Source organism: Balaenoptera borealis (genome assembly GCF_965194805.1).
Source record: "Balaenoptera borealis genome assembly, chromosome: 12".
NCBI classification, from domain to species: Eukaryota; Metazoa; Chordata; class Mammalia; order Artiodactyla; family Balaenopteridae; genus Balaenoptera; species Balaenoptera borealis.
This window is the reverse complement of record NC_138869.1, coordinates 93,960,175-94,104,353: the sequence shown is the minus strand read 5'-3', so window position 1 is coordinate 94,104,353 and position 144,179 is coordinate 93,960,175. Positions and strand designations below refer to the sequence as shown.

Sequence of the window (144,179 nt, the reverse complement as noted above, 5' to 3'; positions counted from 1 at the left end):
CACATCGGTTTATCAGATCTCAAAATGCCCTGCTCAGGAGACCGACTGGGGATTAGTGGTGCCAGGCCAAAAAGAGCCCTCCTAACCCCAGGATAGTTTTCTGTTATCAGGAGCCAATCCTGTTTTCTCCTCCTGAAAAACAGATATCTACAAATCTGAAGGAAATTTTTCATTTTTCCATTCCAAATGAAGCAATTATTGGTAAGTAGGTACTAAACAATTGGCTGGCTATGTGAAAAAAAATATGCAAACTATAAAATGTACTGAAATAAAATCATTTTTCCACATTGGGTAGCAAACTTTAATTACCTGACATCTTTTGGTATCTAATTCTCACGTTGGAACCCAAAATAATATAGTAATGAAAACATATTTTATACAGTACATCACAGTACAGTACAATTCCCTCAGTCCCTCTGAGATAAGTGGGAATTATTTTCCCCAATTAGAGATGAGAAAAATGGTTCAAAAAATATATATATTTCTAAGGTTCAAGAAAAGTAAGTAACTTTCCAGGACCACAGAGCTAGTGAGTACAAAGCTAGACTTGTAGCCCAGATCACCCAGTTGCAAGTTGCATGCTCTTTCTATGCATGATGTGGTTTCACAGTGTGTATGAGGATTGACTCTTTACTTTTCATCATCAAAGGTGACACTCTAAGATGGTGACTTCCTTTGCCAACCTTGCCCTCAGCAAAATTCACACTAATTCATATAAATCTCAGCATTTCTTCTTTTAACATGAAAGTCTTGCATTTCACGTGACTCTATATCTATATTACTGAATTTCCATTATTATGACTTTTGTTATTTTCTAGAATCAGTTATTCTGAATTTGTTATTTTCAGACTTTAAGTCTTTTTCTTCTGTCTATGCTAGATAACCATGCATAGGAAATGACACAAGTGAATGGAAGAATTGGATCCACATCTAGACATAGTAATGGGTTACTATTTCAGTAATAACCTTAAAAAGCCGATCAAAAAAAATCACTCAAGGAAAGCTTAGTTTGTTTGGGTAAAACCCAAATTTAGTGATAAGTTTTCCACACAAATATCTGAAATATTGGCATCCCCACAGTTCCAAGGAGAAGCAAATAGGCAGGTAAAGACGAGATATATATATATATATATATATATATATATATATATATATATACACACTTGCATCTGCAAATAACAAGTGAATACAGAAAATCTCACAGTATTAAAAGATTTCCTGTATACGCCCAGTTTTTAAGCAAAAATTATATTTATCTAAGGTGTACAATATGATGATTTGATAGACATGAACTTTTTACTGTAATCAGGCTAATTAACATATCTTCTCACATCAGCTACCATTTTTATGTGTGATGAGAGTACCTGAAATCTACTCTCTTAGCAATTTCCAATATTGACTACAGTAATATTAACTATAGTCATCATCCTGTACATCAGATCTCTAGACTTAGTCATCCTATATAACTCCAACTTTGTACCCTTTGGCCAACATTCCCTCATTTCCCCCACCCTCCCGTCCTTGGTCACCACTGTTCTACTCTCTGCTTCTACGTACTCAACTTCAGATTCCACACATAAGTAAAATCATGCAATTTTTTTTTCTGTGTCTGGCTTATTTCATTTAGTATAATTCCTCCAGGTTTATCCATGTTGTTGCAAATGGCAGGATCTCCTTCTTTTTAAGGGTGAATTATATTCCATTGTATATGCATACACCAAAAGTTCTTTGTCCATCCATCTGTTGATAAGCACTTAGTTTGTTTCTATATCTTGGCTATTGTGAGTAATGCTTCAATGAACATGGGGTGTGTAGACATCTCTTCAAAGTACTGATTTCATTTCCTTTGGGTATATTCCCATGAGGAACTGCTGGATCATATGTTATTCTATTTTTAGTTTTTTGAAGAACCTCCATACTGTTTTCCATAATGGTTATATGACTTTATAGTCCCACCAATAGTGTACAAGTGTTCCCTTTTCTCCACATCCTTGCCAACTTCCTTCCTCTTCCTTCCTTCCCCCCTCCTTCCCTCTCTCCTTCTCTTTCTTTCTTTCTTTCCCTTTCTTTCTCTCTCTCTTTCTTTCTGATAGTAGCCATCCTAACATGTGTGAGATAATATCTCACTGTTATTTTGATTTGCATTTCCCTAATGATTAGTGATGTTAAGTACCTTTTCATATACCTGTTGGTCATTTGTATGTCTTCTTGGGAAAAATATCTATTGAGGTCCTTTGACCATTTTTTTAACTGGGTTGTTTGGTTTTTAGTTATTGAATTGTAAGTGTTCCTTGTATATTTTGGATATTAACTGCCATCACATAGATAACTTGCAAATATTTTCCTCCAGTTCGTAAGTTGCCTTTTCATTTTGACTGTTTCCTTTGCCATACAGAAGCTTTTTAGCTTGTTGTAGTCCTACAGCTTAGTTTTGCTTTTATTATTTTTTTTTCTTTGCCTGAGCTTCTGTTGTGACATTCAAAAAATCGTTGCCAAGACCAATGTCAAGAAGTTTTCTCCCTATGTTTTCTTCTACAAGTTTTACAGTTTCAGGTCTTAAGTTAGTTTTTAAACTATTTTGTGTTGACTTTGTGTATGGTATAAAATAAGGGTTCAATTTCATCCTTTTGCATGTGGATATCCAGTTTTCCCAACACTATTTATTGAAGAGACTATCTTCTCCCCATTGCATATTTTTGATGAAAAAATGCTGACCAAATATGCTTGGGTTTATTTCTGGGCTCTCTATTCTGTTGCATTGGTCTATGTGTCTGTTTTTATGCTGGTACCATACTGTTTGATTACTATAGCTTTGTAATATAATTTGAAATCAGGAAGTGTAATGCATCCAGTTTTGTTCTTGCTGAAGATTGTTTTGGCTATTCATGATCTTTAGTACTTCCATACAAATTTTATAATTTTTTTTCTATTTATGTGAAAAATGCCACTGGAATTTTGAGAGGGGTTGTGTTGCATCTGTATATAGTTTGGGGCAGTATGGATATTTTAACATCATTAATTCTTCCAGTCTATGAACACAGTATATCTTTCCATTTACTTGTGTTTTCTTTAATTTCTTTCATCAGTGTTTTTCAGTTTTCAGTGCACAAATCTTTTGCCTCCTTGGTTAAATTTATTCCAAAGTATTTTATTCTTTTTGATGCTACCATAAGTGGATTGTTTCCTGGATTTCCTTCTCAGACGGAGCATTGTTGGTGTAAAGAAATGCAACTGATTTTTGTATGTTGATTCCATATCCTGCAACATTACTGAATTTTTAAATTAGTTCTAGCAGGTTTTTTACATGTGTGGAGTCTTTAGGTTTTTAGGTATATCATATCACATCATCTGCAAACAGAGATACTCTGGCTTCTTCCTTTCCTTTTTGGATGCCTTTTATTTCCTTTTCTTGTCTGACTACTCATGCTAGTGCTTCCAGTACTATGTTGAATTGAAGTGATAAAGCTGGGAATCCTGACTTTGTACTGGATCTTAGAGGAAAAGCTTTCAGTTTTTTCCTCATAGATTATGATGTTAGTTGTGGGCTTGTCATACCTGGTCTTTTCTGTGTTGAGGAAATTCTCTTTTATGCCTATATGTGGAGAGTTTTTGCCATGAATCGATGTTTAACTTTGGCAAATGCTTTTTCTGCATCTATTGAGGTGATCATATGTTCTTTATCTTTTATTCTGATATGACTAGTTTTAAATTTTCTTATTTTTTTATTCACAGAACTCAGTACCACAAAACCATTGATCTGCATTTATGACTATTATACCATGAAAAATAATTGTGAAAATTTAATCCACCCCTACCCTGCCACACTTTGGGAACACATTTATGTTCTCAAGACACTGGGCATCAGTATCTTCACTTCTCCTGATGATATGTATTGGGTTTAGCAATGTGTTACCAGGCCATGAGCTTATCAGTTGGAGATAGTCTAGAAGGGCAGTTAAAATGGCCAAGTTTATGCAAAGTTGCAGAAAAGGGAAGCTGCAGTAAGGAGGAAAAAACTCATAGAAAAATGGACTTTTCAATCCCTCTTCCTTCAGCTACAGGATTCTGCAGGGGCCACTAGAACTCTGTTCTCATTTATCTAATACTTGGCCTTAGCAGATTCAGAATGGAGAGAGAAGCTTACATTGCAATAATAAGATATACGAACACCATATTGAGCACTTCCTATTTGTCAGGGACTGTGTAATTTTTTACCTACAAATAGCCTTTTATGGAGCAAATAACATAAGATTCAATTTGTGAGGGTATATCTGAGGCACAGCGTTACTTCATGGAAATGGGGTACACACAGAACTCCCCCTTCATTACTGCCTCCTGCAAGAATGACCTTTGCTGAGACATTTAGCATCTTGGAAAGACAAAGTACAATAGAAAAATACTGGGTTGTTCAAACCCCTCCAACATTTGAGAGCTTTTAATAATTAACGATCTGATCATTTAAAAGTGTGTGATTTATCACTCTCCTTACCATCTTGTCATAGTTTTAAAATAATGGAAAATCTAAAACCAAACATGTAAAAATAATTTGTTTCTTCCTTTAATTCATGAAAAAAACTTTTAAAAACTTTTGTCATTTTAAGAAAACAACTAAAAATAAATAATCAACAGGACCCAAAATATTGGATGCAACTTTCTAACTTCTCTACCTCAGCTTACCTATCTGTGAAATGGGATTAACAATGGTGCACTACACCTGCAGAGGAATATAAATTTAATAAGCTTTTCAAACCTCTGCTTTATAATCCTCAGAGGAAAAGGCACTCTGTAAATATGAAGTAATCTTATTATCATGCCTCATTTTCTGAGCTAATATTAACTGTAGAAAAGTTATGTCAAATAACATAAAATGGATATTGGAATAAAACTGCAGTCTGATTTTGCTGTTTCACTGTTTATTCTGGCAAGTGAAGATAAAATAAGCATGAAGGAGAAATAGATGGCAAACCCTCTGATCATACTTTGCCACCAAAATTCCAACCTAGAAATAACAAGTAATGGTAACATAGCACAATTCCTGGTTCTGCCAATGTCTGAAATAAAAATCAACTCAGATTGAGCATGCCAGCTGAAAATAAAGTAATATCTTTTTTAAAAATAGGCCTACTATGAAAAAAAACCATAATGCCATCCTGATAATTGGCCAGTAGCATCATTTTTCGCTACTTAATATTTAGCACATCATTAGCAAGAGTAAAAATGTCAAGAGTCTCATACAGATATTGTTTCCATTATTGTGAAATGTTCAAGTGATTGTCATGCAAGGACAGCTTACTCTGTAAGTCAAGTGCATGGTCTTTACAGTGAACTAGAAATGTTCTATGACTGGTTGAAAACATTGGGCAGAACAGGAATGGTGCCCACATCTCACGATCTTCTAGTTAATGTTTTATTCTTTGCACATTTATTTTGAACAAACCTCAAGTCTCTTAGCCCAAGGATAAGTATCTGAGCTTTTGCAAGTTGATCTGCAAAATCGAATCTGAAGCTCATCCCCAAACACAACGATAAGCTAATCCTTTGTGTTGGTACAGCGCAATGCGATTTTTAACACTTTACAAACTTTCTCTCATATACTTCCTTCAAACCAGGGGAGTATCTTCTTTATCTCTATTTTCCTTTTGCAGTTGTGCTGATGCTTCTGGGTTGAAGGAAGAGCAAGTAAAACAATTTGTAAGTGTTCTTCATTGTCATCATAAAGAATTTATTAAAAACTCATGTGGAAAACTGTGCTATGAAATATTTTAAGATTATATAAAAACCATAGGTGGCCAATGTGACCAAAGACCAGATTGTCACCAGGAGTTCAAGACAACGCAAGAACAACATTAGATCATCTGCCTGGAGATCTGGTTTTAAGAATAAGTAACAAATTCTCTAAGCCTACTTTCCTCATTTATCTACCTCCAGGGACAGATGTGAAGAGCTCAGTGAGATTAATTTATAAATGGTAAAATCTACTCATGTAAGACTTTTATACCTTCTCATCCACCCATATTTACATTGAACAAGAGAAATAGGTAGAAGTAAAATACACAAGGGAAGTCGAGAAATGTTATAGGGATAGCAATAAATCTCTGCAAGACTTCCTTTGACATAGTTCTTTAGCAAAATATTCTTCTAACAAACATTTCTTTCAGAAAGTTTCTAATCTCTAGCTTAAAGCCCTCATCATGAAGTAATGTCCCAAACATCATACCCAATTTGTTTTGACCACTAAATAGGCCGCTACATGGTCCCTACGATAAGCCCCAAATTATATTATAACCCTAATTCATACTTGCAATGATGGGCAGACATTAGTTTGGTATGTGATGACCAAGGACTGAAACCCTTAATTGGCAATTTTGCCACACTCAGCAGTATTTGTTGCCCTCTGTCATCCAAATTACTTTGTTCCAACCCTGTCATCCCATTGGGCTTTAATGCCTGCAGTGTCAGAAAAATCCAGCCTAATGCTTTCTTGGTAACTCGCTCTAGTTCAAGGGTCATAATGTCCCCCAGGATGTGGAGGGTCTCAGATCTACCAGGAAGGCATCGCCCCACGCTTTACAAGAGAAATTATGATTAGAGAATTAAATATGAAGTCCACTTTCTCAGGAATAGGGTTCAGTGGAGGGCACCTAGGTTTCCTAAAGCAAGTTCACAAGCCTTAAAGCTTGGGCCCTATGAACAATCTGTCTTTTGACTTTTTGTTTCTCTCAAAGGTGTTCTGGAAAGCAGAGCATGTGGGAGCATAATAAAAATGAGTCATATGGGGGTGGGGGACCTCCCCACTAGGGAACTGGCATTTAGAGATAAATAGACTGTGAGAAGGTTACTGAAATTGCATTTTCACTGGCCAAGTTCGTTTTTTCAGTGACGTAGCAATGTAAAATAAAACACAATGGTTATGGAGGATTGTTAGTGATAAATAGCACAAGAGACAGACTCACATGTACTATGTTTTTCCCACTGCAGATTAATAAAAGAGGCAATTATCTAATAAAAAAATTACTATTAATTGCTACCAGTTAAGTACTACTACCGTTAGTACTATTAAGTACTATCAGTATTGGCGAGATTTATTTCACCTTCTGCTGCTTGGAAATTTGACATCATTCCTGGCTTCTACCTCTCCCTCCAGTTACAATCCACTGGAAAAGAGAAAGTGACAAGAGCCATTTAATACGTCACAACACAGAGTGAGGGGAAGAAGTGCTGGAAGTGGGGCTTTTCAAAGAGAGTCGAGGAAATAATCCAGCATGATGATTACAGAATATGCTTTTTTCCTCCTTTCTCCCTCCTTTTCTGTAGGCGTTTATTTTGGTTTTGTTTTTCTCATTTTATTGCCGACGTGTTATTCCTGAAGGGTGTGTTCTTGCAGGTTTATGGCTCAGACTAATGAAATTGCTCTAAACAACATTTTGATCTTGGAAGGTCACCCAGAGTGCTATACCTTTGCTTTAATGATTCAGGTCTGGACCAGGCATTTCCCAGAATTGAGATGGTAATGAAGTCATTAGTTTCTTCCTACTTGAAGCCCTGGCTAGAAAGCAGAATTCTATGGGCAAAGTCTGAGTGGGCTTTTTTCATAAATCTCACACCCAGCTGAGCTGTAACACCTGTTACATTTTCCCAGGAGCTCGAGCCATAAGACCATTTCCAATCTATTTGCTCTTCTTCTTGCACAGGACACTGACAAAGGCAGGGGTCCCTGTTTTCTAAGGCACTGCTAATTGAAAATCTCTGGCTGGTGCAAATGTGAACTCAAACCCACAAGAGTTCCAAATAAGGCCCCCATGATTATTTCCTGCTCTTTTTAAAAATAGCCTTTATAAATGCAGGTTATACAAGATTAATTTGTTTGAGGGAAAAATAGTCGTTGAACCTCTTGCCCCCAATAAACTTTTACTTTCCATGCAGTTTTAAAAAAAAGAAAAAGTAAAAAGAAAGAAAAGAAAGGGAAAATAATAAAATCCAGAGATCAGCTAACCCTACAAGCCCTGCGTTTGTGAGAATTATAGGGTGGGTGTAGGGTAGCATTAAAATGTATTTGCTTTTGTTTTGTGCTTTCAAAATCTTCTCTGTTTATTAGATTTGCACACAAGGATTGAGAAGAAAGTTGAGTCCAGTGATTGAGCAAATGTAAAGTGATTACAATGGCACGTTTTAAAAAAAAACTAGTCTCAAAAACCGAATAATTAAAATGGGAGGAAATTTTTCTGTAGGATCCTTGAAAGGAAAAAGAAAACACATTCGTCTGTAGAAAAGATGGGCATTTCTGGCCCTAATAACAGTCTGTGGGAAAAAACCCTGAAAAACAATGTTATCAGATCTCAGACGACATCTGACAGAAAAAAGAATGACTAGAAATAAAGTTGATACAAACCCATTCACAGTTATATATTCCTCTGGGAGTCAGAGCACCTTAGGAATCTGAATTTTAAAGATAAAACTTTGGGGACCATAACCAACAAATCAGAGCCGGGAATCAAGCTGTTCCCTGTGGTCCTACCAACTGTGTTCTCTTCACCCAAAACCACTAAAAAATGGACTGCCTTTGAATTCTGTACTGTGCTTCACTGATGTTTTGTGGTTTGGTGGTTTGTTCGTTTGGGGTTTTGTTGTTGTTTTCAAGTGCATTGCTTGCGGTCATTGTTGTGGTTTGAGTTGGGTACCTTTGTATGCCTCATTCTTAAGGCACATCCTCATTAACTATAGTCCTCCTAGCCTAACAATGGAGAATATGGCCTCTCACGCACTTTCAATTATGAAAGAGGAGTATGCATCAGTAGGAAGAGGGCTATCATTTCAATACAAGAGGAAAAAAATAGCAAATACATTTCAGCAAATATGTTTTTAAGTAAATGGTTGAGGAACTGTATTCCTACAGCATGTTGTTTTAGTTCTACTATGAAATCTGCATGCAGTTCTAAATCTGATTTTGAAGAGAGCTGAGACACTCAGAACCTTCAGAGAACACTTATTCAAACAGTTCCTAAAGCATATATGAATCCATTAAAAATAGATCTGGTTGCCTATTTATTGAAGAGGAAAGAGGTGCACAATATGTCACTAAGTGAAAAGCTTTTAAGTTGATCTATTTGTAAATTGCCATTGTTTTGGTAGGTCAAAAATGGTCAAGTATCTATAATTTCAACTTAAATACAATTCAAGATAATATGATCTCATTTTGTTGCTTAATATACACTCTAAAAAGTTATTGGTAGTTTCTCCTGGTAAGGGGATTGTGGGTAACTTTTAACTCATTTCTTCTGTTGGTTTACCTATATTTTTTACTTTTTCTGGAATAATCTCTGGGTTCTCCCTGGAGCTCCGGGCTGAAGATGAAATACTTCAGAAACATTAGCTATTCCTTTTTGGCTTCTGTTGACCTTCATCCCAATTCTCAGACTACTTGTACTAGTCATGAGTTGTTGTGTTTTTTTTTTCCCAACCCATATCTCACCAATTCTGACTTTATCTACATAAGCTATAGAGTCAGACAATTTAGTAACTTAAGAATTAAATTGGATTAGTGAACAAATCTATAATCGACCTTGCTTACTTTTTTTCTCACTTCAACCTGCTATAAAAATAATGTGTCACAATTCTTTTCAGAGTATTTTATGTTCCCGTCCACTGCACTGAAAATTAAAGATATGTTCCTACAAAGGAAGAGTCAAGCAAAACAATGATTCTTAATAAACTGAATCTAAATTTCTAGAAAAAAAAATATGATCAAGGTTCCGGCCTCTTCTTTGTTAAGAAAGCAACACAGATTCTGTCAGAAATATCTTCTCTCATTTTCAGAAGTTTGAGTTATTTCTAGATTCTTCTATCTCCTTTCCACCATTCCCTTCTTTTGACTCCCTGCTTGTCAAGGGAGTGATTTTTTGACTCCGCGTGCATGATTGCCAAGTCTTACATTTGTTCCTTCTTCCTGTATTTGGTTATTGATGTCCAACAGGACTTTACTACCCTGTTTCACCAGTAGGTTCTGCCATCTATTACAATATTTTCTGTACGATATTAGGGCCTCATTTGATCAATATTCTATTCTGTATGTATTAGTGATGAATATTGGTATTCGTCATCTTCCTAAGAGCTCAGGGTTTATTTTAAAAGGAACTATTACATTATTTAGGTTGGCAATACTGATCTATATTTTAATTAGGGAAAGTTGAGCAAAACTAATTTAAAACTCTCCCCATCAAGGGAGGTAGCATGAAGCAGTAGAAAGAAAATTGCCATCAGGTAAGGTTGTAGCCCAGATTCTATGACTACATGTGACTTTGAGATTCTATGACTACATGTCACTTAACCTCTACGGGCCTTAAGTCAATATCTGTAAGATAAAAGATTTTCAAGAGACAGAACTTAGGTCTTTCTGTTTATACTTTTGTTTGGCTCTCAATTCATTAATCCACAAATCCTCTTTGAATTCCTACGTGGCTCTGATGCAACATCAATTTTCTACGATGACCAATAACCAAGAGTAGTTGATCCACCCGTCCTGTGGTTCCCGCAGTTCTGGAGCTCAGTTGAATCTTCAGTTGCCTAGGCAGAGAGATTTAAAATTTTTTCTTTACTATTTCTTCATGGCTCTTCTGTTGATCAAGGCTCAGCGAGAACTCTGCTCCTGACAGATAACTTGGTGGGTACAGGTAACCCTGCTGAATAAACTCCTCCTTAGAAACACCTGGTAGATGTGAGTTTCATCTTGTGCACAGATGTCCTGTACCATATTCAGGAATTTCCCAGACTCTCATTCTTCCCTAAATTCCCACCCAAATTGCACCCCAGTGGAATAAGAATGGAAATCAACTAGGAATGTTGTCTAGAATCAAAAAGGAATTTTTTTTTCTCAGTTTCAGGTAATAAAAGTAAAAGGGCAGGGTGATCTTTGAATTTTCCCGGAGAAAAATTAAAATGTTCTTTATTAGTTGCTACAGTGCCCCAGGAAGGGATTCCCCACCCCCCCTTTTTTTTTTTTAAATAAGAGCTTCCCCTTCCCTATACAGCCCTTTTGATACAAGTGAAAAAATTCCAAATTCCTCATTTGTTTAGCCTGAAAATCCCCTGCACATTCCCACAAACTACTTCCTTTTCTCTCTTTTTAGCAAGACTCCCCTCTCTCTCTTTAATGAAGAGAAGTTCAGAGGGTTTTTCCCATGAATAGATGGCAGGCACCTGGGAGTTATGAATTTTAAAGTGATCATTTTCTTTCAGCCCTGCCGGACAATGGGCATCTCCTTTTGACTCACTTTCACAGCTTTGAGAGGCTCTCAGATCAGCCACATTCCAATCGGACTGGAGTCAGATCAGAGCTGTGCTGGACCGCATCAAGGTCTCTCACAGAAAGACAAGGAGCAGATGGCCGGCACCGAGCTCTCCTCCCCTTTCAGCGCGCAAAGGCAGGCAATGTGGGAAAGCGTCCGCCCGGCATTGCCTATTGATCCCTGAATAGAACCACCGCATGCCACCAGCCTGTAGGTATGAACCTCTGTTAACAGATGGTGAGATCATTATGAGCAATTAATTCCTTTAATGTATCAGTGGGAACATGTTGGAAGGGATGATGCAAGCACTGAGTGAATAGTGAACTTCTCACTCCTGGGGGAGCGAGCAGAAGCTACCTTCGGGGGCGGCTGGGAAATATCTTCCCAGCCTGCAGCCTTCTGGCTCCGGACAGGAGCTGAGAACGGACTGCACAGAACTGAGGTGTGGTTTTCATTAACTAATTGTGACTCCTTCCCTTCCGCGTCGTGATTAATGCCAGATTGGTCTCTAGATCATTTTTATACACAAGAACTATCCAAAAACACAGCGACAAACGAAAACAATATTTGTCAGTTAAGTCAGACATGCGTAGGGAATTATTTCACAGAAACCAGCAGAGTATCAGGTTATGGGTCACTTTCGCTAACCACAGCTATAGCTGTGACAGTTCTTAGTTTAAAATAACGGTTTCTTTCAACAAAGTTAAAGCGGTGGTAAAAGTATGCTCATCCCACTGTTTGAGTCGGAAAACTGAATGTTTGGATGCATTATAAATGGGTAGATTTAAAAGAGGGTATTTTTAAAAATACGAATTCACACGTAGGGTGAATTTGAGCAAATGACACATGTAGCAAATTATCCCCCCTAGTATAAGATGGAATAATTTTTTTTTAATTTCAGTAACTGTGAAAATGACTGTCAGGGTCCAACTGGAAAAAAATGGTCCCCTTCTTATTAAATATTTCTCTGATTCATTATCAATGAGATGACGGCATTTTTTGCATGTTTTCCTACCCTTAAAAATAATATTTAGTAGTAGGGGTGTTTTTCTTTTACAGGAAAAAGAATCTTAGGACACAGTACAGATCATAGGGTAGCCCTTAGATTTTAAGAAGATAGAAAATACAGGAACAGGAAATACTGGCAACTATTCACTTAATTCATATTTAAATGACACTTTTTGCTTGTAATTAAGACACTTAAGTAGTGTCTCTGTTCAAGAAATTTACATAACTGTACAATAGCTTGCCTAAATGAACAGCAAATGGCAGTTAACCTTGAAGTGTATTATCTTAATTGAATAAATCTGTCTTTAATTCAATAAATTAAAAACAGAAATAATATTGCAAAAGACTTTTAAAAACAGACTTGCCATCCCCCATAAATACAGCACGGTACTGTTTATAGTTGGGTTGGAATGCTCGGACATTTTCCAGTATGATTTTAGAACTCTAAAAGCATCCCAGTACACATTCACTATTTTTCCATCATTGTTTCCAAAGCAAATCAATGTCACTTTCTGGAAATCATCGATAAGAATATCTGAACACTGAATCAAGACACCTAAGCATGCTTATTTGAGATGACTCTTCATCTGGGCTCCCAATTCCTCTACCTCCATGGGAAATTTGGAAATTTTTTTTCCAATTCTGTATCTCCAATTTTATATCGCGGAGGGTCCTATGACATACAGAAAAGACTAGAGGAAAACATATTTCTTACATAGGAAAGAGACATTCCCACTACGTTTCCATTTAAATCAGATTTACAAGGACTGCAAATCCCTTCAGCATAAGAGAACCGACAAAAGATGCTGAATGCTCCCCTCCCAAAGTTTGTTGCATTAATCAGCGCGATCATGTTTCAGTGATTATATAGTTAAGGAGAAGAAATCATGCAATATGTTTTTATTTGCATGAAATAAGTTAATGAGGCACCACCTGTGCCTTGTATCAGTTTACTGGGGGAAAGAGCAGGAGAACACAGGTGTTCTAAGAACATCTTGGTAGATTTTATACATTAATTTAAAAACACTAAAACCTAAAATCATTTATCAGAATCCAGCAGTGTATATTGCTCAGGAATAACCCATACACACACAGACATAAATAAAAATCATTGTGAAGAAATTCCTGGTTTCTTGGCTAGCAAGGGGGAAAAAAAAGCTGTAATTCATTCTTTCCTCGTTCTCACAGTGTTCTCTATTGTACCATCTGCAATATACAATGTACATGCTCAGCCATAACCCGTAAGGCTGGAAAAGAAGCATTCACACTGTGAATTACCATTTTTCCCAGCATCGAGCTCTAGTCAAAGACAGCACAATAATAAACTAGAAGCTCCTTTGTCTGTTAACATTGTTCTTCATTACTACATGAAAAGCAAATTGTCTTTGTATAGAGGAAGAGTGGCACATACAGCCATGGGAGTAGGGGGAGGGATTTGCCTCTCTCGCTGACCACCTCACATACACAGAGCCCACTCATCTATCTTTCCCCACTGGCCCACCCAACTGTGCCTTCCCAATCATTTCATCTGCAGGCACATTGGGAAGAGATCCCTTGTTCAGTTGGGTGAGATGCTGGATTAAAGACTCCTGGGATGCTTTTACACTGAATATCCTGAAACTTATATCCACAGATTTCTTTCCTTTTTTTTTTTTTAAGTCACTTCAGTGTATCCCTTTATAATGTTTGGGAGAAGTGATGCTTATCAGAGATGCTCTTTTTTTCCCCAGGGCTAAATAGAGTCTGCAAGTTATTGTGGGTTATTGGGGCTCTTAAGAGCCAAATGAAAAGGAAGCAAGGAAGCAAGCAAACAAACAAAACATTAAGAGCAGAAGATGTATATATATATAGTATAACAAGTACATAGTAACAGTTACCATGAAAGTTAAGAAAATATACAGATTAGACCAGAACTACCGGAAAGGGTCCTTATAATTGAAATGTTACTTATTAGAAATTAATGATTTTCTGAGGGGTTTTTTCTTTTAGATGTAATAGATTCCAACAAATCTTGCAACACAAGCTTGCTTACAAAAACTATACTCAATTAAAAGATCGTAACTATCTTCTCATATGGAGGCCAATGGCCAAACCCAAGTCCATAATTTAAATCTCAAAGAAATTTACCTTTTCATGATATCTGATAGGAGCCTCAAGGGATCATTTCCAGAGTGTGTTGCTAGAGAGGTCTGCCAGGAGAGGCTGAAGGGTGTTCTGTTAGACAGGACATGGGGAACCGAAATCATGTCTGCTAACTCAACTCTACTGACCAGAGTCTGGCTGGATGAAATCAATTGCTGAATATCAGTCCCAAAGTAGTTCAATTTGTGTATTTACTGTTAAAAAGAAGTTGAGATCTCATCAGACAGGTAAAAATCATTGGGGGAGGAATGTCCAAATCAACTCTGGACATAAAACAGCTGTTTCTACATTGTTAGGTTTTGCAGTATCATTTTCTGCATGATTGCTAGTTTTTCTTGCTTGCCCATGGGAATAATACCTGGCTCACTAAATTGTCGTGAGGCTTTAAGGAAATCACATCATAAAATAACTATAGTAGTTCTCTCTAATATAGTATGTTTTCAATAAATGCCAGTTGTCTTTTCAGGTATAGATGAACATTTGATTTTAACTTAGGGGGGAAAATACTTAATTGCCAAGTAGTATATTCACATTTGTTCTGTCCCTAGGAGACAACTTTTGTGTATTTTTAATGTGCAATACTTGAAAGACCACCTTGAGAAATCGTAAAATGTTTGTGGAGGTAACTGTGACAATCTTTCTCTACTCTGAAATTCTGTTATTCTAGAACATTCCCAAATATCTAAAGTTCATGTATTCAACCCAGAAATCGAGTCTATTCCCCTAGAGCCTGCAACTATATTCTGTCTAAAGAGAAACCCGCCTCTGTATTTTTACCATATATCACATGACTTAGGGCTAGTTTTGACTTAGGCTGGCTCATCCTGTGTAAACAAGACACTGACATCACCAGGACACAGAAAGGAATAAACTTGGTCTGTGCCCATGAGAAAGTGGTAAAAATACATGAGTCACATCAGAAACATCTGTCTTCAATCCCAAGTTAAGGACTTCCCAGGCTAAGGGGCAATTTGTGAATCACATGATCTACTCTCCAACTCAAACTGTGTGCTCATTTGTCTTAATCCTACTAAAACGTAAAAGGATAACTGATGGTGTCTCTTTTTTAATAATACTGCTTTTCCTTGAAAGTTTGCATGCTGGTTTCCAAATTGTTACAACAAATATATTTTTTCTTTTCTAATTTTCAGCTTGAATGCTCCCTTCTTAATTTGGAGTAACGACATTTGTTCCTAAACTCATAAAACACAGCATTGACTAATAGGTCCTATAGTTCTGCTTTCTCTGCAGGGGAGACGAGCTGAACTTCCTGACCATGGCTCCTCACATTAAGACCCTTCGTTTTCAATCTCTTTTCTCTCTCCCTCTCCAGGGGCTCTTTCTCCATCATTTCGAACGACACAGGTCATCTTGGTCTAGAGCATTTGTTCTCAAGTGGGGGTGACTTAACCAGGGGACATTTAGCAATGTCTAGAGATAATTCTGGTTGTCAAAACTGGGTGGAGGGGGTGATACTGGCATCTAGTAGGTAAAGGCCAGGGATGTTACTGAACATCCTACAATGCATAGGGCAGTCCCCTCACCAGCTCCCAAAACTGAGAATCGTCTGTCCCAAATGTCCATGGTGCCAAGGTTGAGAAACCCTGGTCTAGAGGGGGAAAAAAACACAAAAAAACTAGTTTTATATCATTTTGTATCTAGGTACTCCCCTAACCACTCTCCTTCATCGCTAAACTTTTTCAAAATATCTCCCCTCTATCCATTTCCTGTTACCCTCTTACTCTTTAATCATCTGCAGTTTGTCTCCCAAACAAGTCACTGCCACTGTTCTCTTCAGGATCACTAACCTCCTTAATGGTCAAAGCCAACAGTCCAATGAACACTTTCCTCTCCTTTACTTTGACGTCTCAATGCATTTGAACTGTTGACCATTTTCTCCTTCTTGTAACTGTCTCGTCCCTTGGTACCATTCATGCCATCCTCTTCAAGTCTTCAGCAGCACAGCATATCATCCATCATCACAAACGCTAGCATCTCATGCCTCACTTCATTCTGTTCTACACTGAAATATCCTCCCACAAGAGCGGTTTCCCTGCCTGCCCTACCCAAAGTAGTACCATCTGATCTTTCTATCTCCTTAATTTGCTTTGCTTTATCCATAGCATTTATTGCCACCTGATACTATATTATATATTTATTTTGAATTTGTCTCTTATCTCTCCTCACCCCACGCCCTCTTCCCCCAGAATATAAGCTTTAGGATGGAGCAGGGACCGTGTTTGTTTTCTTTACTTCTCTGTGATGAGCACCTGGCACTTAGCTACACATGCATATCTGTAGAATGAATGGCTGGATAAAAGAACGGATGAATGGGGGCTTCCCTGGTGGCGCAGTGGTTGAGACTCTGCCTGCCAATGCAGGGGACACGGGTTCGAGCCCTGGTCTGGGAGGATCCCACATGCCGCGGAGCAACTAGGCCCGTGAGCCACAACTACTGAGCCTGCGTGTCTGGAGCCTGTGCTCCGCAACAAGAGAGGCCGTGATAGTGAGAGGCCTGCGCACCGCGATGACGAGTAGCCCCCACTTGCCACAACTAGAGAAAGCCCTCGCACAGAAACGAAGACCCAACACAGCCAAAAATAAATAAATAAAAATTTAAAAAATTAAAAAATTTAAAAAAAAGAATGGATGAATGAATGGCACCATGAAGTGTTTTTCTACCTGCCAGCCCTGTGCTTAATACCATGTCCAATACTGGTTGTATCTGTTTTCTTAAAACATTTCTTTCTTTGTCTCCTAAGACATTGCCCTAAGCTGATACATCCCATTTCCATGACCACTTTTCTTTCTCCTTTGATGCCTCTTCTAGATGCTTGGCTGTTACTGAGATTCACTCCTCAGTGGCATGCCATCACTTTGCCCTGCACTCTCCTTGACAGCGTGTTCCAGTGTCCCACTGGAGTGACCCTGCTAGGATGCTGTGTGGCACACTCCACATATGTAGAACCAGCTGTTATCATGGGTTGTCCTGGCAGACCAAACATGTTCTAGATCAATGCTGTTTCTGGTGACTTTTTCAACAAAGTAGAACATTTGCAAAGGCCGTGAGACAGGAGGGGAACCTTGAATGTTTGGGGTAGTAAAGAAAGGCCTGTGTGGCTGGAATGAGGGGATAGAGGGGCACAACAGTGATAAAATATGACTGTGAAGACATTTTCATTGGAGGCTCCTTTACGTGCACGTAACTACCCAAGATGCAGAGACAAACAAATTAAAGATGAGCTAAGGTTCCCTTCATCACTCAAGTTCTGTGATTTTGTCATCACAAGCCTATGTTTTTGTTCCTATCAAACACTTTCATTTCACCCTGCAAATTCCCCTCTCCCCTGCTTCTTTTTTGAGGTTCCCTATGGTCAATTCCTCTGTCCCCGTTTACTTGAAAAAATAAGTTATCACTTATTATTTTTTCAAATAGTGATCTATATTTAAGGTGAATCAGAACAAGAAAATTTACTCCAAAATCTATTCCAAAGTACTGAGAATTCATATGGAACTTAAATTATACATAGTGGAGAAAAGCACAAGTTTTGGAAACACCCATATAACTAAAAGAGATGTCATTTGCTTTTCCCTCTTTTACCCAGTATGTTTTCTTCTTCAAAGTTTTTTTTTTTTTTTTCCTTTCTCTGATTCATCTTTTTTTCTATCCAGCCTCCTGGCCTTTAAAGAAAATTCCTTGGGACTTCCCTGGTGGTCCAGTGGTAAAGGATCCTCCTTCCAATGCAGGGGATGTGGGTTAGATCCCTGGTTGTGGAACTAAGATCCCACATGCCGCGGGGCAACTAAGCCTGCACGCCACAACTACTGAGCCCGCAGTCCTCAACGACAGGGCCCGCATGCCGCAAACTACAGAGCCCATGCGCTCTGGAGCCCTCACGCCACAACTAGAGAGAAGCCCGTGTGCCGCAACGAAGAGCCGGCAAGCCGCAACGACTGCCGCGGCAAAAGATCCCACATGCTGCAAGGAAGACCCGGCACAGCCAAATGAATAAATCTTTTTTGAAAAAAAAGAAAGAAAAAGAAAACTCCTTAATGGTGGGCAACCATTGAAAGCAATCACAGATAATCTGAGTTATCAAGGGGGATTTGAAAGAAAAGTAATTTCTGACCAGGAATACCAGCCAAGACAAAGATAAAGAAGCAGAGTGGATGTACGTGTGTGTGCGTGTCCATGTGCCTGCCTATGGCAGTGTTTATGCAAAACCCTGGAATCTGAACTTCATGGGTGCCTTAAACGTCATCTACTTTTTAAATTTTCAAATACACATGAATCAAACAAGTATTACATGAATGAAAGATGAATCCTATTATAAAGGTGAAACAATTACATAGATCATTTTTTAAACCTGGATGGAAATAAGCAGATATTACTAAAAAGAACGAGTTTAAACACTCTGGAAACTATAAAACATTAGACACTCATAATATATTGTTGCTATTAATAAATAATTGCTTGTATATTTATTTCTTTGCAGATTTAGATACACTGTGTGATTTAAATAGGATTATTGGGGGCTGCTTTAAATAGGAGTGGGAAGTCAATTCTAGAGAGAAACTAGAGGGAAAAAAATTCCTTTTCTCTTCCTGAACTTGTCCCAGGAAGTTTATATTTGGAGTTTTTATTTAAATCACTATTTCCTTTCTAATTATCTTCTATATTCATGTATTTGGACATTAAGATAGAGATTTAATATTCTGCTTAGAAAGATTCTTATATCTGTCAAGCTACACAATGAATTTAACTGATTAATGAATTAACCAGCTGACAACCATGGGTGTTTCTATTACCTGGGTGTATTTTAGCATGTTTTCAACTAAGAAGGATAAAAGAGGTATTAGAGACCACTTGGGAATCATTAATAATAGTAGCATACATTTAGATGAAGGAAATTTGATAACAATTTTCAGAGAAAATAGTAGAAATCTTGCGATCTTTTCTGGGGGAAGGTGCAGGAGGGGGAGCCCAGAACCTTGGTGATTTGATGGGACGGTGTACTACACAGTCTAAGTCGGATCCTTACAGAAATTGCTTGGTTTGCAAAATTGTCAAGGAACTAAATGACTTAATCAACCTTTCCCATTTTTATCTGCAGTCAATCTAAGCTTATTATTTATCAAACCACTCAAGTGATGGCCCCTGATTGAACAGAACATTCCACTGGGAACAACGTGAGTAGCCTTCCCTCCTGGGAAGGAGTATTCACAGACAACACAATGTTCTTTTTTCACCTTCAACCTCTATAGGTAGACACTTAAAAGCCATTTCGAACATTGTCTCATTATCCCTTCACTTTTCAACTAGGAGTTGATTACCCTTAATTTACAAGGGGACACTGTATTGAGAAGGAACCCAGTTTCTCTACTGTTACATACAAAGCAGTCTGTGTGGGGCTAAGAACAGAATTCAAACCTTCAGGTCGTAATTTAGCCTCTGCTTCAGCATTTACATAGCATAATATTACGACTAGGACCCTCTCCACCTTTGAAAAATAACAAGGTATTATTGACAAACAGAAATCCCTTTGTGCTCATTTAAAATCCTATTTTTTAAATCAAAGGTGGCTGTTTTTGATAAAGAAATAAATTCAGACTTTCAAATATAGCAGTAGCTTTATTTTATTTATGTTTCTAGTTAGAAAACTGCCCTGTTTAGTAAGTATTCACCCAAACGGGTGAATATATTCCTCAAAGAGACAAACTAAGGTAACCCTGATTGTTTTGTTGACTTTGCTAAAGGCAATGGCCCAAAGCATTAGTAATTAAAATCCATTTAAAATTAATTTAACTTCAGGAGCTCCACAAACCCATAAAATCAGATACATGCAAAATTAACAGCTACTGATGCATTTTTGAAATCAACGGTTTTCAAAGTGAAAAGATAGACAACGGAAGGAAGGAGAGTGCAGGACAAAGAAAAAGGGAAGAGAGACAGAGAAAAAAGAAAGTGCCCAGTATTAGCCTGAGAAGCTTGCCCTCTGAGCTCAAGCCCACTGTTTCAAAGACAGGATGACTTCACTTAGTAAGGTTTCAAGTTACTGAAGCATCATTCCCCAGAACGGAGCCAAACTAGATTGAGACCTTTGAAAATGTTTGTCTGGGCAAACATTAAATTTGTATCCATTTCTCAAAACCAATCAGAGATTCCACCGACTACCATCTTAACCTCACAGAAATTAAGCAAATACTTTCTGCATTGAAGTGTCATCTAAGCTTTGCATAGATGGAAGCTTTTACTACTCGCTCACAACTTTAAGACAGGTGCTTTTAGATAATCAGATGTTGGTGTTTGGGGGAGGGATGGTAAATATATCTAAACACTGTTCAACTCTTATTTAAGAGGGAAAGTGTGGAAACTGCTTTACCAGATGCGGAAAAGAATGTCATCTACAGTAAATTTGCAAGTGTAGGGGTTTGAGTGTAAGAGCTAGAGGTGGGGTAGGCATGTGGGAGAGCAAAGGACAAGAAGATGAAAATAAGAGTCTCCTTTATCTACCTATTTCTTTCCCTTGCAAAGTATACACTTCTAATTAAGTGAATGGCCCAGTACTGAAAATAAAAGTGCCTAAAAAAAGATTTAGACTATTTATAGAACCCCATTCTTGATAAAGACTTTAGAAATAACCCAATCCTAACTCTAATTACATGCAGTAAATTCAGCTATGCCTCCTTGACAATGTTTGTTACCTTTCACTAGCTCACGTGTAGCTGAGGTAGACAAGTCTATTGTGGGCACAGACCAATTCTTAAAAGGTTTTCTAAATCTGAATTCTGCTCTCTTGAGCAACATAGGATACAATATTGGGCTCCACCATCTGTAAGCAATAACATGACAGTGGGGCATGGAGCTCTAGGGTCGGACAGACATTAGTTCATGCCCAGGCTTAACAGGGATAGCTGTGTAGATACAGGTAGGTTACTCAGCCTCTCTAAGCTTCAGTTTCCTTACCTGTAAAGTGGAATAATAAACATTTCCCACCTCATTGGCTTTTTGCAAGGATTACATGGATAACACATTAGACCAATGCCTAGCATATAATCAATGCTTAGATAGATTAACTACTATCACGGTGTTAAAGGCTCAGTCAGATGGTGTTGAGTTCAAATCCCAACTCCACAGGTAAGTGGCTGTCCTTAGGCTAATTGACTTCTCTTAACTTCAGCTTTCTCATCTCATTTATTAATGGAGCCTAATGTTGTATTTGCATTTCTCTTTCAGACCCTCAGAAATAAGAGTATGAAAGAGAAAGTATCTTGGATGCCCAGGAATCCATTGGTTCTATTCCACTTATTCAGAACAAACCAGTAAAAACAATGTATAGCAAATAAGAATGCTAATGGTGAAGGTAGGTCACATGAAAATTTTCTTTAGAGAAAGATACAATTACATTTAATTCATTTACCCACTGATAACTGTTCTACAAACACTTGCCAAGTGCCTACAGATTGCATCAGACAGACCCTGCTCTTTGGGGTCTTATGGTTTCATGGCATCTGGGATCCTCCAACCTGCTTACCTGAATCCTATTTCTCTTAGATGGTCTTAAAATGGCCTCTATGTGATTCATTCTACATAATCATTCATGTTCCCCAGAAAGGTAAAATTATATACTTCTTTAAAGTCCAGATGTCAAATTGAAAGAATGAACTACCTCCATCAAGATGGTAGCACATAACTGATCAATGTACAGATCATTTAGACTTTTTGTTCATTTGTAGAGTGTATGGGCATGACACTAAGTAATCTAAAACGTCCCTTCTAGCTGTCTAGTTTTAAAACTTATAATTGCATTATTCTATTATTAAGAACTTTCTGTAGCACCAACTATCCAAGGCTATACGTGTCACTCGGACAGCATCTCTTGGCTCAGTCATAGAGGGACCCCTCACGGAGGGTTCATTTTTATCTCTCAAACAAACACTCATGAGGAAATTCCTAATGTCCCAAAATATATGTGAGCAGCCTTTAAAAAATTCTTGCAGCACACACTGTTGCTTTTCCCACCTGCTGTCTCTCCTACCCACGCTTATTTCTTCCAAGTTACAGAAACCCATTTTGTTCATATATTAATCACCATGTGCGTCAAAGAAGACCAGGCTCCTACCCGGTCCCAGAGGTTAAATGTTCATTGGTCTTAGCCAATCATCATTATTCTAATCCTTTTGCCAGTTATTGGTTTAGGAATGGGCAAGTGATTGCAATTCTGGACAATCAGCTATGAGACGTATAATGTGAAAGGAAATCTACTAAGTGGCTTCTGGAAACTGTTTCTTTGCTGTTAAAAAGGCATAGGCAAGAGGAAGCTTCCTTTTTCCTACCCCTTCACTCAGCTGCTCAAGGTGATGCCTGGAGCTTCTGCAGCCATCTGTGACCGCAGGAAGATAAAATCGGAGTATAAAAGTAAACACACTTAGCAGAGCAGAGCAGAAAAACAAAAAGCACACAGGCCCTTCTTGACATTGTTGAGTTGCTGAATTAACCAACCCTGGAACCGCCTACCTCTAGTCGACTTGGTCTCTGAGATTTAAAAAAAAAAAAAAACAACAGAGTTCTTGTTTAAGGCTGGGCTTCTCCAACCATAATGTGCCTACAAATAACCTGTGTGTCCTGTAAAAGTGCCGATTCTGATTCAGGTCTGGGTTGGGGCTGTGGATTCTGCAATTCCATCGAGCCCCCAGGTGATGGTGATGGAGATCCCGGCGGTCCTGAGCCCACACTATGAGTAATAAGGGTTTAAGTCACTTGAGATAAATTTTCTGTCATCAGTAGCTGAAATCATCCAAGATGATACAATCCTCAATCTAGCATTCTTTCTCATCACCTCTTACCTGTGTTGATGAAATCGAATTGAGAACCTGAAAATTTAAACATTAATTTCAGTTGATGTTAACCCGCAGTTCATGCTTTGACTCAGTTCCACGCGTTTCAATACCCCACAGTCACCAGCACCTTCTCATTCTTTTCTGCCTTAAATAAGGCATTCATGGCCCCCGGCGCCCAGCGTGTGACAAAGGCGCCTGTGAATGCTGGGTGCATTCGCCCCGCTCCCCTAGGGAGTGCTTGCCAGTGCACCTGGCCCAAAGGTGAAGCAGCTGCGTGCACGTCGGTTCCTTCCCTGCCATCCCCAGCTCTAAAGAGAAATGCTTGAGCGCTTTTGCAAATCAAAACCTTTTCATCCTGAATTTGGTGATTCACCCTGAATGGCGTCTTCTTGGAAAGTCTGTAATGCACGATTGTGTAAGATGGGTAAAATTGGCCTGTCTCATTGACAACACTCTTCTTCTCGTGGCTCAGGCTGGGTTGGGGGAGGTGAAAGAGTCACAATAAAAAGGGTTCTTTACAAAGGGCCTCCCTCCCCTGTTGGTGCAGCCAGGCCTGTGTACCTGCGTGGGCTGTGTCTGCCTGCAGTTGGTATTACTGCCCCCTTTGTTCATTTCCTAGCCTCTGGACGAGAATTCGGTTTCAGCAGGTATGAAGATGGTGCTTGTTTATAAAAGGGCGAATTTACAAAGCTTCCATACTAAAAAAAAAAAAAAAAAAAAAGTTGGGGGGGAGGCAGTCATTCAAGGCCATGCCAAATTTGCTTTTCCCCAAAGCAGGGAGAGAGACAAAGGAAATCTCAAGCATACCTCCCAGACACAAAGAACATGTGTTTGCCCTCCAAATTCAAGCGGGTGAACTCAGCTCATTATCCCAGGAGCTGGTCACTAATTCTATCCAGTTAAAAAATATATCTATAGTCCCATTCAAATAGTGAAGAATTATCTTCGTATTTAGGGTCAGCTAACATTTCTTTTAGTGCCAGACAACCCTACACTATGAACTTTCTTATATATTATCTTATTTAATCTTTTCGACAACTCTGTCAGTTAGATATTTGAATTCGTAGAAGTCCAGAATCTGAAATGTACATATTGAGCCCAAGAGACCTTTACAAGAGGAAAAGGTAAAATTGCTTTGGAAAACTATGTTAAATAGTGCTAGAGCAATTTAAGAGCACCAATACTTTTTTTTTTTCTCTCACAGAGCTGAAACAGACCTCTCCTTGGCTCCTGCCTCAGTAGGACAGTCGTGGTCTTTGCAGACAGAAGGACTGATGGCCAGAACCTTTCCCTGGTACCTTGAGGCCCTGGATTTACAACCCGCACTATACTTCCTGGGACAAAAGTGTCTGGGTCCTTCTCAGAGCTTTTAGGTAGCCAGCCACCCAGAAGCCAAGGGCAGCTCATGGTTGTCTTTTTTGTGGCTCTCTCAACTTTGTTCATTTGGATTCACTGCTGGTATTTTAAAATGTTCATGTAAAAATCTGGATTTCAGAATTCTCCAAAGAAGTCAGATCGGTCTGTACTGGGTCGTAGGACAGTACTCTTGATTCCTAAGTAGGTGAAATTCCTTTACTCAGGGAAGGTGGTTGGTCTCCAACTGCGAATATTCCCTGGTTGAGAACCACTGCTTTACATACACCCAGTCCTCTTCGCTCATGTAAGGCACTAGCCAAGCCCCCATCCTCACGAGAGTCTGCATCTCCGACTGCCTCCAAGTCGTCCCTTATTCCACTGATGATGAAAAGTCTATAAATACACACTGATTTCCTCTAACTTAAGGTTTTGTGTCCCTTTAAAATGAATGTCAGTCTCGGTAAGGCAGTATATTAAGTTATCAAGTATTTATATCTTGCATTTTCCAGATCTTAAGGGCAAATTTGTATAGGGAAGAGGATGAGGAGAGCATGAAACCACTGTGTCCTGAAGGAAGGCTGATAAGAAAAGGCTATTTTAAGAAGGAAGGGGAATGGAGTAACAAATGGGCTACAACATTTTCTTAACCGCCTGCCCAGCAGGCATCCGCGTGAAACAAAGCTTTATGAGGCTCACCTGTGCTCACACCAAACTTTCCTGCTCTGAACGAGGAGAATGGATTCACACACGCCCAGCCCCCAGCCGCGCCTTGCTTAATGATGCTCGTCATCATATTCTGATGAAATCTAGACGCAATCATACTCCTGTTTTAACTAGTTGTTCTGGCAAGGGGTCTTTCTCCAGAACTCATTTCCTCATGTTGCCAACACAGTTAAGAAGAACACACCCCTTTGCCAGCTCCCCTCATTGTCTGCTCTAATTAGGGGGGATTTTGCTGTTCTTTCAAAATGGCTGTGGAGGGCAAAGAAATGCTGCAAGGGGAGTGACCCTCTGCAGGGGTGATCATTCCAAGTTCCTCTTAACAGGGACCTCAGACTCTGTGCAGGGCTTTTGCATGACAGGATCTGAAGACAGTCATTGGGAGAACTTTGGGGTTAGATAAACCTAACTTGACAAATTGGTCATAACTGAGCAACCACAAAACAACCTCCTACACCAAAACCTATAAAGTGTGGCTAAAGCAGTACCCAAAGGAAATGTGTTGACCTAAAAGAATGTACTAGAGCTCAAGCAAGCTGAAAATTAATGAACTCAGAAAGGTAGAAACAATAGAAAACTCACTTTTTAAAAGTAGAGGGCTTCCCTGGTGGCGCAGTGGTTGAGAATCTGCCTGCTAATGCATGGGACACGGGTTCGAGCCCTGGTCTGGGAAGATCCCACATGCCGCGGAGCAACTAGGCCTGTGAGCCACAACTACTGAGCCTGCGCATCTGGAGCCTGTGCCCCGCAACAAGAGAGGCCGCGACAGTGAAAGGCCCGCGCACCGCGATGAAGGGTGGCCCCTGCTTGCCACAACTAGAGAAAGCCCTCGCATAGAAACGAAGACCCAACACAGCCAAAAAAATTAAATAAATAAATAAATAAATAAGTCAGGAGCTCTTTAAAAAAAAATAAACTACTTTAAAAGTAGAAAAAATTGATAAGAATAAAAGCAGATGTAAACAAAAAAAGAACCAATAAAATAGATAATTGTTGATGAGTATAGTAAAGAAAAAGAGATCAAAAAAGAAGTCATAAATAAATAACATTAGGTATGAAAAGGGGCCCATAAATAGACTTACGGATGAGATTTTTAAAATTCTAAGATATGAGAGGCCCTCTCTGCTCTGCACCAGTCAAACCCTTCCTGAAACATATTACTTGCTTCTGCACAAGAAAGCAAATTATTCTCCCATAATATCTTCCATGCATAGCTGTACTGTAGCACTTATCACAGCATATAGTTCTTTCATTTGTCTCATCCACTAGCCCCAGAACTCGTTCATGGAAGGAACTATATCTTATTTATATTGGTACTTTAGCTCTAAGCATGCCTGGCCTATAGTTAGTGCACAATAAATTTTTGATAAGTGAACAAAGTCAGAGAAGAGTAGCAGGATGATGAAAGGGCTAAAAATTTTGCAATGAGGAAAGCTTGAAGGAAAGAGAGCTATCTGATCCTCAAGAAAGAGATGTTTACAAAACACACTGTAGCTGCCTTCAAAAGTGGGAAGGGCTGTCATGGGGAGGAGGGTTACATTCTTCTGTATAGACCCGCGGAATAGACTCAGAGCAGTGGGTACAATGGAGATAAGATTCAAGAGGCAGAAGAGCCAATTGGATCACTTGACTTAGAAGATACCCCGCTTCCCAGAAAGTTTCTGTTTAACTTATTTAAAGGTAAGAAATAGGTCTCATTTCTCTTAAACTGATCAGAAATCTTCCTGCTTTTCTTCCCATATACCACCCCCCCCACCGCACCCCCAAATCACCTGCAGACAGCCAAGGACAGTGGATGGTCAAGAACTATTTTTTGGCCAGCTTCAGGATATAACCATGCATACACTACTTCCCACATCTCTGTCAGATTTCCAGTTTCAGAAATGAGCCTCGCCAGGTTAGTATGAAGCCTGATTCTAGCAAAACCTAATATTCCACTGAGCTGCCTGCCAGACACTGCTAGTATCAACATTCTGTTCTTCACTCTGAATTGCAATTTAAAATCAATTGGGCTTTTCCCCAAATATCTCAGCCACCTGTTTAAATCCTTTTCCTCTATGCCCAGCATGAACATATTTCTCCAAAAATTGGTATTAATGACTTCATCAACTGCATTAAATGTAGAGTTTAGGCTGACTTTTTCACTTGATCACAGCTCACCAGCTATCTGCAAGGGTTTTGTTCTTGATGCAAACCGACTCTTGAGAAGCTCACTTAAAGTTATATTTTCTATGAAGACCGCTTTCAGACAAGAAATGCAATTACTAAAATTGCGTCTGCTATTTGTAATTACTTAGGCCTACACCTGTGGTGAATTGGGAAGGAGGGCATCTTCTAAGTCAGAGAAGAGTAGCAGGATGATGAAAGGGCTGAAAATTTTGTGATGATGTTTGCAGGTCCTTGGCTATCTGTTTATAGAGTGAGGCCTAAAACCGATGGGAAATCCAGTGCACATGGGAGGGCCCACACCCTCGTAGGTTTCTCTTTAGAGTGAATGGGGCGAAGGTTCACTGCATATTGGTAAACTCCTAAGTTCATGGAAGTTCTTTTCTTCCAGGGTAGAATCCACCAATCTCCCTCATCAGGGTAAAATCCTGACTGCTGACCCTCAGGGAGAGGCAAGCATTCCGCCAGGGCCAACTACATGAATTACAGGGCCCAGTGCAAAATGAAAATGTGGGCCCTTTGTTCCAAAAGCAGGAAAAATTCCATTAAAGTTAGTAAAATAGAAAGCTTTTCCCTCTCTTCTGCAGTCTCTCTGTCAATTGGTCATGGTGTTTTTTAGTTGCTACTTAAAGTTGTTCTAAGTAAAAATTAAAATTTTACATTATTAGCATGAATTTTACTGTTCATCTTTATATTGTGCAATGCCAATTTTAAATGCAATTATAAGAACATTTAACTCAGGCAGAATCACTAAAATTACATAATTTTTGTTGCATAGCGTGTACTTGCATGTATATTTCATTCTTACCAAAACAATGGCTGGACACACACATACAGTTGTTTTCATTTCACTTCTTGATAGGTTCTACCAACATTCTCTACCGTGACCCTACTGCTGAGTAAGTTAGAGCTGGAAAGAAAAGGAACTATGGCTTGCCCTATCTTTCCCTTTCCTTCTTATCTTCATCTTCACTGTAGGTGGTTTGGCTAATACAGGAAAGCAACAGGAATAAGAAAGGGTGGGGTAGGGTTCCTTGGTGGCCATGTGTCTTAGAATGCAATTGTCCTAGTTCTGATTTAAACAGAAAGCGTGGTCCCTTGGGGTCTGTCAGTGCCTCAATGTCCTCTCTTATACACTAACACACTTACCTTGAGTTCGTTTTCAGTCTTGCTCAACTACCACACATCTGGGTCCACTGGCATTCTGTGCTCATGGGACGTTGCAAACACTACTCTCGAATGGGGCAGTGAAGAACCGTGGACGTGCACATTGCGCCTATCTCCTCTGCTCATAATCGTGCTCCACCATCCCATCGAACTTCACTTACAAAACACAAGTTCAAAGATAAAATTATTAAGAACTTCAAGATGGCGGCAGCAGAGTGTACAATCAAGCACTGGACCCTCCTGAGTACTGTGTCTGAGAAGCTAGCCCTGTGTCCTAGGCATCGTTAGGCACACTTCCACTCAAATCCCTTTTTCCAATCCATTGCCTCACCCTCACCCATGATAACACCTGGCTTCTCTGAGTCTGAACCTTTCCTGTTCAGTTTCTTCAGAGAAGAAATCTGCTCTACGTTTAAGAGCCAATCCACAAGGCGTGGGGAAGCAGGCCCAGCGTTGATAAGGGTTTCAGTGGGACAAACACAAATAGAAAGTTGGGGAGGTTCCTACAGCCTGAGTGGGGCAAAGGTGGGGGGTTAGGGAAGAAGAGGATATAAATACTAAACCAGTTAATGGCCATCAGGTCTTGGAAAATTAATCTATTATCGACACATCAATTTCTTTCTTTAATTGAAGATTATTGCTTCTATTAAAAAATATTTTGCACCTTAAAAATGTCTTTGTTAAGTCTGGCATGTAAACATTTGTGATTTCTCCAGTGCTTTTGTTGGAGTAATGGGAAATAATGGACTCTGGAGTTTACAGACATGGCATTGAACCCTGGTCCTGGCACTCCCCAAGCATAGCTATAGATAAATTATTTAACCTCACTGAGTTTTGCTTTTCTCTTCTGAAAACAACAGAGGTAACAATATCTATTCTCAGGCCATGCTTGCAAAAATGAAATGAAAGTTGAAATCATATAACACAGTGCCTAACACCATCCTTGACGTGCAATGAATACCAGTTTCCTGCCTTACATTGTATATTATAAGAATCTCTTATGAATATATTTAAGTGAACCAAATAGTGAATTGAGAATGATAGAGGGCAATATAGATTTCTTATCCTCCACAGACAATGGATAACAGATGATACATAAATACACAATTTTCCTTATTACACTAATGACTTTGCACTTATATGTGGGGTTAAACAATAATGCATAACTGACTTTTATTTACACATTGTACACATGTAAATTCGATAGGATTTGATCAAGTATAAGTTATTTATTTGGGTTTTCCTTATGAGCTTGTTTTCATTTTGTTTTTATTGAGATAATGTTGGTTTATAACATTATATAAATTTCACATGTACAACATTGTATTTCTACCTTGGTATACACTACAGCGTGCTCACCACCAAAAATGTAGTTTCCATCGATCACCATACAGTTGATGGTGTATGGTGTCCTTAAAGTATGCTCCAGGTGTGCTTAAAGTGTTTCTTTCTATGCTACTGTTTGCAGTTATTCCATTTCGGGTCACCAAATGATGGCTATCATGGGGCCATGTTATAATCCAACCATGAATCATGTCCACATTGGGTACTTGTAAGCATGTCTTCAGTGTTGGTGTGCTGGGTTCATCCCATATCCTCCCTTTCAGCAACTGTGTTTTGCTTTTTTAACATTAATGATAAAGAATGTCAGGGATGCTAAAGAAATTACTCAGGAACCTATACGTGTATATGTGACTGGTCCAAGGCTTAGAGCCAAGTAGGGAACTGAAACATCACAGTTGTCAGACTTTCAGTTTGACCAAAAGAATAAAACCCTGCAGAAATGTCATGAAGTTACAATGCATATCCAATACAATGTAAACTGGTAAAAACTGTAACAACACAAACTTAACACAAACTAGTACATAACTAGGTGGTAGGTATCTGATAGTTGGAGGAAGGGATGTTAGAAGGTGATCACTCTGGGTTGTGGAGCTTAGCGGGGAAGGTGGCTATTTGTCTAAATAGAGAAGATGAAGCATAGCCATTACATAGGCAGGAGACTATCCACATTATCTCATAGAAAAACACTTTCATGATTCCAAAGTTAGGAGTAATCCTGTAGTACCTATTCTTTATGCATACCAAATTTTGGTTTTGTGCCTTGCTTTTGATATTATAAAAATCTCTTATGAGAAACAATGGCTTAAAGTGCAAGGAGTAAGTAGGATGGAAAGACTTGACTCTCACTGAAAAACATAGGAAAGTTCGTTTTGCTCTTGTCTACCCCCATCTGCTCTGCAGGAAAACAAATGCCCTGGTACTGCTACTAAGCTCCTTCAAAGGAATTTATGAGAAGGAGAGGAAACCTTTCCAGATGCTCCAGAGCTTCAGAAGGCAGTAAGGAAATGTATATCATGCCTTGCCAGAGAAACAGGACATCAAGTAAAAGTCTAAAGGATCTCCAGGAAAAGTTCCAACCAGGACGACCCATGAACCCATGAAGCAAATTAGAATCTCTGCTTTTAATTCTGACAACAAGAATATTCCAGAGTTTGCCAGTGCTTGCCGGTGAAATCACCGTCTTTCAATATATTCTTGGATCCAAGACTGGCCTTAATAGTAGATGGTGTAAGTGACCAATTTTGAGTTTGAGAACACTGGAAATCCCCCTACCCCTTGTAACTGCTGTTCTATCACTAGAAATTCCTATATTTGCCCTCATACCTGCAAGAGCACACAATAAAACTTTAAGGCTGTTTAGAGGGCTATCTAATGTTGGTATTGGCTAACCCTCAGAGGACATTGCCCTCCACTGGTGCTTTAACGAAGAGGAAAAATTAAAACAAGTCTCAGAGTTTCTGAAAACCAGAAGGACAAAAGGCTCCAAGGGAAACAGGATGATCAAGATAACCATGACTTCCTTCTCCACAATACGCTGTCCTTGGGCCTCCTCTTAAAAAATAAAAAATAGACTTGCTTCACTTCTAGCAGTTAAGTTTCCTTGTAGTTTTTCCTGCAGATACCTTGCTCAACAATGACTCCATTTCGCTGATAAACTACCCAGTGCTCCTCTTGTTGCCACTCACTGCGCAGCTGGAATAACTGGGCCACAAAGAAACACCGGCCTGAAATTCCATGGGTCATCAGATGCCCGAACAACTGCAAAATTCCCAGTCCATGGACCCAGGATCTCACGAGCACAGGGAGAGCGTCAGGATAACTGTCCAGTTCTATCACCAGCCCTTGCTTTTCAACCAGCTTTCTCGGCACACTTGTTTACAGAGAAATATGGCTCCCATCGTGTGTGTGCATAGAACATACAAGAAGCAGTCTTTTTTTTTTTCCTCCTTGATAAACAAAAATAACCGCGACTACATCAACGCAAAGTAACTGCACACATTTTGTTTTCATTCTTTGGATTGGCCCTTAGAAACTGCCATCTACTAATAATAGCAGTTGAATAATTTTTTTTTAATGGACTGGCACAGACAATCTTTTATTTGACTCCCTGGAACTGACAGTATTTTCTTTGGTTGAGGACCAAATGGAAAACTATGCTTGGTTTCTGAGACACAGGAACTCTATTTTGAGAAGGAATCAAACACCAAGGGATACAACAAGTGTTCTATGGCAAATCTGAGTCAGATAAGCCTTTTCTTAACTCCCCAATTTCAGCCCAAAGTAAACTTCTCTAAGGGTTAAGTCGGTATGCAATGTGTGATGTACCTCTTGCTTCCAGCATCCTCTCTACTTGATGAGGCAAAAGAAAGAAGACCAAGAGTGTAGCTGCCTCTTAGAGGATATTCGTGGAAATCAGGAGAAAAACAGAAGAGGACATGTATAGAGAAGGTTGAAGAAATTAGGATTCTTATGTCAGAAAAAAAAAAATGGTGTGTATGGGAATTTAATTCTTAGGTTCCTCACATATGAAAACAACAATTATGACAACAACAATAATGACAGCAACAACTTTTTCATGATTAGGAAAAAATACCAATGGGCATACAGAGCAAAGAGTATTCTGAAGTCCTGGGAAGCAGCTCAGAGCAGCCTGGGAAGGCAATATGGAGGCTCTGGGCAGAAAGACTGTGGTCTAGAATGAGAGGATTGTTAGCTCTGCTTGAGCGTTAAAAAAAAAAAAAAAAAAAAAAAAAGCCAATGGGGTAAATTTATCTTTGAGTATGTAAGGGATAAATAGCTGCAAGATGCCATCTGATGTTCTGTAATAAGGGCAGAACACATATTACTGCCTCTGAATTGCTGCCACTATAACAAAATAATGCAGTGAGTAGGGTGTAACTGGAAGTTAAATCAGGCCTCTTCACATCTCTCTTCAAGCGAGGTGTTGATACCCTTTAGATAGCAGAGACCCTAAAGAATATGTAACAGCTCCCCACACTCAAGAGTTTACAAAGGAAATTTCTGAGAATTGGTACTGTACCTCCTTAGCCCCGTCACTTATTTTGAAAATATAGGGCTTCCCTGGTGGCGCAGTGCTTAAGAATCTGCCTGCCAATGCAGGGGACACGGGTTCGAGCCCTGGTCTGGGAATATCCCACATGCCGCGGAGCAACTAGGCCCATGAGCCACAACTACTGAGCCTGCGCGTCTGGAGCCTGTGCTCCGCAACAAGAGAGGCCGCGATAGTGAGAGGCCCGCGCACCACGATGAAGAGTGGCCCCCACTTGCCGCAGCTGGAGAAAGCCCTCGCACAGAAACGAAGACCCAACGCAGCCAAAAATAAATATAAATAGGTAGATAAATTTAAAAAAAAAAGAAAATATAAAAAGGATGGACAAAGGGGAGAGAGAGAGAGAAATAGTTGAGACTCAGTGGAGAAGGTGGTTGCCTTGAGTCTGCCCACCTGAAAGGGGTGGAGGGGAAGAGAGAGCTTCCTCTGTCCTCTCAGCCTAGACGGGGGACTTCCAAGGGACCATCGAAAGATGCGGAAATGGGTTTCCCTCCATCAGGCGACACAGAGGGTTGGTTCCTGCCTCACCCCTGAGGAAGCTGAAACAGTCCAAGGAGGTATGATGGAGGGTGATATTGGGATGGGCCCGCAGTCCCTAGTAAGGATGTGTCAATGATCATTGTGGAGCAGATGTGAACCAAAGGGCTTTGCGTCGGGTCCTGCACCTGAGGGTGGGCTGTGGGGGGAGCAGGGTGGGGTGGCACAAGGACCAGGATGCTGGAGATGAAATCCATCAGAACTACATTCTGCCTTCGATTTGGTTACAAAGATTGAAGGAGGGGCATCTTGGCTCTAAAAACTAAAACAATGTTAAAAGATTTAAGTAAGACGTAAAAAAAAGAAGGAAACAACTTGATTGTTCAGAGCAAAGCAAGATGAGGAAAATTTAGTTATAAACTTTAATGTAAGGTGTATACTACTGATAGAGAGAAATTAAGAGTTTTGAGACAAAACCAGCTGTCAGACAGGTAGAAAATATGATATAGCTGTTGAGAAAAGAGAATGCTCCCAGAACAGATGGGTGCACCTCTGAGCTTTATAAAGCATTAACTAGCTGTTTAAATAAGTCCTTAGCAGATGTTTTCAATGTAATTTTGGAGGTGAAATGGAAAAAAACAAAGTCCAAGGCACAAGGGGAATTGATATCACAAATAAGAGACATTCTTGAATGCAGAGTGCAAGTTATTGTCAAACGTTTTTCTTTTTTTTTTTAAGACTAGCCACAGTATTTGTAAAATTGGAGTACATTACCAAATCCTGCAATTAAAATAATGTATATTGCATTATTAGCCTTTAAAAGAAGTAAAGAGACATATTGAAAGGAAAAGATGGTTTACCAAGGAAGCTACATGATATGTACAGCTATTCATCTTGAGACCAAAAAGGGGAGTAAACCTCCATATCTGCATTGCTACTTGTAAAAGGTTTGTTTTTGTAATGGTATACCCTGTTTATAATGAATAACTTCATTAGGAAGGAGAGAGACCACAAAAGGAGAAAGGAAAAAATGCTCATTGACCTGTGTTGAACATATTGCTGTTCAATACTGTGTTAAGAATATATGTATAAAGAAGAGAGTTGATTACATTGCACAGAAAATAAAAGAGGGCAGTGAGTTTTCTTGTAAGATGGCTCACGTACATACATACACACTTAAGTATATCAGCAAATGTTTATCAAGTGCCTCTACATGCCAGGGAGTGAACTAGGTGAGGTACAGAGAAGGTAAATAACACATAGTCCCTACCCTCAAGGAGCTGACCTTCCTTGCTGGCTGTTCTTATCACTACTAGTATCTACTGTTATCTGACTTTCCCTACAAGTGCTACATACACCCACACCTTAGCCATCAACCTGTAGGGATGGTGGAGGGGGAATTAAATACGGGGAGCTAAAGAGATGAAGTGGAGGCATCTATGAAGACTTAGACACCACACGAGAGAGGCTAGAGAGGAAGATGTGTAAGATCATCACTCCACTGGGATGGAGACCCATATATCTAACCACTCAGCCCATTTGCTTCAATACCTTGACTACATGTCATCATTTAAAGTGGAAGGAGAGAAGGCATGGGAGAGGGAAGGGAAGATAGCATCCATGCCTGTAAAATCTAGGCATATGTATTGAGAAATGAAATGAACAATCCAGGAATGAAAGACAGAGAAATGGAAGGAGGAAAGAAAGGATTAACTTATTTAAATTGTCATTTTCAGAATTCACATCATTCAAGGGGTCATTAAATCCAGCATAGTGGTTTAGAGCACGGATTTTTGCCTTTAAACAACCCAGGATTAGAGCCAAGGCTTTGCCACTCACCAGCTGTGTAACTTCTAAGGTTCACGTCCCTCATCTGCATAATGGGAATAAGAACAACATCCACAAACTGTTGCTATAAGGATTAAATCAGATAATGCACACAAAGAACATTTATCCCAGTGCATGGTACTTACAAGAACTCTACAAATGTTTTCTACTCTTATGATTATCAGAGCATCTTGTTTGTGTGGCACTGCAGAATTGATCATTGATGCATTCAATAAGAAGTTATTGAGCATCTATGACGTGGCAGACACTGTGCTCAGGATACAACAAGGGATAAGAGAACCTAGTTCCTACCCCTCATAGAGCTCAAAGTTTGGGAGGAGAATTACTCTATAAATGTGATGTTCTTGGCAACGTTCTTGGCATCCGAAAATTTCAGAAGAATCCTTCCAAGACTCGTGATGGATCAAATAACTCTTACAAAATAAATAAGAAAATCTTCCCTATATGAAAACTAGAAGGGGAAAAAAAATGAATTCAAAACACATGAGCCTGAGACACGATGGAACATTTATCTGACACTGGATCTTCCAGATTAATTTAATTACAATGACCACGAGCCTTGCTCTTGCATACTCGATTCCTCTGACGGTTCCCCTCCTCTTTACCTTCACTGTCACTCTTCTAGTTCCTTTCTCAGCATCTCTAGCAAGTACTAGACTCTTTACTGAGTTTCTGACATCCGGGCTCAGTCCCCTCTAATCATTCCTCAAACATCCCTCGACAGTCATTCAAGTCATTTCCAATCATCTCATGCCCTTGTTTAAAACTCCCCGACACCTTCCCATCGTCCGCAGGGTAGAAGCCAATGGCTGTGCGTGGCATACATAGCTATTCATGAACCAGACCCTTCTTATAGCTCAGGTCTTGCCAGGTCCTCTGCCAAAACTGTTATTCTGTCTTCATTATTTAAAGGTTTCAAAAGGACCATATTATCTCACCTCCGTTCTTCCACATGCTGTCCCCTCTGCCCAGAAGACCCCCTCCCGCAGGGCTCCTCAGACCTTGATTCGGGGAATCTTAATGGTTTGTCACATTCTGTTTCTGTGTCCATCCCTCCAACTGAACTGCAAGCTCCTTGTGAGCCAGTTGTCTTATACTTTGGTACCCCAACATCTGTAATATTATGTACCTCAAAATAGATGCTCAGTGGAAAAGTATCTATTTTTTTCACATGCTTATTTACTTGATATTCATAGAAACTGTGCCCTTTAGAAACTATGGGAGATTGGAAGAGCTGGTTTGGGACTTGTGTCCCACTGTCAAATGATAAAACCAGAATTAAGAAACATTCAGTAACAAGTTGCTACTTAAATTCTTTCAGTGTCTTCACCTTCTCTCTTCGTTCTATTAGTCCACGTGACCTCTGAGTACAGGGATGTAAAGCAAGAAAAACTGAATAATAAAAGTAAAATTCAACAGCAAGAAAGCAGAAGAAGGGATTTTTAACTGTAAGCTGAAAATGAATCTAACTCATGATTCTCTATTTGTTAATCACCTCTCAAAAAATGTACTCCCAAAGAAGAATTTTCTACATTGTTTTCCATCCTCAAACCAAACAAAAATTCTTTCGTCATTGATGACCTACTCGCTCATCAAAACTTTTATTCTTTTGCTATTTGTTATCAACTTTAAATTTCCAAAATGTCATTAAGTATTACATTTAGGGATAAAACAAAACCACATGCCAGGTAGGACATTGCCTATAGGACTCATGGTTGGTGATGCCTGGATGATCCAGATAAGGAAGCAATATTGCCTTAAGCCACAACAGCTCTCAACAGTGTCACTGGTCACAGGGAGAGAGGCAAATTCACAGGCAGCATCGTGGGAGTTAATGAACCGCTGACCAGATGGTGCCTGTCAGAAGGTGTTGACTCTTTAGACAACTGGGACTGTTTCCTGGAAGTAAATGAGAGATGCAACAGAAACGGACTGCATCTCAATCACACAGAAGCAGAGAGGCCCACTGTTAATGAAAATAATCACATCTCCAGGCATATTTTTCTTCTTATGATTTTTTGTTTGTTTTACATGATAGACATGGAGGAGGGTCTAGCTGAAAATATACTGTTCATAGTAAGTTATGCTATGGAGTAAATATGAAAAGCTATATATAAACTGCATATTGGTATTCTTAATTAGTAAATATCAAATAGAACAAGGAAAAACTCTAAAATAATGGTAAACTTGCCTGGAATTAATAAGGGTATTTCAATGACTATACCATGCACTGCTTAGAAAGAAGTAATCGTTGAAATACAATGACCTGCCGATGTTATTGAAAGACAGTCAAACGATAGAGCTCACTAAGGACATGCTGGCACTTCTGACTTTCTAACATAACACAAAGAAACCACTCTTCCCAGTTTGACCATTTTTATTTGTTGCGTTATGCAACAGGTGAAGTTTTCCTATTACATGCTCACTGATGTCTCTGATGGGTAAACCCTGACACTCAATGATAACTTCCTAGCAGATAGAACCAGAAGGAAACTTCATTGACTTTTTGTTGTGATCCGAGAACATTACATCTGTTGTGTTACTGTCAGGTACTGAATGAAATCAACTATATAAATGCCAACCCCAAACTATGGGTAGGCAGTTGGATCTAAGTGAAGAAGTCAGCAGATTGGACGATCCACTTATCGGCTATATGACGTCAGACAGGTGCTTAACCTCTCCGTGCCTCGTTTCCTGGTTGTAGTGAAGATTATGTGAAATGAATGAAAGGAACTTGACATAGAAGCTGGCATGAAATTAAAGCTCATATGAATTGCTTTTCCTTCCTGACTACAGAGAGCACTCAGTCAAGTTCATTCATTCATTTCGTTCTTGTTTTTCCATTCTCCTTGATTGCCAACTGTGCATTTGTTTTCAACCTTGCATCACCCTGAAAAGCCTTCTAGAACTTCAGAGATGTATCCAGAAATTTGCCTTGTTATCTAACAAAGGAAGCAATGACTATATGAGGATGATATGGAGATATTGACTATCAATACTATCATTTTTTGCTGCTAGACTCAACCCCCTCAGCAGGGGTCGATGTGGTGGGTTTTTCCATTACAATGTCCTCTGTGCTGGGTATTGAGCAACTCCTGGGGGCAGAGCTTTCTTGCAGAGAGTTTAAACAATGCAGTCAGCAGAAATAGGTAAAGTTCCATATTCTTAGCACTGACCAAGATATGTGTCATTTCTTTTCTTTCTCTTTTAGATGTGGTTTTTTTATTTGTTGGTTGTGAGATGTGCATCTGATTACATACACATACACATTTCTCATTGCATAGGTTTACCCACTCACTCAGCCTCCATCTCCACCTGCATGAAAGATTGAAGTAACTATCAAGATGTGGAACCAGTTGTTTTGATCACAATAACAATGGCATATTTTTGTTTCCAATAGACTTAATAATGAAATAGAATGAATAACAGAATGAGAAAGATTTTGACAATTTGTACACGTGCATTCTAAAAGCAAAGGAAGGCAAAGAGAATACTGAACTCAGAAATGAACAGTCAATGGCACAACACAATTAGCATGGCTCAGAATACAGAGGTGATGCTGACGTTGTTTACAACACTAGTTCAGCCAACCTGGAATATGATGTGTAGTGACCACCGTTTAACCATGGACTTGAAAATGTTATTGTATCTATCTCAGAAAAGTCTCTGGCTTTTAAAACTTACCTAAATTCCAACTTAAGACATTCAACCATGAGGCAAATATCCTTAATGCTAATTCTGAGAGACCAGAATTCTCCTGATACTATTGGTGAGTTTGAGTTGAGTCAGTGCTTTTGCAGACAATGACCTGTGGACAGTACTACTAATATCAAAAAGCAACAATATTTCTACATATTTGTCTCATGTCACTCTTCTCTCAATACCATCCTTTTATGTGTCTCACCAGTGTCACTAGTGAGACAAGCATTAAGACCAAGTACACTCAGCACTGCTGATGATTTTCCCTTTGAGAGCAATGCATGCATCATTGCAAATCAGTTGGCCTCCTAACTCTAACCCAATAGATTTGTCATATATCCGTAAGTACCATTTACAGAACTAAAAGTGATTCCCTCACAAACATTCGCAGACCACCTATATCTAGTTATTTAGAACGATTACGTGCATATTGCTTGTGACATGACCATCACAAACATGAAACTAAGATATATATGTGTCAAATAGAAGTTGAATTTTAATACAGCTTTCCTCCCTAAAGAGCCGTGATTTTCACACTTCAAGTTCCAAACAAGGTTTAGCTCCATCTTGATTCCTAATTTCCCATTAGGGCAACAGCTAGTCTCCACTGGGCTAAAAAGGCAGAGAATTGAGACAATGCTCTGGATCATTTGGGCCGAAATCCACTTTAGCTTCATATATTTGTGCCGAATAGCATTTTTGCCTCATTTCTCTTTTTCACTTTGCATTTGCAGACCCAAGTAAAGAAGAATTAAATACTGAGAGATGATGATGTCAGTTAGAGTATTATTGGGCCAGGCTGTAAGAAGGCACTCAAATTAGCTAGTGTATATCATTCATCATGGCTCATCGAATGAGACTGAGCAATGTAAATACAGGAATTTCTGGTCTTCTGCCCCACCGTGGTAAAGCCACTTATATTTAGGTCAAGTAAATGTCTGACTTCTAAGTCCAGTGACTAGAGTAAATGTCCCTGTCACCCAAGCCTGTCCTCATCCCCTGCTCCCTGAAATTTTCCCAAACTGCCTAAGAATTCCTAAAATTCCTTTCACATGGGGCAAAGTTTTTCATTTCAAAATGTCACTAGGAAGAAGCTATGTGTTTACTCATTTTTATATTAAGGGATGGATATCCGTAGGGGGGGTACCTCCTCCTTATTACAATGTAGAGCTGTTAGAACTCAGCACTGGAAGAACAGCATCCTAGTGAAGAAGGTTGGCCTCTCAGGGTGTTGGTTCTCCCTCACCCCACCCTTCACCAGAGTTTTACCTCTTTGAAGTTCTCTTCTTTCAGTTTCCATAGCCACCCCCATGCTGACGCCCAGGAACACCATGCTCCCCTTTGATATTCTGGGCCATGCATGACTAAAACCTCTTTTCTCAGTGTCTCTTAGCATAGCTGATACTGACTAGAATACTCAAGTCTTTATTCTATATTAAAGTTCAATGCTGATGAGGGCAGGGGAAATGGAGGAAAAAAGAAATGGAAGGAAGAAAGAGAATGAACATTCTAGGACTCTTTGTCTAGAAGGTTTCCATGCCTAGGAGCTATGTCCTTTCATTCTCATATCAATCATATAAGGGAGATTTTATTTTTCACTCTTTATAAATGGTACAACAAGATGCAGAGAGATTTAATAACTTGCTCAAGATCAACCAATCTGGTAAATGGCAAAGCTGGACCCCAAACCCAGGTGTGCATGACCTTAGGCGCATACACCTGGATCACACAGAGCCCCAAAGGATGCCCACAGCTTCTAGGTTAAGTTGCTTGGGATTCCTAACTCCCCATACCCACCCTATTCTGTAAGGAGAGTGTGACACCTTCCAAAGGGAACCACCTCGCTGATATCTGGTTAAGTTCATGCATAAAACCAAGAGAATCATCCTGCAGCCGCCCTGGATTTGACTCTCTGGTTTCTGGCTGTCCAGCCTGAGACACTCCTTTCCAGGGGACTGGTTCTCACTTAAATCCAGTAGGTTCCTGCCCTTTACAGACAGAACACAAAACAACAGTACCTTTTAACCATACAACCTTCCACGTGACTTCCACACAAGAGTTACACACAAATGTAATGATAGAGTGTTTCCCCTCAAACAATAGTCTTGTGTTGTTTTCGGAGGCAGGTACGGGGTACAAAAAGGAGGAGGGGCTTCCCTGGTGGCGCAGTGGTTGAGAATCTGCCTGCCAATGCAGGGGACACGGGTTCGAGCCCTGGTCTGGGAAGATCCCACATGCCGCGGAGCAACTGGGCCCGTGAGCCACAATTACTGAGCCTGTGCGTCTGAAGCCTGTGCTCCGCAACAAGAGAGGCCACGACAGTGAGAGCCCCGCGCACCGCGATGAAGAGTGGCCCCCGCCTGCCACAACTAGAGAAAGCCCTCGCACAGAAACGAAGACCCAACACAGCCAAAAATAAAAATAAATAATAATAATTTTAAAAAAAAAGGAGGAGGAATGTAGTGGAAACCATTGTAAGCATACAGGTTAAAGGAAGAGCAGGCTGGGGTGATGCCAATCAGTGCCTTTCCCCCTTTCTCCATTAAGGTCCTGCTCATTTCTGAAGGCTCATCACAGATTCTGCCTTGTCATGGAGCTTTTTTCTGATGTCTCCATGTGGTCCAAAGTTACCCATTGTCTCATCTTGTAACGTTTTGTTTATACCTTTATTACTGCCCTAGAAGTATGCTGTCTCATGGTATTATTAGTTGTTTATGGTCTTCTACCCCAAGTAAAGTAAAAAGCTCCTTTGAGGAAGGGCTGGGTCTTATCTCACATAGTTCTTGAGGCACGTTAGAGCCAGTAACAGCAGTAATAATACTAACAGTAATGGCCAGCATTTATTGAGTACTTACCTTGAGTGTCCCAGCCACACAACCCTTAAGATAAGGATTACCAGTCCTTTTTCAGATGTATGAACCAAGGTTCTAAATAGCTAACAACTTCCCCAAAGTCATGCAACCAATATATGGCTTCAATCTCACAACTAACGAATCCCTAGAGGATGTGGTGTGTTTTTTTTTCCAGTGACCACTAAACAAGTGTTTACTGAAATAAGGATAGTAAAACTTCACCTTTTTCCCAATTTTGTTCTGTAAATGGCCCAAAGTAAATCAACAGGCAGAAGAGGTTTTTTGCTTTTCGTTTTTACTATCTAATATGGCCCTGCCTAAGTGAGCCCCATTTCACAGGCTTGTATTTCCAAGATGCTCAAACATAAAAGTGTATGAATATCACGAATATAAAAATAAAGAGGAGAATGTAAGAAAAGGTAAAGGTGATCAAAATGTATAAACTTCCAGTTATAAGATAAGTAATTCCTAGGGATGTAATGTATAGCATGGTGACTATAATTAACAATATATATTTGAAAGTTGAAGAGAGAATAGATCTTAGAAGTTCTCATCACCAAAAAGAAAAAATAAAATTGTAACTATGTGTGGTGATGGATGTTAACTATACTTATTGTGGTAATCATTTTGCAATATATAAATCACTGCAAATCATCAAATCATTATATTGTACACTTAAAACCAATACAAGGTTATATGTCAATTATATCTCAATAAAAATAAATATGTATCTAAAGATATAATTTTTTTTTAAATCTTTATCTCTGTCAGGATTCAGGTGCCCCTTCTTATACTGAAGAGACTCTTATCTCCTAGCAAGCCAGCCAACTCACCAGTATTACACGACGGTCAGTCTCTGTCAACTTCTACCGATGCTCTGTAGATGCTCAAATCCTGTGGGAAAGGGTAAAACAAATCTGAGAATTTTCTGGGATCCATATTAGTATGTATTAAGTGATGTGAATTCAGTATTGTCATTTTTTAGTGGAATGAAAAGTCTGTAAGGGAACTAAGTAGTCTTCAGGTTATTTACTGTGGGAAAAAAAATAATTCTTCATCCCTCAATGAATCTTCATGGCACTGCACACAAAATCTGCTTACCAGAGGTCAATGCTGTGAATGTTAAATGACTTCTGTGTGAGAATATTTAGACTTATCCTTGCTTTTGGATACAAAGACTGCCCCTGTTCCACTGAGGCAGAGACGAGTCTTATACCTGGTGATAATGTTAATCAGACATGAACAGATGAACAATGAGGGATATGGAACTGCCATTACTAATGGTGGAGAAATTAGAAACAGAGAAAGAAAAGTGCAGATAATAAAGTCACACAAACACACATAAGCACATACTTGGGAGAGGAGATAGGAAAAGAGTTATCACGTTCATTACATTGTGAACAGGGCAATTGGTAACTTATATAATTGCCAAAATGATGCGCTAACAACAGTATTAATCTCAGTTGATATTATAAGGTTAAAAAATGGTTTTTGCTCATTTGCTCAATCAACTAATCAAATTAGTTTGTTCTAACAACTTATCTTGGGTTATTAATTATTAACCGTGTTAGGCTGTTGCGAGGGAAAAACTAAAAGATAGTTCTTTTCCTCAAGCTTTCAGTCTCCTACACTGCACATTTTTTACATGCTTACCCTGTGCCAGGCACTGTTCCCAACTCCCTTTGTCCCACTAGACCAAGAAATCCTTGAGTGTAGGAATGTGAAAAAACCATTATGACGCAGCATGGTCAGTACTAATCAGAAGGATGGCCTTTGGAAAGCTTCCCAGAAGAAATATTGATTGAGATGATCTTGAATAACGGGTAAATGTTATGTATTGGAGGCAACATGGGCCTGAAGACAGAATGCCACTTTTACAAAAACAGTAAGAGAATCCACATGATGGAATAGCAGCATCTTTAAGGAAACAGAAGTTGAGGTAGCTGGAGTGGGGGGTAGGGGCCATGCACAAAGGGTCTCAGATGCTATGATCTGGAACTGGGACTTTATCCCATCAGTGATGGAGAAATACTAAGGAAAAAAACGCATGCACAGAAAAATACAGCCAAGAGCATAAGGGAGCAAAACTATAAAGAACTAATGATTAAGAGCTAAAAGTTCAGTGGGCCTGTCTTGAAGGTTGAATAAACAGAGAAATGAGAAGATCACGCGGGGCAGACACACAACCATTCCCAAATCCCCTTTCTCTTGTCTTGCTTTCCTCCCACTATAAAGACAACAATCAGGATACTGGCTTTCTAGCCTCCTTTAAGCTAAGTTTGGCCACGTGACCAGTGCCCATGAGATCCTGGTCAGGCCACGGAGCTTAAGAGAACGTCTGCAAGAGCTTCTCACATACACAAACACAAAGGAATTGGACAAGCTACTTAACTTAAAGATTTTTCTTTCCTAATAAAAGGAAAGACTCACCAAGCAAGCTTCCTCTCACTCCTCCACCACTCTCAGCTTTCTTCCTTTGAAAAGGCTCTGCAACCTTGTGAATTTTGACACTGCCATGGCTAATTTAAGATCATGGCAGAGGCTCCGGGCACTATTTCCTAAACTGAGATCAGTCTCATTAAATGAATCATTCCTGGTTGACGTGTCTTACCTAGTGAACAGACCATCACTAACCATCCAATTACCACCATTTATTTCCCGAGGTAAGTAAACCAAACTTCATTTTGCTGCATCATCAGGTTCAACAGAGTAAGACAAAAAGCAACAAGGCAGATACACGAGGACTAGACTAAAGTCCTATATGAGTTTTTGTTCCCATAGCCATACAATATAATCTACCAGAATGAGCACTAGATAGAAAGCCAGACTCTGGTACGTGCTTTATCTGTAGTTAGATGAGCAGGTTAGATTACCTACAAAATGAGTACTCCAACTGTAAGTCAGGACCTGGACTCATACACATTCCCTGTGGTTGAAGACATTTTGGACACACGATGCCCATGGATAAGGGCCCAGGAGAAATGCAGGGGAACTACTGTGCCCTTCTCTTGCTCTATCTTATGCCACCCTCTCCATATGATAGTGTTCTGCCTCTGGATCGTGGAGCTACCAGGACCCATCTCTTTATAGTCCAGGATAATAGGGATTATTAGCAAGGTGGGACTTGGGCAGCCAGAGCTAACCAGATATCCACTGCCACAGCTGGTTTCTGGGTCAGAGTGAGACTTAACAGCAAGTGTTAACTGTTAGGCTTGTTAACTCTAAAATAATGGGACCCTGCCTTTCTAACGTTGGGACTGGTCCTAAAGACAGGGAGGCTGATTGCCTCTCCCTGAAGCACAGGTGGTGAAGCTCCGAAGAGAGGAAGGATGACCACTCATCAGGGAGGAGATGGGATCTGATAGGCCTGTTAGTATTGATAAAATGAAGATCTTGAATCTAAGTTTACTCACTCCTGACTGTCCTTCAGCTATTCTAAGATCCAATGCAGAAATCTGCCAAAAAGTAGAGCTACAAAAAGTAGGGATTTTTCTGTACTTAAATTTTAATGAGGCCCCCTTAGAAGTAGTCTTAACCCCCCCTCCCCCCCAAAAATGGATTCCAGTGTATTAGACCGCTGGGGAGACAGTAAGACAGAGCTTAATTACAAATAGAAACTGGGCTTCCCTGGTGGCGCAGTGGTTGAGAATCTGCCTGCCAATGCAGGGGGCACGGGTTCGAGCCCTGGTCTGGGAAGATCCCACATGCCGCGGAGCAACTAGGCCCGTGAGCCACAATTACTGAGCCTGCGCGTCTGGAGCCTGTGCTCCGCAACAAGAGAGGCCGCGACAGTGAGAGGCCTGCACACCGCGATGAAGAGTGGCCCCAGCTCACCGCAACTAGAGAAAGCCCTAGCACAGGAACGAAGACCCAACATAGCAAGCAATCAATCAATCAATAAAAAAAAAAAGACTCATTTCCTCCTCTTCCCCTTTAAAAAAAAAAAAAAAATAGAAACTATTACCTAATTAGCTCTAGACCAGTTCATTTTATACATTAACTTGAAAGGTCGGTAAGCACTATGTTAATAATAGTCAGTAACAAAGTCATACTAAACTAATGCCAGGCGGCATTTGTAAATCCATTTTGTAATACCCTCCTTGTATTGTTACATGCTTTATTGTTTACTTTTTCTGTGGTTGCTAATTGTTACATAGTTCTCTGCTGGGGGCTGGAATCCCTTAATACATCTCTTAGAGATTCTTAGTTTCACAGGTTCCGAAATGACAGCAGAGCTAAAACAGAAGGAAATACAGTATCAAACCTCTGCTGGTGTGATTCCATATAGCTTCCTGAGGATGGTAACATTGTGTTTATCCATTTGCATATCAACTCCAACCTGCGCAGGAATATCAATTGCTTTCCATAGCTGCTCTCATCTTTGTTTTTCTGAATGTAAGGCATGCCTGCGGTGCATGCTGATGAGCTAGTATCCTCTCTCCCACACACACAGAGGAACTGTACTCATCACTGAACTTCAATCTGTTTGAGAAACAGGTATCTTTTGATTTGAGGATTTGAGAGCAGGTGTAAAGTTTTCTATTAATAAAACAAATGACAAATCAATACAAGATTTTATTTAGAACTAATGTATTTTTAATAAGTTTACTTTGACAAGTATATAATATGCTCTCATCACTGATTCTGATGAATACATTGATCGGCAAATGAGATGCTGGAACGTGGAATGCATTAGCTCAGGCGTCCTATTTCAAGGGCTTGAATTTTGATCATCAGAATCTAATCATTTAAATGCCTTGTAATTGTCAAGGTCTGATCGACAAATATGATATATGCCTGAAAATATGCATTCTAAACAGAGCACGGCATAAAATCTCAAAAAAACTGGTAGCTTCTATCTGAAGGAGAAGAATCCAACAAGAGAGAAGCACTAAAAAAAGATGGCTTAAAAAATGGATCCAAGTTCTGGAACAATATAACTATAATGAGGAACAAAGGTTCAGTTTAGAGAGGACCATACCCACAGCTGCCGCCAAGAAGGCCAGGACATTGTAACACTGCTCTATATTCTTAAGGCTGATAATGAGTGCTCTGGGTATATCCACGTTGTGGCTACAAGAACTGCAGTTCTTTGTACATCCTGTGCAAGAAAGAATCCTTTGACTTCTGGTTGCAGCAATGATTAGCAGAATCTAGATCTGGCATCTGCTCAGAAAGATCCATCCTACTTTTAAGGTGACACACTGGGATCCTGATTGCCTTATGGCCTGACATGCCCCATTACTTTCAGGATCTAGGACTCAGCATCAAAAGTGTACTCACATTTCTAAATGTTTTCAGAACTATCTGAAATAGGCTAGAACTTCTAACATAAAGAGCGTCTTTGTACAAACAACCTAGAGTTGCACTGGACAGAAGTGCTAAAGGAATAGAGGATAAGCTTGAAAGAGAGGTGCTCCAGCCCCACTCCAGGTCAAAAACATATTCATATTGAGAGTTCCTCTTATATTCTGGATAAAAATCCTTTTTTGACAAAATTCAAAAACTGGTTCTAAAGTTCATACATAAATACAAAGGACCTAGAATAACCAAAACAATGTTGGAAAAACAACAAATTTAGAGGACTAACATGGCCTGATTTTAAGACTTATTAAAAAGCTAGAGGTCTGGGCAAGATGGTGGGAGGTCTGGGCAAGATGGCGGAAGAATAAGACGCAGAGATCACCTTCCTTCCAACAGATACAGTAGAAATATACTACACGTGGAACTGCTCCTACAGAACACCCACTGAACGCTGGCAGAAGACGTCAGACCTCCCAAAAGGCAAGAAAATCCCCACGTACTTGGGTAGGGCAAAAGAAAAAAGAAATAACAGAGACAAAAGAATAGGGACGGGACCTGCATCAGTGGGAGGGAGCCGTGAAGGAGGAAAGGTTTCCACACACTAGGAAGCCCCTTCGCGGGCGGAGACTTCGGGTAGCAGAGGGGGGAAGCTTCGGAGCCACAGAGGAGAGCGCAGCCACAGGGGTGCGGAGGGCAAAGCGGAGAGATTCCCGCACAGAGGAGCGGCGCCGAGCAGCACTCAGCAGCCCGAAAGGCTTGTCTGCTCACCCGCCGGGGCGGGCGGGGCTGGGAGCTGAGGCTCGGGCTTCGGTCGGATCGCAGGGAGAGGACTGGGGTTGGCAGCATGAACACAGCCTGAAGGGGTTAGCGCACCACAGCTAGCCGGGAGGGAGTCCGGGAAAAGGTCTGCAGCTGCCGAAGAGGCAAGAGACTTTTTCTTGCCTCTTTGTTTTGCTGCGCGCAAGGAGAGGGGATTCAGAGCGCCGCCTAAACGAGCTCCAGAGACGGGTGCGAGCCGCGGCTATTAGCGCGGATCCCACAGCAACAAGGGCACAGAGGGAAAAACAGAGAGATTCCCGCACAGAGGCTCGGCGCCGACCAGCACTCACCAGTCCGAGAGGCTTGTCTGCTCACCCGCCGGGGCGGGCGGGGCTGGGAGCTGAGGCTCGGGCTGCGGTCAGATCGCAGGGAGAGGACTGGGGTTGGCGGCGTGAACACAGCCTGAAGGGGGCTAGTGCGCCACAGCTGGCCGGGAGGGAGTCCGGGAAAAGGTCTGCAGCTGCTGAAGAGGCAAGAGACTTTTTCTTGCCTCTTTGTTTCGCGGCGAGCAAGGAGAGGGGATTCAGAGCGCCGCCTAAACGAGCTCCAGAGACGGGCGCGAGCCGCGGCTATCAGCACGGACCCCAGAGACGGGCGTGAGACACTAAGGCTGTTCCTGCCACCACCAAGAAGCCTGTGTGCGAGCACAGGTCACTCTCCACACCGCCCCTCCAGGGAGCCAGTGCAGCTCGCCACTGCCAGGCTCCCGTGATCCGGGGACAACTTCCCCGGGAGAACGCACTGCGCGCCTCAGGCTGGTGCAACGTCACGACGCCTCTGCCGCCGCAGGCTCGCCCCGCCTCCTCCATACCCCTCCCTCCCCCTGGCCTGAGTGAGCCAGATTCCCCGAAGCAGCTGCTCCTTTAACCCCATCCTGTCTGGGCGGGGAACAGACGCCCTCAGGCGACCTACATGCAGAGGCGGGTCCAAATCCAAAGCTGAACCCCGGGAGCTGTACGAACAAAGAAGAGAAAGGGAAATCTCTCCCAGCAGCCTCAGGAGCAGCGGATTAAATCTCCACAATCAACTTGATGTGCCTGCATCTGTTGACTACCTGAATAGACAACGAATCATCCCAAATTCAGGAGGTGGACTTTGGGAGCAGGATATATTAATTTTTCCCCTTTTCCTTTTTTTGTGAGTGTATATGTGTATGCTTCTGGGCGAGATTTTGTCTGTATAGCTTTGCTTTCACCATTAGTCTTAGGTTTAGGTCTGTCCGTTTTTGTTTTTGTTTTTTTACTTAAAAAATTTCTTTTCCTAATAAATGTTTTCTTCATAATTTTTTCCTTATTTTCTATTTTTAAAAATTAAAAAAAATTTTTAATAAGTTTTTTCATATTTTTTATTTTAAAAAATTAAAATTTTTTTCTTAATAAATTTTTTCTTAATAAGTTTTTTCTTATAAAAAATAAATCTATTTTTAAAAATTAAAAAAATGGATTAAATGCACCCACCAAAAGACACAGACTGGCTGAATGGATACAAAAACAAGACCCATCTATATGCTGTCTACAAGAGACCCACTTCAGACCTAGAGACACATACAGACTGAAAGTGAGGGGATGGAAAAAGATATTCCATGCAAATGGAAATCAAAAGAAAGCTGGAGTAGCAATTCTTATATCAGACAAAATAGACTTTAAAATAAAGACTATTACAAGAGACAAGGAAGGACACTATATAATGATCAAGGGATAGATCCAAGAGGAAGGTATAACAATTGTAAATATTTATGCACCCAACATAGGAGCACCTCAATACATAAGGCAAATACTAACAGCCATAAAAGGGGAAATCGACAGCAACACAATCATAGTAGGGGACTTTAACACCCCACTTTCACCAATGGACAGATCATCCAAAATGAAAATAAATAAGGAAACACAAGCTTTAAATGATACATTAAACAAGATGGACTTAATTGATATTTATAGGACATTCCACCCAAAAACAACAGAATACACATTTTTCTCAAGTGCTCATGGAACATTCTCCAGGATAGATCATATCTTGGGTCACAAATCAAGCCTTGGTAAATTTAAGAAAATTGAAATCGTATCAAGTATCTTTTCCGACCACAACACTATGAGACTAGATATCAATTACATGAAAAGATCTGTAAAAAATACAAACACATGGAGGCTACACAATACACTACTTAATAACGAAGTGATCACTGAAGAAATCAAAGGGGAAATCAAAAAATACCTAGAAACAAATGATGACAATGGAGACACAACGACCCAAAACCTACGGGATGCAGCAAAAGCAGTTCTAAGAGGGAAGTTTATAGCAATACAAGCCTACATCAAGAAACAGGAAACATCTCGAATAAACAACCCAACCTTGCACCTAAAGCAATCAGAGAAAGAAGAGCAAAAAAACCCCAAAGCTAGCAGAAGGAAAGAAATCATAAAGATCAGATCAGAAATAAATGAAAAGAAATGAAGGAAACAATAGCAAAAATCAATGAAACTAAAAGCTGGTTCTTCGAGAAGATAAACAAAATTGATAAACCATTAGCCAGACTCATCAAGAGAAAAAGGGAGAAGACTCAAATCAATAGAATTAGAAATGAAAAAGGAGAAGTAACCACTGACACTGCAGAAATGCAAAGGATCATGAGAGATTACTACAAGCAACTCTATGCCAATAAAATGGACAACGTGGAAGAAATGGACAGATTCTTAGAAATGCACAACCTGCCGAGACTGAACCAGGAAGAAATAGAAAATATGAACAGACCAATCACAAGCACTGAAATTGAAACTGTGATTAAAAATCTTCCAACAAACAAAAGCCCAGGACCAGATGTCTTCAGAGGCGAATTCTATCAAACATTTAGAGAAGAGCTAACACCTATCCTTCTCAAACTCTTCCAAAATATAGCAGAGGGAGGAACAGTCCCAAACTCATTCTACGAGGCCACCATCACCCTGATACCAAAACCAGACAAAGATATCACAAAGAAAGAAAACTACAGGCCAATATCACTGATGAACATAGATGCAAAAATCCTCAACAAAATACTAGCAAACAGAATCCAACAGCACATTAAAAGGATTATACACCATGATCAAGTGGGGTTTATTCCAGGAATGCAAGGATTCTTCAATATACGCAAATCAATCAATGTGATACATCATATTAAAAAATTGAAGGGGGAAAACCATATGATCATCTCAATAGATGCAGAGAAAGCTTTCGACAAAATTCAACACCCATTTATGATAAAAGCCCTGCAGAAAGTAGGCATAGAGGGAACTTTCCTCAACATAATAAAGGCCATATATGACAAACCCACAGCCAACATTGTCCTCAATGGTGAAAAACTGAAACCATTTCCACTAAGATCAGGAACAAGACAAGGTTGCCCACTCTCACCACTATTATTCAACATAGTTTTGGAAGTGTTAGCCACAGCAATCAGAGAAGAAAAAGAAATAAAAGGAATCCAAATCGAAAAGAAGAAGTAAAGCTGTCACTGTCTGCAGATGACATGATACTATACATAGAAAATCCTAAAGATGCTACCAGAAAACTCCTAGAGCTAATCAATGAATTTGGTAAAGTAGCAGGATACAAAATTAATGCACAGAAATGTCTTGCATTCCTATATACTAATGATGAAAAATCTGAAAGTGAAATTAAGAAAACACTCCCGTTTACCATTGCAACAAAAAGAATAAAATACCTAGGAATAAACCTACCTAAGGAGACAAAAGACCTGTATGCAGAAAATTATAGGACACTGATGAAAGAAATTAAAGATGATACAAATAGATGGAGAGATATACCATGTTCTTGGATTGGAACAATCAACATTATGAAAATGACTCTACTACCCAAAGCAATCTACAGTTTCAATGCAATCCCTATCAAACTACCACTGGCATTTTTCACAGAACTAGAACAAAAAATTTCACAATTTGTATGGAGACACAAAAGACCCCGAATAGCCAAAGCAATCTTGAGAACGAAAAATGGAGCTGGAGGAATCAGGCTCCCTGACTTCAGACTATATTACAAAGCTACAGTAATCAAGACAGTTTGGTACTGGCACAAAAACAGAAATATAGATCAATGGAACAGGATAGAAAGCCCAGAGATAAACCCACGCACATATGGTCACCTTACCTTCGAAAAAGGAGGCAAGCTTATACAGTGGAGAAAAGACAGCCTCTTCGATAAGTGGTGCTGGGAAAACTGGACAGGTACATGTAAAAGTATGAAATTAGAACACTCCCTAACACCATACACAAAAATAAACTCAAAATGGATTAAAGACCTAAGTGTAAGGCCAGACACTATCAAACTCTTAGAGCAAAACATAGGCAGAACACTCTATGACATAAATCACAGCAAGATCCTTTTTGACCCACCCCCTAGAGAAATGGAAATAAAAACACAAATAAACAAATGGGACCTAATGAAACTTAAAAGCTTTTGCACAGCAAAGGAAACCATAAACAAGACCAAAAGACAACCCTCAGAATGGGAGAAAATATTTGCAAATGAAGCAACTGACACAGGATTAATCTCCAAGATTTACAAGCAGCTCATGCAGCTCAATAACAAAAAACAAACAACCCAATCCAAAAATGGGCAGAAGACCTAAATAGACATTTCTCCAAAGAAGATATACAGATGGCCAACAGACACATGAAAGAATGCTCAACATCATTAATCATTAGAGAAATGCAAATCAAAACTACAATGAGGTATCATCTCACACCGGTCAGAATGGCCATCATCAAAAAATCTAGAAACAATAAATGCTGGAGAGGGTGTGGAGAAAAGGGAACACTCTTGCACTGTTGGTGGGAATGTAAATTGATACAGCCACTATGGAGAACAGTATGGAGGTTCCTTAAAAAACTAAAAATAGAACTACCATATGACCCAGCAATCCCACTACTGGGCATATACCCTGAGAAAACCATAATTCAAAAAGAGTCATGTACCAAAATGTTCATTGCAGCTCTATTTACAATAGCCAGGACATGGAAGCAACCTAAGTGTCCATCATTGGATGAATGGATAAAGAAGATGTGGCACATATATACAATGGAATATTACTCAGCCATAAAAAGAAATGAAATGGAGGTATTTGTAGTGAGGTGGATGGAGTTAGAGTCTGTCATACAGAGTGAATTAAGTCAGAAAGAGAAAAACAAATACAGTATGCTAACACGTATATATGGAATCTAAGGAAAAAAAAAAAAAGGTCATGAAGAACCTAGTGGCAAGACGGGAATAAAGACACAGACCTACTAGAGAATGGACTTGAGGGTATGGGGAGGGGGAGGGGTGAGATGTGACAGGGTGAGAGAGTGTCATGGACATATATACACTACCAAATGTAAAATAGATAGCTAGTGGGAAGCAGCCGCATAGCACAGGGAGATCAGCTCGGTGATTTGTGACCACCTAGAGGGGTGGGATAGGGAGGGTGGGAGGGAGGGAGATGCAAGAGGGAAGAGATATGGGAACATATGTATATGTATAACTGATTCACTTTGTTACAAAGCAGAAACTAACACACCATTGTAAAGCAATTATACTTCAATAAAGATGTTTAAAAAAAAAAAAAGCTACAGTAAGAAAGTGTACTATGGTGTCAACGTAGAAAATTAAACGGATGCAATAAAGAATCCACAAAGAGACTCACATGTCTATAGCCATTTGGTTTTTTGTTTGTTTGTTTGTCAATACTGGTGTAAGAAAAAATTGGATATCCATATGCAAAAAGGTAAAACTTGACTCACGTCACATCGAAAAATTATTTCAAAAATGGATTATACATTCAAATATAAAACCTAAAATTATCCAACTTCTAGAACAAAATATAGAAGAAAATCTTACTGACTTTAGGTTAGGCAAATATTTTTAAACTGGGACTCAAATGAAAAACTTGATAGAAAAGACTTCATCAAAACTGAAAATATTTGCTAAATTTGCTGTTCAAAAGGTATTGTTAAGAAAATGAAAAGGTTGGCTGCAGATTGTGAGAAAATACTTGCAGAACATATATCTGATAAAGGACTTGTATTCAGAGTATATTAAAAATTCTTATAACTCCATAAGAAAAGCAAACAATCCAATAAAAAAGGCAAAAGATATTAAAGAAGACACAAAGAAGACCAATAAGCACATGAAAATTTTCAACATCAATAGTCATTAGAAAAATGTTCATTAAAACCACTAGATACGCACTAGAATGGCTAAAAGAAAGAAAAATTTCTAAAAACAGAAGATGCCAAGTGTTGGTGAAGATGTCGAGCAACTAGATTCTTATGCATGGCTTGTGGAGATGCAGAATAGAACTGCCACTTTGGAAAATAAATTGGCAGTTTTTTTATCAATTCAAATACACACATACAATATGGCCCAGCAATTCCACTCCTAAGTACTTATCCAAGAGAAATGAAAATGTGACCATACAAAGAGTTGTACTCAAGTTCAGAGCTGCTTTATTCATATTAATAATTGTCAAAAACTGGAAAGAACTCAAATACCCATCAACTGACGAAGGGATAAACTATTAGTGGTATATCCTTACAATGAAATATTGTTCAGCAATAGCATAGATGTTCTCAAGAGGCTTATGTTAAGTGAGAGAAGCCAGACACAAAAGACTACATATTCCCTTTAGATGAAATTCTAGAAAAGCCAGACAAAAGGATTAAAAACAATACATACATACCACAATGATTTTTTAATATGCACAGGAAATCAAAAGACATACATAAAAATGTTGACAGGGATTGTCCATTAATGGGTTGGTGATTCTTTTTTTAATTATTTTCAACAATTTCCAAATTTGTATGAGAATGTACTACTTTCATAATATGGCCTTTAAGTGTACAGAAAGGAATGCAAATAACATATACAAATACCTTTCCAAGGAAGGGACTGCTAGCAAATTTATCATGATAGGTAATTTGTTCCACTCTATTACATCTACCTGTTTAGTTCATGTTTTTCTTATTATTGAAGAACTTTTCAAAAATGTTTCCTCACCGTGCATGTAATGGTCTGAATAGCTCAGCTTCCACAAAATGCAAATCATTTCATCAAGACAACAATGGCTGGGAATACTACCTGGGCAGGTAATTCCACAACTGAATATCAGTATTGCTCAGGTATGGAACCTTTCTCATTGTAATTGGCTTCTTCAAATGCTACATTCAGTTTGACACAAAGATAGTTCCCTGTGACAACCAGCTTATTAGCGTAGTTTTAATATGAGTTAAAGGTACAAAACTATAGAAGTCATTTTCTTGAAAGTAATTGCAGAACAAGACATTATCTGTTATCAAAGCATACGAAATGTGTTGAAAAACTTACAAAGAAAATTGATGCTGTGGGAAATTTTAAGTACATTTCATACTGACAACTCAAAATATGAGAAAAATGCCTGGTGCATGCTTTGGGGAATGTTCATGCAAGATAACAGACTTTGAATATAAACAAGTACCTAGAAAACATTTTTGAATTACTTAAAAGGATATCTGTTCTTTTAAAAATGTATGGATTTGTGAAGTAACTACCAGTAAATACCTGAAGGGGTATAGTTTTTGAGCCGAGCTACAAAGTTATGCATTTCTCCCAAAATACTCTACTTTTGCTGACAAAAATACAAAATGGAAAAAGTAAAAATTTTTTGCAATTAACAATATCCTGTGTGAAATCAAACTCAATCACCAAACATTATGCATTATATAACATTCATTTGAACCACTAACTAAAACACAAGCCATTGCTTCATCGAAGAGATAATAGCAATAACATCGAACATTTGGTGAATTCCTAGTACATACCAATAACTATCCTAAGAATTAATGTTTTGTATTCGTTTATGAAGTACTTAGACTCAGAAACAATACTTTATATCTGACTTTACCCAGAAACATTAAATTGTATGATTGGCTTTTCTTGACCACCTCTTCCTAAATCCATTATCGAAAATATTTAAATTAAGTGACAATGTGAACACTTTTTTAAGGTGCCTCTTGTGGAACAAATTATCTCTTTCAGACAAAGTTACCATTAATATCAGAGGAAATACACTTACCAAATATTCCTTGGTACTATTCTAATCCTACCTGACATTTTTCTACTGATCATTGCTCTGCATTATACTGTACATTTTGTCCCATTATTTACGATTCTCTATTATTTGCATTATTATTCTATTTATTGTCACATATTAGTGTCTATCTAGGATGTCTATTTGCTTCATTTGAAGGTGATGTTTCCTCCAAATCTAAAAGCTCCTGGAGAATAAGGGCCAGTTCTAATTTATCTTTATTTTCCTGGGTCCCAGAACAGAACACTGTGAGTGGTTCAGTTGCTTTGAGCTGAAGACCGTTAAGCACTAATGCTCAGAAAGAATTTTCCTCACCTTAGGATGCAGTCTAATAACCTTAGGAGAGTCTCAGGTGTGAGGCAATATTAAAGTGCAAGGCTGTCTGCACAGGTAATTAATAGAAGGCAAGCAGGACCGGGCTCGTTCCCTGAGAAAGTTCAATCGCGGCGCCTTCAGTGGGGCAAAACCAGTTCCAAGTACCGTATTAAATGACCTTCCTTCCTGCCCTGGCTCAAAGTAAATGGAATTAAGAAGCATCAGACTTCTACGTGGCATGCCCAGGCCCTGCTCTGGCTCATTACTAAGTAGATAACTTCAGGCACCTCCATTTACCTTGCCTAGTCTCGTTTTCCCCTTCTGTAATTTTGAAATAACCTCAAAGGTCTTAATGAAGCAATATAAGTAAATCACCTCCTAGCCTAGGAAGCACTCAATCAATGACAACCATTATTATTACCTCTCTGTAGCCCATTGGTAGAGGAAAGCAAAGCGGATGTTTCATTTAACCTCAGACTGGTCAGCAGATGGTTCTGTTAACGAAGAAAACAGAGGACCTCTCAAAGGCAAGTACGGCTGGATTACTTTCACCTGGTGAATCTGTAGGGCACGGTAAGCCTATCAAGGGCTTACTGTTACTGAACGCAAGTTCATGTGCCCGATGACGCACAGTGAAGCCAAACATCGGAGTTTGGAGCAGAGAAAGGTTTACTGCAGGGCCATGCAAGGAGAAAAGTGGCTCCTGCCCAAAACACCCCAACTCTCCGAAGAATTTCAGCAAAGCATTTATAAAGGCACGGTGAGGGAGGGCGTGGTTAGTTGTTGCAAATTTCTTGGTGTCAGAATCCTTTGATCTTGCAGCTGTCCATGTAGGTCAGGTCACGATGTTCCTGTAAATCTCCAACAAGACAAATGTTATTCTCTGTTCTGGTGATCTTTATCTCTGTATGCATGGACTCTTAAAGGTCAGAGCCCTGAGAATAGGCTATCCCGTATATTTCAGGCTATAGGCAACATTCTTTTACAAAAGGTGCAGAGCCAACATGCCCAAGCCTGCGCAACAAAGCACAAAGGTTAAAGGAAAAGGAATAGATCCAATATGGAGTCAGATTTGTTCTTACATTACTATTCACAAAATAGTTTTTTTCCCTGCCCCCTGGAAGGAGAGTCACTTTTTCTGAGTTGGTGGACGTCCTGCAGGCTCCTCGTCCAGCAGCTCCAGGTGGACGTGAGCCACACAGGCACCAGCCCAGGTTCAGCTCCAGCTGCAGTGACCTTGAGCCTTGAGCCTTCTCCCAAAAGCCCGATGGTTATAGGGTGGAGGATCCCCCTCCAGGCTCCTGGTGAAGCCACATCTAGCTCAGGAGTTGGAGTTAAAAGTGGATATTTCAGGGAGAGGGGCTGGTAAAGGCAAAGAGGTGAAAGTCCCAATGTTTAAGTAGTTCTGTGCTGCGTGGGGAGTGGGATGGATGTGGCCCAAGGTCTCTGGCTTCCAAGGTTGAAAATTGGTGTCTTCCAACTCTCTGAGCCTTGGTTTCTTCAGCCAGGCACATTTTCCATCATAACCCTTGCCTTGCCTACCTCAAAATACTATTTGATAATCAGAAAAACGAAAAGACGCACAAAACTGTATTTTGGAAATATAAGTGCTCATGATTCCCTCAAGTCCCTACTTGAGAAATAGTCAAGAGATGTTTCTCTCAGGCTACTTGAGGCTCTTAGACAAGTCACTGGACTCAGCTTGTCTGGAAAATGGGAAAGACAACTCCATCTCACTAGATTTGTGGGAGATATGAAAATACAAATACTCTCACAGCCTTCTGGAAATTCCTAGATCAGCAAAAAATGTACCCTAATTAATTAAATGTTTCTCCCAAGAGAATACCTCCAGTTTATTATATCTGAGGCATATAGAAAGAGCCAGAAATGTTTCTGTTGCAATATCGAAAAGCAGAATGGGCACTGCTGTCTCTCTCCCTGGTCCCTCCGGGCTGCAACTTTGGGTGTTTTCTCTACTCCCATACATTTTTTTCTTTAAATTTCGTTGGAGTGTGGAACCCAGTTTTGCCATTCCTTGCTCCCTCTTTTTTCTTTAGACTGTTCTTTTCCTAACGGATTCTCCATACTCCATTAGACCCCATACTTTAGGATTAGAAAGACCAAACATTTCTCCAGGGGACCAAGCTCTGTGCTCAGCTTGTCTGGCCCTGATCCCTCCCAGGTCTGCTCTGGATGTGTTTGCTCAGAGGTGGCAGAGACGTCATTCAGTTCTTGGTTCCCTTAGAGATTAGGACTGAAGGTTCGCCACGGGTGCATTCAGCTCACACATTCCTTCAGTCTCTATAAACATTAAAATGCAGCAGGTATTATGCCTGCAGACCTCTGCGAAAATGTTCTGGCCGTGCTGACCAAGGAAATCAAGTCCATTAGAGCCACCAGAGCTCATCCTCACTTCCAAGAAGAGAAGACTCATAAATACTAGGCGGTTGTAAACAACAAGCAAATTGTTTTTAAATGTATTCTCTTTGGCTTTTAAATCTCTTTGGCTTCTGAATATGAGCAAAGTAATATGGTCTTTGACATCAAAAGAATGAAATTGAGCCACTGAGAAATGAGTAGATGAGGATTTGAATAGAACAAATTATTCCAAACCTATCAGAAAATGCTGGACCATCCCACTCTATTTTTCCTCATATCCAACATCCCCCAAACCGTATATTCTTCCCAACAACACAAAAATGGGGGGAAAGTCATTTAGAAGATGCTTAGACACTTAGCATCATACAGAGTATGAATATTAAAGCTTTAATTTATATCTAATTAAATCCCAGTGTTTTATGGGGAGGCAGCATAGCATCGCTGTTAAGACATTGGTCTTAGAGCACCTCTGCTCCTCAGTATCTAGTGACCTTGAATAAAGTATTTTAATCTTTCTGAGGTAGTGGTGTATGATCAGGGACATACAATGGCAATAATTTGAGTAATTCTTTTGCTATGTCATTCCATGGACTGCCTCGTACCAATTCAGAGAACTCAAGCTCCTGTTCTTCTGGAACCACTTCTAGTATCAAAATCTGTATCAGTCAGTGTTCAATTAGAGAAGAAGAACCAGTGGGAGATAGATGATAGATAAGCAGACAGGTAGATTATAGATGATAGATAGATAGATAGATAATTTATTACAGAAAATTGATTTACATTTGTGAGGACTAAATCAGCAAGCCAGAAATCCATAGGCCAGGCCATCAGGGCCGAAGCATCATGAATAGAATGAAACTCCATGGGCACAAGCCAACGCTGTCATCCAGGAGCAGAATTTCTTCTCTCTGAAAGGGAAACCTCAGTCAGTCCTGCCTTTAAGTCCTTTCAACTGATACAGTCGGGCCCACCCAGATTATCCAGGTAATCTCCCTCCCTCAAGGTCCAGCGACTGCAATGGCTAAGTACATACACAAAATACCTTCACAGCATTGGTGTTTGATTGAATCACTAGTCCAGTGTAGGAAGGACTAGTCTAGTGGACTCTAGTCAAGTTGACACATGAAAACATTATCACAAATGTTTAAAGAATCCAATACCTAGGTATAAACCTAAAAAAACACAAAATTTACAAGACCTCTGCATTGAAAACAACAGAATTACTAGAACTATGTTAAAAGATGTAAATGAATGGAAAGTTATACCATGTTCATAAATTGAAAGGCTCAATACTGTAATGCTAACAATACTCCCCAAATTTAGTGATAGGTGAATACAATCCTACTTAAATCCCTAGCAGACCCATATATATATATATATAAATTGACAAATGAATTTTGGCAAAAAGGCAAAAATCACAAAAACAATCCTGAACCACAACAAAAAGCTGGATAATTTACATCCTAGATATCAAGACTTATTATAAAGATATATTAAGACAGTATAGATTGCCATAAATATCAAGAGAACAGAATAGAATTCAGAAACTGAAACATACATATGAGGTCACTTGATTTAGGACAAAGGGGCCACTCACTGCAATGCACTGGGGAAATGATAGAATTTTCTACAAATGGTTCTGGGTCAATTGGATAGCCATGGAAAAAAGTAAATCTTTATTCTTACCTCATATTATACACACACAAAAATCTGTCCCAGAGGGACTGTAGATCTAAACGTGAAAGGTAAAACAATAAAGCTTTTAGAAGAAAACACATGAGAATATCTTCATGACCTTGGAGTAGGCAAAAATTTTGTAAGTAGGATACAATAAGCACTAACTGTAAAAGTATGTACATTTTTACATTTGTATAGAGATATATATATTAAATTTAAGAATTTCTATTCATCAAAGGGCACCATTAAGAACAGAAGAGAATGTAGAAATAGACCCACACCTATATAGTCAATTGATTTTGGCAAATATGCCAAGAGAATTCAATGGGAAAAGGAAAATATTTTCAACAAATGGTACTGAAATTGACTCACCATATGCAAAAAAAAAAAAAAAAAAAAATCAACTCCTACCTCACACTTTATTTAAAAACAAAAACAAAAAAACCCCTCAGGATGTATCATACACCAGATGATAATGGTCTAGTTTCTGATCTGAATGCTGATTATAGGGTTGTGTATGCTTTGTGAAAACATTTCAAGCCATACACTACACTTCTGCGTGTATACTACACGTCTATAAAAAAATATTTTGTGTGTGTGTGGATAATTAGACAGATTGTATATACTTTACTTAAAGCCCTAACCTACGTGCTATTATTATAAACTATCTCTAATCCACACCCTAATTCCACAAGGATAGAAGAAATTTCCCCTACCTTTAACTTTAGAAGTATTTATTTGTGTCGTAGACATTTGGGCTGCTATAACAAAAATGCCACAGACTGCGTGGTTTATAAACAACAGAAATTTATTTCTCACTGTTCTGGAAGCTGGAAGTCCAAGATCAGGGTGCTCACATGGTTGGGTTCAGGTCAAGACCCTCTTCTGAGTTGCAGGTTGCTGACTTCTTGCTGTGTCCTCACTTGGTGGGAGGGGTGAGGGAGCTCTCTGGGGCTTCCTTTATAAGGGCATTAATCCCATTCAGGAGGCTCCACTCTCTTGACCTAATCATCTCCCAAAGGCCCCACCTCCTGTACTATCGCTTAGGTATTAGGTTTTCAACATATGAATTTGGGGAGGAAAAAACAATCTCTAGCAATTTGTGAGTCCTTTATGGTACATCCTACTTTCTTCCCTGCAGTAATGTTGCCAGGTACAGATTTTATTTCATCTACTAGACTATAAATACATCCATCAAAGAATCTAACAGTGTTTGGGCCACAGCAAGGACTCAGTAATTACATGTTGAGGGAGTGAATGAAACTTTGGTTTAGTTTTGAAACAAGCCTAAAACCTGTTTGTTTTTTTTTAAGCCATCATTATAGCATTGAAATATTTATGGTTAAATGAACTGCTGATAATGCACGGTGTGAATTAATTTCAGGCATAAATTCTACAAAAAATATTTTTCATACATTGTACATATAAAGCAATATGACTGGTACAATCTTTTTAAACAATTGAATAACAAATAGATTTCTTTCATTAAAATGCATATTTTAACATGAAGCAGTCCCTACTGGCGTGCAGGAGAGAGAGGCATTATAGTCCAGCAGTTGATACATTCACTAGGTACCTGGAATAGATGCCCGTAGCACATCTAGTAAACTGTGATTATTTGTTTACCTTCCACTTTCCCCACTAGACTTGGGGTCCCTCGAGGACAGGGACCCAATCTTATCCATCTTTGTAGGTCCCATACCAATTGCACATCTTTATTTTGGGGGTACACACAGAACTCACAAATTATATATAAACCCAGATTTTTGGTAGATAAATAAATAAACCTAACTGAATACTTTGAAATCAAAAAAGCTTCATTTTAAGCCTATCCTTGCTTTGAACTCACACACAGCCAGAAAAAGTGAGAAATTTCTTTTCCTTCTTTCCTCATTCCCTCCCTTTCTACTAACAACAATAACAACAACAATAATATTGCTTAGTAAATTACAGACAATTTCTATGTTGAATCATCTCCATATCAACATACTTTCTCTACTTGTCACACACTAGATTACACATGGTCATATTCCATCACAAAAGTGACATCTCTTTTGAGAAAAATTTGTTTCTATTGACTCTTCTGTGCCCTGGTATGTTTGAACATAAATACTCTTGATCATCCAGGGTTAACAGGCCCCAGGTAAGCGTCATGCCCATTACTAACCCTGCCCTTTTGCTTATTAATCTCTCTAAATATTTCAGGATTGCAAATACACTTTCTTTCAAATGAACTCCAGTTGATTGATAGGGATATCTTGGGGTCCTGCATTGAGAAAGATTCTAAAGTTACCTTCGGTAGCAGCAATAAAATTAGTAAAGGAGATTGGACAAGTGGTACACATACTACATATTTGCCACCCCTTTTCCATGGCCTTTAATTATTTAATCCCTAAGTGAAAATTGAAACAGTCACCCTTTTATTCATTAGTTCTTCCACTCATTCAAGATATACTTTTGAGCACTGACTATGCTAGGCTCCTAGCAGCCAGTATAATTAGAGAATTAGCTAAGTGCTCTAGAACATTACCTCATAGGGTCTTATGAACAAGATATTCTTTTTATGGTTTGTACCATCATTTTAACAGTGTCGATTAATGATACTTCATAACACTTCTCTTTGTTTAAAAAAGTGTATTGTGTTTTAAACATTATGATATCTCATTCACCTTATATAACATTCCTGTTAATTGCAAAGACATATTCTTATACCCATTTGACAAATAAGAAAGTGAGTCATAATAGAGCATAATGTAGCAAACCAGAGAGCTGAATCTGGGTTTCTCTAACCATAGAATGTTAGATAAGAAAAATGTGCTGATGATCATTCTAGTATTTCTATAATAATGTTTTGTTTTTGTGACTTCCCAAGAGAAGTCCCTTTCATGATCTTTTTTTGCTCATTCACTGCATGCTTAGACTTTGCTAAGTACGAAAAGGCCAGCATTCAAACACAGGCAGGGAATAAATTCAAATAAAATTGAGAAGCTGGCACCAGAATTGTAATTTTAATTTTCTTCCAGAAATGCAGAGCTTAAGTCGTTGTATTTTCTCCTTTCCTTCCCTTCAAGTTGAGTTTGCTTTTTGATATGTGTTCAACAAGCATACACACATGCTGATTACCCTTCACACCTGCTAAGTTGGAGAAAAGGAGTATGTGAGTGTGTGTGTGTGTGTGTGTGTGTGTGTGTCCAATAGGAAGTAAAGAGAGAAAGAAAACTTATACAGAAATCACACAAGAACATAGCTTGCTGCTGCTGTTCTCATTTGTTTCTCTTTTTTTCTCTTTTCTTTGTGGCATGGCAGCCGCAGGACACTAGGAATCGCTAGAGAGAAAAACGTTTTTGGTTCCCTGTGACCCTCAGTCAGAAGGCATGTCATGTAGATGGACAAAACCCTAAGATTTGGGTCATTTATTTTGAAAATCTGGTACATTTTACCAGCTGAGCATTGGTTACTGCTCCCTGAAACCAAATACATTTTCATTTTCTAGCTCTATTTTCCATGCAACTTCCCAAGAAAAGAAATATCAGGCTCTCAGGAGTGATTATTTAGATAGGTAAAGGCTAGTCCCACATCCTTAAGACCAAATGACATCTCTAATCTAAATCCGACCAATTTTGACTTGTGAATTGCAGGGTTCTGAATATTATTTTATGTCCTCTCTTTAGATTCACTCCTTTCAATTATCTTTCCTCCACGTTGAGAATTTTAAAATATTGCCCAAGTACTTCCTAGTAAAGCATTATCCCCTAAGTATTTCTTAAAGAATTGGTTAACTCTTGAAATTGTCCCTCTACCAAACATTTGTGAATTTAATTAATTCATTTTCTTGACTTCATAGGTGTGATATCACACGTACAAATTATAATATACAGATCTACTTCCTGGCAGGGAGCACCTTGCGTTTAGCACAACAATCGATTACACCACACACACATCATTCATTAGCACTAATGGGCATCATGTGCATGAGACCCCACTCATTAACTGGAAAATTAAACCCCCTTGTGTATAAATAAATCACACCCCCAGCTATAGAAAGGCACTTATTTTTATCTTTACATTTGCATTTCAGTGCTGTCTAATAAATGCAATTGGACTGTTCTGTAATATCTTTCATTGTAGCAAAGATGTGGCTTTGCTGAGAACAAATTCCATATGCTGAACTCTGTCCACTTCAAGCCCAACAGAGTAGTGTTAGAACCATCATTATCCTTTACTCGGTCACTAATATTCCACGTCAAAAGAGGCATGATCAAAGTGGAGGAATGTTTTGCAGGCTGATAGTAAGGCACATAGGTCCTACTAGCAGGGAAAACTTTTGGCTGAGTTTCAGGCAAAACGGCCTCTTGAACTCCAAATGTCACCCTTACCTGTTTCTGTCTGTCTGAAATGGTGCATAAGCTATCATCAGTCTCTGTGTTCTGACTTCCTCAGCTGTAAAATGGGATAATAATAAGACTGAGCTCATTAGGCTGTTGTGGGGAGTAAATGAAATAACAGACATGAAGCATTTGTCACAAGACCTGCCAGAGCAGAACAGAAGCTAGAAAAAAAAAGCTGAGATGATCCACCAATTAATTGGAACCACTTAAATCTTGATAATGAGGCCCTACTGTGTGTCAGTCACTTTAAGGGGTGCTTTTCTTACCTCATCCCAAGCAATCCTCACAATTCTGTTAGACAGTTACTATTCCCATTGTACACATAAAACAATGTTGCAGTTTATAGGAACCTGGTTCAGAGAGGTTCAGCAGTTCTCTCCAGGTTGCACAGATTCTGATGCAAGGATTCTGGGATTAAGGTCTATGCCCTTTCTCTGATCAAAAAAAAGCTGAAGAACAAATGCAGGAGAACTTTTTGTTCTAGAAAAATACCAAAGCCCCATAAATGGTTTTTTCTCAGAGAATTTTTATAGATAATATTTAGTTTAATAAAACAGGAAAATGTTTTTAACAATATCATCAAGTATGGAGAGATTCAATGATAGAAACTAGAATATTAGGCATCTTTAGCATCGAATAAATGAGTTTCGGAGTAACTTTGTTACCTTGCAAGCCAACTCAGCTCAAACTTGTCCTGCTTCACACATGGGGGATAAAGATAACCAGTCAAATTTTCTATTTGTCAAAATTTCCTGGGCTTCCCTGGTGGCGCAGTGGTTGAGAATCTGCCTGCCAATGCAGGGGACACGGGTTCGAGCCCTGGTCTGGGAAGATCTCACATGCCGCGGAGCAACTAGGCCCGTGAGCCACAACTACTGAGCCTGCATGTCTGGAGCCTGTGCTCTGCAACGGGAGAGGCCGCGATAGTGAGAGGCCCGCGCACCACTATGAAGAGTGGCCCCCACTTGCCACAACTAGAGAAAGCCCTCGCACAGAAATGAAGACCCAATACAGCCAAAAATAAAAAATAATAAATAAGTAAATTTTAAAAATTTCCTGGTAAAACTGCCAGAAAGCCTAACTTAGTTTAAAAAAGAGAAAGAAAGAAAAGGGTTGGTTTGGGATACAACCCACAAAAGAACAAGGATGCTTTTATCCGCATTTATACAGAGATTTTTAAAATGTTTACTTGTAATATGATTAGTGTTTGAAAAGATTTATCTAGTATAAAAATAGTTTTAAAGTTGTAAAAAATGTTTTAAATAAATAAGAGGCTCTGAGAACCATCTAGCATTTACAACATTGTTAAGTACTGATTGAAGTGTCATTTTAGTAAAGCTTCTAACATTTCTTGCATAAACCAGTGCCCTTATATGTCTACATAAACAGTTTCTCCATTGCAAACAGTATGTAGTCTTGGCTCTTAACAAAGATGGATACCTCGAACAAGGGATTAGTATTAGCATTTCTTCACCAAATGGTGAAAATTCATTATGACCTCTTCCTCTAATATATCGTTGTATAATCTATATTATATTTAGACCCAAGAAACTAGTATAAGAATTTCCATGGGGAGAAAGGTGGCATTTTATTGTAAGTCAGAGAGATTTTTCCATACAGGCACTGCTACCCTTCCTGTATGTATAAATTAATAGAAGATTTTTTTAACTTAGTTTAAAATATATATATATATATATAACATATATAAATATATAAAACACAGAGGGGACATTAATACTATTTTGTGTTTTTTCTCAAACTCAATGCAGTTCTGTTCTTTGATTTGTGTGTTTTTGTATCTATCACCACTCAGAGTACCTAAGATTCTAAAATGTTGGATTCTGAGACATAACCATTAGGATAGTTGTTACATATTTAATTTCATGCTCCACTCAGCATAAAGCAGTTGTGGGACTACAGACCAAAGCAAATTAAGTGGCTTCTTAGATAATTTCCTGCTTAATTGAAAGCAGGTAGCTTTTTAAAAGTAATAATTGGCTTTGTTTCAAATGATTGTAAAGTTCTTTCTTTTTTTTTTTTTCATACATGGTTATAGGGTAACATTCTACTTAGTCCAAGCACAATGGGTTGGAAGTCCCCCACTAAATCTAAGGGACAGAAATGTGACCTAGTTCTGGTGACAAATGAATGGAACACTCCATGGAGGTGTGTGGATAAGGAGCAAGGTGGAGGAAAAAAAGAAAATACACACATATACACATATATGAACACACAGATATATCTTTTTTTCATTAACATGTACAATAAATTAGATTTCCTTTCTATCACTCTGCTTTACTCTTAGCATTGGTTTAATGTTAGCAAGTGGTCAGTTATGAGATTGGTAGCCCCAGTTCATATCTAACAGACAGGGCTTCCTCATTACAGTATAAAACTAACCTTCAGCTGTGATATACTCTATATGACTATAGGAGATGCAGTCCTAGGGTGAGTGAATGAGAGCATATTAATAAGGAGGACATAAAGGAATTAGGTTTGATATAAATGCCTCTATAATAAGTAGACTACGGAGTTCCGTTTTCCCAGGAGTCAGTATTCAGAACTTTTCAAATAAATTAGATCTGCTAAAAACCTTTTAAATTACAAAAAAGAGGGAATGCTTTCTTGTTGCCTAGATTTAAGAGAAAAACAGAGAGTCAGAGAGAGAGACCGAATGAGGCAGAGAGAGAGGAACAGGTGTTCTTCAGAACCAAACATTTTAAAACACTACAAGGGAAATACACATACTGAATTTTTACATTCAATTGCCAAGACGATTCATGCAACTGATAACGGTGTACATCAGCACCCTAGAGCCATGGGATAAGTGCTAGAGGTGCATTTTTGGTGTTTACTAAAATTCTAACTTGTCCGAGTCTCTCTCTTTTTTTTTCTTTTAATTGAAGTTACAGTGGATTTACAATATTGTGTTAGTTTCAGGTGTGCAGCATAGTGATAGTGATTCATTTTTGTTTTGTTTTGTTTTTTGACAGATTATATTCCATTATAGGTTATTACAAGATATTGGGTATAATTCCCTGTGTTATACAATAAATCCTTGCTGTATAAGGATAATAATAAGAGAATATGAAGTTCTAGAAAGAATATGAAACTGAAAATCCAAATACTGGCAATAACTGCTCTAGACACTAAGGATGGTGCTAAGAGAACTCCATCAGGTACCTCATAAGGTATAAAGATAGTCCTAGAGAATATTAGTTTTAAAACTGGTTAGGTTCTCAGTTTCTTCTCATATTTTGGCATATTTGACATATTTTGGCATTCTTCCAACATTACTCTCCTCAGTACTCAATACAATTTTTCAGAGATTCCTAAAGGAAAAATCAATAGCTGGTTGTTGCTTGAAAAGATGATGCCTGAGTTTCTGGCTTGAGTATCTGAATTAATGGAGATGCTGTTTAATGAGATAGAGAACACAGATGAGAGGGAGAATTTAGGCATGTTGAAATTGAACAGCCAGCGACACATCTAATTGGAGATATCCAGTGATAATTAGAGACCCAATCCATGAATCTGGATTTAAGAGAGAGATTTGAGCTAAAGACATACATTTGGAATCTTTTAGCTTTTTCATACTACTTCGAATTGGACAACATTATCCAGGGTCAGTACATAATGGAAGAAGAGGGCAGAACCTCACATCACACGAAAATTTAAGGAAAAGAAAGAAAGAAAGAAAGAGAGAGAGGGGGGGGGGGAAAGAAAGAAAGAAAGAGAGAAAGAGAGAGAGAGAGAGAGAGGGAGGGAGGGAGGGAGGGAGGGAGGAAGGAAGAAAGAAAGGAGGAAACTCTCAAAAGAAAATGAGAAAGTAAAGAGAAGTAGGAAGAATTTTACTTAATGAAATTTCCAGGCCCTTAACCTCTAACTTTCTTCCAGCCTTTCACTTACTGTTTGTGCTCTACTGCCTTCCCTATTCAATCACATTACAATCACTTTCACCTCTCCTTTGCACTGTCAATAGTCTTTCTTATTGACTTAAACCACTACCCTACTATACTTTCTGCCTTGGATCAATTTTTTAAAATCCACATTTTTATAATATATTTACAATGATATCTTTCCTATAACTACCTTTCTGGCTGTTACTGAGCCTAAGATTAAAAGACTTCCAGGGTAAGCCCTCTGGCTCAAACACCCAGCCCAAGTATTTAGCTTGCATAATCACTATATAAGTGCTATATTGAGTATGACAATGGGAAGAAATACTAATATTTAAACATATATCATTTGTTAGTCTTGCTCTCTGGTACAACTTTTACATATATTTACTCTTAAAAACCATGAATTAATTTTACTGGCCTTTAAAAAGCTAAGAACCTTACCCCAAATCTCATTAAAATACAGATATTCTGCTTCCAGAAGTCTTGTCCATGCCACCAGGCTCAGCTGCCTTCCAAAGTATAAGAAGGTATTATTCCCTCCTTCAAAGTATTTTCTCTGTTGGGAAAGATGAAAATCCACTTACACTAAAATAATTTGAAAATGGTACAAACCTAACAGAAATAGAAACTGAGACCCCTTCATAATCTACAATGTAAAACAAAGAGGTATAGCTCAATGGTTCTCAACTCTGGCTGCAGTTTTTTAGAATCACCAATGGTGGTTTTAGAAAACATTGGGTCTTTCCAGAAAGATGCACCAGCAGTACTTTCCCCTATTCTTTCTCCTAAGTACAACTAAAAACACATTATGTGAAAAATAAGCATAAAAAGACTGAAGACAAGGTGAAAAGAAGTAGGCAAACCAGTAGGGAAACTACAAAATGCTAAGGAAAGGAATCAAACAAAGTCTAAATAAGTGGAGAGACATACTGTGTTCCTAGATTGGGAGACTCCACATAGTAAAGATGTCAATTCTTCCCAAATTGATATACAGTTTAACACAATTCCTATCAAAACCCCAGCAAGGTTTATTCCAAAATGTGTATGGAAAGGGAATGGAACTAGAATAGCTTTTTAAAAACGTACAAAGCAAATGATACTGGAGGAATCAGTCTACCCAGTTTCAAGGCTTATTACATAGCCACAGTTGTCAAGACAGTGTGGTGTATATGGAAAGATGGATAAATAGATCAATAGAACAAAACAGAGAAGCCAGAAATAAACCCCCACGAACACTACCAACTGATTTTTCCAAAGGTGCAAAAGCAAGTTAATGGAGAAAGGATAGTCTTTTTCAACAAATTGGATATTCACAGGCAAAAAATGCACCTTGATTTAAATGTCACACCTTATATAATAATTAACTTAAAATGGATTATAGACTTGAATGTAAAATGTGAAACTGTAAAACTTTTAAAGGAAAACATAGGAGCAAATCTTCAAGATCTAGGACTTGGTGGAAATTTCTTAGACACGACAGCAAAAGCACGACACGTTTTAAAAAATCAAAATATTGGACTTCCTCAAAATTAAAAACTTTGCTCTCCAAAAGAGTCTTTTAAGAGTATAAAACGACTGGGACAAACTACTTGCAAACTGTATGTCTGATAAAGGACTCATATCTAGAATTTATGAACAACTCTCAAAGCTCAACAGAAACAAAACAATCTAATAAGAAAATGGGCAAAAAACATGAAGAGAAATTTCACTGAAGAGAATATGTGGATGGCAAATAAAGACATAAAAAGATGTTCAACATCACTAGTCATTAGGAAAATGCAAATTAATAACATCATGGTGAGATATCACTGGACACATATCAGAACAGTTAAAATAAAAAATGCTGGCAAGGATGGGAGAAACTGCCTCTCTCATGCATTACCGTTGGGACAGTAAAATAGTACCGCATTTCTGGAAAATAGTTTGGTAGTTTCTTAAAAAACTAAACATATACTTACCATATGAGCCAGCAATCACACTCCTGGGCATTTATCCCAGAGAAATGAAAACTCATATCCACAGAAAAACCTATACATGAATGTTCATAGCAGCTTTATTTAGAACAGCTCCCAAGAAAGGAAACAACCACAATGTCCTACAATAGGTGAATAATTAAACTGTGGTACATCCATATGATGAAAAACATCTCAGTAACAGAAAGGAATAAACTATTGTTACATGCAACAACTTGTAGGGATCTCAAGGGCATTACGCTGAATGAAAAAAGCCAATCTCAGAAGGTCACAAGTTTGTATGAATCAATTTATATAACATTCTCAAAAGGACAAAATAATAGAGATGGAGAACAGACAAATGGTTGCCAAAGGTTAGGGATGGTGTGTGTGTATGGCAGGAGACTAAAAAGGGATTACACCAGGAAGATCTTTGGTGTGTTGGAATAGTTCCATGTCTTGATTGTGCTAGTGGTTATAAGAATCTGCAAGTGATGAGAAGACACAGGATTACAGGAACACTTTATACCAATGTCAATTTCCTGATTTTATAACTGTTCTATAGTTATGTAAAATGTAAACAATGGTGGAAACAAAGTAAAGGATATATGGAACCTCTTTGTACTATCTTTGCAAATTCCTGTGAATCTATAATTCGAAATTAAGTTTAAAAAAAAAATAGATGTCCAGGCCATACCACAGACCAAGTAAACAAAAATCTCTAGGTAAGGAACTTAGCCAACTGTATTTTTTAAAAGTTCACAGGGTAATTCTAAAGTATGGCTAAGGTTTGGAACCACTGGCAGCTAATGCTATTACTGAAACTACAGGGACTGAAACACCTGTGATTAAGTCTAGTTGAAGATAGGAAGGAAGAAAATAAATACGCAAATCTATTTTAGGTCTCTTGAGGGTCTCCCCCCACAATGTTGAAACCTGGCATTTAAGAGAATCCAAATAATGTGGATGGGATAATCAGTCATCTATTATGTTATAGACCATTTTATACAAAAATGCCAACCCCAACAGACTGTTCTTTGGATTCTAAAGCATTTGGTATCGATGTTACAATTTTCAAACGCTAAGGAGCAATTACAATCACATTTAAATATGCAGCAATTTTAGAAAATTAATGTTTCACTAAGTCCTCATTTTTGATGGGTAACAAAATGAGTTCGAGGGTTTAAAAAAAATAATTTAACAAACTGCTGACTGCTACCAGCAGTTTCCTGGGAAACATGTGTAAAGTAAATATTCCAATCTTGAACGTGAATTCTCATATATTAGTTATTTTTACTAACGATCATCAACTACTACCTACTAGTCTCAGAACTGTGCCTAATGTGGTTAGTAATCATTCCTTAGCACCATCATGAAAAGATACTCACTGTGTATCTATTCAATTGGGTCAGGAGATTGAAAGTTTAGGAAAGAGTCCTTCTCTGCCTTCGAAGGGTTTAAAATCCGTTTGAAGAGAGAACCAAACATATAAACAATAAATAAAGCAAAGAAGGATATGCTGAAATCTGGACTCATAAAGGGGCCAAAAGTGCTTGTTTTTACTGGAGGTATTTTTGCAAGAGCTAGAAAGGGAATTTGCATCCTCTGGGCTCAAGAATCCCGCAGATGAGCAGCTTCGGCAATGCAAATTTATGCTATCCGTGCGAGGGTTTCGCTTAGTTCTCAGTTGTGGACTTACTTCCAAAAATGCAGCTGTTCTGAAGCAAGAGGTTTGTCAAAAAGAAAGTGAAATAAAGCATAAGGTATTATTACCTCCCATCCAACCCTGGTCAATAGCTAAGTCTACTTCCCTCCCTTCCGCCCTCCCACACCCACCTCCGCCACCTTCAGGGCTTAAAGATTTTTGTATTGGGGGGGTGGGTGAGGGTGGAAGTGGGTTGCATACTGAACTATTTGCCTTACTTCGAAAACCACCGGCCTCTTCCATCTCTCTCCTCCTTTCTCTCTCTCTCCCTCCCTCTCTCCTTTTCTCCTAACCTCGCTCCCTCCCTCCTAACCTCGCTCCCTCCAAATACGACCCTCACGCACCCTCCATTCTAATTTACAGCACTACAACTTCCCAGATCTGTTTTCTCTTCTGGAAGGATTTATCCTTTTGGAAGCGTTCAGTTCCTAACTGTCGTGAAGTCCGATTTAAAAGCAAAATAAGAACCACTACGTTTTAAGAGGGGATAGTGCAAATTCTTATAAGAAAGTTGTTTTGTGATTGTGGGAGATAACACCTACTCCGGCATTCTTCTCTAAGACAGCTGAGGTTTACCATTTTCGCTATTCCGGCAATAAATTCTTCCTCCTTTTGCTCTACGCCTTTTGGCAGGAGCCTTGACTCTGCAGGTGTTAGCGCTGCAAGGGCTCAACCCAACCGCCAATAGGGCTGCCGAGCCTAGCATGGGATGCTGCCCAGCAAAGCACAGAGCCCAGGGAGACCGCGACCGAGAAGGGAGGCTGCGAGCACGCTTCGGAAGAGATTGGGACTAGAGCCCTAGAAAACTAGACAGAGTGCATTTCCCGGCAGGGAGAACCCACAGGAGCCTGGAAATAGAGAAAGAGAAAGACAGAGAGAGAAAGAATGAAAGAAACCCACCCCCGCGCTCTTGGCCTCAGCGCGAGCGAGAGAGCGCGCGGGCTGCCGGGGCTGCTCCAGCTGGAAGTCATTGCGCCGGGTGGCGTCGGCGTTGTCACGGCGACCGCCTGGCCGGCGCCAGCGGAGGGGGGAGGCGGGCTCGGTGAATGGGTGACGTCACGCGGCCGGCGCCAGGGAGTCTGGGCGGCCGAGCCAATGAATCAGCTGTCGGGGGAGAGAGCGCGGCGCGCGGGAGGAGGGTGCTGGAATGCGCCGGGAGCCGCGCGGCCAGGGCGGAGGGAGGCGCTCCGCTCCGCCCCGCCCCGCCCCGCCGGTCCCGGGGCGGCTGGCGCGTTCCTGGCGAAGCTGGGCTGGCGCTCCCTGCTCCTCGCGCCGGGGCTGCCGCTCGGGCCCCTAACTTAGTGCCAGTTCCTTCACCAGCGCGCGCTCTGCAGGGAGGCCCGGGAGCTGGGCCTGGTACGGTTAGAGAGGACTTGTTTTCCACCTATTGTGACTATGCCATTTACTCATTAAAAAAAGGAAAACAAAATAAAACTTGTCCTGGTTGATAAAGTGGACTTTGAAAGTGCTGAATTGCTTCACTGCGGCCTTACTGTGTGCTCTGCATTGTGCTGGAATCACACACACACACACACACACAAAAAGGAATCAGAGGGCTCAGAAGAGTTTAAGATTGTACAGGGAAGAACGAAGTGTAACTCATGATTCAGGCTTGGAGCCGACTGCGTTTTCTTCCATCATTCCATTGTGCTGTACTATACAGTGTCTTCAAGGGTCTAGAAGGTGAAGGCTCCAGTTTTTCAGTGCTTTTATGTTTTGTTTTTCCTCTGCCCTGTCTTGCTGTCCATTAGACAGTGACTTCCAGAGAGCCAAGTACTGGGTCATGGTTATTTCAGTAGCCCCAGCGCTTAGCACTCTCTCAGACAGGGTAAGCAATCTAAATTGTGATGAATAATCTACAATGCAAGAGCAAATAATCTCTGAGTAAAGGCTTGAGTCAAATAAATACCCCTGAATTCCTAAACATCTATTTTGGGTGCTTACTTGTTGGCTTTTGGTGGTGTCAAGAGTGGTGATGCATTCACTGTTACTGAAACTGGAAAACTAAAGAGTATGGCCTGAACGTTACAGAAGATGTTCCATCTGCTGCAGTCATTCCCCTCTCTGGGTTTCTTCATCTGTAAAAGGAGCAGACGTGGTGAGATGTTCTCTTAAGACCCCTAAAGTTCTATAAGCCCATCATTGTATTTATCAACCATTAAAACTAAATTTTGAGTTTACTATTCCTATTCCATCGTGGTAAACACGATGATCATTCATTCAACGAACAGTTCAGGGTGCCTTCTATGTGAGTACTAGAAGTTTTAGTTGAATTTTTTTTAAGTTAGAAGATGGGATCTCTGACCTGAAAATCTTTAAAGATATGCAAGTAAGAAATAAACTAGAAACCAAAAGAAGATGCTAATAAGCTGTTACAGACCAGTGCATCTCAAAGTTTGATGTGCATTCAAGTCACCTGGTATCTGGTTGAAATGCAGACTCAGGTGCAGGTTGCAATTCCGGATGTATTACAGGCGTCCAAGTGTTGCTGGCCCATGCACCACAATTTGAGTAAAGAGGGTCTACACTACAAAGTACTAATCATATCTTAAAGTAAGTATATGATGGGTGTAAGGTGGTGTTATTTCCTGAAAGCCTCTGGAGGTGAGTTTGAGCCAAGTGTCTGAGCATGTGACAGGCTGAGGGGAATGAAAACACTTTCAGGAGAAGAAACAGCATAAATAACAACAGACACTAGAGGGAAAGGAGCAAGAAATAAGTAGGGCAGTGGAGGGGATTTTGTTTGACTTCAATTAAGAAATATTTTGGAGAGCTACAGAAGATGAGATTGGATATTTGCTGGTGCGGGATGGGTAGTATGATAATGAAATAGGGAATTTACAATTTTAGAGCTGAAAAGAACCTTAGACATTATTAGCCCCAACTAATTTGCTACAGATGAGGAAACTGAGCAGCAAAATGATTCCATTAGGTAATGGCAGAGCTCAGAGTGGAAGCCAACCTGAAAATTGTAGATTGCATACATTCTGTACATAGCAGAGTTCTTGATATAAGGAAAACCATTTGTTATTGTTGTGCAAAGTGGAAATATGAAGTAAGAATGAAAGCAAGAGAGACAGACCTGTAGGAAATAATTTAATAGTCCAAGCATGGAGTTTCAGATAAGGTCTGGGAGATGAGGAAATAAAGGGCAAGATTTAATCTGAAAAATTTTGGTTTTATATAAGTTACAATGCCTGAAACCAGCTGATTAAGTCATCTTTTTTCCTGTAAGAGAATTCCCTCCATCCTTCTCATATTCCAATCCAATGTTTTTCAAACCTGACTTCACATAAGCATCACCACAGGAACTTAAAAAAAAAAAAAAAAAAAGTAATGCCTGGGCTCCACCCCGCATGAATTTAATCAGACTCTCTGGGAGTAGAGTCCTGGCATCAGAAGTTTTAAAAGCTCCCCAGGTGATTATAATGCGCAGCCAGTGTTGAGAATCACTAATCCTAATATACAATCACCAGCTCATTTCAGAGACTTCATTTCTGCTCCTGAACATTTCCCCTAGTGCTAACTATTATACGGTAGTTACAATATCATTTTTAATACTTGGTGGATTTTGATGGTTTATAGCACATTCTCTATGCTCAATGTCTTCTATCCCTCATTACTGTCATGGCTTAGTTGTGAACATAACCTGATATCTCTCATTGGCAAGAAAAGGAAAAGTGATTTGGCACATTATTGGATGGAAATGATAAACCCGGTCTATGAAACTATATGGTACCATAGTGTGACAGTGTGTTGCCTTACAGTTATTTTATCTTAGCTTTAACTATCTACATTAATAGCCTCTTTAGGATTACAGCTGATGAAAGAGATAAGTACGTAAAATACCTACTTGGACCCTTGGAACTTTTATTTTCAGTCTTCTCTCAAAAAAGTTTTAGTTTTTGCTGAAAAAATAATCCAGAAAGTGAAAAGTCCTTGTGGCTTTTTCTTTGGTGACTAACTTTTAAACCTGCATGGATTCATTCATTTCCCTAAAAATAATTGAGTACCTACTATGTGCAGATACATTTTCAGGTATGAGGATGCCAAGAAAAGAAAAGCAATTCTTCTGTCTTAAAAGAGGAAAGGATAAGCACAATTAATTTAAGGTATTTTATTTATTCAGTCTGGACATTTAAAAGGTACTTGACTTTTCCACACCGTCTTACAGCTGCATTCTATATTTTTTAAAATTCAATTCATTCAGTTAAAAAAAAAAACTAATGCATCTATGTGTTCAAAAACCAAATGAAAGAGAATTTTCCCTTCATCCTTGTCCTACATCTGCCTAATTTCCCACTCACACACCACAGAAGTTGCTATTGTTAATTTCTTGTATACCCTTCCAGAGTATTTCTATGAATATACAAGCAAATAGAAATAGATTCTTATTTTCCACATTTTTACATTGTTTTGTAATTTTAATTTTAAAATATTGCAAGGTTTTTTTTCTATATCGGCCACATTCTTTTTCATTTAGTTATACCTCCATAATATTCTATTGTCTAGAAGTACCATAAGTTATTTATCTTACTCCTATTGATGGTGACCTACGTTGTTTACAATCTTTTATTACAAAGCTGCATAAATAACCCCGTATCTGTGACATTTTACACGTGTGAGTTTATTTGTAGGATAAACTCCTGCAAGTGAAATTACTCGGTCTCTAAAGAGTGTATGTTAACATTCCTGACTCTTTCTTTAAGCTAAATTCCTGGGCATGGGATTGCTGAATTGAAAGGCATAAATATTTTTAAGGTTTTGATATTTACTGACAAATTGCCATCTGAAAAGTTTGTGTTGATTGATATTCTCACTTGCATAGTAAGTACCCATTTCTCTGAAACCTTGCCAGCACTGGAAGTGAATTTTTTCTTTTTTTATAAATCTTTGTTCATTTAGTAGGTAAAGAATGGTTATATATATATATAATTTTAACATGCATTTCTATAACTCTTAGATAGTTAAAATTTGATTCCATTCGCCGCTGCATGATCAGGGACTTGCTTGTTCATTATTTGTCCAGTTTTGAAGAATTTTTATTTTTCTTACTGCTTTTCGATAAATGGCTTATATTTATTAATATAACTAATAATATAATAATGGCACATATTTATTAAACCTCTACCTTGTTCCAGGTGTTGTGCTGTGCACTTTTAATTGGTCCTGTATATTATAAATATTTTATCTGAGTTTGGTATGTGTCTTTAATCCTTATTCAAACAGTATTTCCACCTAAAAACTTATAGAGGCTTTAAAAATTATGTGATAAAATAAATTAATATTTTGTTTTTTTGTCACTTTCCTTTAACACATAAAAAGTCTATGCCATTCTAAAATCAGATTAGCATTCATCTTTATTTTTTCAAATTCCTGAAGGATTTTGAATACTTTTTTTAAACCCAGATCAATCATATATACACACATAAATGAGTATTTTCAAACAGTTATCTACCTACAATGTAACTATCTTTTCTGTTTTAAGAAAACATTTATATCCTTTTTAAAAAAATTATTTAAAAAAATACAGATAACTAAAAAAGGGGGGGGGGGACTCAGATTATCCACAATCTCACCAACCTGAGACAATCCTTATTAACATTCAGAGTAAATCCAGATGGTTTTCTATACACAAATATCTGTGTATAAATATGTGTATATAAATACATATATATACACATATATATTTTACAAAAATGGCATTACACTATGCATATATTTTGTAACTCACTTCCCCTACTCCCCTTAGCTACACACAGGTGAATATCTTCCTATGTCAATAGCTCTACATCCTCATCATTAGTCATCCATTGTATGGAGGAGAACTCTCTAATGAGATAATTTGGAAGGAAACCTGGGCAGAAGCATTCCAGGAGAAACCTCACCTGCCTGTTTGATGTTCATCTGATCAGAATTTCCTAAGGCAATTTAATTCTATTGTTTCTCAAAGACTTTCAGTTTCACTGAGGGCCTAACTGCCAGCAAAAATGGCTAACATAGTGGTCAATCATTAACCTACCCCAACAAGAGAGACAGCTCAGAAAGAAAACGAAAATCGCTTTCTTAGCAAGGCATGGCTCAAAATAGTCCTCTAGACTTGTTTTCTTCAGTTTGCTTTCTCTCCTCTTTCCCACACTTCCTTCTCTTTCCCCTACCCACTTGACATGCATGTCTCCTTTTAGATAATTTTAAACTTATGCCCCTTATTCATTTCTTAACAAAAGTAATGACAGGATTTGCTCTCCCAGAGATCTGACCTTAGGTTTGTTCTAACTGCAGCAGTAGCATAGATCCTTCCATCAATTATGAATGTATTCATGTGTGCAGAGGCTATAGTAGGCCAATGGTAACGTTACCTTATTCTGGAGGCTTACCCTTATAAATAAATAATGAAATGTTTCTGTGAAATGCCTTTAGCAAAGGCAGGAGAAAGCATTACTTCTCAAAAGACTAAACATTTTAAAGATTAAAAACTTTAAAACACCCAAAGTTCCTCAAGAGAATATAAACCATTTATATGAAAAGAAAGAAAAAGAAAGACATGAACTGGAAACTCTATAATGCTCAACTGAGTAGCCAAAGTTCTCTAGATGGCAAGTGTAGAATCTAAGTGAACAATCAGGAACTCCCTGGCGGTCCAGTGGTTAGGACTCGGTGCTCTCACTGCCAGGCCCCTGGTTGGGGAACTAAGATCCCACAAGCCACTGGCGGGGCCAAAAGAAAAAAAAAAAAGGGAGTATAAGTGAGCAGTCAGAGAACCTAAAATAGATTCTTGGATATGCAAGGACACATCTCTGTACCTCCAAATATTTTCTTACGTTGTACATGTAAAAGAATAAAATCTCTACACTTAAAAATCTTCATTCCTATCTATTAAGCATAATATTAGAACATGGCAATAAATAATTTCAATGACAGTGATATAACCTAGTGGTATGTATGATAGATTTTTAATATTAAACATCTTTTTTTTCTGTTTCAACGAATTCATGTTAGGTTTGTGTATTAAGGTAGATATTCAAGTCTAGGTAGGAATTTAGATAGCTTCATGAAGCACAGTAAGCACTTCCAAATGATCTGTACTGTGTATTCTAGTCCTCTTTCTAGCAAAGTAGAAAATACTTTGTGGTTTTGCCACTAGAGGGCAAATTGCCTCCTGGACTCCTCTTTGACCAAAGAGTTTCTCAGTCCAGGCAGCCAATGTTTTCAGTTTCTCATATAACCTAGAGTCTTAAATCTTACATTGCCAACTCTTAGTCAACCCACAGGCTCAGCAAGCTAAGAAGTTTAAAAGTCAAGATTTAAATGTGCTCTTTTACCATTTTACCAAATGGTCCCCTTTGGGATGATAGATCTCTTCCCTGAGTGCACTGACTTCCAAGCTTCTTATCCTAACCCTTTCTCATCTAGATCTTAAACCACACTGCTCTGCCAATAAGGTAACCTAACCTCACAGCACTCAACAGCAATCTTAGACCTTAGAGTGGCAAAAAAGGCACTCTCCAATCTGATTGATTTCTGCTTACCTTTCCCATCTCATATCCTACCACTCGCACTGCACCAGTTCAGAATTGGTCACAGTTCCTTAAACATGCCCTTGTGTCTTTGCTTGGGCTTCTATCTGAGATGCTGGCACTGCCCACCACACATTATTGAAGGCTCAGCTCAGATATTACCTATGAGAAGCTTTATAGTCTCTGCTGATCCCCTGCTCACCCCTCCTCCTTTCTCTAAGCAGTGGATTTCGTTTCTCCCTCCCGTTAGCTCCTCCGTGTGTGTACAGAGGCATCTTGTACACACCTCTGTTAACAATGCTAATTCTGCTACTGTGATTATGTCTAGCAGAATATGAATGTTCAATCTACTTTGAAATGTAAACTCAGCTGTTTTGTCTTTTCTTCGCTGCATTAGAAGTTGTTAGGAGTTCTAGAAGAAAGATGGAATGCAAACAACTCCCCTCCTCTCCAGGAAGCAGACACCAGGCAATTGTGGTTTTTGAAGACTGAGTTCTCTCTGCCCTTGAGTAAGGAGGTACAAGATTTCTGCTGATAAAAATTTGGACTCCGTTGCTAGTTAAAAGAAGCAATTAGGACTTTAAGCATAAAGAAATATTTGGAATCTGGAGAGGCTGAGGTAGACCGGAAAAGGTTCAAAGAGGCCAAACATCATTGCCCAGAGTTAGGAAAATGATCTGAAATACAGCTGCTGCCTGGAGGTGCCCAGTGAGTGAGCTTAGAGAAGAGCCCCATGACGGGCAATGATGAAGTACTCAGGAGTGGTGCTGAATAAACCCTGCACAGCCCTCACCAATGGACTGTCTAGTTGAGTGGGAGTCCTGCTTCAACTAGAAAAATAATCACAAGATGTGATTCTCAGCCTATGATCAAGTATTTTTGTCTTTTTATTTTTCAGACAAAAACAAACTACTCCTAAAAACTTTCAAAGATCACTTGTCATGGTGATCATTTTGTAATGTATAAGAATATCAAGTCACTATGTTGTACACCTGAAACTAATAATATTGTAAGTCAATTATACTTCAATTAAAAAACACAAAAAACTTTTAACAACCATTAAAAACAAGGAGTGTCTGAGAAATCATCACAGCCAAGAGGAATCTTAAGGAGACACAGCAACTAAATAAAAAGTGGTGTTCTGGATGGGATCCTGGAACAGAAGAAGGACATTAAATGAAAACTAAAGAAATGTGATAAAGTGTAGACTTTAGTTAATCACAATGTATCAGGATTGGTTTGGGAATTACATTTATATATATAATATCAAGGTAAAATGTTACTAATAGAGGAAGCTAGTGTGGGGTATATGGAATCTCTCTGTTCTATCTTTCCAATGACTTTGTAAATCTAAAACTGTTCTAAAGACTAAAGTTTATTTTAAAAAGAAGGAATAGGAGGACAAGGAAGAGAAGAAAAACACAAACTAACCTGTGAGAATGTCTCCTCCAAAACCTTTGGAAAGCTGGACATGCCCAGGGCACCTGGGCCCATGAATGCCTTGAGTGCAGGGACTGGTCAGGTCATGCTAATTGATATCCCCAGTGCCTGGTTTTAATAAGTGATCAATGCATAACATAATTATTAAATTAATATTTCTTTCCAATAAGAGAGTAGCAAGAGAGAATGTTTTTCTTGTGATGATAAATAAAACTGCAAAATGTCTTCTTTGCTTAAGTTGAAAAAAAAAATTTTGTAGGACTATCCAGTTCAACAGTGTTTGTCCTGACAGAAAGAGTATTGTAAGACTAACTAGGATCTTAGCGCAGAAAATAAAACAAATTCCATTCTTTAAGAATATTCCCATTTTTCTTATGTTAACCTGGAAGAAAACCATACTTTTCATAGTGAGATGTTAAAATTGAGGCAGAAAATACATAAACAGAGATCAGGTACAAAACATCCAAGTAGTTTTAAGTAAAGAACAAAGGTTAAATTTGTTTTTCATATGAAAGGAAGCAAACATGTTACAATTCTCCTAAGTACTAATGTTTGAAGTACATAGACTGAAAATAGAATGTGCTCATATATTTTTTATATAAAAATTGTTGTCTAATATGTTTTTTAGTTTAGTGCAGGTCTCTTGGCAAATGATACTTATCAAATAGCATTTTATCCATGAGGGGTATTTCAAAATAATTTGGAATATAGACTTAAAATTTTTTTTGCATAGCTCATGATGTTTGTCAATATCAATATGGTAAGGTATAGTAGAAATGTACACTTAAAAGAAGAAGGTGTGGAAGAAAAGATGGCCAAAAAATAAAGGTTTCAGATAATGAATTCAAAAGCTTTTCCTCTGCCAGCATTCTGTGCATTGACTGAAGCAACTAGGGGTCTTGCTGATGACTCAGGACCCTGCTAAGCTGTCTTGCTTATCACAAGGGAGGCTATCAACCACACAAATATGAAGCTGTAACCCTCTCTCCTTGGCAAGGAGTAGAAAAGCCTAATAGATTTTTAGTTTGAACAGGCAACTCCTACTCATATTTTATTCTGGACATACTGTGAGAAAGGTAAAAAGGTCATTTTTTTTGTACTTTCAGAATATATTTAAATCAGTGATGTTTTAAGATACACTCACTTCCAGATATATATTAAAATATATTCAAGATAATATATTAATTCCAGATGATGATTAATTACATGAAGTAGATTCTATTTCTCTCCCAAAATAAAATAAGAGGAATGAAGAAGAGGAGAGAATGAAGAAATACATGTGATGGGAGGCAACAGGGTGGAAAGGGCTCTAGGGGGTTTAGAGAGGAAAGAAGATTGGGTGGAGATATCTCTGTGCCAATAACTCTATGGTTCTACTGTGCTTGGGAATTTCACATGCATTTTCTAATTTTCTTAACAATTTCAACAGATGAATTCTTATCCATAGTTTAGACATGAGACATTCCGAGAGTTTAGTAACTGGTCCAAGGTCATTCACCCAGTGAGAAGCAGACCCAGGTATCAAACCTAGATCTACTTGATTCTATAGACTATGGAACCTACCATACTATCTCTCAGCATTTTCCTGTCAAAACTTTTCAGGTATGATTTTGGGTTGGAGGTTTTGATAGGTTAATTCCCATGTATCAGAGCTACTGGAGGTCCAAGTCATTGTTGAAGCTAATGGAACTTCATCAATTCTCTCAACTTTTTTTGGTATCTATAATCTTTGCTATCCTTTGTGGTCTACAAAGAAAGGTTTCATTACTTCTGCCAAATGCTTTATGCTATACTATAAATCAGGACAATCTTCAGTTTATTGCACTGGTACCATTTATGCTACATCTGCACTTACAATGTTTAGAGCAGTGCTCAAAATCTAATATTCTGGTTGTTTTTTATGGCTCAGATAGTGTTTTAATTCTGTACATTTCTTTTGGTTCATTGTTATTGTTTCTAGTTCTCTGTAGACACTTTTCATCTTGTCTTTTAATTTCTTAAAATAGGAATGGTGGTCTGTGTCTGAAAACTCCGTTATCTGGATCCCATGTGGTTGTCTTGTCCATTTTTCTTTTGGATTTTGGTCACATCCTGTCTCCTTGTTTACCTGGTTATTATTGATCACCAGACGCTGTGTATGATAATCATCAAGAGATTTTGTATAACGCTATATGCCTCCAGAGAGAAGGTGCATATGCTATAGGCAGACAGCTAGGTTAGCGGCACTAATAACCCCTAAACTCCTTAATATAATCAGCATATGGAGGCCATCTGAAGTTGGGTTTCAGTGAGAATCAGTCTATTTCTAGTTCACTGTTGTTCCTGGGTATAGCCCTTCTGGGTCCAAACTGACTGCCTGAGACATTTACCAAGATCTCTAGTCCTTGGCAAACACTACGTCCAATTCTGGGGCCCCTACCTCCATGTGTCTGTGTCCAAAGCTCTCAGTCCTCACCCCCTCAGCCAGAGCTTTCAGAATCAGCAATCACATTTGAGAGAAAAGTGGACCCAAATACCAGGTTCACCTCTATGGACTTCCAATCCTCTCCCAGATCTTGACTTCACAATTCTTCACAGTCTTGCTGGCTTTGCACTGATTTTATACTTTTTTTTTTAATATTTAGTCCAGCTTCTCTAGCTGCTCTCAGTGGAAAGGTTGGTCCAAAACAACCTATGATGTGGTTGCTGGAAGAGAATTCACCCATACAGTATCAATCATTTTAAAATTTATTGTCAGTGTAAAAATACAGTTTCTATTAAAAAATTGAGATATTTGGTTTCTCAAAAAAAAAAAAATTACAGCAAACTGACCCTAAGTTCCTGCATGTCAGCTATCTGTTGAATCGGAGTAAGGGCTGTCACCTTGAGATGGGTCAGGCATGATTCTAGTTTACAAGTGTTTCCAACATCCTAGTTTATTGCAACAGCTGCCTTTGTTCATTTCTGCTACTTACCTGGCCCCTCTAGGCATTTCCTTTTGTGACCCCCGGTTCAAGTGACTATTTATAAGTTAGGCAACAGAGACCCAAATAGGCTAAATCGAGTTCTTTTCCCAGAAAATTAGCACTCAGCAGCAACAGAGATTTTGCTTACCCCCACTGATAACCCTCAGAACTAAAGATATTTCTGTCCACATAATACAGTTGAGGTAAATCACACAACTTCATTTTTATAATATATTCCACAATGAGTTTGCATCCATAAACATTTCTCTTTTTTACTTGCTAACTCACAAATTTTGATTATCTAATCATGACCAAGCAATTCTAATCTATATCAATTGCTTAAAGACTTACAGTTTCTTCTTTGAGTCTCATTTCCTTGTTTCCTCAATTGGACTAATTAAATGATCGTGCATGGAATTTTGCAAAAATTAATTTGGGTAATAATGAATATTCAGTTTGGGGGGAAAGATCAACTTTCTCATGCATTCTATCCACGACTGGCAAATATTCATTCTGTCTCTCACTCATCAAATATTTGAGCAGACACCCTGTGCAAGGCACTGTCCTAAATGCTAAAGATGCCAAGATGAATAAGATAGAGGCCCTGACCTAGAAAACTCACTGTAGTAGGGAGATAGACATGACAAACAATCCGTACAACACTCAGTGATAAATACTATAATTAAATTATGAGCAAAGAGCTATAGGAGTGAGTGACTATGTATGTCCTGAGGAGTAGGGAAGAAAGGCTTCTCAAAGGAAGTAGCATTTCAACCTATTTCTATATGGATGATTTAGATGTTGGTCAAGCAAAGAAGAGAGAGGAGGGCTTTGTAGTTTCTTGCATAAACCACACTACCCCAAAAGTTCCCTCTGCTTTCCCTGCTTCAAATTCTTTCTTCCGGCAATCCATTCTCTACACTGATCTTTCCAAAGCACAATTTGATCGTTGGTTCCCCATCCTCCACATGATTAATTCAGACCCCTCAGTTGGCATCCAAGGTCTTTGTCATCCCAAGCCCCCACCCACACATCCAGTTCCGGTCCCTGCCGTGTCTCCCAGGCAAGGCATGAACACTCAAAAGGCCATGCTACCTCATGCTTCCATGTCTTTTGCATGAATTTCCTCTTCTCCATGCATGTCTTCTATGCTTCTTTCCCCAGCACTCTAGGAATACCTCTATTAGCATTTATCCACTGTACAATAAAGCCTGGCTATCCTGTCTGGGTTCATCCAAAAGACTAATGGGTCCACAGAGCTCAGCCCAGTGCTTAGCACAAAGTAGTTCTCAATACCTGTTTTGGGTGAATGAACAAACTAAAGAAACATTGTGATGCTTACTGTAGCTACAGGTCAAGGGATAAGGCATAAACTGGAAGGAGATGAGATACATAAGATAGTAACTACGTATGAAGATAACTATATCTCAGAATATTATATACACATTTTCATCTAGATGATACTGCTAAATCTCTGAGATACTGCCCTTTGCTTAAGTCCAGGAGTGTATCACAGTTAATAGGGTTTTCAATGTTTTGACTTAAAAGAGCCCTTGCTAAATTCTGACAATAAAGGGGAATACCAGATGACCTGAGATTTCCATCAGATATATAAATTGCCTGAAGTAAAACATAATGATGGCTGCATCTTTGAAGTTAAGGTTTTTCCAAGACTTACATCTGTGCTATTTCTATTTATTCTTCCTGATTCCAAACCTAAGTCTCTATCCATTAGATCTGAGGTCTTTATAGCTCTAACTCTGGTCCTAATTTTCCTCAAAGGTTGGGGTTCTAGATGCAGTTTGGTATCCTGGATTGGATCCTGGAAAAGAAAAAGAATGTTAGTGGAAACATGGGTTAAATTCAAGTCAAGTCTGTAATTTAGTTAATAGTAATATAACAAGGTTAAGTTCTTAATCATCACAAATGTACCATAGTTATGAAAGACGTTAACATCTGGGGAAACTGAGTAAAAGGTACATGGGAACTCTCTGTTCTATTTTTGCAACTTTTCTGTACATCTAAAATTCTTCCAAATGAAAGTTTATTTTTTAAAAAAGTTGGAGTGGCAAGAATTATGTTCATATATATCACCTACAGAGAAATCAGATTCACTTAAAGATTGCCTCATGATGTAATACTACAACCTGATATGACTCAGGCACCCCAAAATGCAGGATATTTATGGCTTCCTTTATAAATATATGTCTGTGCTGCTTTTTGCCTTCCAGACCGATTGGATTTTATATTTGTATTCTAGGGGAAAGGCATATGTATCTTGTTTTTTATGCTTATTGTCTTCACCCAGAACTGATATTCCCAGGATCCCTCATTAAGCTAGAAAAGTCACTGGGAAGTAATCCATAATCCTTTAATAATAACACTAAACAAAGAACAGCAAAAAAAATTTTTACAGTAGAAATTCTTTGGTGGTGTATTTCTTTTTCTTTTTATTCGTTGTTCCAATAATTCATGTCTGTTGTAGAACATTTAGGAAGTAAAGACAGAAAATTATTTTGTTTTTATTGGTATAAAGTAATACTTTATTGTGATAAATAAGGGGAAAAGGAAACATTCAATGTACTGCCATTACATGGCATTTAAGGTGACTGTGGAAACAGAATAAAATGCTAAATTATGTGATGATAAGCAGATGCTTCTAGGTAATGTCAAGTAAACAGTGCACAACTTAACATAGCAGGCAGCATGTTTCACTGGGTTACTCCCATGGTGCGTACCTATACAAATACAATCTGAATAATTGAAAACCAAAACCTTTAAACATCCATTGACTTGAAATACCAGATAATTAGGAAAACTAGCGAATCTACGCTGTAGAGAATATAAGTTTAATGGTGATGTTATTGAGTCACTCTTCTCCAAGACCACAGGCCAGGAAAGGGGCCTCTTCTCCCCAAAGCCACTAAGAAGAGCATTCTCTCTGAGCATGTGAGGAAATATTATCCTCATAAATGTGATCAGGAAAGCCACAGGCAAAAAGGATCAAATAGAGGAGGGGCTAGTGGGAATGATGTAAATCATGAAAAATTGTATTTGATTCCTACAAAGCAACTGGACAAGTGAGGAGATTAGACTCATAACCAGAGTTTCTGGGTAGCTGTCAGAGCTGTTTCCTGCCCACAGTTGAGGAAGTGAAAAAATACAGGTGCCCTCACAGACCACCTGGAAAACACCTGATCTGGGGTAGTCAGAGCTGAAAGGAGGGTAGCAAGTAAGAGGTGTTCTAAATGGCAGATCTTAGGGTCAAAGGTGCTGGCTGAAGGGACTGTTCAGAAAGCTACGGGCAAAGCACTGTGAGAAACTGAGCCTAGAATGTGTCCCTTCATCAACAGACATTACGTTAGAGCTCATTCATTCATTTCATGTATCTTATTTACAAGGAAATCCAGGAATACATTCATATGATGAGTACAAAAAAAGAAGGAAAAAAATTTTTTTCACTTAGAGATTTTTGAAAAAATCCTTTTACAGTGCATTCTTCCCACTGGAAAGTAGGCTCTTTGGATAGTTTGCATCATTGAAAACACAGAAAAATAAAATTTCTTCTTGGAAGAAATTACTGCATGGTGCCCTAGCAGACTGAATTTGGAAACAGGTGATTATATATATATATATATATATATATATATATATATATATATATATATATATTTTTAACCCAGATTGATATGTTCCTATCTGTATTTTAAATACATCTAATTAAAAAGTCTTCCTTCTTTCCTATGCTTGCTGTGCCAAGGTACAAAGAATTAGCTGGAAGATGAGGCCGATAAAGTAGTTTCCATTGCTATTGGATTTTTCCCTTGCAGGCAAGGTTTCTTCCAGCCTGTACCATATTAAGAGCATTGGACCTGTCTAAGGCACTCCCTGCTCTTTGAAGCTATTTCTTCCCTTCACTTCCCCTTTTCACTGGTCTCTCTTCTCACATTCTTTTCTGCTTCTTCCTCATCTCCCCAACCTCTGAACATTGAAGTGATACAGAACTTGATCCTTGGACCCCCTTCTCTAGCTATCCCTTCTCCCTAGAATGCATTATCCAGTCTTGTGGTTTTACATACCATCCATATGGAGACGATCACTCCCAAATTTATAGTTCGAGCGCAAACATCTCCCCCGAACTCTAGATTCAGATATCCAATTTGGGTCCAATTTGGATCCTTAGTAGGCATTTCAATTTAATATGGGCAGAACTAAACTGTCATTCCCCCAGCCCGACCATCAGTAAATGCCAACTCTGTCCTTTCAGTTGTTTAAGGCCAAAAACTACAGAAAATTTTGACTCCTCTTTCCCCTAACAACCCACAGGCCATAGTTCCAAAATATATCCAATTACTTCTCACCACGTCTGCTGAGTCAGCCCAGTTAAAGCCTGGATTATTACAGTAACCTCCTGCCTACCCCTGTCCTTGTGTATAGAATGGTGTCAACACAGCAGCCAGTGGCTCTCCCCCTATGTCTCTCAATATTCCATTGACCCTTGCTTAAAATAGCTTGAGGGCATTGCTATTATTCTCGGAGAAGGTAAATCATGGCGGCTTACAACATAACTCTTTTTGAAAACAAGACCCCAAATGAACTAATTAATTAAATATAAGCATAGACTATTGGAGTTGGGCAGAACCCTGTCGATCAAGCAGTTCTAGCCTCTTATTGCACTGACAGATGGGGAAGCTAAAGGGGAGAAGATTACATGAGCCTCACCCAGTCAGTGGTAGAGTTAGGACTGCAGCCAGATTAGGCTGCAAGTCTGATCACTTCTCCAAGGCTAATTTTTATTTTTTGTTGTAAATATTTAATGTCTACAACTTGATGAGTTTGGTGATAAGTATATGTCCATGAAACTGTCACTACAATCTATGCCATAAACATATTCATCACCTTCAAAAGTTTCCTCCTGCTTTCTTTCTTTACTATTATTATTGTTGTTGTTGTTATTCTTGTGTGTGATAAGAACACTTAAGATCTACCCTCTTAGCAAATTTTTTTAAAGTTTTATTTATTTATGTATTTATGTGCTTATTTTTGGCTGTGTTGGGTCTTCGTTGCTGCGCGCGGGCTTTCTCCAGTTTCAGTGAGCGGGGGCTACTCTTTGTTGCGGTGCGTGGGCTTCTCACTGCAGTGGCCTCTCGTTGCGGAGCATGGGCTCTAGGCACGCGGCTCAGCAGTTGTGGCTCGTGGGCTCAGTAGTTGTGGTGAACAGGCCCAGCTGTTCCGAGGCATGTGGGATCTTCCCGGACCAGGGCTCGAACCCATGTCCCCTGCATTGGCAGGCGGATTCCCAACCACTGCGCCACTGGGGAAGCCCTCTCTTAGCAAATTTTTAAGTATGTAATACAGTATTGTTAACTACAGGCAACACGCTGTCCTCTATCTGTAAATCTCTAGAATTTATTCACCTTGCATAACTGAAACTGTACCTTTCGATTTATCTTCAGATAACATTAATTACAGAAGTTACATAGTTCAGCTTCATAAAAAGATACATTATATGTAACTTCAGTCTTAAAGTACTACAGGGGCTTCCCTGGTGGCGCAGTGGTTGAGAATCTGCCTGCCAGTGCAGGGGACATGGGCTCGAGCCCTGGTCTGGGAAGATCCCACATGCCGTGGAGCAACTGGGCCCGTGAGCCACAATTACTGAGCCTGCGCGTCTGGAGCCTGTGCTCCGCAACAAGAGAGGCCGCGATAGTGAGAGGCCCGCGCACCGCGATGAAGAGTGGCCCCCACTTGCCGCAACTGGAGAAAGCCCTCGCACAGAAACGAAGACCCAACACAGCCAAAAATAAATTAAAAAAAAAATAAAAATAAAATACTACAGTTAATACTATGTTTTTCATGACTTTCAATTCTGTTGAATTTTGAGATCTTTTAGGGAGTGAGCTCACGTTGTTCTCACTGAACTCTGAGAAGAGTTTTCATTGTCAGAAAAAGGGCTCCACCCTCCCCTTTGCTGGCTATGATAAACAGCCCTGCCAAAGCTGCTCGGGTGGTTACACTGTATTGGGAGTTCTCCTCCAAAGTGAAACTTGGCTGGGGAAACTCCACTCCTCCTTTCACTCCTAAGAGTCTATATTTGGAAAACCAGTTTACCCTGCTCTGGTTCTTTCTGCGTTTATTTTTTGACAATTTCTTCCCTTAACCATCCCTGGCTTAATTCTAAGCTTAAAAATATAGCATGCACATGAATGATTAGTGATTAGACTTCTGAAAGTGAGTATATATGTATATTTATAGATATTTATATAGTTAGAGATTATTAATCTCTTTGCCTCTGATTGACTTTTTGCTTTTTTAACTTTCTTAATTTACATTTACTCTGTTGATTGCAACTGCTAAATAATTTCACTCAGTCCTGCATTTTGAGGTGCTACCTCTCAGGATCGTGAGAATTAAATGACATACCTATAAGTGAAGCCATTTCATAGTGCCTAGAATATAGTCACAATTCAATAAATGGTAGGTATTATATGCTAACACATCATCATCACCAACATGCCACTTTATTCCCTCCGCAGTTCATTTCCATTCATAGTGTGTCAACTCCTGTGATGTCTGCACAAATAGCACTCAAACCATTATGTCTTGAATTATCTACCTTTTACCTATAGATTTGATTAAATTTCATATATACAGTGTTTGCTTTTTTAAATTTATTATTATACTTACTATTGAGGACACCAGTATTTTTCAAAATGTGGTCCTTAAGTCACTGCATTCGAATCACCTGAAGTAGAAAAACTAGGGGTGGTTCCCAGATATCTGTATTTTAGGCAAGTACACAGAAGATTGTTTTGCACACCAACATTTGGGAACCTGTGTTAGTCTACTTTCAATCCCTACCATTTTATCAGTGCCCTCACTCTGCCAGTGATTTTTAAGATGGTAAAAGAGATTTATCTTACGACATCCTTAAAGTAACCCATATTTGCAGAGTATAATTCTCTAGAACCTATTGATCAGAATAAATATACATACAATAACTATTATACAACTACTATTATTATTATTATTATAAAAGTTTAAATCTCCAGGGGAAATACAGAAGGACCAAGTACAAAGTGATAGATAATGAATGAATGATAATACAATAGATTCAAGCCTCCTCACGTTTAGGTACCTTAGGTATTTGAAGAGATAAGAGAGTGAATGCATGTACTTCCCTAAATTGTGAACTCCAAGTAATATAGTTATAGGGGAACTGGCTATTTATTTCCCAGCTTTAATTAGAAGACTGAGTTTGACAATGCACTGTTGTATATGTTGCAAATCCTTTTGAGAATTACATAGACTCTACTTCCTAGAAAAAAGTCAATAAAAATGTGGAAGATAACCAGAATTCATCTTTGTGATAGGACAGACGAGTTTTCTTGGATGACTTCTGGAAATCAGAATTGATAATACAAAGCCATACTGTGTATTTCAAAAACATAGCCACTACATGAATATAAGTATCTTCCAAGTTGTAGATGAGACTATTGTGCTAGATGGTAATGTACAAGGCATATGCACAAAGCAAATGGCATGCTTTAAAACAAGTGCTGAATCTCTTGCAAGATGAAATATTATTATTATTATTTTTATTTTTAAATTTACTTATTTTTGTTATTTATTTATTTTTGGCTGTGTTGGGTCTTCGTTTCTGTGCGAGGGCTTTCTCTAGTTGTGGCAAGCGGGGGCCACTCTTCATCGCGGTGCGCGGGCCTCTCACTATCGCGGCCTCTCTTGTTGCGGAGCACAGGCTCCAGACGCGCAGGCTCAGTAGTTGTGGCTCACGGGCCTAGTTGCTCCGCGGCACGTGGGATCTTCCCAGACCAGGGCTCGAACCCGTGTCCCCTGCATTGGCAGGCAGATTCTCAACCACTGCGCCACCAGGGAAGCCCCGAAATATTAGTATTATTGATATAGGCCAAGTACCTTTATCACCAAGGTGCCTGTTTATCTCTTTGTTGCCTGTAGTAAAGCGGTATTAGGCATTTAGAAGTGAAGACCAGTGAGGCATTTTACTAAAACTATAATTGTAAAGCTAATTAGAGATTGCAAATTAAGTGGGAATAGCGTGCACAGTGATGTAAGAACGCCATGGAATCATAGAAATTTACATTTGGAAGGGACCTAGATAATTCCCAGTCCAACCTCCCACCCAGATCATTATATTCTGCTTTAAGTACGTGAATACAGGGGAAATTCTATGTGTTTATCTAGTAAATATTTATATCACGTTCCAGAGACTCTCGTTAAAATAGATAATTGGTTCAAAATACCTTCTCTCATATTTTTTGCCTCCTTGTATTTACTTTCCTAGATGTCAGACCTGGATTCCTGCCCCCAACCTTTGTATTTTCTTTTCTGTGTTGTCACTGAAACATTGGTTCAGAGATATTTATTTGTTCTGTTAGTACCCACAGACTTCCCAATCACTAATCCAAATTCTTCTGCTGGCTACAAAATAGCCTTTATTCAGCGTGTATTCCAACCATGATAGAATTATAAGAATGAAATGGCCTAGAGAAGAAGCCATACTCTTCTAGACATGTGATTTTTACTCATGACAAGGGAATAATAACTAACAGGGAGATCTTCAGCCAATTTCCCTCCTCTGCCATGTACCATCCCACTAGCAAGGTGATGGACTATTGAGAAATGGTCTTTGGAGCTGGCTACCACACTGCAGGCTGCACCTGTCTACTCACCCTGAAAATCTGGAACTGTCTAGATATTTAGTAACGAGAACAGAGATAGAACTGTGACTACTACTTCTTCCCATTTTTGGAAACAATTCTAAACTTTATCAAGGCATAAGACCGATGACGCTTTTTTTAGGTTATCCAAGACCGAAGGAAGGAAGAAGCCCCTTATAACACCTGCCATAAATATCTTAGAACCACCATTTCTATAAGATGCTAACCACTCTTTTTCATTTCAGTGGGGCAGATATAAAGGCGCCGCAGGAGCCTGATGGCTCAGCGAACATGTTACGGCAGGATGATGGAAGAGCGCTCCACTGTTGTTCTTTCCTGTCCCTTCAGAAATTAAATAATGGATTTCTGACCTCCTGGGTTACAAAAGCGTTGTCTCATCAACAACAAGTTAAAACACTTATCATATTCCAATTGAGAAAATGAAGAATCATTTTTATACTAAGGACGTTTGTATTCCAAGATGGATTTTGCCAAAATAAAAAAGTTATTATGTATAATGTTATACATTATTATAACAACCCTTTCTAAACTCTTACTGTTGAATGGGACCTTATACCTACTTAAGTTACATAGTTCTGTGTTTGGTTGTTCAATAAAATGAATGAGCACCTGAATGTCCAAAAAAAACCCTTCCTTTTATAAATGCCATTTCTATTTACTTATTCCAGATTTACATTTTTATCAATAGAATGGGTGGTTTACCTTTTGCCATTGGAGTACATTATGGTGGTCACTACGGAAGGCTGGTAGTGTAGACCTAGGGGAATAAAAAGGTTTGGGTCAATGTGGGTGAATATAGTGATTAGTTGCTGTGCAGAGGGGACATAAACTTCATTGTCAAAGTTGTTTGTAATTGTATTTAAATTCTGGCTGTAGGATATAATTGAGCAAGAAAATAAAGAGTTGAAAGAAAGGAATGAGAGGTTTTTCTACCCCTATGACCTCTCTTTCCCACCACTTCCCTCACTTGAGACATCTCCAGCAAATTCGTAAGTTTTAGAAGCCTGCCTAAAGCTTTTTGCTAAGTAGACAAGAACCTTCCTGGGATGTCAGCCGACCTGGTGGATCTACCACTACTCTGCTCCAACCCTTCCTCTCTCTCATTTCAACAGGCTAGCCACACTCTGAATACGTGCAATATCTGAAGCTCACCTCTGACCAGCCCTTCACTAGGATGTCATCCTGGAAGATTTTGCCAACGCCCCGAGCAGCCCTGTGAGCACTTACTATATGAATAACTCTTTACTACCTACAAAAAGTAGCAAAAGAGAAGGAAGAACTGGCCTTTCCTCTAAGATGCTTTCGACAGTTGAAAATCTAAAACACACAATCCTGGGAATTCTCTGGCAGTCCAGTGGTTAGGACTTGGGGCTTTCACTGCCAGGGCCCCGGGTTCGGTCCCTGGTTGGGGAACTAAGATCCCACAAGCCATGCGGCAAGGCAAAAAATAAAATAAATAAAAAAATAAAATAAAACACACAATCGTGACATAGCTTAAGGAGAATTGCATAGTAGCATGCCAACAAAGGCAAACTGTCGTGTACTATTGATGTGATAAGAGGACATAGCAAAAAATTGGAAATAATAAAATATCTATAATAGTTTGTTAAATAAGTCATGGCATGTCCATATAATAGAACACTATGCAACCATAAAAATTATGACAAAGACAAGTAACTATTGACATGGAAATATATCCATGCCATATGAAGTGAAAAATTAGATTTCCAAGAAGTATGCATTGCACACTAAAATCTCTGTTCAAGAAATAATATTTATATTCATGGGAAATAAGCACAATAAAATATAAACAGTGGTTATTTCTAGGTGTGGGTTTGTGCATGACCTTTATTTTTCATCTTTATGTTTTTCTTTATGTTTGGAATTTCTTTGCAATTTGTATATATATTATAAAATGGAAAATGAATAAAGTTACTCTAAAAAAGTTATAGTGAGGGAATGAATGACAGATGGCTTCCCAGATGAAGAAATCATGTTGCACTAAGACCTACAGTGGTTTTTGAAAGAGTTGGTGGCTGTGGATTGGAAGAAAGAAGAGTGGGAAATTGTTTAGATGGGAAGACCATCATGAGATGAGGAAGAAAAGTACTAGCTGACTGTAAGGAAATGAAAGTTGAGTGTTTGGACTGAAGCAGAGAGAACAAGGGACACCCTTGGAGCTTCACTCCTCCAAGCTTCTGCACTTGCTTTTCCCACTACCTGAAAAGCCTTCTTCCGCTGACGAAGTCATTTTTCAAGCTTGAGTAACTTGAGTAACTCTTGATCCAGCTTGAGTAACTCTTCCTCTTTGAAGTTTCCTTTTTGACTCAGGCTTTGGTTTTTGCTCCCACTGTGCCCCATCCATGCCTGTACTATTGCACAGAATGCACTGTATTGCACTGATTAATTTTTAATTTGTTTAAACCATTTCCATTAAATAGCAAGCTCCATGAGGTACGTAAGGGGCTTATTTTTCTTGAACACAGCCTTGTCATACAATAGCTGTACAAGACATATGTGTGCAGGATTGACTTGAATTGAACTGAATTGAATTGAAACAGTTTTGGAGAAGGATGAGTTAACAGAGAGCCTTAAAAGTAAGGCTGAAGAGTTGGGTGTGATGTAATTCTAATATAGAGGTTTTAAGCCTATATCTCTTTGGTACATAAGGATGCTTCTAGCAGATGGATAAAAAGAAAGCATTACTGTTCTTCCAACCATGTTCACCAGAAGTTAGAGTTGGCAGTTCTGGGAAGTCTGTTGATGGACAATGGCCATTTAATAATCCACCAAAGGGCAGAATCATTTTATGTAGTACAGGTTGTAGATTCCTGATAAAGACAGAACAATGGGTGGATGACCAATGTTAAAGTATTTTCAACAAGTTTCTTTGATCTCATATAACTCCAGTCTTATGCCCAGAAGCCTCAATGACAATATATGTAGCACTTTTACAATGTTGTCACAGTAATTGTCTTATTTTTCCTGATATGTGTTTTACTCATTTTTTAGATCATAATGCAAAGAGAATTATACCTTAATGTTGACCTAATGAACAAGATGTTTTTAAAATGGTAGATATGGTTCAATCAGACCAAGTATTATCTAGTGCTTTATCTAATTTTTAGATTACTTGGTCAAACAGTTGTCTTAAGAAAAAATATTTCAGATTCTTTATCCTCCACTATGCCACCCTTGATATCTGATCATCCTGACCTGCCTTTAACAAGAATCCAGGAAGCCAGAGAGCAGCGAGAGTCTGGTGCCTTGCTGTGATATAGAAACTGTCTGGGTCCTGGAACCAAGATGGCAGAGTAGAAGGATGTGCTCTCACTCCCTCTTGCGAGAACACCAGAATCACAACTAGCTGCTGGACAATCATCGACAGGAAGACACTGGAACTCACCAAAAAAGACACCCCACATCCAAAGACAAAGGAGAAGCCACAATGAGATGGTAGGAGGGGCACAATCACAGTAAAATCAAATCCCATAACTGCTGGGTGGGTGACTCACAGACTGGAGAACACTTATACCACAGAAGTCCACCCACTGGAGTGAAGGTTCTGAGCCCCATGTCAGGTTCCCAACCTGGGGGTCCAGCAACAGGAGGAGGAATTCCTAGAGAATCAGACTTTGAAGGCAAGCGGGATTTGATTGCAGGACTTCGACAGGACTGGGGGAAACAGAGACTCCATTCTTGGAGGGCACACACAAAGTAGTGTGCGCATCAGGACCCAGGGGAAGGAGCAGTGACCCCAGGGGAGACTGAACCAGACCTACCTGCTAGTGTTGGAGGGTCTCCTGCAGAGGCGGGCGGTGGCTGTGGCTCACCATAGGGACAAGGACACTGGCAGCAGAAGTTCTGGGAAGTACTCCTCTGGCCCTCCCAGAGTCTGCCATTAGCCCCACCAAAGACCCCAGGTAGGCTCCATTATTGGCTTGCCTCAGGCCAAACAACCAACAGGGAGGGAACCCAGCCCCACCCATCAACAGTTAAGTGGATTAAAGTTTTACTGAGTTCTGCCCACCAGAGCAACACCCAGCTCTACCCACCACCAGTCCCTCCCATCAGGAACCTTGCATAAGACTCTTAGATAGCCTCATCCACCAGAGGGCAGACAGCAGAAGCAAGAAGAACTACAATCCTGCAGCCTGTGGAACAAAAACCACATTCACAGAAAGACAGACAAGATGAAAAGGCAGAGGGCTATGTACCACATGAAGGAACAAGATAAAACCCCAGAAAAACAACTAAATGAAGTGGAGATAGGCAACCTTCCAGAAAAAGAATTCAGAATAATGATAGTGAAGATGATCCAGGACCTCAGAAAAAGAATGGAGGCAAAGATCGAGAAAATGCAAGAAATGTTTAACAAGGACCTAGAAGAATTAAAGAACAAACAAACAGAGATGAACAATACAATAACTGAAATGAAAACTACACTAGAAGGAATCAATAGCAGAATAACTGAGGCAGAAGAACAGATAAGTGACCTGGAAGATAGAATGGTGGAATTCACTGCTGAGGAACAGAACAAAGAAAAAAGAATGAAAAGAAATGAAGACAGCCTAAGAGACCTCTGGGACAACATTAAATGCAACAACATTCGTATTATAGGGGTCCCAGAAGGAGAAGAGAGAGAGAAAGGACGCAAGAAAATATCTGAAGACATTATAGTCGAAAACTTCCCTCACATGGGAAAGGAAATAGCCACCCAAGTCCAGGAAGCGCAGAGAGTCCCATACAGGATAAACCCAAGGAGAAGCACGCCAAGACACATAGCAATCGAACTGACAAAAATTAAAGACAAAGAAAAATTATTGAAAGCAGCAAGGGAAAAACAACAAATAACATACAAGGGAACTCCCATAAGGTTAACAGCTGATTTCTCAGCAGAAACTTTACAAGCCAGAAGGGAGTGGCATGATATACTTAAAGTGATGAAAGGGAAGAACCTACAACCAAGATTACTCTATCCGGCAAGAATCTCATTCAGATTCAATGGAGAAATCAAAAGCTTTACAGACAAGCAAAAGCTAAGAGAATTCAGCACCACCAAACCAGCTCTACAACAAATGCTAAAGGAACTTCTCTAAGTGGGAAACACAAGAGAATAAAAGGACCTACAAAAATAAACCCAAAACAATTAAGAAAATGGTCATAGGAACATACATATCAATAATTACCTTAAACGTGAAAGGATTAAATGCTCCAACCAAAGGACACAGGCTTGTTGAATGGATACAAAAACAAGACCCATCTATATGCTGTCTACAAGAGACCCACTTCAGACCTAGGGACACATACAGACTGAAAGTGAGGGGATGGAAAAAGATATTCCATGCAAAAGGAAATCAAAAGAAAGCTGGAGTAGCAATACTCATATCAGATAAAATAGACTTTAAAATAAAGAAAGTTACAAGAGACAAGGAAGGACACTACATAATGATCAAGGGATCAATCCAAGAAGATATAACAATTATAAATATATATGCACCCAACATAGGAGCACCTCAATACATAAGGCAACTGCTAACAGCTATAAAAGAGGAAATCGACAGTAACACAATAATAGTGGGGGACTTTAACACCTCACTTACACCAATGGACAGGTCATTCAAAATGAAAATAAATAAGGAAACGGAAGCTTTAAGTGATACAACAGACCAGATAGACTTAATTGATATTTATAGGACATTCCATCCAAAAACAGCAGACTACACTTTCTTCTCAAGTGCACATGGAACATTCTCCAGGATAGATCACATCTTGGGTCACAAATCAAGCCACAGTAAATTTAAGAAAATTGAAATCATATCAAGCATCTTTTTCTGACCACAATGGTATGAGGTTAGAAATGAATTACAGGGAAAAAAATGTAAAAAACACAAACACATGGAGGCTAAACAATACGTTACTAAATAACCAAGAGATCACTGAAGAAATCAAAGAGGAAATCAAAAAATACCTAGAGACAAATGACAATGAAAACACGATGATCCAAAACCTATGGAATGCAGCAAAAGCGGTTCTAAGAGGGAAGTTTATAGCTATACAAGCCTACCTCAAGAAACAAGAAAAATCTCAAATAAACAATCTAACATTACACCTAAAGGAACTAGAGAAAGAAGAACAAACAAAACCCAAAGTTAGCAGAAGGAAAGTAATCATAAAGATCAGAGTGGAAATAAATGAAATAGAAACAAAGAAAACAATAGCAAAGATCAATAAAACTAAAAGCTGGTTCTTTGAGAAGATAAACAAAATTGTTAAACCATTAGCCAGACTCATCAAGAAAAAGAGGGAGAGGACTCATATTAATAAAATCAGAAATGAAAAAGGAGAAGTTACAACAGACACCGCAGGAATACAAAGCATCCTAAGAGACTACTACAAGCAACTATGCCAATAAAATGGACAACCTGGAAGAAATGGACAAATTCTTAGAAAGGTATAACCTTCCAAGACTGAAGCAGGAAGAAACAGAAAATATGAACAGACCAATCACAAGTAATGAAATTGAAACTGTGATTAAAACTCTTCCAGCAAACAAAAGTCCAGGACCAGATGTCTTCACAGGTGAATTCTATCAAACATTTAGAGAAGAGCTAACACCCATCCTTCTCAAACTCTTCCAAAAAACTGCAGAGGAAGGAACACTCCCAAACTCATTCTATGAGGCCACCATCACCCTGATACCAAAACCAGACAAAGATTTCACAGAAAAAGAAAACTACAGGCCAATATCACTGATGAACATAGATGCAAAAATCCTCAACAAAATACTAGCACACAGAATCCAACAACACATTAAAAGGATCATACACCATGATCAAGTGGGATTTATACCAGGGATGCAAGGATTCTTCAATATACGCAAATCAATCAATGTGATACACCATATTAACAAATTGAAGGAGAAAAACCATATGATCATCTCAATAGATGCAGAAAAAGCTTTCGACAAAATTCAACACCCATTTATGATAAAAACTCTCCAGAAAGTGGGCATAGAGGGAACCTACCTCAACATAATAAAGGCCATATATGACAAACCCACAGCAAACATCACTCTCAATGGTGAAAAACTGAAAGCATTTCCTCTAAGATCGGGAACAAGACAAGGATGTCCACTCTCACCTCTATTATTCAACATAGTTTTGGAAGTCCTAGCCATGGCAATCAGAGAAGAAAAAGAAATAAAAGGAATACAAATTGGAAAAGAAGAAGTAAAACTGTCACTGTTTGCAGATGACATGATACTATACATAGAGAATCCTAAAGATGCCACCAGAAAACTACTAGAGCTCATCAATGAATTTGGTAAAGTTGCAGGATACAAAATAAATGCACAGAAATCTCCTGCATTCCTATACACTAATGATGAAAAATCTGAAAGAGAAATTAAGAGAACACTCCCATTTACCACTGCAACAAAAACAATAAAATACCTAGGAATAAACCTACCTAGGGAGACAAAAGACCTGTATGCAGAAAACTGTAAGACACTGATGAAAGAAATCAAAGATGATACCAACAGATGGAGAGATAGACCATGTTCTTGTATTGGAAGAATCAATATTGTGAAAATGACTATACCACCCAAAGCAATCTACAGATTCAATGCAATCCCTATCAAATTACCAATGGCATTTTTTACGGAACTAGAACAAAAAATCTTAAAATTTGTATGGAGGCACAAAAGACCCCGAATAGCCAAAGCAGTCTTGAGGGAAAGAAACGGAGCTGGAGGAATCAGACTCCCTGACTTCAGACTATACTACAAAGCTACAGTAATCAATAATATTTTACTGGCACATGGGGCTTCCCTGATGGCGCGGTGGTTGAGAATCTGCCTGCCAATGCAGGGGACACGGGTTCGAGCCCTGGTCTGGGAAGATCCCACATGCCGTGGAGCAACTAGGCCCGTGAACCACAATTACTGAGCCTGCGCGTTTGGAGCCTGTGCGTCTGGAGCCTGTGCTCCGCAACAAGAGAGGCCGCGATAGTGAGAGGCCTGCGCACCACGATGAAGAGTGGGCCCTGCTTGCCACAACTAGAGAATGCCCTTGCACAGAAACGAAGACCCAACTCAGCCATAAATAAATAAATAAATAAATAAAATTTAAAGAAAAAAAAAGAAAAAAAAATATTTTACTGGCACAAAAACAGAAACATAGATCAACGGAACAAGATAGAAAGCCCAGGGACAAACCCACGCACCTATGGTCAACTAATCTATGACAAAGGAGGCAAGGATATACAATGGAGAGAAGACAGTCTCTTCAATAAGTGGTGCTGGGAAAACTGGACAGCTACATGTAAAAGAATGAAATTAGAACACTCCCTAACACCATACACAAAAATAAACTCAAAATGGATTCAAGACCTAAATGTAAGACCGGACACTATAAAACTCTTAGACGAAAACACAGGAAGAACACTCTTTGACATAAATCACAGCAAGATCTTTTTTGATCCACCTCCTAGAGTAATGGAAATAAAAACAAAAATAAACAAATAGGACCTAATGAAACTTCAAAGCTTTTGCACAGCAAAGGAAACCACAAACAAGACGAAAAGACAACCCTCAGAATGGAAGAAAATATTTGCAAACGTATCAACGGACAAAGTATTAATCTCCAAAATATATAAACAGCTCATGCAGCTCAATATTATAAAAACAAACAACCCAGTCCAAAAATGGGCAGAAGACCTAAATAGACATTTCTCCCAAGATGACATACAGATAGCCAAGAAGCACATGAAAAGCTGCTCAACATCACTAATCATTAGAGTAATGCAAATCAAAACTACAATGAGGTATCACCTCACACCAGTTAGAATGGGCATCATCAGAAAATCTACAAACAACAAATGCTAGAGAGGGTGTGGAGAAAAGGGAACCCTCTTGCACTGTTGGTGGGAATGTAAATTGATACAGCCACTATGGAGAACAGTATGGAGGTTCCTTAAAAAACTAAAAATAGAATTACCATATGATCCAGCAATCCCACTAGTGGGCATATACCCAGAGAAAACCATAATTCAAAAAGACACATGCACCCCAATGTTCACTGCAGCACTATTTACAATAGCCAGGACATGGAAGCAACCTAAATGCCCATTGACAGACGAATGGATGAAGAAGATGTGGTACATATATACAGTGGAATATTACTCAGCCATAAAAAGGAACGAAATTGGGTCATTTGTAGAGACGTGGATGGATCTAGAGACTGTCATACAGAGTGAAGTAAGTCAGAAAGAGAAAAACAAATATCGTATATTAACGCATATATGTGGAACCTAGAAAAATGGTACAGATGAACCGGTTTGCAGGGCAGAAATTGAGACACAGATGTAGAGAACAAACATATGGACACCAAGGGGGGAAAGCGGCGGGGGGGTGGGGGTGGTGGTGTGATGAATTGGGAGATTGGAATTGACACATATACACTGATGTGTATAAAATTGATGACTAATAAGAACCTGCTGTATAAAAAAATAAAATTAAATTAAAAAATTTAAAAAAAAGAAAAAATATTTCATTTAAGATTATAATATCATTTAATTTGATTCAAGAGAAAATAGTTCTACCTGTAATCCCTCCCAAAGGGATGGTTTGTTCAAACTGAACTATTTTTATATACAATTACCAACGTTGATAAAGTTCAAAGTTAACTCAGTCTCTTTCCTTTAATTCTGCGTCTTTAATTCCTTTGGTGCTTTGTTGCACTAGGAGAAAAATGTACTCGTTTAATTATTCTACATACAAGTGAGTTTTCATGCTGTTCATCTACTTTCCACACACTCATTTTCCACCAGAGGTACACAGTTCGCTGACACTGTGAGCCATCCAATAACCAATGACAACTGCGTGAGTTCTACAAAAATGTCTCCAAAATTCCTCTTCAGGGTAAAAGTAATGCAACTGTTTCTTTTTATAAATTTATTTTTTTATATTTATTTTTGGCTGCGTTGGGTCTTCATTGCTGCACGCGGGCTTTCTCTAGTTGCGGCAAGCAGGGGCTACTCTTCGTTGCAGCACGCAGGCTTCTCATTGCAGTGGCTTCTCCTGTTGCAGAGCACGGGCTCTAGGCGCACAGGCTTCAGTAGTTGTGGCACGTGGGCTCAGTAGTGGTGGCTTGCAGGCTCTAGAGCTCAGGCTCAGTAATTGTGGCTCACGGGCCTAGATGCTCTGCGGCATGTGGGATCTTCCCAGACCAGGGCTCGAACCCGTGTCCCTTGCATTGGCAGGCGGATTCTTAACCACTGGGCCACCATGGAAGCCCCAATGCAACTGTTCCTTGAACATTGTATCTGTTCTTAGGAACCATGACCTAGATATCAACAAAATGGGAAGGTTTTTTCTCAGCGAAGGCAGATTTGCTGTGATGGATTCCTACTCAACATTCAGTTTCAAGATGTGAAGCAAATTACTGTTTATTTGGTATCTTTCCTCTAAGTAGTTAAAACACATTTAATTGTGCTCTTTCTATATTCTGAGATTATTTTGTGTTCACTTTAAAAGAAAGGGAAATATAACTAAACCCCTCCATCAGTGAAGTCCAGCAATGATTTGTGCTATGAGCAGAACATTTCTTGGCAAAGCCTCACATTATTACCTGCTCCAAGAAAGAATGAAGCAGAGGAATATATATCAATATTTATTGGCACGAATTTTTAAGTAATAAGTAAATAAGCAAACAAACAAATAAATTTTGTTTTGAATTTCTCTGCTAAAGGATAATGATAAGCTAAAGCAGGAACTTGGTCTCTTTGGCATCTTCATAACCATTTTACCTATTACAAGCCCCTTTCAATAATGGCACAGACATTAATGGACATTGAGTATCTATTATGCGCAAGTATACTGCCCCCTATTGTTTACTTACTGCCTTTCCTCTGGGGCTTTCAAGGCAGCTAATCCTCACTCCATCCCTGTAAATCCCTTCTCTTGCCAGATGGAGAAGCTGAGGCTACAGATTGAGCCATAGGATTTTAAAGGCAAAAATATGGTGCCTATTGGGAATTTTTGCTCCCTGCTCTGGAAATGAATGCATTTAATCCTGTTAGATTGTTTAGTTTCTTGGGAAGGAAATGATGAAGAGGAAAAAATCCTAGGCCATCCTGAAAACAGAATGATGAGGCTGCTTATCTTCTCCACTCAGTGTGCATTTGTCCCAAGGCAGCTGCTAATTTGGGGTAATTGAGACAGAAGAGGTCACAACCGGGGTGAAGCATGGAGATGAGAGTCCAGAACATAGCTTTAGTTTTTGCAAAAGGGAAAAGTATTTCAAATAATCAGGCTGAGTCCTCCTCAGAGCCTCAAATCCCTGTCACATCAGAACAATACCAAACAGGGAGGAGTGGAGGTGGTTTTATTAGAATCTACTTCTGGCAAGTGATTGAATATGTTAATGCATAACCATGACAGCTGATACAGTGAAGCAGTATATGTCTAATGCCTGCTTTGGAGGGTGTCTCACCAGAATTCAGTTAATCCTATGATGCCTGCTTGACAGCAATTTGACACAGAGTTTAAAAGAAAGAGAGAGAGAGAGACTATAAAATGCCCAGTTATGGAAGATAGAAAACAAACCCTGGTGGATTCATGGAAGGAACTCTTCTGAGATCCTCATGTTAATTTTTAAAATTAATACTTTTAAATACTTCTATGGAGATATAATTGGCACACAATAGATATAGATATAGATATGATGTACAACTTGATAAGTTTCAACATATTATATACCGGTGAAACCATTACCACAATCAAGATAATAAACACATCCATCATTCTCATGTCCCTTCATGGCCCCTGGATATACGATTTTCTCTCTCTTGGATAAATGCTTAGCAGTGGAATGGATGGGTCATATGATATGTGTACATTTAACTTTTTAAGAAACCGCTAAACTGTTTTCCAAAGTGATTTTTCTCCTTTTACATTCCCACCAGCAGTGTAGAGAGTTCCAGTTGTTCCACATCTTCACCTGCATTTAGTATGGTCGGCCTTTTTAATTTTAGCAGTTCTGACAAGTGTGTAGTGGTATCTCATTGTAGTTTTGAAGCACAACCCAAATGATCAGTGACGCTGAGCATCTTTTCATGTGCGCGTTCGTCATTTATATATCTTACTTACTGGATTGTCCGAGCGAGTCTTGTGTCCACTTTTTAATTGCGTTGTTTTCTTATTATTGAGTTTTGAGAGTTCTTTATATATCCTGGGTATATGTTCTTTATATATTTTGGGTACAAGTCCTTTTTTGAAGAAATTCACAAACTGATTCTAACATTCATATGGAAATGCAACATCTCCAGATTAGCCAAACAACTTTGAGAAAGAACAAAGCTGGAAGATCAGCCAATCAGCACTACCTGATTTCAAGACATTATAAAGCTATGTAATCAAGACAGTGTGGTCACAGTGTAAAAATAGACAAATAGACCAACAGAACAGAATTCAGAGGCCAGAAATAGACCCATACATATATACAACCAGCTTTTGACAAAGGTGCAAAGGCAATCCAATGGAACAACTGGATATGCATATGCAAAAGTATTAATTTAATTTCAATCCATATCTTGAACCACATACCAAAGTAACCTCAAAATAGATCATAGACCTAAACATAAACATAAAACCAACACTGGCTACATATCGTGGGCCCAATGCAAAATGAAAATGCGGGTCCCCTTGTTCAGAAATTACTGAGAATTTCAAAATGCTAATAGCAGAGCATTAAACCAAGCATGGGGCCCTTCTATGCGCAGGACCCTGTGTGACTGAATAAGTTGCAGGACTGTGAAACCAACCCTACCTAAAAATTATAAAACTTCCAGAAGAAAACATAGGAGAAAACCTTTGTTACCTTGGGTTATGCAAAGATTTCTTAGATAGATACAATACCAAAAGCATGATCCCTAAAAGAACAAATTGATTAACTGAACATCATCAAAATTAAAAACTTCTGCTCTCAAAAGATTGAGTGAATGAAAAGACAAGCCACAAACGGGGAGGAACTATTTACCAAAAATAATAATAAATGTTAACATTTTTTGCACACCTTATATGCCAGACACTGTTCTAAAAACTTTATATAAGTTTGCATATTTATTATAAATACCTTATGAAGTAGATAGTTTTACCTTCATTTCATATATAAAGGCACAAGAATTTAAGAATCCAGCTTAATGATATAAAACTAGTAAATCAAGGAGCCAAAACTGGAGCCAAGGCTGATTTTGAGCCCATGTTCTTGATGTCTCTTAAAGTAAAAACAAATGACACCTCTGTCTTCTCATTTTCTGTCCTTAATCTGTCTGAGGAGAGCTTTTAAAAAAATCACCTACATCTTATTTCAACAGACTACCTTTCAAAACTCCTGAAGTTGGCATTTTTGATGGCCACAACTGCCCAGCTATGTTCAGTATATAAAGTCCTCTTCCTATAAGCCTTTTCCAAGACCGGGCAAACCAAGAGGTTATCAGCGTTTCCGGGACCGGTATCAGCAGTCCAAGGGTAGCACGAGTAAGTCTGTAATGCTTAGTACCAGATAAAGCAGCCTTGAGTTTGAATTGCCTCATTGCCCAATTTACTCTTTTGGAGCAAGGGACATTCCTGCAGCAGAGTACATAGTGGTTTCTCATGCCCGGAAAGAATGCATGTGCCTTGTTCAGTGACCACTTACATTCAGAGAGGGACCAAGGCATGGGAACGCTCATGTTTATCTGTGTGCCTGAGCCCACCCACTGTTTCACTGCAGGCCATGGAGAAAGAAGTATCAAGTCCTAAAAAGGCATTTGGGCTGAATAGCACAATATGCTTGGATACCCTTGCTTCATGTAAACACAGGGCGATTGTGAATTCTAAGAGCCTGGGTGTTGCAGTTCAGGGAGGGTCTGATTAGCATCTAGAAAGCATCCCCAGAAAGGGCTGCAGACCCCTTTGTCCGGAGGAGGGGTATACACATGACTCTGGTCACCAGGACTCCCTAGCGATTCTCCTATGAATATTTCACCCCCGTTTCCCATTGAGGTATATTTTGGGAGTCTCTAGCACTTTCGTGGCAAAGGGCTTTTGGCTAGCCTGCCTTACTTTTACAAGCGCGAGGGAAGCAGTTTGAAGTAAAAGGAAGAGTCGTGGGAAACTGAATTTCTTTTTCTACACGGCAGAAATAATGTCGCCTGTAAGGTTTTTCCAAAAGCTGGCAAGTGCTGAGTAACCTCTTGTTTTGAACTATCAGTGCCTGGAGTCTTTTGTGACTTCAGCTTTGACGTCATATAAGTGACTGTGTCTAAAAATCAAAAACATAACGCTGTGTAGCTCCTAGGACTCTCGTTTCCTGGGCCAAAAAGCACAGGATGTATACCTTCTTTCCACTGTATCGCGTTTTATGTAGAACTTTGATTTTTTTTTAATATCTTCCTGCCTTCCCACCTTCACAAAGAGGGATACAATAACTGATTCTACCTCCTCTGCTGGCAGGATTTGGAGATCACATTTTTCCTGGGTGTTCTTGATCATGTGGCCAGAGTACATTCCTTTAACTTACCCCCCAGCGTCCCACAGTCAGAAGGACTGAGTCACACACAGAGCAACCCCCAAAAAACTTGAAACTTTGGTATCTGGCACTGCCCACACCCAGGGCATGGCTCTCTGAGGTGTCACCAAGTCCAGAAAGATGGATACGACTGTCCCTTTGTGTCACCTATTTCAAACTTAAATTTTAATTTTAAGCAACCTAGGACATGTAAAGTTCTGAAGTGTGAGTGTGCCCTGGGCATATTAGCATACTTACATTTTGCCAAACAGAGAATAATCTTAGGTTTTAAATTTTGGAGCAGTTTTTAAACTCTAGGAAGGAGGGGAAAAAAATCAATGGAACAAAACATCTGTACATATATCCTGTTATTATTATCACCTATGCTGATGTGATCGGCTCCAGGGGAACAGCTTACACCCAGCAGGGCTCCCTTGCCCAGCTTTCTATCTAAATTGACAATATTCACTCTGTATTTATATCAATTTAAGCCTGTATAAAACTATGCCTGTATTTAGAAGAGAGCCTTCTTTTGGGTTTTCTAATTCTGCGTTTCTTGATAAGTGTGTATGTAGACCGTCTAGGTATGCTCATGAGTAAATGAGACTGTCACTCGCTTTCAAACAATTATCAGAGGCCTTAACGCATAAGGATTAGGGGAGAGGAGGGTTGTTGCATCTACCTGTGAAACCAGAATTAAAAGGTCACTCCTCACTTCATCAGGAAAAAGGAATGTGCTCTGGGGAAATAGCAATGCAATAGTCATAAAGTACCCACGTGGTTAAACAAAATTCCTGCCTGATTCAGGTATTTCAGTTCTGGGAAGGAAGGGAGGGTTTCCTTACAGAGGGTAGACAAGAAAAAATGAGGTCCATATCTCTTTCTTTCAATTATCTATAAAAATGAAGGCATCAATCCATATTCTGTACATAAATTAAGAAAATTCTTGAGTTAATTCATCTCCTAGCTTGTCTAAAGGTGGGAGGTTTGCAGGGTAAAGGCACACAAAATTCATGTCCCCACTGACAGAGAGTTTTTATGCTCATTTCTTATCTGAAGGGCTCAAGTTTTTCTTGCAGAGTACACACAAGGCCCTATCAAAGTTCATTGTGCAATTTTGTTTTGAGCCATTGAAGGACAGCTTTCCCACTAGAAATCTAACACAGAAACGTCTTTAATTAGCAGACTTTTCTGCAGGGTGGGGCCCAAGCAGGACTCCAGGGACTGGAAGTGTGAATTTTAATGCTTCGTTGCAAAAGGAGGAGATTCTGGACACTCTCAGTATCTTATTTAAAGCGGGGTACGTGAAGCAGGGCATTAATGGCCTACATTAAGTTACAGGTATGAATTTTACATAAAACAGATTAATATTATATGTCATGGTGAAATTTTAAATACTCCGTGCCCATGCATTTTTAATATTTACGTGCTCTAATTTAATGCTGAAGGCAATTGCATTTCTTGAGCCCACTTTTGCATCTAGATGGGTAAAAGAAAAACCCTACGACGTTTTGGTTTTACTTATACGTCCCTTCACCAAAAATCTGCATTTGGCCTTCTTTTTCTCTTTTTTTTTTCCCCCCCTAAGCTTTAACGTTTTAAAAACAGGAACAGAAAGCCGCCGCATTCCATTCCATCATTATGGTTTCGGCAATTGTGAAAAGGCGAATAAAGAAATGGAGGGGGAAAATAGAGAAGAACGAACGTGCCTTCTTGAACAGCGTCCTTCTTAAGGCGCTGGAATCCCAGGGATGGAGTGACGGGTGGCGGAGGGTCCCTGGGTGCCGCGCTGTTCGGAGTGACAGGAGAGCCTCGAGCAGGGCCCAGCGCTCCCTCAGCCGCCTAAGCCGGGGGGAGAGTGAATTCCAGCCGCACATTCCCGCAGTTCTTCGCAGGAACTTCTCCCTCTCTTTTCCCCTCCCTAAGGCACACACCAGCCTGGCCCGACTCCCACCCAGCTCTCTTTTCTCAGAGCCCCCACCCACGGCGTTGACGGAATGGAGTGCCCTTCCCATTGGCCCGAGCGCCATTCCCTGAGGTGGCACCGTCCGCCTGATTGGCTGGCCACTCCCGAACCCCGCCCACCCCTCCACTCGGGTTGCCCAGCTCCCGCCCCCCAGCATCTCCCGGAGCCCCAGCCCCCGTCGCCTCCCTCCGCGCACCCGCTCGCGAGCCCAGCCCGGCTCTGCTCCCTCGCCCGGCGACACGGCCAACGCGCTGGCCCCGCCCCCGGGGCGCGCGGCTTATAAATACAGCTGCGCGGCGGTCCGTGCGAGAGCGTAGCGGAGGCGCGGTTGTGAGTCGGTGCCCGGAGCGGGGAAACCTCGGGCTCGGGGGAGCGCAGCGGCGGGGGTCGGGTTGGAGGTCCGAAGGGAGTGACTAGGGAACCCGGTGGGCTGCTTTCCTTCCGGTGCTTTTGATTTTTCTTGTCTTTTGGTCTCGGCCAAGTGTCGCCCATTGAGCAGAAATCCCCTCGCAAAACCCGGAGCGACCCTCCCGTCAATTGTTGGGCGCGGAATCGCCGGGAGCTTCGCGGTGCCCCGAGCGCGGACCAAGCGCGCGGGGCGCGAAGGCAAGGGGAGCGGAGCCGGTCGCGGGCGGGGGCCTGGAGCTTGCCTGCCTCCCTCGCTCGCCCCACCGGGTCCGCTCGCGCAGGGCGCGCGCGATGAAGGCGGTGAGCCCGGTGCGCCCCTCGGGCCGTAAGGCGCCGTCGGGCTGCGGCGGCGGGGAGCTGGCGCTGCGCTGCCTGGCCGAGCACGGCCACAGCCTGGGCGGGTCGGCGGCCGCGGCGGCCGCGGCGGCGGCAGCGCGCTGCAAGGCGGCCGAGGCGGCGGCCGACGAGCCGGCGCTCTGCCTGCAGTGCGATATGAACGACTGCTACAGCCGCCTGCGGAGACTGGTGCCCACCATCCCGCCCAACAAGAAAGTGAGCAAAGTGGAGATCCTGCAGCACGTTATCGACTACATCCTGGACCTGCAGCTGGCGCTGGAGACGCACCCGGCTCTGCTGAGGCAGCCGCCGCCGCCGGCGCCGCCGCACCACCCGGCCGGGACCTGTCCGGCAGCGCCGCCGCGGACCCCGCTCACGGCGCTCAACACCGACCCGGTGAGAGGCCGGCTGCCGGCCCGGGGCGGACCCCGTCGGAGTCCAGGAGGGCGGTGGCGGGGTGGTGGGACGCGGGCGCTCCCTTTTCCTCGGGGCAGGGGCGAGAGTGACAATTGCACCCTCCCGCTCCTCCGGCGCCGGGGGCCGCCAGCGGCGGGCTGGGTGCAGCGAGCGCAGGCCGGGTGAACGCGCGGGGCGGGACTAGGATTGTGCGCACCGTGGCCTGTCAGGACCAGCCTGTGCCCGGGGAAAGGGGCGTCCCCAGGGCTGTAAGCCGGGGTGGGGGCGTCGGCGGGCCAGCCTGGGTTCCGAGAACGAATCGAGGAAGACCGTGGCGAGTGTGTTGTTCGCGCCTGCTCACCTTTCCTTTGGTGTTCGTTGCTGTTCCAGGCCGGCGCGGTGAACAAGCAGGGCGACAGCATTCTGTGCCGCTGAGCTTAGCTGCCCAGGTGAGCGCGCGTTTCCCTTCTCGTGTGGCCGGTGGCCAGAGACGCCAGTCCCCGGCGCCTTCCGGTGCCAGCCACAGCGGCGTTCTTTGCCTCCAGCATTTCTGAGGGCAAATTCCCAAGGAGGTGGACACCCCTTCTCTTTCCCTGCCACCCGGTTAGTAAGTGAAGCCGTACTTAGCTTCAGCAACTGGGGATTCACTCTAAATGGAGACGGATCAGCTCACGCTCCCGCCACCCCCCGTGCCGCCCCCAGCGACCGGCGGGCTCTGACTGTCCTCTCCCCGCCGAGGGAGGGTACCCTCGTGGGCGTGGTGCCCAATGGCCCCGCCGCGCACTCTGACACCCACGAAAGAGGACGCAGGCAGGGCCCGGGAGTGGATCCCCTCTACGGGCTTCCCGGGGGCCCGCAGCTGCCTGCTCGGCGCCTGGCCGGGCGGCGAACTGCGAGTGTAGTCTGACCCGGTGGTTTGTTTTGGGTTGTTGATCAAGCATGTCTTGAGTTTGGTCGGTGGCGCCAGTTAGTCTGCAGCGGGAAGGTTCACACACCCCCTCTATTCATTCCTCTTCCACAGGTGTGCGGCCGCCTGAGCCCGAGCCAGGAGCGCAAGAAAGGGAGGGGGAAGAGCAGAAGTTAGAGAAAAAGCTACCGGAGGAAAGGAAAAAAACATCAGCAAATCCTAGAAACGTTTCACTCGTCATTCCAAGAGAGAGAGGGAAGAAAAATAAAACTTTCATCCTTTTTTTTTTTGCACGTTCATAAACATTCTACATACGTATTCTGTTTTGTTTCGTTTATAACCGCTGTAAATTGTACATTTCTGTGTTTTTTGGAGGTGCAGTTAAACTTTTTAAGCTTAAGTGTGACAGGACTGATAAAAGATAAAGAGCAAATCCGACTTTTAGAAACCTACTTTGTGACCAAGGAGCTCAATTTTTGTTTTGAAGCTTTACTAATATACCAGAGCATTGTAGATATTTTTTTTTACATCTATTGTTTAAAATAGATGATTATAAGGGGGCAGGGAACTTTCTATTCCCTGCAGGAATGTTACATATTGTATAGCTAACTGAGTGACATTTCATACCATGTATATATAGAGATGTTCTATAAGTGTGAGAAAGTATATGCTTTAATAGACTACTGTAATTATAAGATATTTTTAATTAAATATTTTTTTGTAAATATTATGTGTGTGTTTTTTTTTAATCTATGGGAATATTTCTTTTGGAAAATTATTTTCCAGCTCAGTTGAAGAGCTCTTGGTATCTTGAATGTCTTTTCTGTTTGGCCTGGCTTTTAATTTGTTTTTGTTTTGCCCAGTGTCCTGTAGACTCGGAAGTAACAGTTATAGCTAGTGGTCCTGCATGACTGCATGAGATGTTTAATCACAAAATAAACTTGTTCTGAGTCCATTCAAATGTGTTTTCTTTAACGTAGATTGAAATCTTTGTATTTGAAGCATACATGTTGATAATATGCTTTATCAGTTTTTAAGTACAGGGTTTGATAGTGTAATATATAAAGAGTAAGTGTTTTTTGTTTTTTAACTGAGGTCAAAATGGATTCTGAATGATTTTGCTTACAGGATGGAGAAATGCTTGGATCCTTACGAGTTTAGGAAATCTGTTTTAATCAAAGTGAAAAAATGCTTATCATTCTTCATTTTACACTAAAACTTAATGTCACTAAGTTTCATGTCTGTACAGACTATTTAAATCATAGAAATGAAAAATGTTCTCTGCTTGCTACCAAAGGACAAACTCTTGGAAATGAACACTTTTCTGCTTTCCTTCCTCCAAAGAATATTAATAGGCAACAGTGGGAGAAAAAAATTTGAAAGGCATAATGGCAAATCCTTCAAGCAGGGGTAAAAGTCGATCTTCAAACATTAAGTAGACCAAAAATTCTGATGACCGCATCTAGATTATTTTTTTATAAAAATGATTTTCACTATAGCTATGTTAGTTAACCGCTAAACTACTGTCCAATCTCTTGTGATGTGCAACTTTTACATGTGAATATTAAAGTAGATTTATCTGTCTTGTACTGTGATTTCTGGTCTCATTTCTTCAAAACCTTACACTTATTTTTAAGACTTTATTTTCTCTTTAAGGAAGGCAGTGTTTTCTAGGTTAGATAGGACTTTCAGGGCTTGTGAGCATTATGCATTTAATGTGATCAGTACCCACCAGTTAGATGGAATTTTTAGAGTGAGAGAGAATTAAGTAGGATTTAATTGGGTGCTTTGTAAATAGTCAACTGTGTGTGTAACGTGGTCTGTTTGATTTTTAAAAGGAAAGGATTTGTTTTAGATTATACAAGAATAAAAGTATTACAGACCCAAGGGACTTTTTATGAGGTCAAAGTCAAATATTTATATGAATATGAAATATGGCTTCTCGTAGTCAGTTGAAGTGGCAATATCTCAACAGAAATGAACAAAGTTAATGCTAGTAGGTTCAAAAAAATTGAAAGATTTAAAAAGTCTTTCCCCTATCTCCAGTGTGTCATCCCCTCAGCTTTGACATTTCATGGGTCTTAGGTAGTTTTAGAATTTGATGTATTTGATGTTGAGGCTTATAAAGTCAGAGGACTGCTTGTTTAAATGAGGTTTATTTTTATTTTTGATATTATTCATTCTTGTCACACATCAAGAGGAAAACACAAGAGCAGTGCTGGAATTCCAAACCTGAAGAATTCTGACGATTGCATTCGTTGTTATTAAGAAAGGGGACAATCCCTTCTTTTTATTTGGCAGTTTAATTTCAGTAGGAAGCAAGTCACATGTGCTCTGTTGGCTGGAGTTAGGCATCTGTCAGGCCTGAGTACCATGTCCCACCTAAATCTAAGCACAGTTTAAACTTATGCTGGGAGACTAGGTACCTCAAAATAAATATTTTTGTTTTTTGAAGATAGGTGTTGCTCCTTAATTTCATATGTGGGCCATGGAAAACCACTAAAAGGCAAGAAAAGTATTATGCATGTTACATTTGAGAGACTTGGCATTTTCCCCTTGGCCACTCACACAGCATTGGATGTCTCTAAAGAAACAAAGTCACTGTTTATTTTTTTTTAATTATATGCAGTTGTATAAGATAGTTCGTTCTGTTAAATTTTGGCTGTGTCCTAACCAAGTAACCAGGTAACAAAAACATTTTGAGTCATGTATGTAGGTAGTTCTAATTATTCAGATATTTGGTTTAACAGAGAAAAATATCCTGACTTACCTCATTTAATTTGTCTACTTTTCATTGTATAGGCACAACCAAAGAGTAAGAATCATTTAAAACCTACAAAGAAAAAAAAAAATCTCGCTGTGGGATGTTGTTTCTCGTGTGGTTTTAAAATCCTGAACATCTCAGACATTTTATGTTAAAGGAGGGAAAAGAAAAAACTTTTCATTTTGAAGAACTAATATACTTTGATATTGTATAAATCTTAAGTTTATTGTCAAGATTTAACTGACTTTTTAGAACTTTAAAAAATTTTGACCCCATAATCTATTGTATTAAATGCCTCTATAATAAATCTTCACTGAGCAAAGGGTTCTGAAGTTCGTGGTTTTTAATTGACTTCTACTGAGTTATGCAATTTTTCATTATCAAGAATGGGTCTCTTGATGGATCACCTCAATTATTTACAGTGTTTCTTACCAGGTGATGAAAAATGTGTCTTGAAAATGGTGATATGAACGGAAAGAAAATCTAGTTTGAATGCTAGGGAAATCTTGTCTACTCTTAGGTGTCTGCTAGGAGAGGAAGTACAAATCCCAAGAAGGCAGCGGAATGATATTCAGGGAAACTAGACTCCCCTCTGCCACACACACACACACACACACACACACACACACACACGGTAAATAATGTAGACAGAAAAATTATTTCACAGTAGTTCAGAGCCAAATAAAACTGGCTCTGCCTTTCTAGCTGATGCACTTTAATTATATGTATGTTAATCAGCCCAGATAGCCCTTGGGTCTCAACAGGGCCAAAGACCAACTCCTCCAGGTTTCTGCGGAGGGAAAAGCTTCCCTTTGCTGCTTTGCAAGTCCAGGAAATTAATTTAGCCACCTCAGAATTAATCTTAGTAGGGCTGCCCTCAGTAGGTACTCTTCAGACCCAGACGATTTCTTTCAATTACAGCCCATGACATTTTGCTAAAATATTAATTATATTAATTAGAATCATTGCCCAAAAGGTTTTAAAATTGTAATTTTACTTAGAGTTCTACCTTGAGCACTGACACAATAGATACTTGAAAAGATAAAGAAAACTCTTAAAAAGGGAACTAATTTGTTCAAGAGAGACGAACTGCAGTCGTAGAAACTTAATTGAAAATAATTTCAAATTTTTAATGAATTTTTAAAAGTGTGTTTTTGCGTTCAGGTGCCTCCTTCATATTGATTTATATCCTGGCCAGTTCTAAAAAGTTTCGCTTAAGTGCTAAACTCGGGTCTGAACCACATTGCCAAAGGTTTTCTATACTCACCCAAGCAAAGCAATTCGACAGTCAGCTGCTGAAGGTGGTTCCATCATTCATAAGTCTGCACAGTAAATTCACACATGGGATATGAAAAAGGGGCCATGAAAATTGAAGTTAATTTGAAAAGCCCCTTTGAGTCCATAAAAGAGTAAACACATCAGTTTCTGGGGGAAGAACAAAATGTGTTACGTGTATGCCACGGGCTAAAATGTGATTAAAGAGGAATTAAACTTAAAATCTTTAAATAAAGAGACCGAAGACAAATTTTCTATATGAATCCACTGTATCTGAATGTTTTTTCAATAAGAAATCTCATACTTTAGAAAGAGATTTTCTAAGATATTACAAAAGTATTGGCAAAATATACAAATTTCTGGTGAAACAGGATACCATTATTTGCTTTAAATTACCGTTTCTCAATTCGTGATGCTATAAAGTGCATATCAGCACTTTTAGCATGCCTATTAAATTCAAATTCTAAAATTTTATCTTTCACTCCAAAGTTTAATTTCTAAAGGACTGTACAGCAGTCCTGCAGTTGTCCTTCGTGCAAATTCATATATTTTAGAATATTTCTTAAATATTTACTTAAATGTTTAAATATTTTCTTAAATATTTTAAGCATTTTCTTAAATATTTACTGCACGTTTCATAAGCTTTAGCAGTCAATTGAGAGACTGTAGCTGCGTGTGTGTCTCTGTGTGTGTGTTTACCTAAAAATAGTTAACCAACATACAGGAAAATATCTTTTTAAAAGGTGTTTTGCTCTAAAAAGTAAGTAAACTGTGTTAACCTTCCTCCATTCTCTCTCCACTTTAATTCCTAAGACTGGAGATTTTCGTAAAGATGCACCCTTCATTTTTTGGACAGCTATGAGTTAGCCATGTTATGTTTAAGCATAAAGTAAGATAGAAAATAAAGAGCAAGTAAATCAATTCTCATGTTTATCATATCCTAGAATTTGGTTTAATCTCATAAGTAATCTGAAGAACAAAAAAAGAATGAAAACAAAAGTGGTACGTACTTATATGTCAAACCTCAGAGAAAGCCAGGGAAACAGACCTAAACTTGTAGACATAAATTTTACACCTTACTTCAGCAATACTTCTTAGAAATACTTTTTGTACATATTGGACCTGAGTCCATGGCCCTAATTACAACAAAGTAGGCTCCTTAAGGTAGAAGGCTATGCAGAATTCATCTTTGCATGCCCTACGGTGCTTAACCAGGGCATGGTAAAGTATCTGTTGCTCTGCATTAAGAATATCCCCTTAACAGTGTATCTATCTTCCCAGAGCGCTCAGTGACTCATTTGCCCCTTCATCTACACTGACTCACAACTGAGCTTCAGCCCAATATATCTAACTGCCTTCTTGTCCTGTCTGCCTCTCAAGTGCAGTAGATTTGAAACAGCATTTTATGGTTTCTGCAAACATGTCACTCTTTCTGAATTCCTTATTGTCTTAGTGAATTTGGGCTGCCATAACAAAGTACCATAGATTGGGTGGCTTAAACGACAAACACTGATTTCTCCCAGTTCTGGAGGCTGGGAAATCCAAGATCAGGGTGCCAGCCAATTCGGTTCCTAAAAGTCACTGCCATTGCTGGATGAACGTAGCAATCCACGTGCTTCCTTCAGATCCCCACAGTCACACGGGGTGCTTGGCTTCCTCCTTGGAGCTGCACCGTAAGATAGAAGAAGAACCCAGGGCTAGGCAAGGTCTTCTTCCTGCCCCCATGACCTGGATGGAAGGATCCTTCAACTTTCATTTCCCCCCAGTCCTTTCTCTCCTTTACTTCCGGTTGCCCTGAAGCACAGTCTATGCTTCAGTTGCACTGAAGTTCTCGTCCTGCTGGTGCTAGACGGCAAAGCATGCTTATCTCTCTAGTCTTGACAGAGTATGATTGATATCCTGAGTGTTAAGAAAAGAGCAGGCTCAGGAAGGACACACGTGGAACATTGCGGGGGGGGGGGGGGGCACCTGCCCAGCCAGCCAAACCAGCTAAGTCAACTTGCCCACCTGTGGGTAGGGCTGACCTATCCACATCCAAAATGGCACGTTTTTTTATGCTTCCCTTCCTCGGTACATGGTGCTACCCCTGCCTGGATCCTTTCACCCCCATTCCCAGTCTAGGCTATAGTTGACCTCCTCACCATCCTGTAAGACCCAGCTGTCCCCTCTTCTGCAAGAAGTATATGATGCTTCTCCCCTTCACCCCCCAAAGAGCCAACACACCCCTTGCTATAGTATAATTATTTTCACATGTCTGTGTTTCCTGTAGCTTCCTGACCCTCCAGGGATTCCAGACCACAAAGTACTAGAAGAACATTCCTGTAACTCTCTGTGCCAGCAAATCTAGCAAATTCTTTGCAACTCAACAGTGCAGTTGAGAGATTTTCATTATCTTTTAAAGCCTTTGGCTGCCTTAAACATGGAAAATAGATAAGCTGTGTGTTCTTGAGAGTGAGGGAGTGTGGTCAGCCTTGGGCAGAGAGAGTTGGAAGGAGAGATTGAGAAGGAGAGAAGAGAGGCTGAACAGATCCTATACCTCCAAGAAAGAAAGAAACATTCCTGATCCCAGCTGGGATAAGTAAACAAAGACACCTCAGTGCCAGAAATGAAAACATGGGGTGAGGAGGGATGGCTACACAGGCGCAGGATGTGATGGGTCTGGGGTGTAAGCCGCAGGCAGGGGGTATTCAGAAAGATTGCATGATCAGGTCTCTGCATGTGTCTTAGGCCTCTGCTCTCTGGTACTGGTGAAGTGACGTGGGTATCATAGATCAGCGGCAAGAAATGCAATGAATCCTCATGAGTCAGTTCTGAGAGAACAAGCTTGCTGCCAGAATGGGAAACCCTTTTCCAGATGGAAGTTTCACTACCCTTATTATGATCTGGGGCCCTAGAAGCGGAATCGTATGATTAGTAACCTTATTAGTAATTACCTTACTAATCATATGATAAGTAAGCATATGTCTTGTAATATCCCCCAAGTTTTCCAGTGAAGGAGACAAGCCCAAAATGTGAATGGTGGAGTCAGGTCTAGAACCTGGTTTTTCTATCTCTAATCCAGGGCCACAAACCTCAGTATGGATGGATTCTGTTCCAATTCACTCTTAGGGGGTTTAGGTCATATTCTCATCTACAAATTACCTCATGTTCGTTCCTAAAAAGATGGGGTCCTAATCCTAAACAAAGAGTCATTAAATGCAGGACTGATCTGGCTGCCTTTTAAAAAGGAGAATAGAAGTAAAGTACTTTTACAACAAGGATCAAAGCTCTTTGACAAAGGAGCAAAGGCAATTCTGTGAAGAAGGGATAGTCTTTTCCACAAATGACACTGGGACAATTGGATGTCCATGTACCAAAAAATGAACTTGGACTCAGAGCTTACACCTTTCACAAAGATTAACTCAAAATGGATCATAGACTTAAATGTAACGTGGAAAACTGTAAAACTTCTGGAGGAAAACATAGGAGGCAATCTATGTGACTTTGGGTTTGGTGATGAATTTTTAAGTCCAAAACCAAAAGCATGAAAGGATTTGAACCCTGTATTATCCTCCACTGTTATATCCTCTGTTATATCCATTCAACAGAGACCTCATGGTGTGGGAAGGGGTCACGGATTATGTGGCCAAGGCAAAAGATTTGGGTGCTACTCAGAGCTCTACAACTAATTAGCTGTGTCCCCTCAGGCAAGTAACTTTTGCACAGTTCCAATTGCTTCATCTGTAAAATGGGTATATAATAATAATTACCTAGCATAGAGGGTTCTTGAACAATACAAAGAAAGTAACATATATGAAATTATTTTATAAGACAATGGTCATAATTTTGGTATATATTAAAAAATCATCAGGAGAGAGTTTTAAATTTTAGATTCCTGAGTTCCACCCATCACTCTCTCCCCTCCACTGAGATTCTGATTCATCAGGTATAGGGTGGGAATGAGGAATCTGCATTTTAGCTTTTCGCTGGGAATCTAAGACAAGTCTCCCAGGAACCCCATTTTGAGAAACAGTATTTTGTAAGCTGTAAAATGTTATGTAGGTTTCGGCTATTGTTGTCATGCCACACATGGTGTGTTTCTCCTTCTTTTTCACCACTTTCCAATTTTCCAGGAGCTCTGATCAAGTAAAGAGGACGGGGTAATAAAATATCAACCAAAGGTCATGGGAATACTCTCTAGTGGGAGAAGGGAAGTTCTTACTAGCAGGGGATGCATAGGAGAGAGGGCTTCAAAAGTGAGACCGTGGATTGCGGCTGCTGGGACAAGACTACAGGCAAGACACTGAGTCCTCCTTCAACTTGGTTCTCATTCCAGTCTCTCCATGACTCAAGGCATTCATAATAACCTACTTTGCTTTACCCATTCCATTAACTCTTAAAATTTCTAAGGAAAGACATAAAAGAAAGAGGTCAGTTTCTACCCTCTTATACATCACTCCAAATCATTACATTCTGTGATTATATCTGTATGATGACCCAAAAAATGTTTGGAGAAGGTGTGCCTGCACAGGCAACAATGAGCAGTATTACTTTAATGGTAAAGAGATTCTTCTGGATAAACAAATTTAGAAAAAATATTTCGTTTCTCCTAGTATATTATATCATCCTAAGGGACTGCCTTTAACATGATGCAGAAAAACAGTCTAATTGGGCTTGCCCCAATCTGTTGTGTTTGCCTTAGAACTGTCCTAATTCATGGCTAGCAAATGTTAAAATACCATATGCGTGTAAAATTGGGATACGATACAATTGTACCTTCATTTCATGTAATAGATTTCTTCTTGCTAAAATTATATACGATTTTTATGACTTTAAAAGCAGTAGAGACACTAGCTTCCCTTTTTTCAAAATTGTGAATAAGAACTTTATAAAAGGAAACATTAGTAAGTCTGTGGAATTAGATTCTGAACTCTGCCACTTACTGTGTGCCCTTAGGCAAGGTACTTAACCTCTCTGAACCTTATTAAAGCTTTCTTTTATAATGGGGTTACAATAGTTAGCAGTAAGAGTTTTTATGAGGATCATGTGTGCAAAGCCCCTAACATAGTGCCAGCCATATGAACTAGTCAGTATATGTTAGTTCCTTTCTTCTAATCATTCTTGCCTCTATTGATATTCTAAGACCTAAAAGTGTACTTGCCCTCTTCCAGTATGAAAATGGGGTTATCAAGCATGAAGGAGCAAGGGATGTGTGCACACTTGGGTCCTCAGTAGGGAGGACAAAGATTTCAACAACGCACAAACCTTTCGGGGAGACCAAGATTTTAAACCTTTTAAGTGCAGAAACTGCTTTCTTTGTCATTTCGTTTTCTCCAGAATAACCCAGGGGTACTCTGCATATAGAAGACATAAATGACATAAATGTGAATGGATGAAGAAGGATTTGAGAAAAGGTGGGAGTCTGAAGAGCAAGAAGGAACTGCAGTGGTGAGAAGGCACTGCAGATAGTGAAAAAGATAGATGATGGTTTACAGGAAATTAAAATGGTGGCCTTATAGCTGTTGATTTTGCTGTTAACATGGTCAGGCGGAAGGCTTGTTTGCTTTTTGATCTATTTTCTGATAGATAGCTAAGTGCTACAGGACTGAGAGAGATGCTGAGGATGGGGGCAGAGGGAGGAACTCCACACATAAACTCCCACATTCAGGGCTCAATAATCTGGCACCCTAATAATATTCTCCTGGTAGAGAAACAATTTTGAAAACCAAAGACCAAATAACACTGGAGTGGTACACAGGATTCCAGGTGGTATTTAAGAGAGAAACAAAAGTTAAAAGCAGCATTAAACTTTGTCTATTTCTTCATAGCTTAGAAAAGTCTATCTTTATAATGTATGCTTAACATAATTTCTGGTAGCTATGCTTTGTCATAAACTAAAGCCGAGATTAATTCAACAAGGGAAAGAAATCAGGGTCAAGTGCAATACTTCAATGAATCATAAAATAAGAATTTTGAAGTAAAATCAAATGTCCTTACTTTACCAAAAAGGAAACTGAGGCTCTGAAATGTAAAAATGTGCCTTTTGTAAAATGACTTAGTGGAAGGTCAGAGCTGCCAGCAAAATTCAGGACTTCCAACCTGCAGTCTCCTTAACTTTATTAAGTTCAATAGATTTATGGTTATTTATATTATCAGGTTCTTATTTGTTGTGATATGTGTATTTCTTCTTGTGGATCATTTTCTTCCCATGAAAATTTTGTAAATACAGCCATTTTCTATTTTTTTTCCTTTTTTTTTCTTTTTGCATTTTTTATTAATTAATTTTTACTGGAGTATAGTTGCTTTACAATGTTGTGTTAGCTTCTACTGAACAGCAAAATGAATCAGCCATACATATACATATATCCCCTCCCTTTTGGATTTCCCTCCCATTTAGGACACCACAGTGCATTAAGTAGAGTTCCCTGTGCTATACAGTATGTTCCCATCAGTTGTTGTTGTTGGGTTTTTTTTGCATTTATAATTTGAGGATTGACTGGAGTCATTCCTGAGCGAGCTATGTTCAGGAGAACAAAACTATTTTTTTGAAATTCTAGAGATGACTGCTCTGGAAAAGAGAAATGTATCATTTTGCCTAGAGTTATTTTGAGGTGAAAGATCTCATGATTACTCTGGATTATATTATTCTACACATAGACTCCAAGGATACCTACAAAAGCTCCAGAAGTCCTTAATGACTCTATGGGGCACTAGAGACCCTATCAATTTGTTTATCAATTTGCAGCTCTAATTCCATGACATGTGAAACACTAGTAAAAAATAATCTCCTGCCTCAATATTTTAAAGAATACAAAGAAATACACAATAACTGTAGACCAGTTAGCACTTGCCAAGTCTGGTTTTTATTATAATACATAAGAAGAGAATCCTCTGTTTGCCAACATCTGTAAAGGGGCTGATTTCCTCAGCTCCATAGTAATTGTTTAATATTAAATCAGTCCACAATTTTAGGGCATGTGTCTCAGAAACCCTTTGTCTAGCATCAGTTGTGTACCTAGACAGTATAGCAGCTGTTAATTTTAGGTTATGGAAAAAAAAAACAACATGCATTTTCCCAAGTCTCAATGGACATTCTTCACAGTGTAATCTAACTTGCTGATGGAGTAAAAAACCTTTAATTCTTTCTAGAAATCAAAAATGTGCTCAAAATAAAGAAGGTTCAACTTTTAAAAGGCAACATCTTCTAGATTCTTTTCGTATTTGATGCTTTCTTGGTAGATGACATGATTTTAAAATGCTTTTAGTAAAAAAAGATCAAGAATGAAAATTAATTACTTAAATCCAGGTCAAATGTTTTTAAAAGACTATTATGAGCCTTGCAATATCATTTCAGGGTTGATTTTAAAAAGAAGATTCCTTTCTGTTCACTGTTTGTCCCTGCCAAATGACACAGAAGAATTTCTCTGGGAGGCTGTGTTTGGAATCAACACCTGATTACTACTCTTTTTAGGAAACAGGATCACAAAAAAATGATCCTAGGGATGAAATCCTAACACTTTAACTCTGCAGGATTGGGTTGAGGACGGTGCTTTGCTTTTAACCCAAGTGCTTCAGGCCTCTTCCCCTTCCACAACGTTTTCTCCTTCTCCACCCCACCTGCCCCCAGCCTCCCTGAAACCCCAATCTCCAGGGAGCTGGGGCCTGTCCTTCCCATCATACACTTTCTTCTGGAAGCACTGGAAAATCTCAAAGAGAATAAGAGAATCACTTTCTTCCATATTCTGGGAACCTCAGTCCCTGTGGAATTTACCAGGCAGGGAGAGACTGTGTACTCTCCGTGGGGAAGGTCCTGCTCATTTCAGAATATCAGCAAAAGTACTTACAAGGCAGCAAAAGCATACAGGCAGTCTCTCCACCTCACCCTCATGGCCATTTCTCCTGTACTTCGGCCTTGACTTTGCTGACATCGGCATCACAGGTTTTAAACCACTAAATAACGTGGTATGAGGCTGCCGTGGTGGGCAATAGGCCCATACTTGCCCTCAACATCACCAAAGCTCATTAGATCCCATGAATCAAATATTTGCTTCGACGTTAAACACACAGTTCCAGAAACACAAATTTCTGGCTCAGCTAACCCTTGCAGGACAGGAGTTTTGATAAACCAGCAGATTTTCCTGCTGACATTCCTCAGGTTACACACTTTCCTGGTCCTACAGGCAGTGTCAGTTATCTGCTGCCCTCTTTTGAATTTTAAGGCACACTACACTCATAAATAGGGCCTATTGCCTGCAGGAACCTCTTCTGCCTGTCTAGGGGAAGGTGCAACCTTTTGGCTTAGTTTTCTGATGACCAGCAAGGGCTGTTCCAGTGAGGCTAGAATAGTACTTTAAGCACTTCTGCTGGTTTTCTTCTGTGGCGACAGCGAAAACCATTTTCTACAACAAAAGCAGCAAATGAATGATAAGACATGCTATTGCTCCGTTTCGTTTTCTTTTCTTATCTTAACTGAATTTATCACCTGGACCAGTGTCCCTCGGGGCTGATCTGTTTACTCCCCTAAAGTACTCACATACAATTCTGGCTATAAGGATCCTGAAAGGAAGACATATGCCTGAATACATTCCATATGCCTGTCCAGCTGAACACGTCTGTCCTTCTAGGACAATAGCCAGGTTGACGTCCTCACAAAGGTGACAGGGTCACGGAGAAATCAGAAGGTCTTGCAGGAAGTTAGACCTGCTGGGCTGGGTACAGCTCATTAATACCACCTTCATCCTGTCCCCCTCCTACCTGCCCACCAGCTGCTCTCCGCTGTGATTACATCATTCCCCCAAGCCATTTGTATAATGGTTTCTTCCCCCAATCCTCCCTGTTAGCATGTCACCACTCTGTCCTCATGTCCCTTGGTCATCTCTCCTGCTTCCTTGTACCAAACGAAATATGAAGGAATAGGTGAGAATATGCTCACTGAAAATAAAACAAAAGAAATGATTGTCATCTTTTCCTTCAAAATCACAGGAGTTCTTTGGAGGGCAAGAAGATGGCAACAATGAGTGCTCAGAAAAATCATGAGAAACTATGTCTAAGGATAAACGTTCTATCAGAAAGTTGATTTCTGTCCATTCTTCTATGGCAATCTCTCTGTCTCTCTGTCTCTGTCTTTCTCTGTCTGTCTCTCTCATGCTTTTTTGAGCTCCCCCCCAACCCCCATAGCCTTTTCAGATTTGATCATAAAACAACTTTCCCCTTCGACCTCTTTGCCATGGCAGTCTCATATTGAGAATGGCTGCCCTCTGACCATGGAGATGGGAGAAGTGATCCCACTGTAGCTCCAGGTGGGAAAAAGAATGGATGATAGTATCTTCCCCCAGCCAGAAGAAATCCTCAATTTGTCTGATGGCCCAATCAGGCCACTAGAACATTAAAGTGCACCAAACATTCAGAAGCCCTCACAAACCATTGAGCAAATGTCCCTCTGCACCAGGGCTGGCTTCCTGGGTGTGTAGCCTGTGGGACTGTTCAGGGTTCTGCCCTTGGAAGAGTCTACACTTAGTTTAATGCTTTGCTATCACTGTCTTGAAATTCTTCAGAATTTTTGAGCATGGGGCCGACGTTTTCTTTTGGCACTGGGCCCTACCAATTGCATATCTGGTCCTCCATTCCCAGGGCCAGCAGGCTTGGTCAGCTGTGGAAGGAGAAAGTTTCCATGGAGAACTGTGTGATGCGCCTGGAAGGAATCATCATGGCAGGAAGAAAGATGCTGAGAAATTCTGCATCAGGGAGATAGTTCAGTAAAAAGAGAGGTTCACAAAAAACTCCCAGGGGTCATCCTATTGTGTCTAGAAGGGAGAGACAAGAAAAATCGTTTCTTCCAGATTCTTCCTTTTCAACTGAAGCCACAAGGCCCCTGGCAAATACTCAACGATGTTTTTTATGTCTCCTACTGTTTACTCTGAATTCTTCCTGAGCTGTTGCAGAGAAGCACTATATCAACACAATTTATTTCATTACCATGCCATGTCATATATCTTCTGTTCACAGTAGGTTGACACGGCACTGCGTTTGTGTAGGAGCACATATGGATACATATTATCACAATTGCTGGGGAATAGTATTTATTGAGTTCCCACTACCTTATTAGAGGCTACAAACAGAACTGTGAGGACACATATAACAATTTAATAACAGGCAGAGAAAAAAGATACTTTCTATTTAATTCAGCAGGCAGAAAAACAAAACAAAACAAAACAAAAATACTTGATATTTCCTCTCCATGCCTGCTGGAAGGTGGCAAGAAAGACCTCTAAAGCACATAGAGCTCTTATCTTTGTTCATTCCCCAAAGAAGAATAGATCAGTCAGAGCTCTGATGCTGTTTTAATAATGTACAATTTACAATTCATTGGTTACCAAGCACTCACAGTATAATTAATTTTACAGACCTGTTCAGCAAATCCACGTGGTTTTGTACAATATGCGGGGAGGGGGAGCAGTGTCACCAGGAGGAGGGGGGCTGGTGGTGGGGAGCCGGGGGGGTGGGGGGTAGGCTGAAAGGAGAAAGCCATCTTCCCTCCTCTTTCAAAGTAGCTGAGTCCTGCACCAGCTGCACAGATTGGCAGGCAACTGTAGGCTGTAGGAGAGATTGCGTTTGATGCACAAATATCTCCCCACCAAAAAGTTCTGGACCAGCAAAAAATACAGTCTTCGTGGGTACCGTATTCAGTCCTCTGGGAAGATCTCACTAAGGAAGCATGGTGACTAAACCACGGAGCTACACAAAGCATCACACTTAGGAGGGAAGCTACCTACTTCTTAACTATACTCTTCCATGAATAAAATTTAAGCTGCATGTGATCACTCTCTCCCTTCCAAGAGTGTGTAGCAAAGGCAGGAGTACCAACTGGGGGTGGAGAGGTTGGGGGAGGAGAGACAAAGATTCCCTGACTGTTTTCATGACTCTCCAGAGGGCCATCATTTACTTGAAGAGGCCTCTGGAAATTAACAGAACTCTCAAAGCCAAATAAAATTCACATGAAATGTGTCTAAGTATATTTCTGATCAATGACCTGCTTTGTTTTTAAATCTCTGCTCTGAACCTTTTGGATTTCCCCAGAATATACAAAATGCTTTTAGCTTAGAATCAGTCTGTCCAAAAAGGAGAATCTGCTCAATTGTTTATTGCTGTCCTTAAAAACAGAACATTAAAAAAAAAAAAAAAGGTGCAGATGAGCTCAACATACTTCTGTTTATTCCTGAAGTCTGTTTTTCTCCTTATTGTGGATTCTAAGGCCCCCAGCATGGGACTCGAACACATGCAGGGTAGAGATTCTGCACCAGCACCAAGTCATAACCACTTGGGTTATCATGTCCCGTGCAGTATGGAGGCCAAGAACTTGGGCTTTACAGGTGTACAGACTGGGATTCAGACCTTGGCTTTATCCCTTGCTAGCTATTTTGTTGGAAAAGTCATTTAACCTCTTGAGGCCTTAGTTTTCCCATCGATAAAAATACAGTTGAAAACATTTATATACCTCACAGACTTGTTGAAGGACTAAGGGAGATCATTTGCATACACTGGTCAGCATAATACCTTATTTTTGGTGGGTGTGGATAGTAAATGGTCATTACGATTCTGTTGATATTATTTAGTCATGATTAGTCATTTTGCTACGTTTAGCTTTTTGCTCTTTTTAGCAGCCCAGATAATAACCAGAGGAGACACCGATCAACATTGCTTCCATCTGAGCTCTGATGCTGACACAATGGCCATGCTTTCTAGTCTCCCATCAGGTTAAATGGGGGGTGAAGCTCTATGATCATTTCGAATATTCACGCCTAAAATAATCCCACTGAGTAGCCTGAACTTCCCTTCATTGGAATTCCAAATGGGTTGCTTAACAAGGTGGGATATCGTCTCCATTAGCACATTAAAGTGCTTTCCACACCTGAGACAAAGCAAGTTCAGCAAGGGAAGGAGGAAGTAGGCAGCATAATGAGGGTGTTTGGTCAAAGACAAGTTCCAGAGCCTCCTAGTCGGTCCCCAACAAGGCTCCTTCTGCCTGGTGTTGCTGGAGCCAACAGAACGAGACCTAGTTGGTTCAGGAGCAAAGGAAAGCTTCATTCCTGAATCCAAGAATGGAGAAGTGCGCGCTCACGCTCTAGAGCGCATGCTCCCCCCACAGGCCGTGGGCGGGGCTGCTTTATAGGGTTCCCGGCAGCGGGAGGTGGGGCAGGCGTGGGATTGTCCTGGGCCAGGCGCAGGCGTGCTGCTCATAGCTCCAGATCGCAGCGCCGGAGCAGCGTCTCTGCACACTGCCCCCCGCCGCCGTCTTGCATTGAGGTGTCACGTGCAGCACTTCTGCACACGGCCCGCTGAGCTGTATCTGGTGCAGCCATTTTGCGCTGGGAACTGCCGGTCTGAAGTGCCAGGTGCGAGGCCTCTGCACGCGGCACCCTGTAAGCAAGTTAAACCAGAAGGACAAAGGAAAAGAAAAAAACAGGTTAGACTTTATTACCCAGATTCTATTTTTACTTGCCGGGAATTGTTAACAGGCTTTGCTGGTGACAATTAGGCCAACCGTAAAGAGACAGCTTCACCTTTGATGGGCGTTCAAGTTAGGGAAGTGGAGGTAGGTGGGTTTATAAAAAGAATGGAAGTCCCTGAGAGAAGAACAGAACGTAGGACACAATCACTTATGTCTATTGAGTTTAATATTTTCTGGATACGCTCCTAAATGCTTTGCATGTGTTAATTCATTTAATTTCTCATAATGAGGTTACGATCCCCGTTTTACAAATAAGGAATGTGAGGTACAGGGAGGTAAGTCCAAGCGGACAGCTTCTTTTTTCCTGTCAACCCAAGAGTCAGCTCTGCCGCTACTAAGACCTTCAGGATAGGTGTTCTACTCGGGGCTGGGGCTGAAATGAGCAATGGCTTAAAATATTACTGTGAGATTATAAATTGTAGCAACCTATAGTTGGAAGCCTGGGGAAAGCTGGTAGAACACTGTCAAGCCAGGATGGTGGGAGGGGGGGCTCTGAAGAACTAGAGAACAAGTAGTCCTGAGAAGATGCCCAGAGCCCCACTATATAGCACTCGGGACCTGTCTGATGGGGACCCATTAAGGGTGTTGAGAAGAGGGGGGATTCTTCTCATGTGCCTGTTTACTAGTAGCTCTTCCCCCTGGGGGCTACAAACTATTCTGTGCCCTTCTGTTTTAGTTGGATGCTTGTGGTTAGGGCAAAAGAGACCCATTCAGAATACAAGAAAAGGGGACAGAGTGTTGTTGTAGGGATACCCGCAGACTGGAACTGGACCGTGAACTGCAAAACTCTTGAGAAATCAGTGAGGCTCCAGGGATCAGCTACTCTTCCTTTCAAAGGCAGTATCATCTCTTTCTGCCCACGGCTCGTCATTTCTCAACACATCTCTGCCATCTCTCTTGCTATTTCTTTTCTATTATTTGCTGCCTTTGCTTCGTCAAGGTTTCCAATCCCCCTAAACATGACCCACCTGGGCGTCTCCTGCCCCAGCTCTACCCCAAGCAGTGCCCATTCCCACCATTTGAACATGCTTGTTACAATGTCTTAGTTCGTATTTCCAAGAGAGAAAAGCTGATTGACTCGGTTTGAATTTTTTCTGAAGAGTTACAGGTGCTGTCCAATTTGAGAGCTTTCTGCTGTGCAGTAGGATACCCACACCTGTCCCAATTAGCTGTGAGACAGGCAGTGTGGGTAAGGGTTAGGGTTATGGTACAAAACATGGGCCTGGAGGCTGGTCCTTCTGCAGTGGCTCTGAAGAAGTCAACTTCCATTCAAAGAGACTCCGTCCAAGGCAGGCATTGCAGATCATCCTGGTGCACCTCTAGACCCACGTCTGTATCTAGCAGTAGCACCATACTCTCAGAGGAGGGTCACAGGGGCCTGGAAGGAGGCTTCAATTCAGCAGAAAGCTGCCCAGCAACTTCCTCTGGAATTTTAGCGTACATTTCCAATTTCTTCTTGTTTTACCTACTCCTCAACGCCTGCTGAGTGTCACCTGGGATCATCCTCAAAATACACATGTGTACTCACGTGCGCACGTTGGGGTAAGCCTCTGCTCTTCTCCATCAGTCCCTGACCTCAGCCCAGCTCTGGATCTGCTCACACTCTTCTTAGGGGGCTTTGGTACCTGCTCTAGGTCCTGCCCCGCATCTTCTTCTAGCTTAGCTACTCTCTTGTCAGGGCCAGTACCTTGGAGGAATTCTCATTTTCTGGACTGTACAATCTATGACAGATGGACAAATACGTTTTGCTGTAAGGGCACATTGGGTCACAAGTAATATGGATCTGACGTCTATCAACTGTCTAGAGTGAGTTTACTCAACAGCATAGGTTAGTATGATTTCAGCCAATTTTGTCACTAGTCCCTCCTAGTTGCTGCTTGTCACTCACACACATCACATCCTTAGGGTTTGTTTTGGTTTGTGGCAAAAATAAAATACAACAAAACAAAAATATCTCCTACCAAGCTAAGCTTCATTTGGGTTCAATTAATCCTTCTTAATATTTTCATTCCCATCTCACTCTTTCTGTGGAATCTTTTTTTTTTCCTTTGTCCATTTTTTTCATGTCCAGCCTCTTTCTTGCTTTGGTTGTCTAGATCTCCTGATAATCATTTTTTCCATGGCAACTCCCTCATCTACCCATCTGGCTCAGCAGGATACAGTTTATTTTATTTATTATTATTTTTTTAATTGCCTTTAATACTGTACAGTCACATCTGATTTTTTTTTTTCCCAAGGCAACTGTCAGGGGCATCCTAAGTGTCTCCAAAATATAAGACCCTGATTTACATTGGGCAGCAGATAAATTTGATCCTGTGGGGAAAGATGGTATCTTTTCCTGCAGGAAACAAGCATCACATATAGCTTTCTATACGGGCACGTTAGGACTCTGGTGTGATTTATAAAGTGCTAGAATGACCCATTGCTCCTCAAAAGACCCTTTTGCATGTCTTCTAACTCAGTGATTCTCTATCTCACAGGGAGGTTTAAAAACTGTGGATGCCAGACCCCCACCCAGACCAGTTAAGTCAGACCCTCTGGGGTTGGGGTCCAGACATAAGCACTTTTTAAAAAATTCTCTCAGTGGTTCTAATGTGCAGTCTTAGTTGAGAACCCTTCCTTAGTTCAATAGTTTATAAACTTGGCTGTACTTTGGAATCACTAGGGAGCTTTAAACAATACTGATGGCTGGGTCTCACCCTTGGAGATTTTGACTTAATTGTTTTGGCCTGAGTTTTTAAAAGCTTTCCAGGTGATTATAATATGCAACCAAAATTGAGAACCAGTACCTTAATGGATGCCTAAAATTTCAACATTAAGCCATCCACCTATCACTTAAGTTTCTGATTGACATACAAAAAAAGACTTGTCCTTGGGAGAAAGATGATGCTTTTCTTAATTACTTATATCTTAGTGTGAATGTGTTCCAGAAGTAGGATTGCCAGGTTGAATAGAGGACTCCTGGCTAAATTTGAATTTCAGATAAACAAATCATTTTTAGTATAAGTATATTCCATGTAATATATGGGCATACGTATACTAAAAAAGATTTATTCATGACTTTATCTGAAACTCAAAGTTAACGGGGCATCCTGTATTTTTATTTGCTGAATTTGGTCAGTCCTATCCAGAAGGCTTTCCAAGAGCAGGTTGTAGGAGTGGGGTGTAGAAAAACCACAGAGAGAAACATAGAGACTCTGAGGGGAGGGCACGAGGAATACTGTAGAAAGACCACAAAGCAAAGAAGGGCTATGCCGGCACAAATTTACTTGCCTTGTCAAACTCACTCAAGTACCGTTCTGCCACATCTTTGTAAAAATCAACATAATCTTCCCTACCTTATCAGTCTAGGTGGCGGAAGGGCCTGAGAATGCATTAGCCCTCAAGACTTCACTGGGACCATGCACAGCAGCAGACATCTACAGTCTAGAATCCTTTTCCTGCTCAGGCAAGAGCAAGACGGAAGTACAATGCATGGCTAACTTACTCACTAATGTTCTAAATTTTTAAATTTAGAATTCTCTATATTTAGAATTATAAATTTATGAAAATTCTAAATATAGAATTAATTAAGAATGTAATTTAATCTCAGTATAAAATTTAATTATACTCAAAGCTTTCAAAATGTCTGGCTTTGACTTATGATAATTGTAACCTGCTTCCAGAAAGTTAGACAGAAAAAAAAAATGCCTTCAGAATTAAAGAAGGTAGATATGTAAATAAATATGATAAAGACTTCCTAAATTCCCAGTAAACCTATTATGAAGTCTTATATTCCTGTGTACTCACTCTAATCCCATCCTCCACATAAATTCACCTGTCATTTTTTTTCAAGGACATTTTTTATTTTACTTTTCTTTTGAACTCTTCCCTTTCCATTTGTAAGTACCTAGGAGGTTTTCCTCTCACTGGTTTCCAGGTTAGCCAACAGACTATATTACATCTGGTAACATGAAATGTCGGTGCACCTAGGAGAACTGCATCTACACCCAGAAATCCCTCCTTAGATTCCTGAGATTCAACATATTTTACCCTATTAGGTTACCAGGGTTTAGAAAGATAAGTTTATTTATCCATAAACATCTTTTCATTTCCCAGTTAAGATGGTATTTAGATTGTTAAATCTGACTAAGCATGAAGTCAACATCCCAGAAGAAAATGGGAGACATTCCTTTGTCTCGAGTAAGTTCCACAGAATATCTGGGTACATAGTGAGTTCTTCTTAGTACATCCTTCCACTCCCCCCAACCCCCCTTCCTACTCCCAATCACCCCCTCCCACTGTTTATGTTCCTCATATTCTCTTACAGTCACCTCACTGTCTTATCTGACAACTCCATGGAATGGCACTTCCCAGGTGTCTTTTGAGGTCAGTCAGCCCTGGGTCTAACTGCTGCCTGAGACACATATGGCCTTGTGACCTTTCCATAGCCTTCTCTTAAAATGGAAATGGTATTGCCTTTCCAAAGATCATCCAAACAAGAATGTCAGGAAAATGCCCTTGGCTTTCCAGCAAAACTAAAGAGACTAGTACTCTATTTTGTGGCAGGGCAATGCAAATTAAGTGTTTAAAACAAGGGACATTCTCCTTTCCTTTTGCAGTGGGCATGCCAAACCTCCCACTGACATTGCCCCATCCCAAGGATATAGCTAAGTAGATAGGAGCTCTTGGTTTGCAATGAGAACATCAAGTAACATTGCTGTCCAGTTTATTGACACCTCCCAAATTGACTTCTTGCAGGATCTCTTCCCATCTCTCCCTCTGCATAAAATTTAACCCACTGGAACTCAGAGGTGCAGACCTAGGAGCTGATCTAGCCACCAGGAAGGGTGCATCTGCTCAAGTAAGGAGATGCCAATCATTTTAAGACCTGTTGGGCGAGCTTATCAGGTTCCAGATTTCTCCAGTATAAAATGCCTGGCGGTTTCAAGGATTGAGATAAGCACAGCTGTAATCTACTATGATCCAGAGCTTATTCACAGATCACAGCTGTGTAATTTCAGGTAACATGCTTCCCTTGTTTGGATTTGTTTAACATTGTTAAATATATAGTCAGACCATCTGCACAGTATTTTTTTTAAATTGGAAATTACAACCATAACTTCCTTTTTATATATCAATAAACTAAACAGCAAAATTTCAAAGGGATCCTTCTGCACCAAGCACAGAAGCAGAATGCCTGTCCCACGCCACACCACTGCCTAATTGCATACTAATTGGACAAACGTGATTAAATATTTCAAGATCTTTACTAATTGCCTCTATTTTAGCTTTAAAATTTGCTTGCCACCAACAAATTTAATGACACTGGTGTCTAGTCATCAGCAAAAAGCCCAAGAGTTGCTCTTTAAAATGTACCTAGTCAGAGTATTTACTGATTGTGCATTGTTTCCAATGTAGCTTAATTAGAAATCCAATCAGTTTGCTAAGTCTAATTATACTTGATTTGTAGATTCAGACTATGATACATAATGAAGCCAAGCAGCTAACAGTAAACGTGCCTGAAATGTAACAATAAGAGAAGTATTTTTTTTAATGTATGTCTTCTCACTTTAGAAAATCAAATAATACACATGATCTTTCATGATGGGGATTTGGGAGGTTTGAGATTTTCAAAGTTTCCATGAGCCGGATTCCAATTCTATTGGTAAAACCTGCTTGGAAAAATGGTCAGAAAATATTTCTATGTCTCCACATTAAAGATTAAAAAGAAAAGAGAGACAACTGCTTCCTTCACATTGACTCTGTGAGAAACTTTTGTGGAATTATTTCACAGAAGTTGCCTTGATGAAACTGGTATGATTAAAATGGACACATTCATGTAGTTCTTACTTTTTAAAAATTTGCCTTCCCAGATATTTGATTTAACTATCTCAGAAAATGCCTTATCCAGTACCTAAAAACCACAGTGTTTATATAAGCATATATTCAAATACGTTGAGGGTATAATTTTGTATGTACACAAAATTTTACTGGGAGGAAATACTTCTAAATGTATTATTGCAGATCTGCAATAATTTGCAACCGATTATTGGTCTGTGAAAACAAGCCATGTGAAGTAGAGAAAAGAAAAGAAGCTTTTAAAAAAAATCTTAATGCAGATTAAGATGCCAATTACCACTGCCTCAATCATCCAAACAATTTGAGGCAGTGGAAGTTAGAAGGCATTGAATACCCGCCCACCTCTCCACATCCCAGAATCCACGCATTTCCGTGTTGGTGCTCAGGATGCAGACATGCTGCAAATACAAAATGGGCCTGGTGCTGAGAACTGCCCATTTCACCTTACAATTGTCACCTACCAAAAACGGCAGTGTTTTGGAACTGGAAGGATGCCAGTGATAATGCTGGTTCAAAACAAGCCTCAAGAGTCATGGTCATTTCACTTTCACTTTGAACACAGTTGGGAGAAATCAATAGATGAATTAGAATGGAGGGAAATGGGTAGAAAAGAAATGTGATTTTTAAGCTTTTGGGATAATATCATAAACATTAATGAAGGATGATTCAAAACATCCTGAAACTCTAAATTAATTACCGTTGACTGTTCAACAATAGACTATTACTTTAACACAGTTATCTTTCCTTTAATGTAAAGCTTATCTTTTTATAACAATGTAGCCTAAAAAAAACATGGAAATAGTCTTAGATGAAAGGCTCTGCAGAAGTGCAGTGTGAGCGGTTTTAATTTTTGCATTAAAAATTGATCATTTACATTTATTTTGGTGTTGCTTTTAAAAGCTGTGCAATAAAATTGCTCCACTGTGAGGGTGTGTATATGTGTATATGCATGTATGTGAATGTGTATGTATTTTAATACTCTGACAAATACGTAACTTTTTTCTCTCTCCCTTTTTGAAAAGCATCTCATAGCGTGTACTGAGCCTGGAGGGTTTTCCTTTGCTCTCAGTTCTTTGCCTTTTGACACAATTCCAAATCAACACGGCCTCTAGCCAAGATCCTTATTTTTACTCTTCTGTGTGTAGCTCTTATTTTCCCTGTGCTCTGGTGTCAGGCTTTATTAATTTCTCAAAATTTAAGCAAAAATGCCAATTATGGAGTTGTTTTTCTCCAATCAGAATTCATCACACTGACCTTTGGGTTAACAGAGAAAGTCCTCATTGGATGTGACACTATGCAAAGCCTCTTCTTTACCTTCCTTTCCAAGGAAGGATTGCTCTTCGAATATTACCACCGAGGTATTCAAACACAGTGAGGTGTGGAAGCTGGGGGGAGTCAGAAATCCTCTTATTTCTGAAAGCCGAGGCAGGTTATTTCCCCATCTTCCTTACCTGATTGAGGTGGGAGAAAGTAGAGGTGTAAATACAAAACCTGAACTTGACTGCAGAATGGCTAATCAAAAGCATAAGTTGACAACCATCTCACTCGCCTAGAATAACACAGTTTCTGTTATTTATTTGACATTAACTGAACCAGGATAATGTTTTTTACATTAAGGCAAAAAAATAAATAAAGGGCAGTACAGATCTTCACAAATGTCTAGAAAATCAGGAAGGAAAAGAATCACCCAGTGCAGTCGTCTTACTTTTTAAATGCTGGAGAATTTTTAAAGGAGTATTTTGTTCCTTTTTTTCCTCGCAGCTTAGTTTTATCTTTTCCTCTTCTTATTAATAAGGCCTGGCCCCTCGTTAACATGCAGCCAGAGCCTAATGAGCCTTGCAGACTCCTGTAATTTCTTCACTGTTGAAAATGCCTGACACTAATCTATGCCATTTATACTAATAAGAGGTGGATCAGCTGATATTTGGTGCAATGAAAATATGCTAAATATACTTTATTGAATTGCACGTAGTTAGTTCTTCCCAGTTTGCTGTATTACAGCAACAGATGCACAATCATTACCTCTGCGCTCTGTGTGGAGCAAAACCTTTGTTTTTTCAAAAACAGAAAGGATTCAAACCTGGTTTGAATAAATGAGAAAAGTAAGACATTTGACATGTTAGCTTCCTTTTATTTAAATGCTGATAATATTGACTTTCAAACTCCTACCTCAGAAAAAACATCTTTTCTGTGATTTTCAAATCACAAATACAGTGCTTCCCATTGAAATGGCAATGAAATGAAGATCTGATCTAAAATATGACATTTTATATTAAGTGCACTTTAAAGAAGGCTAAATTTGAATGGATTTTGCATAGAGCTTATTAATCACATCCATAAGGATCCATAAGGAGCTCATGGTGATTAACAATTTTCTAATGAAAACTGAAGAAATTTTTACCAATTTTAATATATGTTGAACATCGTGTTGTTATTCTATTAGGCAAATGCAGACTTCTTTATTTTTCCATTACCAGTCTAATTTTTTTTGGTGACTCTGTTGTATCTGCGTCTCTTTTCTTAATTGCCAAGAGACACATGACTGCGGAGACTGCAGGTGTTAGTAAATGCTTCCAACACTTGTGTCCGTACCTGGCTTTGGCTCAGATATCAGAAACCTGAGAGTGCTTCTAAAAACCTTGTTTAAAATCTATTTATTCAAAACAGTCAGCTATGACTGCATCCTCTGAGATGTGCTGTAAATAAAGTGGAGACTTAAGGGACCTGAACTAAACATTTATACCTTCGGACCCCCGGTGCATGACTGCCTAAGGTCCTCCAGTAAGTGAGTTCAGCAGGAGAAGCTCAGTCTTTGGAGGGAAGCTGATGACAGCATTGAAATTTCTCATTAGCTTTGCTCATATTTGACCAGAGATTTAGAAAGAGAATAGCAGAATGATTTGGAAGGCAGAGATGAAGTGAAGATGTCGAATATCATCCGGAACCTCAATTCCTCCGTCCCATCCCAGTTATTTTTCTCCTAGTGGGACTCACATTTGACAGTAGGCCCAAACCACTCAGTGACGAAAAGAGAAGAATGTAATATGTAGTGCTGCTTAAATATATTTCACACGCATTTGACTCTCTCTCATCTGTTAGCAAGCACATTGACTGCCTCCTGGTCAGTATTTCCTTGGAACATGTTTTGTATTTGTTTGGGCGGTATACCTCACAGTTATCTATGAGAATATTTTTCAGATTTCAAAATGTCCGTTAATTTATTCCCTAAGAGAATTATGGGTCCATTCTTTTGCTACCTCTTCCCCTGGACAACTCTATCTGTGCCTTCTAGAATCTCTCGCCTCTTAACCTTTGCCAGTACAGGTGCCGTAACTCCCCAAAGATTAACAGTCTGGTTTGTAGGTGTGATTGAAATTAGCTTGGCTTGCCTTCAGAATCCAGTGCCCTAGCCTACTAAATGACCTCCTATAATCTTGTGCACTTAGGCAAAGCAAACAAAATAATCTGCCAGGAAATACTAATGGGACAGTGTCAACACAGACATCGTTTGTATTAACTGTTCCATTATTATTACCCTGCTCCTTAAATCCAATCAAGCTTCAATTCCTACTCTGTAGGAGTTGGAAGTGAATTAGAAAGGATGTGTGTTTGTATGTACCTACGAGTACACACACATGCCCCTTCACACACCCATATACCCCTCACGCATGCATGTGTGTGCCCATGCAGACACAGGTCCCATTACTAATCAATTTAAATTGCAAGTGCTACCCCATGTTTCCGGTTAGTTGTTCCAACTCATGAAAGCATACATTCTGCGTGCATGTCTTCTGCCCTGCATCTCGACATTTTCCAACAGATGTTAGCTAATGTGGTTGTAGAAGGTTCACAGTGGATGCTGCAAGCCCAATAAATCTCCCTCTTAAATGCAAGCACTCCACCATCCCAGCATCTTATACCTATAATACATTTTAATTACTTGGCTATTCAAATTATACTAAATTAGATTTGCACAGAACAGCACCATGGATTTCTCAATTTACAGTTAAGCCACCACAAATAGCATAAAATCGGCAAGTGCACCTTTATTGGAACTTGCAGGAGCCACTGAAGTCTGATAACTTTAAAATTATTAAGTGACAAAGATTACTAGCTCTCTGGTTCTACTTTGCTTCCCCATTAGCCATTTAGGTGACAGCTGCTGTATTACACATAAAGATGAACCATTCCTTAAGGGATGATAGCGGTTCCGCTGTGACACTGCTGGCATAAAGCATTATCAGACCATGGCTGCGCTTGGAGCCATCACAGTCTCCTAGGCACCTATCAGTACCCTCATTATCTGCATCACGGAGTGCCGAGAACGAACACTGCCAGGCCTCACGGCTTCGCAGCTCATTTGAGAAGCGGAAATTAAACGTCCCAGGAGAGAAAACAGGCACACTGTAACAGCGCCGACGCTCTACACCAGTAACATGTCGACCGCTGTAGCGCGGACTTCTATCTCATTAATTTAATAGGCTCCTGGAATGAGGATGGGACGGTGGAGAGGCAGGCTTGACAAGATTACTGAGCGGGGTTGGCATTGTGTGTCTTACCAGCTCATAACACAACGAGGACTTACTGTGGGTATTGCAGCTCTTCAGATATTTGTTGGGGCTTTTAGAAGCACTGAACGACAAAAAGAAATGAAGGGAGGGGGAGAGAGAAAGAGGGAGGGAGATCACTGAACAGAGGAAAAATTAGCTGATCATAAACATGATCTATGTTTATATTATGCAGCATTCCTACGTGAGGCGAAGGGAGCTTTAGAAGGCTATAGATAAAATAAAGGTGTTCTTTCCACACAGCAAAAGAATCCCTAATAGTGTGTGTGTGTGTGTGTTTGAGAAGCCTATTTAACAGAAGCCCTTGCCCTGCTGAAAATGGTTTTTCATAGCACTATTTCCATAATATTTGTAAATGGTTTTGCTCCAAAAATATCAAATCCTTTATGATCACAGTGGCATCAAGCAAAACAAAGCTAAGAACCAGGGGATTATCCAGATAAGCCAGACCAAAGGAAACTTCTCTTAAGAAAAACAAAATGCCTGAAGTCTCCAGGTAATAGAAGCAATAGTGTTTTTTCACCTTGAATAATCTGATTAATGGCAGCAATTCTCAGCTGGGTAGACCTGCCCATTTGGGTCCCTACAAGTCCAAAGAGATTCAAGACAGTCCAACTCCGAGATTATCAACACAGATTTTTGTACGCTGAATTTTAACTTTTAGTGACTGTTCTCCATTGTTGTCATTTGTTTAAAGGCCTCAGGAGAAACAACAATTAAGAAATCTAGTCCCCTGCACTTTTGACATTGCTGACGAAGGCCATTCTTGGCCTCAGTTTCTGTATTAGTTAAATGCAACTGCATGGTATGATGTAGAGACTTATGTGGTTATGAAGAAATACTAGTGGTATATAACAGACCCTGGTAAATCTCTGATCACTGTGATCTTCGTCTTCATGCTCCAGCCTGGCAGGATTATGGGGTAGTTGAAAAGAGAGCTTGCTGTCCTCAGGATCAGAGGAAAAGGTTTTGTGTCTCAGCACAATATTTACTTGCTGTGTGTCTTTAAGCAAGTCATTTAACATCTAGTTCTTAGAATAGTTGTGAGAACTAAGATAATGTAAATGAAAGTCATTGGTATGGTATGCTAGTGTTCAAAGTTGTTTGGATTGAATCAGACCCTATATTATTGATTTATACTCTGTGTTCCAAAGTGGATTTTTGAGAGAATACTCAAATTCAGGAGGGGAGCTTTTAAAAAGAGGAAAATGAGGAAAAGAAGGGGTGACATGAATAGAGAGGTCTTTCTCTATCACATATCAGGCTCCCAGGATCCTGTTACTCACGGCACAGCTATTTTTAAGCTACGTGGGTCACAGATTCGTTGGGGATCTGAAGACAGCTGAGAACCTCCCTGCTAAGAAAAAAAATTGACTAGTGCTTACAATTTCAGAGTCACAGATTTCCTGAAACCCAGCCGTGGAGCTCAGGTCAAGAACACTTATTTCAGAGAACAGGTATATTGTGAGACTTTATGTGATGTCAGAAAAGAAATCACTTGTTCTTCTTTCACACACACACACAAGCACACACACACACGATAATCCAAGCACTCTTATGCAAGGATACAGGTGATTGAGAAAGCAGAGTTCTAAGAATCCTAAGCCATCAGCATTCTCCTTTCTCTTTCCTATTTTGGTCTATACTGCTTCCCTTTTCGACATTTAGGACACGGATATGCTTGGATGTTGGGTTCTGGAAGGCTTGAGGCCAGTCCTGCTCCTGGACCGCTGGAATGTTGGAAGCAGAGACCAGAAGCTGAGGTAGCTCAGAAGCGATCAGCCTTACTTTACAGCGAGTGAGCGGTAGCAGGAACAGCAGAGGTGTTTACCTCTGATCAGAGTGTCCCTGCCCTTAGCAAGGAGCTGGGGTCTTGGCCATCCAGTCCCTGTCACTGGCCTCTGGCTTATTCTTCTCAGTCTCTGTAGGGATAAGTTGCCTAGGACCCCAGTTCTTTCAGGAGAGTTCCCTGTCCGGTCTTTTTTTTTCAGTAGGGGACTGGATTCCTGACCCCAATGCAGGCTAGAGAACTGAGGCTGGGACTTCTGCCCATCTCCAGCCGCCAGCCTCCTCTGGACATCCCACCTGCCTCTCCCAGACTCCTCCCTCTCCTATTGCTGCTACCTGCCCAGGTCACTTGTACCACCTGGTGACTTGAGGGCAGCATGGGGTCTCTAGGTACCAGCAGTCCTTGGCCTGACAGGCTCTGCACATAATAAATACTCAATAATTATCTCTTGAATAAATAATGTGACAATATATAAAGAAAAGAAATACATAAAGAATAATGTGACAATATATAAAGAATTCCCAGGGAATGGGAAGAAAAAAGGAATAAAATGTGGACAGAGGTCATTAGGGGATGGGGTGGGGAGGAGGTGTATCATCACACTTATTACCTGCTGAGAATTAGAATAAATTGAAAATTCTTCCCCAGATCTCAAACTGTTGTGCTGCTTTTTCATATGCCACCTCAAAGACAGGTCTCCCACATATGGGTGGGAATGAAAGAAAAGAAGAGGTGATACCTTGCAAGAGAAAACCTACAGAGGGACACTGGCATGCCTCCACACCTTTTTTTTTTTTTTTAAATGGAGAAGACACATTGGGTTTTTTTTTTTTAAATTTATTTATTTTTGGCTGTGTTGGGTCTTCGTTTCTATGCGAGGGCTTTCTCTAGTTGCGGCAAGCGGGGGCCACTCTTCATCGCTGTGCGCGGGCCTCTCATTGTCGCGGCCTCTTGTTGTGGAGCACAGGCTCCAGACGCGCAGGCTCAGTAGTTGTGGCTCACGGGCCCAGTTGCTCCGCGGCATGTGGGATCTTCCCAGACCAGGGCTCGAACCCACGTCCCCTGCATTGGCAGGCAGACTCTCAACCACTGCGCCACCAGGGAAGCCCCCTCCACACCTTTTAATGCAGAAGAGAGTCTGTCTCTTATGAGAGTATTATGATCACACTACCTAAGGACCAATATTTCCCTAAAATATACTGGTCACCCAATCCAAGCTGCTTATTAATTGCAAATATGTTTTCCTCCTGGAGTTAAAAGATGACATCTGTGCCTTCATCATCCTCCTTGAAGATGTACAGCATGCTTTTCAGGAAACTCCCCCCTCCACATGTAAAAATCTGCTTTGCCAGAACTTGTCTCCACTCCCTTCCACCTAGAGCTCTACTGCACCCACAGAGCACCCAGAAGCTGCCGCTTTTGATGGAAAAAAATGAGAGGTGCTGTGCGACTACTTCCCATTAGTGTGGAAAATTTGCACACTCCCAATGGAAGACCTCACTGCTCTCTACCAACTGATCCTACCTAGAAAAACAAGAGCAAAAAATCAACTAGGAGTATTTGATTCAAACTACTGTCTGAGCAGGATATTCTGAAATTATCCAGAAATTAACTCCATGTCTTCCACACAACAAATAGAAAAACATCCACATTGATAACAGCCTGACTCTCTAACCCAGTGGTTCTCAACCAAGGGTAGTTTTGCCTCCAGTGGACGTTTGGCAATGTACGGAGACATTTCCAGTAGTCACAAGTAGGAAGGTGCCATTGGCGTCTGATGGGTAGAGGCCAGGGATGCTGCTGAATATCCTACAGTCACAGGACAGCCCCCGCCTTGAAGACCTCCCCAGCCCCAAATGTCAGTAGTGCTGAGGTGGAGAAAGCGCCTTCTGGATGAACTACATTGCCTGACTTTTAATGTTTCCAGTACCTTCCTACCCCTCCTCTCTTCACTTTCTGGCTTCTCTTGTCATTAACCATATTGCTTTTCCATTCTCTGATCCAGGCTTCAGCCAACCTACATACCTACACATTTGGTCCCTATGTAAAATTATTTCTCTTTTTGGCTCTACCAAATATTTAAAAATAAATGCTCTCTGGGAAGGAAAGCATAGTAATTCATTCTCAGGCATTCACAATGAAGATTAGCTTCTAAAGTCTATAAGAGCCACCAGGAATGGGATGCCTGGATGATAATTTGTGATAAATGGCCAGAGGTCTGGGAAGTCCATGAGCAAGTCTAGATGACATCCCACATGGTATGGTCCTCAACAGCTGGGAGGTGACATGAGGGATCTTCAAGCTACGGGGAGAGAGAAAGGCCAAACCAGGAGGGATTAAGAGCGCTTCTCAAAGGAGAGAAGGAGAAAACTGAGATTACACTGAACTTTCCACAATTTTGCCCATGGGTTATTGGCCCAAGCCTCTAAGCTTCCTTGCTTCAGAAGCAACTTGCCATCCTCTAATGTAATCCTCCCCAAACCTGCCACGCATCCCCCTTTTCTCTTTCCCAATCTCACCTCCTCCAGAAAGTCTTCTTTGACTTATTCTACTTTTCACTGCCTGTCCTTGACATTTAATCACTCGGTTGATTTTGGATTCATTTCCACTTTTTTAAAAAGGTTTTCTTTTCCACTTATTTTTAAATGAAATTTTTGTGTATATTCAGTCTGTCTTACTAAAGCAGTTCCTTCAAGAACTAAATTTCTTTGTATTGATCTTTCTTCTTGGACTTAAAATATTCTTCTATAAAAACTGTCAGTTGGGGTTAGTTTCATGATATAAAAAACAATACCCTGTCTGATAGTGATAGTTTAAGATAAGTATTATGAAAAATAAGGAAAGCAGTGTTTATTAATTGCCTTCTATATGCCAGGCACTGTGCATTTTATATGTCTTATCTCATTTGATTCACTTAATAATCCTGTAAAGTAGATTGTAGTATCCCAGTTTTTAAAGACGTAGAAATTGAACTCAGGGAAAGAGAATACAAATTTTGAAAGATCTTACAGTTACTAAGTGATTGACTGGGTTGATTTCCCTCCTTGACAAATACCCCAAAGGTAAAAGATTCGCATCATATATCTCTGGCTTCCTGTAACATCACATCGTGTGTCTATCATTTATTAACCTAAATAAATACTTCTAGAATATATTTATATATTTTTAAATACACTTTTTATTTTGGAATAATTTTAGATTTATGGAAAAGTTGTAAAGATAGCACAGAGTATTCCTGTATAACTCATTCAGCTTCCCTTAATTTTAATGTCTTATATAGCTGAAGCATATTTGTCAAAACTAATAAATTAACATTGCTACAAAACTATTATCTGAACTCCAGACTTTATTTGGATTTCACCAGTTTTTCTTCTGTCTCAGGATCCCATTAGAGAGACCACATTGCACTGAGTTGTCATGTCATCTTAGTCTCCTCTGGTCTGTGAGTTTCTCAGACTTGCCTTGTTTTCCATGAGTTTGGCAGTTTTGAAGAGTACCGGTCAGGTATTTGGTAGAATGATCCTCAATTTGAGTTTATCTGATATTTCTTTCATTATTAGACTAAGGTTGTAAGTTTTGGGAAAGAAAAACGAAGGATAAGATGCCCATTTCATCACATGATATTAGGGGTACATGATGTCCACATGGCTTGTCACTGCTGAGGTTGACCTTGACCACTTAAAGGCTGTGTCTCCCAGGTTTCACCACTGTAAAGTTTCTCTTTTTCATTCCCCATGTTCTGTTCTTTGGAAATGAGTCA

The 144,179-nt window shown here is 39.8% G+C and overlaps 1 protein-coding gene and 1 long non-coding RNA gene across 3 annotated transcripts; one reads left to right on the top strand and one right to left on the bottom strand.

Moving 5' to 3' along the window:
- Positions 1-52,276: 52,276 nt before the first annotated feature.
- Positions 52,277-109,735, bottom strand: LOC309607659. Its single transcript, XR_014232481.1, has 5 exons — positions 109,392-109,735; positions 93,833-93,887; positions 73,409-86,232; positions 69,293-69,407; positions 52,277-65,001 (listed from the first exon to the last, which is right to left on the bottom strand). It is a non-coding gene; the product is annotated as an uncharacterized lncRNA (long non-coding RNA).
- Positions 109,736-109,877: 142 nt separating this feature from the next.
- Positions 109,878-113,290, top strand: ID4 (inhibitor of DNA binding 4). 2 transcript variants are annotated; one of them, XM_082347089.1, is made up of 3 exons: positions 109,882-110,788; positions 111,179-111,237; positions 111,810-113,290. In XM_082347089.1, the coding sequence occupies exons 1-2, from the start codon at positions 110,348-110,350 to the stop codon at positions 111,221-111,223; spliced, it is 486 nt and encodes a 161-aa protein (XP_082203215.1). In that variant the 5' UTR covers positions 109,882-110,347; the 3' UTR covers positions 111,224-111,237; positions 111,810-113,290. The 2 variants fall into 2 exon arrangements, with proteins under 2 accessions (XP_082203214.1, XP_082203215.1); XM_082347088.1 differs by lacking the exon at positions 111,179-111,237 and having other exon boundaries at positions 109,878-110,788.
- Positions 113,291-144,179: the final 30,889 nt, after the last annotated feature.

What these genes read in the sequence shown, in the direction of transcription:
- ID4 (XM_082347088.1), top strand. Translation starts at nt 110,348, where the DNA reads ATGAAGGCGGTGAGCCCGGTGCGCCCCTCGGGCCGTAAGGCGCCGTCG. An exon ending in CGGCGCTCAACACCGACCCG is followed by an intron (nt 110,789 to 111,809) that starts GTGAGAGGCCGG and finishes CCTCTTCCACAG; the next exon opens with GTGTGCGGCCGCCTGAGCCC.